The sequence below is a fragment of the Manacus vitellinus genome, unplaced genomic scaffold (assembly GCF_001715985.3).
Source record: "Manacus vitellinus isolate BGI_N305 unplaced genomic scaffold, ASM171598v3 scaffold_6_pilon, whole genome shotgun sequence".
Taxonomy (NCBI): Eukaryota; Metazoa; Chordata; class Aves; order Passeriformes; family Pipridae; genus Manacus; species Manacus vitellinus.
Window position 1 is genome coordinate 7,936,370 of NW_021940750.1, and position 144,179 is coordinate 8,080,548.

The following is a 144,179-nucleotide window of genomic DNA, read 5'->3' on the forward strand; positions in this document are numbered from 1 at the left end:
GTGGGTGATGTGAATGTGTGTGACTTGGTGGCTAAAGGTGGAGTTGCACTGCTTAAATTTCTAAGGATTAATTCATTGCGGTCTTGATGTTTGATGAGGCTGGGATGCTTTTAAGCTGGGTAAGGAGAAAGGTTGAGCTCCTACTGGGATTCCATTTTGCAAGCACTTCCTTTCTTTATATTGACAGAGGTGGTTCTACTGCAATGTGTTTTTAATAAAACTGTCTTTTTATTCAAAAAGCTAGTTGTTTGGGGGTTTTTGCATGTTTGTTTGTTTTTCTTTTTCCAGGAAACATCGTTTTCCCATTCAGTTTCAGTGGGATTTACCAAAAGAAGCTAATTCCCTTCTCCATTTTCTGGGGAGAGACTCAGGGGAGTGAGCATAGGGAGATTTTAGCAAAGCGCGAATAATAATGCACTGAACTCTTGCCTCTGAAAACCACACAGATGTGTGCCAAGACTCTGATAGGATGGGTTGAAAAAGGATCAGTTTATAGCTGCTGCCTCCCTCTTTTTCCCCTCTTCTTCCCCTTTTCCCATCAGCTTCTGTGTAAATCACCTCCCTCTTCTGACTGTTTTAGGGTTACAGAAGCAGAGGGCCCTCTGGCCTTGCAGAGGAGATGCTGAAATCATCATGTCAGCATGAGCTCCCTGGCCAGTATTTCCTCTTGGGCTCAAAGACATCTTCTATGGCAAGAGGAACCTGGGAGGAAAATGGATAAGACCACAAAACATAAGATACTGTCTTGTCCTCTTGATGAGAAAGGGCAGTGGTGCTGGTTGGGGGTAGGGGTGATATGTAGAGGCTGTTTCTTTTTGCACACTTTTAACTTAAGACTCTGTTACAGATGCTGTGGAAGCCACATCAGCCTGTCTCCTGCTCAGCAAATTCTGTACATGAAGGGGTTTTGTTCATTACCTTTTACCTGCCACAGCACTGTCACTTTTTTTCTGCCATCCTTGACATCTGGTGGGTGAGACTAGGAGTTAAAAAGGAAGAGAGGTGCTGGTCTGGGAATTCACAGCCCCCTGGCAGGAGAAAGGGAGAGGGCTGAGAGCCAGATTAGTACCCTTCTGCTCCAGTAAAACATATGAAGTACACGAGTGCAGTCTGGGTATAATTGGTATCTTTGGAGCCTTAACCTAAGGACAACCTTTTTGTCTCTTAAGTGCAATGATTCTAAGTTTTTGCTATATATTCTTGAGTGCTGGTGTCACTGCAACAAAAGTGCATATGAAATCAAGATAGCAGGTGTGATGTGCTTTAAGGATCATGGCATTATCCTATTGAAGCAGATGAAAGAGCAGATGGTGTAATTTAAGTCCCCAGGTTCTTTAGACAAGGTCTATTGGAGACTTGTACAGTCCTCATATCATTGTAAGGCATGTCATAATGTTAGATTTAACACATGACAATAAAAATGGAAGTCATAAACCAGAGAATAAGAATTACACTATAGAAGTGTCAAATTTGAGAAGCTGGAAGATTTTTTTTCTATCTCAATCTATTGTTGTCCTCAAGTGCTGTGTCTTATACTTACCCTGCCTCTGTTAGAATACTGCTAAGGGTGTTTTTTGCTTTTCAATATGAAGCCATTTTCTATGTAATAATCATGTAGCAGCTTTTATTTTGGAAATGCCTGTCCTTCAAACTGACATTTTCACCCTAATTCAGATCTGGAGATCCTTCCTTGCTGTTATTTTATAGGTGAGAGTTGTTGTTACAGAAGGTGACTGTGATTACTGCTGTTACAAAGATGCAAATAAGGGCAAGGCAGCCTCACTGTATTTTTTCAAGACATGCAGAAATAGAATCTTTGTGGAATAAAATAATCAGAGACAGTGGGAGTGAACAGGAATAGACTCTAGGATGGGGCCTGAGCAAGACTAACACATGGTCTGGGAGAGTTTGAAAATGCAGAGAACCAAAGATGCACATGTGGATGTGTGCATGGAGAGTGTGAGACTGAGAGAGAAGGTGTTGGAAATGACCTGATAGAGCAAGACACAGAGTTCACTGGGAGGATCAAACCTACTATGGATTTTCCCTTTGTTGGTGGAAATAGGACCTTGTGTATATTTTTGTGATCCAGCAGGACCATACATGCATAACATCTTTGCTCATATAACAGTTTTTTCCAAATAGGAACATGAATAGTCCTCTGATAGTGGCATACTGTTTAGGCAAAGTAGGCAACACAGGAAGAATAATGCTCTATTATTTTATAATTTTAAGTTTATTTAAAGTTTTTATTAAGGTATTTTTTAATCAGAAAGAAGCAAATATCATTGTTTCTGTTAGGCTTGGTTGTGGCCATAGGTGGGAATGTGTGTACTTTAGTGTTCATGATACCTATGTGAGGAACTGGCAGAACAGGCAAACTCTGATAAAGGTCTGAAGCAACACTGAGATTTTTATATATTTATTTCATTATTTCCAGCAAAGTTGTGAGGATGAACAGTGGATTTGCTCCCATTGGCTTTTCATTCCAGGATTGACCTTGCAAAATTATGTACTTAGACCCATTGCCTTTGAATTTTTCAGTGATTGAGGGTTAAAGAAATATATGTTAGCTATGGAGCTTGTTGAGAAGATTACAAAATTCACTTAATTAATTCCTATAATAATAAGCTAGTCCATTAGCCTGCAGTGCCACCTAGCCTCCTCATCCTTTGGATAGCTGGGAGTATGGTATGAATATTTAGAAAGATAAAAACTACTTGGAAAGCATACATATAATGATCTTTCCCCCCCTTCATTTAAAGGTATGATAATTCAATCTCATCAGGAGACTTTAATCAGCAGTCTGAAAGTCGTTGCCCTGATATTAGCCAGTAAGGGAAAAAAAAACCCAGAGAGAATTAGAGATTATTTTCCTTCAAAATGTTAGTTCCTTGTTCAATACAAGTATTACTCATAATTTGTAAGGTTTGAGCTTGATAAGGAAGCAGAAAGCTGCTGCATGACTATTAGATTTTTTAGCAGTCTGATTCATCTCAAAATGATTCAGAGACTATTGATAGTAGTCCTGTCAGGACTTGCCATCTCTGTGGTGAAGTTGGAGTGGTTAGTGACATACCACTAGTGCTTCGTGACATTTCATAGCATTCACGAGTTAAAAGTATATGGGGTAATGAAGGCAGCAAATGAAGTTCTACTGGAATACTGATATTAGCATCTCTGCTATCTGAAGAAGTCATGCAGAGTTGACTTCTGTCCTTGGGTGAGTCACAGGGCAGACTGCTGAGGAGAAAAATGGCCCTGGGAAAGGGGAACTGAGGCTCTGCTGCCTATCCTGCCCATGCCTGCCTTGGGGAGCCAGGGCCTTTGCTTTCCCATTCCTATTTCTTCCCTTATTCTTTACTGGGTGACAGGAAATTGGTGTGCTTGGGTTTGGAGAGTGGCTACTGCAGGACAGCCATTTGGCTTTGTTTCATGGTGTTGTGAGTTGACCTTGGCCAGATTCTAGGCACCTACTAAAGTTACTCTGAGCTGGGAGAGGTCACACAGGCAAAACAGACTCAACGTGGGGTTAATACTAAAATTTATTACTAAGAGGATAAGATCTAAAGAGTGAGAAATAAAACAGTCTTAAACACACTTTCCACCCACCCCTCCTTCCTTCCATGTTCTCCCTCCTCCCCCCACAGCAGTGCAGGGAGACAAGTCTACCCCTCAGGCAATAGGTCTTCCAAATCTGCTGTCCCGTAGGTCACTCTTCCATGGGCTGCAGGGGGACAGCCTGCTTCACCACGGTCCTCACCATGGGTTATAGGGGGGTCCACAGCTCTGAGTCCTTCCCCTGTTCTGTGGGGTCCTTCCCACGGGTAACAGTCCTTGATGGACCTCTCCAACGTGGGTCCACCCCTCAGGCAGTAGTTCTTCCATATCTACTGTCCCGAGGGTCGCTTCTCTATGGGGTGCAGGGGGGGCTCTCTGCACCCTGATGGTCCTTCATAGGATGCAGTCCATCATAGGGTGAGCTGTACCAATGTGGATCCCCCACAGGGCTGTGAGTCCTACCTGGGAATAACCTGCTCCAGCGTGGATTTTCCTCTCTATGGGCCAGAAGTCTCTTGAAGGATTCCACTCCATCCTGGGCCTTCCACAGGGGGTAACAGCCTTCTTCCATGCATCCATCTGCTCCAGCATGGGTTTGGCTGCACTGTGGCAGGCCGCCCCAGCCCAGCTGGCACTGCCAAGAGCAGCACAGGCAGCTCGGCAGATGCCGCTGCCTGCTCCGGGCTAGGTGCCGAGAGGCCCCAGGCTGGGCTGCTGCTGCCCACCCTCCCCCTCCCCACGGTGGGGGAGGCGGCAGGGCCATGTGGGAGCTTCAGTCAGCTCTCCCCTGGCTGGAAAATTCTGCACAACAAACTTGTTCTTAAATATGTTATCACAGAGGTGCAATTATTGGCTCTCCCTTGGCTAGCAGCGGGAAGTCTCTCCTGTGGCCAGCTATCATTGGCTTCACTGGGGGGGGGAAACTTCTACCAGCTTCTAACTGAAGCCACTCTATGTAGTCCCCCTGCTACCAAAAACCCAGCCACCTCAACCCATGACATTTGGGGAGCCATTGTCCTGGAACTGGAGGAAGAGATTGACACATTAGCAAGGATGCAGGGTGGGAGCGGCATCCCAAAATCTGGTTGAAGTAGGTTAGTGAAGGGTAAGAAGCATGTCCTTACATCCCTGAATTCCACTAACTTTGCAATAGGCATTTGTGCCTCTCCCAGCCTCTCTGAAGAGAGCTGAACCTTCTCCATCACTGTTGCAAGACAGAATTGTTTTCTTCTTACCCTGTAGGTAGTTGGATTCACATTTTTTTGCTTGCTGTTCAGATGACGATCTGAATTCTGTGTTATAGAATTTTTAATAACTGTAAGATGAGTAAAAAATATTAAAGTAATTAATTTCTGACCAATACACTTCCAAGACATCTGTGACAGCTTCTGCCTTCTTAAATAACAAATGTATTTAATCTGAAGCTTTAGGTTCCAGTAGCTCTGTAGAAACAAACACAGCTTTTTGCTTTGGCACAGTTAAACAGAATCTCCCTTCATTTAGACTTGAAAAAGATTAGCAGATACATCCTTTGTGAAAATCTGCAAATGGTGACTAAACATGGGGCTGTTCTCATGATGACAACAAAAATAGGCAGAAAATGGAAAACACGCGCTGCCACAGTCTGCCTTTGTGCAGTGGGCTTATTTGTCATTGCCCAGTAAGACCACAAACTAAGCTCAGCGAATGTAGGTGGGATGGGATGCTGCTATTGGTTTTCTTGATATGGATTTCAGCTTACATTATAACAGTATTCAAAAACATTGGTAGCCAGATTATGCCATGTGTAGCACAGAAGGCTTATGATAATTTGAGGGTGGGAGTAATGCAAGGGAAAAAAAAAATCTATTGAGTTTCATCTCCAAATCCTGCTAGATTTTCATCTTTATCAGCAGACTTTCTTTCACTGTTTGAATATCCTTTTAGATGTGAACAGTTTTGTTTGAGAAGGCACCGTGGTGGGTTTTGGCTTGACTGAAAGAGTTGCTTGAGCAGTGTACACATGTCTAATGGTTTGGCACAGCCTGTTTGCTGAAACAGATTACGTGAAGGGAACTGTTAGAGCCCTCCGAGTATGTCTTACAGAATATATTGGGTTAAACAAAACCCATCACTAAGCCTTGTAAAGCCTTAAAAAGCTATCCATATTCAGAGATCCAATGAATCAAGGCAAAGGTCTAACCTTAACACCATACCCTCTTGTTGTTCTGAGGGAGTGAACTTCCCAGTCTCTGTATCTAACCAAATGAGGGACGAGGTACTTCTGGGGAGTTAGAGAGCTACCATCTTTACTTAGTAGATGGATAGCTCACTCTTTAAAATTAACAGGGGTTTTCAAGTGAAAGGTTAAAACTAGTAAAAAATGAACTAGCTAAGGCTGGCATGGTGGTACCTATGGTGGTCATAGTCTTGAATTTATTAAAAGGCACTTGTTGATGCACCTGCCATCAGATGTGGTGTTTGGTGTGTTGTTCTAGAAGCTAAAAGGCTCCTTTTAGAGTTGTTAGAATGCTATAATAGCCCCAGAGAATTGCAGCATGCTATTGTATCTGCTGGCTAATCATCCGACATGAATGGCAAGTAAAATAAGAAAAGGGAATTAAATGTTAGTGTTCTGGAAAAAAAAAGTAACCAACCACAGTTGATTTGTAAGGAAATTCATACAGTCAAAGATGACTGGAGCACCTGTAATTACTAATCACTGCTATCAAGCTGTAAAGATTAGCTTGCAAATTGCATTTTATCCTACTTTGAACATACAGTTTTAAAAATTGATGGAAAAGTTAAAAATTAGAACCATTTGAAAAATTTGAAATACCTTTCAATATGTTTTGTAATTTTTTTTTTATTTCCTCTATGTTCAGGTTCTATGAAAGGACTGCAAAGAGAGATTTAGGTATAGGATAAGGAATATCTAAATTCTGTGAATAAGTTTTGTGATGAGTATATGCATCTCTTTAATCAATATCCTTTACCACCACCTTTGATCATTTTTCTAGAATGACTGGAATGCAGCTATGATGCAGCTGCAGAACATGATACTCAGCTTGACTGAGAAAGAGACCCTGGACACTAATCAGTTGGCAGCTTGAGAGTGCTGGAAAAGTGTAGCTTAGCAGCTAGGGAACATGTTTAGGAGCAAGTACTGGAGCTCCTGTCTCCTGTTCTGTGGATTGTCTTCACCCAGACTGATCTCTGTGAGACTGCAACAGGAGTGAAGAACCACAGTGCCCTGGTGGGGGTAGCAGTGGGACAAATACTGTCCTGGTCCAAGAGGGAGGCAGCTTAGATACATTCAGGATTATGCAGCATCTGGCTTTTTAGATGATGTCAGTTCCTGTCTTTTTTACAAGTGTGGCATGGCACCTCACTTCAGTTCTCTTTGATCCTGACTGTACAGCAGATAAGCTGTTTGGCTGAAGTCTGGTCACTTTGCTTCCCCATACCTCTGTGACATGGGGTTAATGATGTATCTTTTCTCTTGCCATTTACCTATCAATCACATCTCTTAAATTACCACCTTTCATTGATTAACTGCACTCACCTCCTATGTGTTCATATAGTGTCCAACACGTGTCCCTGCCCCCACGCTGCAGCTTCTGAATATTATTATAACATTATGCAAATAAATAATCAGAAGATGTTGCTGGTAGAAAAACCCTCTGAAACTAAGCCTGCTTTGCTCCTCAGGTATACAACACAAATTCCTGTTAGTGTTCTGTGCCTTTTAACTGCATCCATTGGCTGCTTTTGACCCATGATTGTTTGTGCTGTGAATTTTTAATAGCAATAATAACAACTACTTGCCTAATCCTCAGCATAAGAATGAGCAGGAATGTTGAGCTTTTTCATCCCAGGTTCCAGGTTGAAAGTCTCTGTGTACATTGCTTGCCTCTCAGTTGACAGTGTTGCTTTATGTAAACAGAGGGGATAGTCCTGTACTCTCTGGGGCCTCTCCATGGCCCAGGAGCACCATTTCAGCCCAGCCTGGGGTCACAAATCCCTGCCCTGGTGACGTCGGTAGGGTGCTGGTCTCTGGCTCTGCCTGGCTGGGCCCAACCCAAGGGCTGATGTCCTGGCTTGACCTTAGACCTGCCTTATCATTATGAACTTACCTGGTGATCTGGACTCTTGGCTGAATGTGGTGGCCATCTCCAGGTCTGCCCTGCACACTTTGCTGATGGGCTGTAGGCCAGAGCCCTAGATAGTGAAGTCCCTGCCCTGCCAGCCATGTTAGGAGCTGCCAGCCTTCATTGCTTCCTGACAAACAGCTTCAGAGTAGAAAGTTTCAAAGTGTAGCTGCAATGAAAAGGGAGACAAAATGCAAAATCAGGATTGACTCAATTCAATGTAAATATCAATTATTCCCCCATCTACTAACACATGCCTAGCTTTCAGCTACAAATCCCCACAGTCTTGAAGGAAATATTTTAAATGATTGAGGTAATCCAATTTGGCTGTTGTTCTTTCTCTTTCTGGTGAATATAAAGTTAAATATTTCATGTGTTGCCTTACATGGGGCAAAGCACATTGCTGGTATCCTATGCTGATTTTCTTTCCCCATTTTTTCCCATAGCCCACTCTCAATTCAAATCCTTGGTATATGCAAGTGTCTTGGATAGAAGTGAGATAAAATTCTTTCAATCAAAATACCTCCTCTCACATTCTCGGAATGAGGCTACAAAGCTCCAGCATGTGTCCAGGTGGTGATTTATTGCTGTAGATGGAAGAAGGACATAGCAACTCCCTTTACGTTCTCGAAGCAGGGAGACAAGTCTCAAAGACCTGAAAAAATTCTCAAAGGCCTCACCATTCTCAAAGACCTGAAAAAATACTGTCTCTAGTTTTTAAAAGGTGATTTTATACCTCTTTTAAAAAGGATAGTCTTGACTAATGTACTCAGAATGGGATAATAATGACAACTTGACATGGGTGGAAGCACTTTATACAATTCAAAATGACAAGTTGTCAAAAAATATAATGGACACCCAGGGATGGTGTACCTAATGTGGAGACACGACCATTAAATGTCTTGAAGTTTAAACTGGGCAGCCCCACTGTGAAATGTGCTTGAAAGCCCCATTGTCTGCTGGGTGGCTACTGAGGCTTTGAAAGCGCATGAGGGTAAATTAAGGAAAGGTGTTTATTTAAACTAGAATTCCTGAATAGCAACACAGGTAGACAAACTCGAAGATAGACCACCACCTCTAATCTAGCCATTATTTCTCTCTTGCACTGCTGTTCTTCTGTTCTTGCCCCCAGTGGAATGTCACAACTCTGTTTACAGTGCCCAGAGATGCCATTTTTGTGACTGGGACCTGGAGAAGGTGGCTGAAGTTCTCAGCTACTGACTGCCTTGGTTAATGTACCAGGTAATTCCTGAAGGTTGTAACTGATTCTTGTTTTTTTAGTCCATGTTGGGTGGTAGCACTGTTTTCCTTTTAACCCTTTTCACCTCTTTCTTAATCAAAGAACTCATGTAAGACCACGCTGTCTCCTTAAGACACTGGTCCTTGAAGATGCACACACACTTATGCCATGAATAGTAAGTGGGAATGATCACAATTAAACTCCAATACATTAATCCCTTTTAAAGGAGTGCTAAGAATGTGGAGAATCTGAGAAAATGCAGGCTTGCAACAGGCTGCTTAACTGTGAATGAAAGTCTTGTCTAGCTTTAGGGATGTGTATGGAAAAAATGTGTGTGTCTGCTATGTCCTAAAAGCAGCATAAGTGTTTAAAAGAAGAATTCAAAACAGAACCCAAAGCACTAGTTCCAGCTGCTTTAACCAGTAGTAAGAAGAATCTCCCTTTTCCTCTGTATTTGCAATTCATTTAAATGTAAATGTTTTTATAGGGCAAGATATGGACTCTCGTGCCTGTAGGCAGTGTGGTTATCTGCAGGATTGTACTTATGCACCTGAAATAGAGCAGCTCACTTTCTTGACTGGTATCAACCTGAGCTGTTGCTGAAACACTTCAACACAGCCCAAAGCAAACTAAGCCTTGTGAAGAGTTTATGTGACTGTTAAACATCTCATATTAATGAGCTGTTTGTATTCAGACTGATCCCTTCTACTTGGAGTTAGAATAAGTCACCTAGAATAGAATGGGGTAAAAAAGGAACTTTCAATGGATCACTGAAACACTGGAGGCTAAGTCACCATGTGGAACAACTTCTTTCTGTGAAGGGGAAGAAAAGGGAGCTTGGAGCAATGACATTGGTAATGTAGATCTCCCAGTTGCTTCAAGTTAGAGGGAGTGAATCCAGATCTTAATGTGCAAGTCACATTTACTGTCTCTCCTACAGCAAAAGTCCTTTAAATAACAAATGTCTACAGGCAAAACATCTAAGCTTGTGGCTGAGTGTCATCTTTCCCAAATCCTAAGTATTTATATATGTCTGTCTCTGGAAGGTGTATCTGGTTTAAGTCTCTAATTTGTTTTAGTGAACTCTGAGCACAGCAGTCATTGGAGTTAATTTAGCAAGTAAGCATGTGGACAAGTGTGGAAAGAGCTTGTAATGCTGCTTTTCAAGTTACATCGGTTAGTCTAGTATCAGCTGTTCCCTCTCCTTTTAAGTCTCCTTAAAACATCACCATCACTAGAGCAGGACACATACAAAAGTGACAATCTCAGAGTATTTGTGAAAGTTTAGTAGGAACCCTCTGGGATTCAGTAGGAGGTTTGTCTTACAAGTTAGGGCATGAGTGGTTGCAGAGGGAATTTTTCATTGCTCCATAGCTTTTAAAATGAAAGGGGGGCTCAGTCTGAGGAATATCTGAACTCTGAGATGGTAGGGAGGAGAAAGTGCCTTTTCTCATCTGCACAAACAGCTCTTTCAGCCCCAGGCTGCTCAGACAGATGGTTAATGGCACCCAACAGTTTGAGTTGGTGGGCTGGAGAACTGTGGGGGGAGGGAAGTTCAGGGTGCTGGTCAAGCCCCTGTTCTGTGTGTGTGGAATTGCCTTAGCCCACCCATGGAATTACTAGTCCAGGTGAATCGACTGTGCTGGAGTCCCTGCCACGTTGCATACCTTCATGCCCAGGCCTGACCTGTGGCTTTGCTCTTTCAAAATGCAAATCCATACAGTTAGAGCAAAGCAGTTCTGGATCTCCTTTGGCACTATCCAGAAGAAAAGTTTTGTGTCTGACTCTGTTGGGCTGGCACTCAGCTATGCAGGACATGGGCTCACTTCATTTTCATGCTGCCTACCTTCACAAGAAATCCTCCTGCACACTGTGTAACAAGTCTTTTACAAGACTGCAGCTCTATGGTATTTTCTTTCCGGTCCTGACAAACGGAGGTGAGCCCTTCTCCGGGACGGGATGCAGCTGAAGACAGGGCTGAGGCATGCTGGGCTTTGCTGATGTAACGGGCTCCCTGCAATTTTCTTTCAGATCTGGTTGGCTGTGAGCTGGCAGAGAGCCTCAGCCTCAGATACGCCTCCAACTCAGATGAGGTCATCCTTGCGTTTTTCTTTGGTTTTGGTTTTTGGTTTTTTTTGCACTTGAGAAGTCTGTGGTGTATGAACGTGTAAGGTCAGAGTGCTAATTGCCACACCACTGCAAATCTCTGGATACAGAAACGCTCTTTCTCCCTCTCAGCTGCACCGTCTCCCTGCACCATCTCAAACCCTGCTCTCCCTTTAAAGAGAGAGGAGGAGCAAATTGAAGATGAATTTACCGCAGTGCATTTTATAATTAATTCTCGCATCCAGGTCAGAGGGGAGTGTTTGTTGGCAAGACATTGCAGAGCTGCCCGTTCCTAACATGACTGTAAAGTAGCTCCAGGACGGAAAAAAACTCCTGCTGCTGCCAGGAGTGAAACTACTCGCCCTGCCCAGTCGTTTCGTCCCTTCCCCGCCCTCCCACCGTGTGCCATGCAGCGATGCATCCAGCCAGCAGAGGACGGGGTAGGTCCCAATGGCTGTCAGTCAGTAGAGGCTGCCCAGCTCGGGACGAGCTGATCGTGAAATAAGGACTGGCCCTGCGGAGAGCAGAGCACACAGAGCTGGGGTACCCAGCCCCGGCCCCGCACCCCGCCTGGAAGCATCGCCCGCTCGGCATCTTCCTTCCTCCAGCCCCAACGCCGAGTAATCCCGCGTCGTCTCCCGCGGAGAACTGCCCACTAACTTCGGCACCGACGCCAGGTCTGCCTGCACGCCGTGGGCAGGATGGGGGTTGCGGCATCCCCTCTGTGCCCCGGGGGCAGCCAGCCCCCTCCTCTGCCCCCTCCCACCGCTGAGCCCCGCGCTGGAGCCCCTTTGGCACAGCCTCTTCACCATGTCCTGCCGGCGGCGGAGAGACCGCAAAGGAGAGTCTGAGCAGGGATCAACCTCAGCACCGCGGACAGATCGCGGCTCTGGACGGACCTTTCCCGGTACCGCGGACAGATTCCAGCTCCGGGAAGATCAACCTCAGTACCGCGGACAGATCCCGGCTCGGACGGACCGATCCCAGCACCGCGGACAGATCCCGAGGTGGCTCCGGGCTCCGGCGGCGGGAGGGCCTTCGGCGCCCGCTCCGGCCCCGCTCCGTGCCTTGGAGCCCAGACCTATTGCGTCGTGCTGGCAGCCCGCTGCGGTAGCAGCCTGCCGCTCTGCCGAGAAATCCCCCCGCACACACTGCCCCCCGCCTTGCTCACGGTGCCAGAAGAGGGCTTATATTTGGGCTCAGAGTCTGTCTTCTGTGGATCGGGATTTACAAGCTTGGACGGTGCCTGGTTACAGTGGTGTATGAGTCTACAGACCCCAAGGTGCACTACAGAGTTAGAAAGAAACCTTGGATCTGTCACGCCGTGGAGGGCTAAAATAAACCCTATACAACCAGCAAACCCAACCCAACCCTTACTGCCTCCCTGCAACCAACTTTACACACACACACACATACCAGTGAGAATTCTCTCCTTTCCTCCTCCCTCCACACTCCTTCCTTCGGCACGACTGTAGGATGAGGCATTTCCCTCTATCTGGCTCAGGGTGAAAGCATATCCCGGGGCATCAACACACATCTGGCAGGGACTGAAAGGTTTTAATCCAGCCTCTGCTGCAGTCAACAATGGCAAATGAACCAGTGATTCTGAATGTTTATGACATGGTGAGTATGAAACTGTACTGATTGAGGGGACAGTGGGGCTGGGTGGGTGTTCATGCTTGGAGGCAGGCATTGTACAAAGAGTAGCCAAGCACAGATCCCCAGAGAGGCTGATTCCCTACCCCACCTTCCCCTCCCCTGGCCCAAACTCCTCATCCAAGCATGTCATATCAGAGATGATGCTGACCCCAACTTTTTTGGTTGTTTTAAATGTTTAGCATATTGGACCAGATTATAGGTATTATGCTCGATTTTCTGTAGGATCTTTCAGGAGCAGCACTGGGTGAGGAGAGTACTTTTTAATTTCCAGTGCCCCAGTTAAGGAAGGAAATGTGATCACCTCTGTCTTTGCTGGAGATAATTGTTCTTTAATTTTGAGTAAGCAAGCACTACCATGCTGTAGGGAAGGAGCCAGGATTTCATCTAGGGAGGAGAAACAGCTGTAGAATTGCAATAAGGACATAGTTTCTAGGCTAATAATATGGATCAATCCCTCACATGCATAAGAATGTAGTTAATCATTTTCTCTAAAGGTTAATTGCAACAACAGGACTAAGAAATTGTCTCGTGAAGTTTCAGCACAGAGAGGAGCACAGGCACATGCTGCTGGGCAATATTTCCTGAAAGTTCACAGGATAGCAAGTCGTTTTCCTTGACCTTTTCTTGCAAAGGGGAATGTGAGTGGGTGTTATCTGTGCTAACAAATCAGAAGGTCCAAATCTTGGCACAATCCTCCAAAGAGAAGAAAGCTTGGCACGACCTATTTGCTTGCTGGTCTGACAGAAGGTCAGGAGAGGCATGTTCAGATGAAGAGCATTTTGATGATTGTGTACTTTATCTTTGTTTTTTGTTTACCAACTAATGATTAAAAAAAAAAAAAGAGAGAAAAAAAAAGTAGTTTTCAGATCTTCCACAAATTTATTGAACTTTTCTGGGGAAAATACAACCTTATAAGGCCCAGTGCTGACTGAGCTCTAAATATCCAGCTCCAGACCTTTAAGATTACAACATACATTTGCTTTTTATCATCAGGCAGTGACAACTTTTATCAGGAAGCCCACAGAATAGTGTGGGTTTCCCTGTAGGGGGAATAGACACCAAAGAGATTAGGAGTGGGTTGCTGTAAAAGTCAAACCTCTTCTTATCACAAAGATTAAGGGATCTTTTAAGGACTAAAACAAGTGGGTTGTTTTCTGAGGGAAGAGTGAGTGGTAAGGCCTGTTCAGGTGTGTGTCTGCTCTGAGGGACAGTCCAGAAAGCACAAGTACAATGGACTGAAGCCACCTCTTCCAGTGCTATTATTGGTAAAATTGAGCAAGCTGGTGTAAAATCCTTCCCCAGACTTTGGTCTTGAGCATTTAAAGATCAGTTGCTTGGCAGCCTGAACTGTGAACTCCCGCAAGCTGTCCTTCAACCAACAGGTCTGGTAACCCAAGTAAGTGGTAGCTAGTGCTTGATAACAAGGGACTGGCATTGCAAATGCACACACAAGAGTTTATCATTAATACTTTGAGGAAAATAAAGGAGTTGTGTTGTCCTTTTATAATATCCCCTCTCTTCCTTGCAATTTTTTAGTTTGTTCTGCAATAAACTATAGTCTGAACTTTCCTCTCTCAACCATGGTTGATCCGGCCCAAATCAGTGAATATTTCACTACTGAAAGAGATCCAAATACTGCATGGGTATCATCTTTACCTTTTTATGTTTGATTGACACCAAAAATCAGCCCAAAGGATTTATGGAAGAAGGGGCTTGCTGGTCATGGTCACTGTGTTCTGAGATGGGACACAGTGAACTGAATTGCAGTCATCATTTTAATTCAGACTAAGTAGTTTTTGCTCCTTAGCAAACCATGAAAACCTTCATGTGTGAGTACTAACTCCACGGGTTAACCAGTCTGTACACAGAAACTGTTCTATTTTCATATAGACTACCTGGTTTGACTATCACTGAGTCACCTGTAGCTCACATCCTACATTATGACTATTGAGGCAACATGTTTTTTCATTGTTGCTATGATTTTAACACCACGAAGTCTGGAATGTAGCCATGCAAAATCTGCACTTTATTACACTGGTGGGGAATCGTGGGGAAACTGGGAAATGAACACATTTGCTTGAATAACTGTTGGAAAATTGGCCTCAATGGAAAAAAACCCAACAACAACAAAAAAGACAGCTGGGGACAGCAATTAACTGGATGTAAAGCTCTGCTTTCCTGACAAAGAACATGACCCCCATTTGGCATCTGGAGGCACTTACACTGCAGGAAAACTTATCCTTAGGGCAGAAGTTCAATTATGGGCTTTGTGCAGCTATGAAATACCCGCTCTGTGTAGTCTTGTGTATTCAAAGATTATAGTCATTTATCCTTTTACCCACTGGATATGTACCAGGCTTCTTTAGGAAAAAAAGTGCTGCTATTTAATGAGGTGTTTTGCACAAATAGTTGAAGCAGGTAGATCTATTCGTAGACTTATTTTCTTCAGCATAAAATAATGGAGCAAAAATCACTGGGTATTTCTAGTGTTCAGAATATTCTCATCAAAAGCAAACTTTCCTCGCCCTCAGCACACTAGGTGGTCATATCCTATTCTATCTCTTGCCAAAGACCTTGTACAAGCTTGTATGGACTTGTGCACTTGCAAAACAGACAGGGCAGGAGAACTTTGCTGATCAACTAGGACATTTTAAAGAGTAGATATGCAGGATACTGAACTCTGATTTAATGTGTAAGTGTGAATACAGAGTATGGATCAGAGGTTTTATCATGGGTATATCTCTTTCCCAGTCTGAATCCCAGTCCAGCTCTTGCATGGACTCTAAGCCAACTTTTGGTTGGAAACCTGCAGGAAATAACTGGATCTATAAAATCTGTGGCAGAGTTTGCTCTGATCAGTCAGTTATCACTTTTACTTCAGAAGGACAAATCAAATTCTCTTTCATAACTTGTAATTCTCTTCCCTCTGGTCTGCATCAATAAGCTTTTTATCATGGAACACGTCTTAGATTACGAGGTTGACTTTCTTAGGCAGGATATCATCCTGTTTCCTCATCACTTTAAGTCTTTGTGGCTTACTTTGGAATAGTTTGCCTAATCACTGTACATTAATAAATGTTGCCTATTTAAATCAGGCAGAAGAGTAACTGCAATTATTGCCTGGGTTTTAATCTTTAACAAGCAAGCTAAACACATTCCACTAAAAATAGTTTACTTGGCAGAGATTCAAGTTGGGGGCTCTGATAATATTTCCAGCTTATTGCATAGCACATTCATGCTATCATATTAAAAGCAAAGATATTGATATCACCATTGTCCCTCTTTTATTACAGCTAAAGTTGTCCTGAATTTCCACTGTCTTTGCAGCTGATAATATATAAAACTGTCATTTTGATCTACTGGCTTTTTTTTTGCTTACTCTTTCTGCTGGGGAAAATGAGCCTCTGAGATGTGCTGTAGAGGAAAATGAGAACCCTGGTCAGCACAGAGCCAGGGAGGAATGATGTAGGGTCTATTTAAAAGGGTGTGTGTGTCTCTTTCTCAGCCTTGTCCCACTGTTATTCCATGTCATCCCATCTGGAGTGAATGAGAGGGAAATAAGATTCAAGTCACTGTAGTTGGACCGACTCTGAGATTTTCCCCTGTGACTTCAATTTCAGAAAGGTAACAAAAATGTAAATATTTATAATGGTCCTCCCATGTTCTTTCAGTTCTTTATATAATTTATATCATTTGCCTGCTAAATGGCCAAAGGCTGATGGTGATGGCAAAGGATGGCCCTGCAGCTGACTGACTGGTGTCTCTCCTGCTTCACTGATCAGTGGGTGATGGTGCCATTGGTTTGATTTCTCCATCACACCACTGAGTGGATCATCCAAGTGGCCCTGAAAGAAAAACAAACACAATAGCATTCTTGAATTCACAGCAATGATAAAGGCCTCTGTTTTGGTTTTGTGATATTATGGCAAGCAGCCTGTGTTTGGAGAAGGGGTGGCATTTTGGGTTGAGGATATAAAAGCTAAGAGTTATGCATATAGTTTCCAAGAGTCCCTGCAGAGAAGAGGACACACCAGCTATCTCTGAGGAAAGGCATAAAGCTAGGGGGTCTGTATGGCCACAGAATAATCGCATAAAACTTTAGTACTTTAAGCCAACTTCTCTGATACAAAATAGTAGTATGGAGGAAGGAATTACTTTTCCTTTTGCACTTTTCAGCTCTGTCATTTTCAGCAATTTGCTCATATACCATTTGGAGGTGATGACCTGTGTGTACCATTGAAAACCAGCACAGACTTACCATCCTAGCATCCCTTTTGGGCTTCCTATGCAATGGAAAAGAGAGAGTGAGACTTGGCCTCTACAGTGGAATGCTTTAGGACTGAAGGAATAGATATGCTTTTTACCTCTAGCTTCAGTATATAAGGAGCCTTTGAGTCTATTACAGAAGTAGCAACAGAATTGCAAGCACTAGCACTTCATTCTGTGAAATGATTGTTTTAAGCACTGACTAGATCATGGAGCATGTTATTATCTCTTTGGAGCAAAGAATAAGTCTAGTTACTCAGAAAAATGTCAACATGTTTGTGCTTACTGTAGGTAAAGGTCTCTGATGCTCTCAGCTCGCTTAGTCAGAAGAGTGAAAAATCCTAGTGCAGGTAGTGGACTCATCTCTGCGCTACTTATTAGTTGTTTCTGAGCTGCTCAGTGTGGAGAAGCACAGCATCTCCTGACTCTTTTTGGTATTCCAGGAAACCACATGGAAAGCAAGGGAACTTTTTTGTCAAGTACGTTGATAGCTGTGAAGTTTCTTGCTGTGATGAGCTGAAGAGATGCTCTAAGTCAATTGAAGAACTTGTGGTCCTGAAAGAGTAGGTGATGGAGAGTCACTAGGGTCTCTTCTTTCTTTTTCTTCCTTCATATGTTGGCCAAAGTGAATGTATTTAACAAATAGAGAGCAAAAGCCAAAATATTGCCTTTGGGAGATTTTAATTAAAGTCTAACAACACACAGACACACAGACATACACACACACACTCATATATATACATACACATTAAATGAAATGTTTTGACTCTCCTTAAAATATTTGCCAGTCATCTCTATCCAAAATTATTTGCCAAATCTGAATCATTTTAGTTCTCCAAAACACACTGTTCACTCAAAAGTTTGTCATGTTCTTGGAAGAGCTTGGTAGGTGTATTTATTCTGTGGCCAGTCACAAAACTCAGTTTCCTCTTCCATGAATAAGGATTGGCTAAGGAAGATCTGGGGTGTTTTAATCTTCTTCACGAGCTTGTTGTGGGGGTAAGCTCAAAGATAAATCCTTAAATTCCTGAAGGAAAAGGGGAAGATTTTAACCTTGGAGTTTTACTTTATCACTGATTCTTCATTTATCCAGAGCTTTATTCATTCTGCTGTCTTCAAGTCATATCAAGTACAGAGTACCGTGTAACAAAACAAAATGGTGAGATAACAGGTGCCCAGTGCCTGGAAATGGGTTCCCCACAGTGCTGTAGTATGTCTGACATAAGTGCTAAACAATCTTTTTTTCCAAGAGTAGTCAAACATAGTGCTACTCAAAGGTGGTAGTGTGAAGGATCAGGTAGACCTCAGATGCTTGTTTTATGCACCTTCCTAGAGCTTTGAGTCGGCCTTCTGTGCTGTTTTTTGGTTTGCTTTGTTGTGTTTGCTTGTTTGAAGGACCGAGTTTAGACTATTAAATTATCTGTGTGCTGCACAATAGGTTCAGGATTCATAATCACTCAGGTATCACACTTTCTATTATGGGCCCAAAAACTCTCTGGGAAGGCTCTTGGTTAAAGGGCAGAGAGACTACATAGACCACTGCTGCAAATGAGAGAGGAGGCAGAGAAAGCTGCTTTCACTGGATGTCAACAGAGTCCTGAGGCCAAGATATGAAAGGTCTGTCCAGACTGCTTCAGTTTTCTTGGATGGAACGTTTCCCACTGCAAATGGTCTTGACTTTGGAAAAAAATATGAACAATTTTTTTAAAAAAGGTGTTATGGCAAGTCTGATGGCAGTACATTAGAGGTTTCAAATAAATTAGGCTGAGATGCCTGGCAGTGTGCGCCAGTGAGGAAAACTAGGCTTTGTTTCTGGTACTCTTTTTCTCCTAGACTGCATCAATTTAATTTGAGTGACAACAGGCTGACCTCAGGCAGAGTAGTCACAGATTGGGATTGCTCCCTTGCCCTGCTTGAACTCAGAAGCAGAGGGAAAAGGAAAGCAGTTTGGTGATGCTGAGCGCTGTGTTATAGTCAGTGCCTGCTTCAAGCCTGTGAGAAGACGATGAAATGCAACTGGACATCTCCTCTCTCTTGTGTCTTTGGACAGAGGAAATCAATTGGAGGAAGAAAAGATTAAAAAAACTAATACACTGAGCTGCAGCTGAGTCCATTCCTTCAAGAAGAAGGAATCCAAACATGTCAACTGATTTAAATCAACTGAGAAGCTAAAGAGTAAGTGGCATGGCCTGGGTTAATAAGTCCTGCAATGAAGTGTGCCCATTTATGCATAATAAGTGGATTTTTGTTGTCTTAGCAACAGCCTGGAGATGTGTTATCCATCGGGGGAACAGTCTGTTTTGATGTTGTCAGGGTGACAAGCTGACTACCTGTCCATCTTACTGCAGATCTTCTCCAGCACTGCAGTCTTGTAGCTGGCGACTGTATGCTTATGCATGAGATGTTGTAAGAGCTGTCTCTTGACTGTACATGGGTCATTGCTATCTCTGGCTACAGCATTTATCCTATCAGCAAGCTCACTGAACCATTGCTCTGTTGCCCAGTGGACTGAGTTGAACTGACTCATCCAGGGCAACACAGGAGTTGTCACTTCTGCTAGTCCTGCATGCCTTAGGAAAACTGCTCCACAACATGCTCTCTTTTACATCAGCAAATATAAGAAACTCACGTGAGTGAGGAGATCCTAGGAAAGCTAACACAATGTAAAAAAATGTGGGAACTCTGCTTCTGGAGCAAAGCTTCTCAGATCCTGTCATTAGCTTACAGTTCCCACATCAGTACTCTTGAGTCAGTTCCTGCAGATGACAATCTGACTTAGTGTCTCTAAAGCACTCATTTCAAGGCAGCCTGAACTCTTGAGGAGTCAGGATTCTTATGGCCAGGATTTCAGGTGTAAACCTAGGGGCTCAAAGTAAGGTCAGCTCTAAGAGATACAGAAGATACAGATATACTTTTGCTGCTACTGGAAGTTGTTCTTTAACTCCATCTACAGGCAAAGTCACAATCCCCTGGCCTGGCTCTGAGCAGCTCTGAGAGAAATGATTGTTTCCTCTTGAAAGCATATGGAAGCTGGTTTCCAGTGATTTTTCTCTGATGCTTTTTGGGCTTTCCCCTTATAGCAAGGCAGAATTCTTTTAGAACATGACACTTCTGTCAGCAAGATTTAGCCTCTGGCTCCCTTTGCTGTCAAGGTTCCTAATGTTACTTGGCTATTCTTTAAAACAAACAAACAAACCCCTAAACCAAACAAACCCCTCTTGGCATTGATGAAAGCTGATGTATTGATAGTACTGGAGGCTGTCACTCTCCTAACAAATAAGTTTATGCTAGCAGTAGCAAAACAGACCCTTCTGCCTTTTTTTACCTCATCCCTGGTGTGTAGGTTGAGCTGCTCTGGTTGTGGGGCTCAGCTGGTCATCCAGCTTCCTACTCAGAAGCCCAGAGGGACTAAGTTATACATACATTGGGAGCTTCTGCAGGGGAGAGCTGAGCGTTAGTGGTAGAAGCAGAGCTACTAAGTTGGAACAAATGTCAGATCCATTTCTAAGTGTGATGATAGGCAGGTATATATTTGTGCATTAGTGCAATGAACTGAATTTAAATGGGTGTCTTAGGGCTGAAAGCTATGTTGGTGACCTGAGTTGCCCTTATTCTAATTTTCTGTTTGTTTCAGTCTCTCTTGTTCCTGACATTATGCCAAGATGACGTAGCTGAAGCTGGGGAGGGAGGCAGAGACCAATCAATACATAAAATCTATATTTCTGCTGGGGAAGAAAAGAAACAAAATTCACAAGTCTAATGATTCTTTCTCTAACAAATGGACTCAAACTGTTAGGAAAGAAAAAAAACACTGGATGTTCTTGAGTGTGAAAGATCCAGAGCAGAGAAAGTAGGTATCTCCTTACTTCAGAGCTTTATCTATCAGCATGTGAATCTGTGAGACTTCTTATCTCAGAAAAAAATATGAGGCTACATCCTAAGATTGGAACGTGGTTTTAATCGGTAACTTAATTTTTAAGCAATTAATCTTAAGGTGTCTGGAAACATAATGATGAGGGAAGAATAAATGCTGGGAGTTACAAATGATCTCTGATAGGTAAGAATTGTGATCTACAGAAGCAAGTGTCTGATGCTAGAAATGCTGAAAGCATTTTAGCCTGTGTAGTGCCTTCAATGAGTGTGTCAACAATGGGTTGAATGCCATGTGACTCCTGGCAGATCCACATCTCTGGGAAAGGAAGGATCTGGCACAGTGTAAGCTCTGTTGATAATGTGGTTTGTTGAACTTTCAACTGTGCATCTGTTACTGTGCTTTCCATGCGGTCATGCTTAAACCCATGAGGAACTATCAACCCCTTTGCTGTTCTCTTCAATATCTTCTACTAGTGATTTATTTATATTGGATACTCATGCAAGAAAAATGGCTTCCTAGATGCTGGTTGCTGCCTCAGGGTTTAGAATGCATGAGGAGCCCAGTGTAGCCTTCCAGAGTGAATTATAGGCTTTGCTATGGGTTATCTTTTGCTAGGTACAAAATGTTCTAGACATCTGTTCTTGGCTCATCTGTATGTCTTGCTCTGTTTGGAACTACTTGGAGCTGATGGTTTTATAATTGCCCCATATTTGTCATTTCTCCCAGCCCTGGATTAGCCTGGTGAGTGTAAGAAGTGACAGAAAGAGAGGAGCAAGAGGTTAAGCATGAGACTAATCTGAAAAATCATCACCTTTGTCATTAACCTGTATTCTTGGGCAGCACCTGAGGCATGAGCCTCAGCAGTATGCTTCTAGTTGCATAGGAGGCCTAGGTTGTAGGTATTTTCAGGCAAGGCTGAGATGCTTTCTTAGCAAATCACTTATCTAAAAAATGAAAGGCTCTACTAGCTGCCTAAGCACAGATATCAAAAGACATTTTAGGATATCCGTCTGATCTCTGGATTCCTCTCAGGAAAGGTCGAGCTATTTTCCCTCATTGATCCTCTTTCATAGCTATCAAGTTTGTAGAGATGTCTTGACTATTTTAAGGCATTTGAGATGGCATGACATACCCAGAGGTTCTGACATGAGTGCTGCTGCTTATGGGCTGGAGGAGTAACAATACTAGTTCTGCATTTGACTTCTACCACTTACTGTGCTGATGCATTTGGAGTGACAGAAGCCAGGTTAAAATCCCTGAGGGATTCAAACACAACTGCCGCTTCACACAGGTCTGCCAGAGAAGCAGACAGTGGGATTTGGTTGTTCTGGGTCTCTTGTGTGAAAACATTTAGGTTTTGTTTGAAATGCTCAGCAGAAGAGTGGATGTTTCCAGTGGATCCTGGCTGTTCCAGGAGGTTGTCCAGGAGCCAAGCAATAGTGCTACTCACACTTGTTCTCTGGCCCGCTGAACAGATATTTTATATGAAAGAAATCTATTATTTACTTTATATGACTCTAAAGCTGCTTCACCAGGAAATGAGAAGGCCTGACTCCAGATACACTATGATGGGGTGGCCAGGCTGCTTTCCTCTGAGGCAGGTGGAGAGTCAAACCCCCTCTGGCAGGCTGAGGTGGTCAGAAAGTTGGTCTGTATCCTCCCAGACTCTGGTTATCAGGTACAAGCAGAAAGCACTTGTTCCTTCTGGGAAATAGAGGCCAACCTTGCTCTTCCCTCCTCCTATATGTTTGTTTTCAATCAGGGAATTTTTAGATAGATGTCAGGCTTTGTTGCCCTGAGAGGATCTCTACTGCCCTTTCCTCCTTACGTGTCTACCTAACCTGGAGAGTCAGTTACTTGTGCAGCTTTTTTTCTGAGTCTGTCCCAGCACTAATACAAGGGCTAGTATGTCTTTAGAGCAACCCTGTGTTGGAGACATTGTGGAAAGGTGGGAAGGCAGCGCTGGAGGTTTTCATATCTGTGGAGGCTGGAGCTAAAAATGCATGTCCCAAGCTGAAATCCACCCACCATCTGTCGCCAGTTCTAACGTTCATTGTTCTTGATTGCAGTGCCATTTGCTGTACTTCTGTTCACTCTAATTTTTATGGCTGCTTGTTTTCCAAGACAGCTGGCTATCTTCTCTTTGACAGTTCTTTGGGATGTGGAACAGACCTATTTTCTGCTGCTGGAGCACTATGCCTCTTCTGCTTATTACTGGGAGAAAATTTGGGGCCAGGACATTGAAAAAATGGGTTGTGCTGAATTGAAAGAGAACACATTAAATCCAGTGTAAGCTAAGAAGAAACAGGGGCAAATTAAATAGGTCCATTTCAAGCTCAGGTGTTCTTGGGACCATTAAAAAGGAAGAACTATAAATCCATTTTTCTCCCTACGTATCTCATAATATAAGCAAAAGCTTTGGAAGGATAAAAGAATGCAAAGCACATGGATCTATGAAAATTGCAATTGTTTTTATTGTTGAGATCAAATTCTGCCTCCTCCCCTGGGCAGAATGCTGCTGGCAGGAGAGGCTCTGCACCATGGTAGCTAGAGGCCTTGGCAAGCAGGCAGGACACCCCTGGGGGGCAAGGGAGGACAGAAAGGTGTTCATCCCAGCACCCTGTTAATTGGATTGGTCGTACATCCCCCTGAATGCTGTGTGTGTACTCTTCTGTTCCTTGTATTCAGGCAGAGCTAATAGGAAGGAACGTGTCCCCTGAGAGCTGAATTGGGATGTAAGAGGAAAGGGGGATGGGAAGGGAAGGACTCCTTTTACATCTCTCTTTCACAGTTTTCAACGCCACAGGATGAACTAAAGCTTTTTCAGTGCTCTTTGAAACACCTTCTGTCAGAAAGGCAAGGAAGCAGGAAGCAAGTAAAAGTGACATCCTACCTTCCGAATCCATCTCTGCAGTAAAGTTATGCTAGGAGGCTCACATGTCTATCTGTGGCTTTTTAAGTGCTGTTTGTAATATGGCATGTTATTGAAATGCTTCAAGGATTCCCTTTGTAATGTGTAATTACTCTGAGATATGCAGTTCAGTGCCTATTGCAGCTGCTGTTCTAGCTAATTTTAATACAGTTAAAGCCGTTGGTGGATCAAAGAAATTTATGCAGATGAAATTTTAAAGCTAGTGTAATGAACAAAAATTAATAGTCTCTAACACATCAGGTACTTAAAAATCCTGTACTTGGTACCTCTGAACTTGAATTCTGCTTCTCGTACCCACAGGACTTTGAAGCGTGTTTCTAACTGTCTGTTACCTCTCCCAAGATCTCAGAGGTGTCTCATTAAAGCTGATGTTCAAGCCTATTAAATACATGAATGTAGCTCCTAATGATGCATCTCATTTGGGTGAGTTGGCACCAGGAACTGGCAGGGATCATCGCTGCTCTGGTCCCCCAGTGGCTGGGATAGTGAAAGCCACCCGGAGAAGTGCAGGATAATACCTTCTGTGTTGGGAGATAAAAGGCAAAGTGTCTTGAAAAGGCTGCTGAGTTCCAGGGGCACACCAACCTTGTCACCTTCTCACCTACCAGCTTCCCTCCCTCCTTCCTGAAAAGTGCAGCCTCAGCTCCTGGAGATTGCAGATGGGAGGCATGTGTCCTTGAGCTCTCAGTCTCTCCAGACAGTTAATTATTAATCATCACAATATCCCTTATGTCAAGCATCTGCACTGCCCATGAAACATGGAGAACCGTTTTATCAGTCGAGTCAGAAAGGTTTTAGTGTTCTGCCACTCATTGTAAGGCTTTTGTTCTGTCAAAGAACTTAAGCAGCCAGAATTATCTTACCTGACTCCCACACCAGATGACCTGGTACTAGCAGGGGCAATAAATGTGTGAATTGGAAAACCAGAAAAGAAAGTTAAGCTTGTATCACGGATCCTGCAACAGAACTGGTGCTGTACCATTGGATATATTTACAACTGTAATGCTACTGCAGTTATAGGTATACTGCCCATTATGAGCACCTACTTGCTAGGAAAAATACCTCAGTATTTAGCTCCCTTGAAAGATACCTGCTGGGCTATTAAATCCTGAGGGGCACAACTAATTTTCTGTGACTGTTGGCTGGCTGTTGTGCCTCTCTTTGGTTTGTTGGTGCTTACCGTTGCTCTAGAAACAGAGAGACACAAGGCTATGTAGAGCTCTAGGACTTGCCTGCTCTCTGATTCAGCTTATATGCTATCCTAAAAGAGAGATTGAGAGGAGGCAGACCAAAGAGTAGGCATGAAAGAAGAACATCATTCAACTTGTCTCAAGGCACTTCTTACTGTTGGGAATATTCAGACATGAGAACCTGATGCCTGACTCCTTCTAGCTGGGACAATTCTAGTGGAAATGGAATGGCACTGGCACTTTATTTCTGGTTTAGGCAATATGATGCTTTCCTGCCACCATTTAAAATCGTACTGTGGGAAGCCTTGGGTATTGCAGGTAAGTGAACCCATTAAGACAGATGATACATGACTTAAATTGTGCTCTTTAGGATCCCTAGGACATGGTTAGGTCCTCAAGTATTTCTGTCTTCCCTTCCACCCTTCCTTCTATCCCAGGATGTCTTCACACAGAGTGAAAGAAATTATGGTGGATCTGACAGGATGTTTTTTCGTCTCAGCAAATTCATGGTAGATTGTCACTAATTAGCACAGCAAGGCTCAAAGTCATTCTTACTTCATTCTCTACTAAGGTATCAGGATTGTAGAAGACCAACTCTTATTTACATGTAATAATAGATGAAGATGTTTTTTCCTTCTTTCAGTTCAAACATAACATTGTGTTCAATGACACCACAGTGTTTTGAGGAAAGTACAAGTGCTTTGAACATGTGGGAATCAAAAAGCTCTAAACAGATTGTGTCATGCTGCCAACAAAGCATGTCCTTGGACCCTAGCCGAGAACAACCAAACCTTCATTTTGAGTAAAGCACTGGATGTTGAGAAAGAGAAATACAAAAACTTTAGTCCTAGTTCCCATCTCAATTGCATTTCTAACAAGTCACTTCAGTCTCATTATCTTGAGTCATCTCACCTGTAAGATGCTCTTGTTGGGGTGGGAGGAAATATTTGTGGGATGTTTGGGAGGTTAAAACCCTAACTGCTTTTTGGCATTAGCATGTAGCTGCCTGTTTTGATGTGACTCCCATAGGAATGGGAGGTAGCAGCAGGGTTTCTGGGTGGTGGGCTGAGGGGCAGCAGCCCTGCATCTTGCTGGCTGGCTGCCTGACCTTTGCCCAGGTGAGCACATGCCCTGTTGCCACCTTACTCCTGCTTACCCTGGCAACTGTTCCTAGCCTTCCTGTCAATAAGGGGGTGGTGGTTCCACTCCCTTCTCAACAGAGCCTGCCTGGCACAAATGAGCTTTTCTGCAAGTAGTCAGCCACTACACCTGCTCCTGGCCTTGGCCTTTACTGCCCTTTGATCAAAGATAGCAGATGAAGTATTTAGAGACAGCTGCTATTTCTGTCATTAGCATCGACTTCCTAGGAGAAAATTGCTGAAATCTGTGACAGCTGAAATCTGAGTCAGAGGAAGCTTTTTACTTCAGCATGTACAAAAGCAAAGGGAGAGTGAAGTAAGGGGGAGGGAAAGACAGTGCTCAATTTGCTATTCATTTAATTCAGGAAAACCCAAGCAACTCAAGATGACGGTGTGCAAATTGCAGACACGCATGTTGCTGTGTGGCGAATATTGTTCAAGGGATTGAAGGTGCAGAAGTAGTGGGTAAGAAAACAGTGCAGTATGAGGGGGCTGTGTGCTGTGCTTTGTGACAGGACACATTAGCTCCCACTGAGCAGTTCCGTGCTCTGGACCCTGCTGATGGTACTTGACAGTTTAAAGCAAATGTGATTATCTCCATGTTGTGCTGCCATTGCAGGTGCTGGAACAGGAGAATACTCAAGGGATTTGCTTAGCCTTTGCTACTCCAGCACACAATCCTTTCTCAGTCTTTTCTAGTGTATTTCCCAGTATTTCTCTGGAGAAGGAAAAGGCTGTCATTCCCACTCTGCAGCTGAGGCACTGACATGCAGAGAGGCTGACTTGTCTCTTTCTAGGACATGAGGAAATGGAATGAAGCTGTGTCAGGGGAAGTTTGGATTATATGTTAGAAAAAGTTTTTTACTGAGAGGGTGGTTGGTCACTGGAACAGGCTCCCCAGGGAAGTGGTCACAGCATGAACCTGACACAGTTCAAGGACTGTCTGGACAACATTTTTAGTCATTATCCTAGGTAGTCCTAGGAGAAGCTGGGAGTTGGACTTAATGATCCTTACGTGTTCCATCCAACTGGAGCTATTCTATGACTCTATGACTAGGTAACTTGTTGCTGTGCAGTCTCTTGGGTTTTGATGTGGAGTTATGATTGTGAGACTGTTCTTACTCTTCTCCAGCTGCAGCTGCTGAAAATGCTCTGATTTCTTTTTAAGGACTGTGATAGATGTTTCAAAGCAAAGTGCTTACATGAGGCTTCCTGGTTTACCTGTGCTCCCCTTTGATGGAGTTCAGATAGCTTCCAGCACTGAAAGGAACTGTGGGTCAGAAGCACTCTTCCAGCACTCAGTCTTTTCAAAATGAAAGTGCAGGCTTTCTGATGCTATCATGATTTCCAGTTTGAAAGAAAACTCCTAGGATCAGAGATGGTTATTCCCAAACCAATTTATTTACAGAGCACCTCTGGTAATATAATTCAAGAGGCTTTCTAAAAACATGTCACTTAGTAAACAGGGGAGTAAACAGGGGCGGATGAGTCAGAGTATGAACAATTAATGCCTCCGTTGATTCCCATGGCTTTGTATAAGCTTTGGACTGAGATAGGAAGAGGTAAAGGAGAAACAGTCAGTCCTAGTTCTGCCCAATGACTCAACAACAGGATTAGATATATGTTAATCCACCAAAATTTATCCTCTGTTTTACAAATAAGAACAATTGCTCTGAACCAGCCTGAAGTCTTTATGCTGACCAGTTTACACAGGTTATCATTTAATTTGATGGCAAATAGATTTGAAAATATTCTTATGTTTTACTTGGTACTTGTCAAAATAAAATGCTACCTAGGATTTTGGGGGGATAGGAACACGTTACACACTGAGGTTACAGGAGGTGATGTGGTTAAACACTGCACGCACATATGTGCTCTGGGGACAGCTTGCCAGGCTGGAGGCTTTTGGAAAGAACTAGTCTAGCAAAGGGCTGGGGGGCGGGGGGGCCGTGCAGAGGGGAGAAAGCATCTGCCAGTGAATAGATAGATAAAGATTGTCTGTGCTGCTTTTAAGAAGCACCAATCATCTTTGTAACTTTGACAGGTGGCAATGGGGCAGAAGAGGAGGAAGAGATTCAGAGAATTGTGTGGGTGGGGAAGAAATTAATCCTAATGAATTGGAAGAGCAAATCCACAGTGGGCAGAAAGCTTTGGACTTCTGCCCTGCTGGATATGGATAAATGCAAGAGAATCCCTTTTGCACGCAAGAGCTAATTGGGCAATTACAGCATAATCTGAAAACCTTTGCTTAAACTGTATCCTGGCTATCAAAGTGTGAGGCAGATTCTCTTCCAGGGGTTCATAAGGCTTGCTCAGAGTCTTTCAGGTGTGTGAAAGCTCATCTTTGAAACAGCTCCCTGCTTTATATTTCCGAGGTTTCCTTTCAATGTTTTCATTCTTATTCACAGAAAAAAACACAAGCATTAAAAATGGCTGAACTGGCTGAGACCAAGCATCCATCTAGTCCAATTTGATTATTCTTCCCTCAATGCCTGCTTGTGGAGATGGAGCAGCACAAGCATATATGACACTTCTTTCTAACATGGTCACATATTTTTTTGCTCTGAGTCGTCTCTGAGCTTGACCTCTGCCTCTTTACTAGTCCTCTATGGCTCTTTCTTTCATTCAGTTTTCCTGAACAAATGTAATCTTTTGTATTAATAGTCCTTGCAGGGAGTTTGCAAGTAGGTGTACTACATAGTAGTGAAAAGCTAAGTACTTTTTTTTCTCTCTCTTTTTTCTTTTTTTTTAATAATGACTTCATTTTGATAGGTTTTATATCAGACAGAATAGTTAGTTCTTATCTACTTTATTGCACTACCTGCAGAACCTCACTGTATCTCTTTGCCTCATGACTAGTTCAATCCTTACAGATGTTTTCTGGAAAATGTGATCAAAAACATTTTTGAAATAAGGTAACTATGTCAATGAAATCACTGCTTTCTCCAAAAAATGTCAAGAGATGAGTGTCACAGGACATCCCCTTGCAGAATTCATGTTGATCCTTACCTGAAAGATCAAATTTATTGCCCATTAATGCTATATTTTGTTATTGTTTCTACTAATGAATCCAGTTTGGATTCCAGGCTTGCAGAGGTGTTTTTCCCTGGCTCTCATATGGACCTCTGAAGGTTAGCGTTACACTTGCTACACTGGTGTTCAGGTCCCAGAGACATTTTACACAAAAGGCTGCCCACAATCATTAACAATTCAGCTATTCTGTCCCTGTGGTTTCTCTGTTGCTCTTGGGTAAGTGTTGTTCTGCCCCTGGAATCCTCCAGGGCCAATTCTCTCTGTGTCGTACACCCATCCATGTCAATGTTTAACAAAGCCTCTTCTGATTTCCTCACTCTTCCTACTCCTCATACAAAAATAAAAGTGGAAGTTTCAGGCATGGGAATCTCACCAGTTTTTTGTGGAAACAAGAAAGCTCTGATGGAAAGACTGAATTTATTTTCTCTGCAACAGTGAGTATCAGGTTTGAGTTCTTCTACAGCTTTGCTATCACTTGCCCCTAAAGACTTTTCTTCTGACATGTTGGAGGAAGAATTGAAGAAATAAATGTTACTGGAGAGGCTATTCTTATAATTTTTAGGTCTATCTAGAAGGTAAAAGTGACAATGTTTTTTCTGCTTTTGAAAGCACAGGGTCCTGAGACAATTTGAATGAGGAATGATCAGTAAGAGTGCTCTCTGTCTGCAGTGCTGTCTGCTGTGGTTTTCCCACCCCTAATTTGTGTATTCATGTTGTCTAAATCTTTTATGTGATTATGCATTTGAGCTAAGATTTGAGTGCCACAATGCCAAGCAGTTCCACATTCCAAAAAAAACCAGAGCATCTGGATGCTTCTAAAATTTTGGCTATTCTTAAAGCTTTAAGACTGAAGACTGGTTCCTCTTTACTTCAACCATCTTCCAAAAGCTCATTTGTGACATGAAGCATGTTATTCTCCATCCCATCTCTTTGCTGAACCTAGTTGGTGTTCTTTCTCTTAGGAAGTGTTTTTCTTCGGAATTGGCATCAACACAGAAATTCAGCATCAGGCCGGTCTTGCTCATCCATTGTGTATTGCCATTTGATCACATGGATAAAACGGAGCATGTGACTCGCTAGGACTGAGTTGGAAGGGAAAGCAAAGAAGGTATCTGCAAACACGGATGCACAAACCACAATGGTATTAGTGCTCAAGTGAGGTAGAAACCATGGCTACACAATTGTACAAAATAGGAATGAAGCTCATGTCACACTGGGTGGTCTTTTTTTACAAAGAGAGAGGAAAAAAGATGCATTGGTGGCTAGTATTTCTCTATTCAGCACTGTTTTCATGCTTGGTTACCTGAATGTTGCTGCTGCTGCAGGGTAGCAAACCAAGCTGTGTATTTACTCTCATTGTTCACAATGTACAAATACGCCTTGGAGGATAAAGTAAGCTGAGAGTTAAAATATTTGCATCCTCTGTAGTTTACTTGCTGAAGAAGGTTCTCTTCTGAGCAGACTGTTGCCACAGAAAGCAAAGGCATTCAGCAGCACAGCTGTGCAAGTGACTATATTCTGGGAGAGGATGATTAGGAGAAAATTGTTCCTATAAGGAGTTTTGCCAAGGACCAATCTACAGTGCTGCACCTTTGGTGCCATACTGGGCTTGTTTCTAGGCTTGGTTACTAAAATAGCATATGTGAAAGGAGGCTGATTGTCAGTCTACCCATGGTTGGCTTTGTACACACTCTTGGGCATGTTTGCTTATTGCTAGCAAGCCACCTGAGGGAAACCAGAGAGTTAAAATGCTGTTGTTCTCTAAGGCTTCGTTATATACATACAGACTGTATTTATGCTTGCACATGTGATTCACAAGCAAATATGTCCTATTTGCTTGTGCAAGTTTTATCCATGTTCTCCTGTGGAAGGAGGTAATGCTCTCCTGCTTACAGCATGCTGGTGTTTGCCTTGTCCTTCTGTGAATGTTTTATTTGTGATACCAACTATGAGCCTCAATCATGAACTGGGATTCCACCATGAAGACACTTTATAAATGGGAACCAGAGAAAGAGTTCTGGCTCCAAAGAGATTATGAGCTACTTTTCATCTAGATCTGATAGGAAGCATGCAAAGAGTCTGGCTTATGGGCTCTATCTGGTGACACTAACACCTCCCAAGATGAGCTCTCCCAGTCATGCAAGCATTCCTTTGGTCATGATGACTAGTTTAATACTACTATTTTGGGGGTTTTATCCCTTTTTGGTCTCTTCCAGCATGAGAGGCTAAGCAAGATTATTGTGGTGCTAAAAGGAAGCACAGTAAAATGAATTATATAAATCCTACTGAACTCATTTTATAGAGTAAATGGAACTTTCACATAAGATGAAATATATCAGGCTGGGCTGCTGATCTTATTTGTTTGATGAATCTGTTTACCTCTTACATGCATCCATCTAACTCAAGAGAAGGCAGATACATGGAGTGGGAACTGAATGGTCTCAGACCTATCCATTCATCACTTGCATGATGCATTGCTTTCATGGCTAGAGTGTCAAGATTACTTCCCTGTTATACAGGAATAGAAATCTTTCTTTTCTCTTGGTTTACTGGATAATTAGCTTAATTTATAGCTTTATGACCACTTGTATTCCCTAGCTTGCATTTGTGAACTTAGAGAAAAGCAGCTCAGGAGAACTGAAATCCCCATCTGTCCCCCTTCATGTCTTGTGTGAGTTGTGTCCATATCTAAGCTAAGCCCGACTGTATGGGGTTTTGCCCTTGTTCTCCTGCCCTTTGGATCACTCTGGAAAGAGTGTGGTGATTTTTTTAGTTTTTTGGTTGTGTGGGAAACATTTTTGGGTCAATATGGAATACGGGTTATGTACAGTGTCCTATTAAGAGCATGGGCTATTTTTTCAGGTACTAATCAAAATAGGTGTGTGCTTAGAGCGTGCTTCTTCACTCCTAGAAATGAGTTACAATCTACTTTTAAAAAAGGTGGTGGGATATTGTTGGATAATGCTGAATAAGGCTTTGTTTTTCTACGATAGATATCTGGGCATCTAGAAGCTTCTTACAAGGGCCAATCTAGGGAGATAGTTTAATCTGAGAGCAGATGTCTTTGATATTAGACGATGTTGTGAGCTAGATGAGACATTACAGTGCTTACCTCTTTTTCTTACATCACAGTTCAGCCTGGCCACAGTTGAGGTTAGATGTCTGCTCTGCATGCTGGAGAGTTTTTTGGCAGCTCTCTGAAGAATCTGGCAGACAAAACCATTTGCACACCATGGTAAAAATATACAACCCTTTCTCTTTTCACTAAAATAAATAGGAGCCAAGATGTAGTTGCAGTATCTAATGGATTTTTATAGAAAGAAATGCAAATGGAGGTGGGGGGGAAGGGGAAGAGAGGAATATTCCCAGGGAAACCTGCTACATAAGGCAAAATCTTCTCCTTGGTTTTACTGAAGTATTTCCTTATCTTCCCTCTTCCCCTTCAGTCCTTGATCTTATTGGGTACATTTCAGATGTGTAGATACCTTAAGATGCAAGTCCATGAAGGAAGCAGTTGTCTTAATCACTGGGGTCATTTCAGGTCTGTTTCTACATGTATACAACACACAGCAGACTAGCACAGAAGACTTGCTTTAGCACAAGTGTAAAATTATTATTGTGCCCAGCAGAAAGGAAATATTTAGGGCATCCTGAACACTAGTCTAACTCATGCTGTTTAAGAGGTGGGGGCAAGGAGAAGAAAGAAAGGATAACTTAGTGTTTTCTGAAGAATCTTCACTGGCATGTTTGTGCCTCTCCTTTTGCAATGGTGTGTGTGTGACTCTTGGGAGAAGCAAGCATAGAGGCTGTCCCTTTGAAGAGACAAACATCTGCACTTTAATCTGAAATTATTTTCACCCAAAACAGTATCTTCATAGTACTAATCACTGATGATTTGTTGCCAGGCACTGCTGCTAACAGCCATCTCTGTCTTTCAGTAAGGGATGGCTATTAAATGCCTTTAGAGCTGCACATCAAACCTGCTCATTAAATAAAGACAGAGGAAATCCTTGGAAAAAAACACCATAAAATCCCTGTAGCCCCCAGACAAACCAAAGCAGAGCACATTACATCAGAGTTGCTAAGATATTCCCACAGCTTTTTTATTTTTTTTGTCAGCCATAGTGGCATGCTGCATGTATTAATCACTGTTGCATCTTCATTTGGGAGGGGGGGAGTAACCTTACAGCACTTTCTCAGCATCAAATAGGTAAATGTCAACAATAGAAAATGGTTACTCATTTCCAAAACTATTAATATTTAGTATCTTTGGTCATTTTAAATAGTGCTATAATTGCTCAGCATAGAAGCCCTTGGATCATAGGTTATAAACAACTTTCTGTCTGAACTTCCCTGATTGCTGTTTCTGTATCAGTTTTATGCTTTGTAGAAGATTCCAAAAACCGAATTTGGCATTGGACTAGATTATAGAGCTACCCCTTTTTGAGACAGTTCCCTTCTCAAGGAGATGTTCCTTGCTTTACTGTTTTTTTTTCTTTCCTTCTTCAGACCAGCAGAAACTGTAGTTTTGAGGGAAGATATATTTGAATCTCCATGGCACGACAGCATTTTATCATTGCTATATTCAAGTTCCTTACTTTCTGTTTATCCCTTAAATCTAATCTGGAAATATCACTGCAATGCGATTCTTCAGTAGCTGTGCTGGAACAGCAGAGAGAGAGTGTACAATTATGGCAAAAATGCACACATATCCTTTTACTTGTAGGAAAAGATAATGCAGAGAGATGAGACACTGTATGAAATTGGCACTATATTTGAAGGCATGGCCCCTGGAATCTCTCCAGGAAAATAAATCTCAGCTCACATTGTGAAAGGGTTTCCCCCATCTATGCTGCAGAATAGATTCCCTTCTCAGAAGCTTAGAGATAAATATTGATTTTTTTGCAATAGCAAACTAATGTTAGTGGCTCACAGTCAATTTCTGTCATGGGCACTATGAGGTATTTTGAACCCCACCAAAGCCAGCATGGAGTACAGATTCCTTAGGTGCAAACAGCCCAATTCTTTTCTGATCTGCTGTTGGCTCACAGGACAGGCACAACTGTTTTTGGCAAGTGAATGGGAATGATACAACATATAATTTTGACCTTACATAGCCCTTGCAGGGAGAAGAGATCTGGAGAGTATTACATTCTTTTTTTATTTTTCTGTAAGGATCCAGATTCACCTGTGGGTAGGTATAACTCCTGTCCATGTGGTTGGTGCTAACGCTGCCATTAGGAACCCCTAGGCCTCTAAGGCCTAAGTTTGTGGACTTCGAGCAGCACACAATGTGTTTGAAAGGAGAGCTGGGATCTCCATCTCTGTCTGAGATCCTTTTTATCTGAGTATGGAGCTCACACCAGAGTGGAGTGGGAAGGTCTTCTGTTCAGATTGCTGATAATGATGGTGTTAAACACTTTATGGTATATGGGGATTTGAAGAAGAATTTGGAGGATCACAGTTTTGAATTTGAATCTAGTATCCCGCTGATGAAATTTTAGTTTTGAATTAGTGTGGAGTAAATCTGGAGTATGTCCATAGCAGATCAGGGAATATGAACCTCCCAAAGTCCTTGTTTGACATCCTAGCTATGGGACTATCCTTCATCAGTTTTTCTATAGATGTTCAAATATGCTTTCACCTCTTGCTGGAACATAACATTTTTTTCTCTTCTTTCTTTTGGGCAGTAAATTTATTTCCTTTAATGTCTATGTGCCTCATTTTATTTTTTTCTACTGAAGATGTCAACTTTTGTCTAACAAATGTAACCCTGCCAGCCTGCAGATTCCTTTGAAGTTGTTTGCTGTCTCCCTTGGGTCTCTACACAACAGGTTGAAAACAATGTTATTGTGCTTTGCATTAATGGAATGGAACAAAAGGAACTATTTATTCCATTGCCTGTGGAGTTCATGGTCCTTCTGTGATATCATAAAGGGACTTCTTATCCCTTTCTGACGGCTGTAGTTGCAATTACTTTGTTGTTACCTCAGTCTTCTCCAGGTAGTTATCCACATAGAAACTTGGCAGAAGTCAGAAGTTGTTTTAACCAGTTTTTTATACTTTCTTGGTATAAAGAGAGATGTTTCTGCCTCATGTATCTAGGAGGCTGTTGTCCTTGGTGAAAGCATTAATGAACTGGATTGCAATGTAAATATGGGTATTCCTTCCACTTGGCAGTCATCCCTGAGAGTTTTCCTCCCCACTCCTACCTTAGCACAGTATGCCTTCAGACAGTATCCCTGTTATGATTTGGTTATTAAAATTATTAGAGATGCCTCTGCCTGAATTAAGGTGCAAAAGTCAATAGTATGGGTTTTATTTAACAGTAAATGTGAGGCAGAGAGAGAGAGAGAAAGAAACAGGAAAAAGGAGGGGTGGGGAAGAAAGAGAGTTACAGAGAGATTAAATAGAAAATATATCACCACTCTGTGGAACCCCATGGAGTCCCATAGGTCCTCTTCTTCTGGTCTTCCTGGTGGTGAGGGTCCCACAAAACATAGAGTCCAGTGGATTAATGTACAGTCAGGAGATGCCCAGGCACCTCCCCTGGGAGGGGGAAGTTTTGCGGTCTCTTGATACAGACTACGGATATGTTGCCTTGGATCATGTGCAGTCCTCTGGTGGTAAAAGGCCTCAGGAATGAGTCTGAGGGGTGCTTTGGGGGTCTTTGATGGTTTATGACCCTTCTCAGCTGCCTCTCACATGAATGTCCTGTGTGTATGTGGTCTTCCAGGAGGTCAGGGATTACTCTTTCTGGTTTGTGTGGAGAGATTTTACCATCACACACCCAAAACCCTTCTCCTCCTTCAGCTAGGGCTGATTCTTAGCACAGCTGCTGAGTTTGGCTTTCTTTGTGGATAAATTCTTCTTCCCCGAGGCTTGTTTACTTCTCATAGGCCTGAGATAATTGGACAATAGTCTTATCTCAAGTTCTGGTCACAGTCCAAATTCCAGTTAGGAGGCATATTCGGGATGTGGAGGTGAGGGGGTGTGCTTCAGTGGTTCTTTGCAGTTTGACAAAAAGTCTTTCTATGATTTTGGCAATGTTTAAGACAATAACAACATTTCAGTTCATCACAATCACTTAAGGAGCAGTTCCTGCCAAAAGAAAGTTAAAAGTGGCCTGCGTGCAGCTGGTCAAAATTTTCAATGTCGTGTGTCTGATGAGGGAGGCTTTATTGTTAGTCTATTGCATCCCTTCAGAATGGTGACAGCCTGGAAATTTTGGAGATGATCCTCCCTTTTCCTACCACTTGCCTAGAGGATATCTAGAGTGATATGTAGACTGGAGTGCATTTTCAAAGGATGCACTGAATGTCTGTTTTCTCTCTGTAATGCTGGACATCAGGATGGGGCTTGTCTTTTCTTTGGAGAGAAAGACTGGTAGAGGTCCACAGAAGACAGCAAAGTATCCTTACCAACAAGGAAAAAGACATGTTAATGTTTCTTGATCTAAGCAGGACCTAGCCACAGCATTACTCCTCATCTGAGAAATCATTTAACAGGCTTATTCATTATTACAGTTCTAAGTTACATCCTTTCTACAAAATGAAGGACAGAGAGCCCTGAGGCCATATTGCTGACCCTACCATTTTATGTCAGGGTCAAGGCAGTTCCAGAGCCAAAGCATCTGCACTGTGCTTCAGATACCTCCTGGTAAACCAAGCTGTAGGGTATTTATCTCCCTGCATTTTGGTGTTTTTTTTGTTTTTTTTTTTCAAATCACCTGAATCTTCTTTGGTGGAAAGCCTCCTTCTTGACACATTTAAGCCTGGGCTGAGGGCTGACAATGCAGATAGGTGTGCTGAGTCTGAAGTATGCTCAGCTGAGATGTTAGCAGCCTCACTGACATCAGCAGAGGAAAACATTTCGTACCATTCAATACTGTGTCACGCACAGGCACACTAAGGCTTTCTCGATATCTGGCTCTCAGTCATACCAAAGTTTTCTTGTTCTTTTTTGCTGCCAGCAAACTTCTAAGCACTTCGTCAAAGTCCCTCCTCTTTTTAAGCTGAGTATGTTGCTCCTACTTGAGTCTTTTGTATTGTTCTTAAGAAGTCTTCTCCCATAATTCATGTCAGCCCTTCAAATGTTTGCAAATTTGTCATCTGCAGTCATGGCTTTGCCAAGCTATTAGCTCTTCTGAATTAATTCTTTTATGTCAGTCTCTTCATATCCCTGATCATTTTGCTGCTGTTCTTTCTGCATACCTCTCAATTTGTCATCGTGAATGCATCTAAGGCAAAGGTATTATCCTTTCCTAAGTTTCTAACACATGTGAGTTTCTCAGGTACATTCCATGAGGTTTCTCAGGTACATTTCAGTGTAAACCTGCAACGGATGTGCTTTTTTCTGCCTTCATATACTTGAGATTAAGACTGTACGTGAAAGTTGTCAAAATTAAGGAGACACGGCATGTGAAGTGGTGTGCAATAGCGTGGATAGTCCTTCTGCAGGGCTGCTTATGAGACCACTGTGTGTGACAGGCTCTTGGCACTGGCACATGCTCCAGCAACTCCCCCTCAGTGATTTCTGTTTGATGTCCCCAGTCCTACCCTAGCCCCTTCAGCTGAATCCTTCAGGCACAGTCAGTAATGAGGTTAAGGGAAGCAGGTGGAGGTTGGGAAAATGTCATATTCCTTCTTGTATGCTATAAACAGTTTACTATAAATACCATGTTGTGTGCACAGACAGCCAAGATGGGCCATTAGTTATGACTGGTGTGACAAACTCTTGGGATGGTGGATTCACTTTGCTGGTTTTGTGTGAACCTTTGAACAGAAGAGACAGGGATGGTCATTCTGCAGGGACAGAAAATAGTTGTTTAATTTAGCCAGCTAGTTGTCCTATGTCATTATTGGTAAGACAGGTTCCCATTCAAGTGGCAAAACATAAGTTGGATGAGTGTTCACTGTCCTCAACAAGAGTTAACAGTGGTAAATGTGTAAACTTCCTCACACATGTAGCTGCAGAATGGAAGCTCTGCTCAGGACAATGCCTGCCACTAGTGTAACAAGGTAGAAAGTGGAACAGTAATGGAGAGAGCAGAAAATTGTAAGAGACTTGAAGTAATACCAGTATATTGAGCCAGAACTGTGCCTGCCCATTTATAGAATAAGGCTGTAAGTGAAAACACTGGAGGTATCTCAATCTCACAGCTAAATCTTGTTTGTGATTTTTAATTTAAAATATTCTGAGTACACCTAAAAGTTAACTGCTGAAATGCTTACTGTTTCCTTTCCACAGTGTGATTAATACTTTCTTCTGTCCTGCTGTTCTTCCAGTAAAATCGCATTGCGTCACAACATTGAAGCATAAGTAGATTTCCAATCTCTCTCAGCAGCAGCATCAGTTTTTAATCCACATACAGCATTTTAGAAGCCTCTGAAATAAGCTCTTTATGCTTCATGATTGTAAAGATTTTAGTGTTGGCTTGTGCATCAGGCAATTCAGAAGCATATTATAATGTCTGAAAAGCCACAGTAAACTCTAAAGAAATTCCTTTCTGAAAAGACAGCTAAGGAATGTATTTAGTCCAACCTGAGAGGAAAAGAAAAGAGCAGAACCTGGCTGAAGTAGAAGAGCTGCTGAGAGAGAGTTGATTGTCACAGTTCCACAGAGGGTTGGCCTGTCATTCCTTTAAGGGGTGCAATTGAGCATCTTGCCTTGTGTCTCTTCTCTTAGAATCTGTGGGTTTGCATGAGAGAATATGTTTAGCAGTGTAAGTTTTAAGTATCTGGCTGTCATTTTGCAGGAAATTCCTGTTCTAAGAGTGTATTAACCTGAGGGATGGAGAACTGTCCTCGACAGACGCTCCTTTTATTGAAAACACAGCAGAGAAGAGGCAGTTGCATGCCAAAGGATGCCTTGTCTTTTTCTTCTTTCTCTAATATGACTTTGCTCATTCTTCAGCCAGTTCTCCTGTCCCTGTCCAAGTGTGAAGTGGGGTCCATGTGTGGGGTCCTTGTGTAGCCCTGTATCCTTGCTTCATTAGAGCTATGTCAAGCTCTCTGGCTGCACTGAAGCTGCAGATTTCTCAGGACTTGAATGCTCTCCTGGAAGAAAACCTGTAGTTCCCAAGCTTTGATCAGTTCTGTCAGTTGGGTTATTTGCAAAAAGGCCAGTGCCTACACTCTGGGAACTGTTTTTCTTGACTCTTGAAAGTTATTGCCTATTGCAGCTGGAGGCTGAGCTTGTTTGTAAATATAGACCTGCTTACTGCAGTATTTTGTTTCTTTAACACTGTCTGGCATTTTAGGTGAAAGTTAGCATACCTGACTAAAGCAGTACCTTTGGCTAGCTGGATTTGGAGTGACCTGATGGCCTGTCACACCCTGGTCCATGACTTGCAGATTGACAGCTTTTGACAACAGTGATGAGGACCTGACATAGGAGGTGATCCTTCAGGCAGGAAGAGTCATGTCCGGCGTGTGCTGGAGTGAGAACTTACCCAGGTCGTTTTTCCCAAGTATGAAGTACCAAAGACGGTGTTGTAAGTTTGTAGCTATTTGCTGAAATCAGATTTATTTAGCAACTACTGGTGCATTTTTTTTCTATATGTTCATACAGAGTGTAAGAAAGGATGGCCTAGCATCTATTCAGTAGTGGATGGATCAGGTAGAGTGGAATATCCCACCTATTGGGGTGATAAATATAATATTGCTTAGTGTGTTGGCTGCTCAGAGAAAATAATATCTGAGATACTCATGAAAATAGTCTTGTCTCCAGAATTCAGGAAGCTGTTTAGTTAAATTGCTCAGCACAGTGATGCAGGAAAGATTTTGATGACACACCATGGAAAATAATAGTCTGAAGTAGGGAAGCAAAGAGAAAGTTAGTGACAGAAACTTCAATGTTATAGTATGATATTAATTGATGGTAGAAGTTAGTGGTTACATGGATGGGCCTCTTCTGCCTGGAAACCCATGTTTCTGGTAAGAGTCCCCAGTAACTCCTGCTTTGAAAAGTCCCAGGATGATATAATCTGCTAGTATCACATCATCTGCTTCTCCATCCTAGACCTAACAGAAGCATACCAGTATAATAAAGCTTTTTAGTTTCTTTCCTTTTTGGAAAGTTAGGGCATGGTTCACTGTTCCAGTGAGACTTTCACTTTTAACTGTGTGATGGATAAATGAAGTGAATAACACAAGACCTGAATTAGAGTATCTCCCAGAATCTAAACCATCTCACCAGTTATTCTGATCTCTGAACCAAACCAACAGGAAATCAGAGAAGACTTGAATAAAATCTCAAAAAATTCAAATTCTGCTTCATCAGAGACCTTAATTAAAAGCTATTAACTGATAGATTACAAACTGTAGATGCAGAGGTTCCTCTCTGAGTTTCAATTTTGAGTCCTGGGCTATCTGCTGCCTTTATGAAGCTATTACAGTCTGGTTAGCTTTCCTTCCTGCCTCTCTTGTGTTCTGAGCAGTTCTCTGTCTATGTTGAAGATGAAAATGAGACAGAATGCTCCAAGTCCCTCTGAGTAGGGTTTAGGGCATGATTTTCCAGGCAGTATGCAATGCAGACATGAATCATAACTCCCTTTAAGATACTATTGTATTCAATTCCCTGGGTCTTTTCATCTGACTGAACAGGCTGCAGATTTTTGTTTTTAATCTAAGCAATAACCAGTTTACTCCAGAGATGAGTATTTGCTGATTGTTACTGCTGTTCTCATGCTCAGAATTGCAAACCCCTTGGAAAATGAGGCCAGCTTGTGCATGAGTGTACAAACCTGGTTTCAAATCTGGCTTGGATTCTCTCTTCCAGCTCAGCAAGTGACTGACATGTTCACTTTGGCATAGCTTCCTCCCGAGACAAGCCGTGGGCTGTGCCAAAGTGCTGTGAGGCGTTCACTGTGTGTTCAGTCACACACCGGAGGCAGACTCTACAGCACCCTGGAGACATGGGTGAGATGAGGACAGTACAGCCATGATTCAGAGCTGCCTTGTACTTTGGTCTTGCTATCAGTATCATATCAATAGAACCAAGATATAAATCAGACCCCACTTCAATTACACCCTTGTGTTACTGAAATTATTTGAAAGAAAGTACTAAATCAGAGTAGCTTCAGTTCAAATTTGGGTATAGCTGAGGTTTTTGCAATTCCATAATAGTTCATTAAGGAATTAATACTGAAAAATACACCATTTAAATACAGAAACGTCCATGTGATGGTTGTAATCTTGCAACACCTGGCATCAGCCAGTGAAACATTCCTTTAACTCTGGTGGAACCTCCTCATCACCTGTGCTTCCAGAGCTGTCCTGCAGCCTGGTTCTCTGCTCCTGGAGTTGGGCAGGGTGGATTCCAGGGCTGAAGTTCTGTGCTGGGAACCAGGGTAGTTGAGGCATAGGGTGGGCTTGTGATCTGACAGTGCTCTGTAGGTATGAGGTGATCAGGTCTCAGCACATTACCCTAAGAAATAATCAAGGAGAGGTTTTTGGAAGAAGAAAATGGTATAGCTGCAAGTGGCTTTCAGTTTAACTTTCTTGTTTGAAATATAAAGCATGATGCAGATGAGGCTCTGCAGATAGCCCTGATTTTGATAACTGGCAAGAGCATTTCTAATTTAAAAAGTCTTCCTTCTCTTCCTATTAGTTACCTCTCTAAGCAAAGCAGCTGGCGTGACCTGGGCATGTTTTGCTTGTATTGTTGCTGTGAGACAATAGCTCAGCCTGAGGGAAGAAGACAACCTACTTACCATATCATCTGGGAGTTGTTGCAGTAGGACTTGAGAAACCAGTGTTTCTCTGAAGAGAAACTTGCAGAGACTACCTGACACTATCTGAGGAGTTAACCCAGATAGTTAAAATTGCACCTTCAGTCAGTTTGCAGACCACACCAAGTTGAACAGGAATGTTGATCTGCTTGAGGGTAGGAAAGCTCTGCAGAGGGATCTGGACAGCCTGGATCGATGGGCTGAGGCGAATTTTATGAGGTGCAGTAAAGTGAAATGGCTGGGTCCTGTAGTTGTGTCACAACCCAATGCAGCACTACAGGCTGGAGGCAGAGTGGTTGGAAAATTGCCCAGTGGAAAAGAACACGGGGGTGTTGGCCAACAGCAGCTGAACATAAGCTAGCAGTGCCCAAGATGCCACGAAAGCCAATGGCATCCTTGCTTGGATCAAAAACAGTGTGGCTGGCAGGACCAGGGAAGTAATTATTCCCCTGTACTTGAGTGCTGGTGAGGTGGCACATCAAATCCTGTGTACAGTTTTGGGGCCCTCACTACAAAAAAGACATTGAGATGCTAGAGTGTGTCCAGAGAAGGGCAACAGAGTTGGTGAAGGGTCTGGAGCACAAGCCTTATGAGGAGAAGCTGAGGGAACTGGGATTGTTTAGCCTGGAGAAAAGGAGGCTGAGGGGAGACATCATTGCTCTCTACAACTACCTGAAAGTAGGTTGTAGTGAGGTGAGGATTGTTCTCTTCTCCCAGGTAACAAGTGACAGGACAAGAGGAAATGGCCTCAAGTTCTGTCAAGGGAGGTTTAGAATATAGAATATATATAGAAAAATATCCTCACAGAAAGTGTTGTCAAGGATTGGAACAAACTCACAAGGAAGTGGTGGAGTCACCATGGCTGGAAATATTAAAAAAATGTGTGGATATGCCACTTAAGGACACAGTTTAGTGGTGAACATGGTAGGGTGCCATGGCTGGACTTGATGATCTTAGAGGTATTTTCCAACCTTAATGATTCTATGATTCTACAAGATTTGGGAGATCAAAGAACTAAACCGAGAGTTATGTGTCCAGGGAAGACAGGCTTTTGTCCCTGTGGTAGTTTACTTTGGCTGAATGCCAGGTGTCCACCAAGGCTGCGCAGATCTCCCCCCCCAGAGGGAAAAGGGGAGATGAAAAAAAAACGTAAAAACCTGGAATTTACCAAGAAAGGCAGTTTTAGATTTACATGGAGAAAAAGGAAAAAACTAATAACACTACAAACACATAGGCAAAGGAAACTAACAGTAAAATTCTACTTCCCACAGTAAGCGAAGTGCTCTTTCTCTTTCCTCCAAGGAGCAGCCATCCTGCTGGATAGCTATCATGGAAGAGAGCGAGCTACTTCCTCCTCCCCTCTTTATATCTGAGCTGATGTAACATGGTATGGAATATCTTCCGAGTCAATATGAATCAGGTGACTTATCCTAGGTTTCCTCCCAGGAAAAGGAAATAAACCCACTACAGTCCCCTGGTGTGATATGTAGCCTCCACCTCTGTATCTTCTTCCCCAGTTAGAGTAGGGATGTTCCTGGTGCAGAGGACAGGGCAACAGAGAACTGTGGAGAAGGGCAGTAGAAGGCAAGGGCACCTAAATACTAGGCCTGGTGTTCACCAGAGGGTTCACTGCTAACATGCTGTCCCAGCTGGCAGAGGTTGAGAGCTACCTGACCCAGCTCCAGTTTAATGCTCTGATGTATCCTAAAAAACAAGAGTTTGCATAATTCAAGTAAAGAGGTAAGTGGAGGTTACACAAGGTCTGCAGAGAGCAGTGGGCAGGGGTCCAGCTGGGGTCAGGTGGTTTGCCCTCCAGCAGCAATACATCATTTGTGATAAGAAAACTTGCAAAGAACAAGTAGCATTACAGCATTTTCTGGAGGGAAATAGAACTGTACTCTGGCTGTACTGCCAGAGGCAAGCATTTTTGGGGACATGGTTTAAGGTATCAAGATTGGCTATACATTAAGTCAAGCCTGGGACTACGCTTTTCATATCAAAGCTACTGTGTTTTTTCACAGTAGCAGTGGTCTTGCAGAAAACATTTTCAGGTGATTTACGGAACTACTGCAGTCATAAATACACAAGCAAGCAGTGTGAGTACAGTAGTTGGAGTATGCCAGACCTCCAGTCACCTGACAGCAGAGGGGTTCTTACTCATACCATGGCAGGTCAGTGACACCAGACACAGGGAAGGTGCAGCTTACTCTGGCTCCACAAGAAGCTGCCTTCAGACCCAAAAGAGAATTTTAGTTTAATGAACCTGTCATGTCCTTGTACAGGAGCAAGTGAACAACACTCACTTTCCTTGCAGTGCTTGATTAAAGCAAGAATTTAGTTGCGCTGAGTTACCAGAGATATATCTTCACTGCACAGCAGCTGTAAGTGAACTGTAAATATACCGGGCATGTGCAGTTTGCTCAGCGCCTGAAAACATAATTTCTGTAGCAGCACAGCTCTGCAGCTGACCTAATAAATGCTGGTGCTGGGCAGGGCTAATTATCTCCAATGCAGCACTGCCCTGGCATGGCTGTACGGCTTCCCACTCCAGAATTAGCTTAGTTGGGACTTGTTTGGGTGTCTGTGCTGTCCTTCACGGTATGGTGGAAATGGTGGAAGAGCATCACATGCATACACTAGACTGCAGCATTACTCTGCTCTAAATGTAATGGGGAAGTGCTGGGCTACAGAGCAACAGTCACTTAACAGCTCCTCTTGAAAATCTGTCTGACTTGGATGAAGGTTTGGTCATCTTTGACCTAATTTTGGAACATCAAGCCCTTGTCTCTTCTGAAATCAGTGCTTGATAGTATATGGTGCCACTGAACAAAATGTTGACTAGCATGCTCCAAGTTCCTTTTTTTTTCTGTAAAGCAGTTACCAATGTTTGATAGATAATTACTAAATAGTGCCCCTCTGACCTATCAGGGTAACAGACCTGTGTCTCTATGATCTTTTTGCTTAAAACCAAAATACTAATAAGTAGATGTTGGGAGGTGATGTAAAAAGGTGTGCAGAAAATAATTGGGGATTCTCTTACTCCAGATTTTGAGATCAAATAAGGCAAGTGAATTGATAAAACTGGCTCAGTGTCAGGTATTTAAGTGAGAAGATAGATAAATAATTGCACATCTTGTAGCAACTGGGTTTATGGAGGTTCAGGTTGTTATATCTTAATACAGGTTAGTGCCTTATGTGGAAAGGATTAGATGAGCATTTTTGGAGACCTAATTCCAGCCAACTGTATAAACACAGTGCCCACTTCTGTTGGTCTGTAAGGAGTCTCAATTTGTTTGTCTCTAGATAATTTCAAAATCACTCTTCTCCGTAAGAGGAACTGGGGAGATAAGGGATATATCCTAGACCAAGATAATTTGTTTCTTTTCCACTAATGCTTCCCAATTCCCACTTTTCTTTTACTTTAGTACTGGATAAATGAATACACCTCCACTTTGGGGATTGGTGTCTTCCACTCTGGCATCGAGATCTACGGCAGAGGTATGAAGTATTTCCTTTTCACTACCTGCAGAACATGGGACAATATATGCCTAATCTGATATGGAAAAGTATCCCAAATTTACAGCTTTTGACAAGGAATGTTTTGAGGAATGAAAAACTCAGCCAGTTCTCTTTTTAGAGACCATTATGCAGTCAAGGAGGAACTTGTGCAGTTCTGTCATGAACCATGTAGCCCTTCTCACTTTTAGCATGTAACTGCAGCCTCTAGGCTTGTGCAGGTGTGAGCAGGATGGCAGATAGGAAGAGCTATGTTGGAAAGCCATTCCAAGAGTAGTGAAGGAGAGGGATAGAGAATGGGAGAAATGAAGGAGGGCGAAGAGAGGCAGATCAGTAGTGTTTTAAGATCAGTGGTGTTTTAACACCTGCATATGTGTTTATGCTAATTCCCTGTCAGGGTAAATCCATTTTCCAGTCATTCTTTATGAATGCCTATGGTCTAGAAATCTTGTAATCTGGGTTTCCAGATTTTGGAAACCGTTCATTTGAAACAGCAGACTTACAGAGAAAAGAAAATGTCTTGTAAGACTTTTGAAATTGTCTGGATAGACCTAAAGCTGATTAGAGCCACCCACTGCAAAAGGTGAAGTCAAGGGATCTGGGGAAACAGCTGTAGTGCAGTGAAGGATGGGCTAACATCACTGACTTTCTGTTTCCTTCTTCAACATTAAATGGGAATGGCTTGGGCTACTCACTCATGCTATTTTTACCCAGTGCGATTCAGTAGACAGAATCTCTGAGGTGCCATTTCCATCTCAAGCACAGAGGCTTTCACAGGCCCTGTGAGATGGCCTGTGGGACACCATGAGGACCACAGCCTGTGTTTCACAGGCCATGCAAGGTGGCCTGTATGACATGGAGGGACTGTGTGCTGAGGCAGCAGAATGCAATCAGCCTGGCTTTCTGCAAAGACTTCCTAATCACTGCCTGTAAATACCTCTGAAAGATTTGATTTCTCCCTATTCTAGAAAAGACTTCTTAAAGCTCTGTAGCACCACTGGCAGCCTCTCACAGTTTATCCAGATGCCTTCAATGCAGAACTTTCCACTGAGAGGAATTCACCTGGGTGGGCACAGAGGCAGACTCAGAGAGTTTTCCTGGTGCTGTGGGAAAACAGTAGTGTTAGCATGGAGGGAGGCTGTGAGGGCACCCTCAGTCTGATAGGTAACCAGGGAGTGAAAATGGCTTTCTGAGTCTGGCTGAAAAAGATTTTGGCAATAGCCCAGGCCCTGGTGCTGATGTTGAGCTGTGCAGACAGCTGCCATAGACTTTTTCCTGACATGGCATTAATTCAATTACTCACAGCCTGTTTCTCTCCTTGTCAGAGTTTGCCTATGGAGGGCATCCCTACCCTTTCAGTGGGATTTTCGAGATCACACCTGGCAGTGCGGTAGAACTTGGCGAGACCTTTAAATTCAAGTAAGGGCCCTTTTCTATATCTTCTCCCCTGCCCCTGATAGCCATCAATGTTGGAGGAGCAGGGATGTCCTGTCCTCTGGGTCCCCCCTTCACTCTCCTCATAAGTACCCTCACTGCACCCTTTACACGATCCTAATTCAAAGGCAGCCCTGCAGGGATTTTGGAGATAGATAAAAGAGCATGTACACCAATTAGGGAACAGTGCTGAACTGTGTTTGTCAGGGATTAAAAGCATGTTTACAAATGAGTGCAGTTCTCTTTTCCTATTTTTTTTGTTTTCTGTTCTCCCAGTTTCACCTGTTACACAGAGCCAATGCACAGGGGAAAAAATAAAACTTCTCTTTTTATGACTAACTTCTATTTGTTGATACTGCAAAGAGTACCTGAAGTCATCTCCTGTGTTTATTGTTGCTCTGTCACAAGGGACAGACTGGCTGCCAGAGGAGTCTGGGAGGATGCTGCATTCATGTGTTGTTCAAGGTGCTCGAACTGTGGGACTGTGGGTCAACGAAATGCCCGTGGCAGGTGGCGCTTGACCTTCTCAGACCACCTGTTCATGTTGAAGGTTGTTGGAGACTTTTATAATATTGAGTGAATATTGGGAGAAGCAATAGGTTTCCGCATGTTTTCAGTCTGCTTCTTCCTGGCCCACCCCATGGGAACCCTCTCAATTGTGAAAAAAAGGTATCTCCTCTGTCATAATGGAAATTTCTGTTGTGGGATGATGGGCAGAGTGAGAGCAGACCCCCAGAGCTGAGACTGCCCTGGTGGTGAGCAGGAAGTTCTCGGGGCTGTTGCCTGTGTGGTAACCTGCTTTGTGGAAAAGCTGGGAATATTGTGCCATTCTGTTAGTAAGAGTCTCTGATAGCCTCAGATATGATGTCCATAATGTTTAAGCCTGTCCTTCTTGCCAATGTCTGATCATTTTCTTCTCCCTTAGTATGTATCATGCTCTTCACTGTACCTTCCATGTTTCCTGTTGTGTGTTTTGTTTTAACTAGAGAATCCATTGCCTTGGGCACCACAGATTTCACAGAAGAGGATGTGGATAAGATTATGGAAGAGCTTGGCAAGGAGTACAAAGGAAATGCATACCACTTGATGCACAAGAACTGTAATCACTTTTCTGCTGCTCTGGCTGAGGTGGGCACAGATGTTTTTTTTTTTAATTTATTTTTTACTTCTTCAGATATGTAGTAGTGCTCACAGAAAGGGAACTGGAGTCAGCACAGCCTACCAGATTGGAGCCCATAGCCAAATCTCCTGTCTCTACCCTTAATATTTTTGGAAGCCTTTTGCTGTTGAAAGGGATTGGATCAGGAGGTGGAGATATGGTAGGTTTATCACATGTTTTGTCTAAACTTTGTGGGAAATTAGGAGTGCCTGTAATTTGTTTCACTGAACAGGCACTGAGCAGGAATTGGAAGGACAGACCTGGTTAGCATACAAATATGCATTTTAATAACAAACATAAATAACTGTACACGATCTCCAAAGGCATAAAAATGGTTTATAAGTGTTCTGAAAACAAAAATTTGCAGTATTCAGGAAATGGGTGTTCTTTTTCCTCATTTAATATGCACCATCCAAAACACAATAAAAAAAAAAAAGAATTGATTTTCTCATAGACATCTTTGGTGCTTATTCATTTCCATGTTCTCAAAACCACTGTTAATTATAGCAAAGCTGTTATTTTTCTTCAGACACAACTGAAGCACAGAGACAAATTTATCCCAGCTATCTGCTGATTTAGGGTATCTGACTTTCTTTATTCCCAAAGTTCTGATTATTCTGGGGGGAAGCTGCCTTCCTCCTCACCCCTCCAGATGGGATGTTTAAAGTGCGTTTCAATTAATGTGTGAGCATTCAGCATTTGTGTAAATCTGAATTCTGGATCTTGACCCAGTGCCAGAAAAAGATGGGAAAAGCATAAGATGGAAGTGACCTCCCATAAAAACTGTTTCTGTGCTTTCCATAGTTGTTTTATGGCAAACACAAGGAGAGAATATCATTCATTACACTAGAGTATGACTGCTGTAATGGTGAAATTTTCATTTCTCCTTCTGGAGTCCCCATTCTCATTCATTACACATCTCTTGCCTTTCTTCATCATATGGGGCAAGAGTCCTATGCCAATAACTTCTTTTGCCTCAAATGTCCATTCAGCCCCAAACAAGCCCATCATGGATCCCAAATGAGATGTATAGAAAAAATACTACATGATTTCATAAGAAATTCCCTAATGAATCTGAGAATCAGCAATTAATTTACAAGTGACCTGCTTAGGCTCTAAGGGACACCAACTCTCTATTGGTTTCATCTTTACTAATTATATATAGAGAGAAAATGACTTAGTCCTTTCTGTAAATGTTAGTGAATTAAAACAAACAGGAGGAAATTGAATTGGTACAAACAGAGAATGAAGTTTCAAGCAGTACAGAGCAAATCAATATTAGCCACACAACTAGTCTGGAGTCAAATAATCAAATTACAACAGAAAATAGAAACTTCAAAAATTATGAAGGAAACCCAGGAGAAAGCTATGTGATTATTAGGGAAAGGTAAATAAAACCCTTTACCTGCAGCAGTGAAATAGTCATTGCTTATTATGTACTTTGATAGGTAAAACTTCTTTGTGAGGGGATGAGGGGTGAACAGTGGTGAACAGTGACAGGACCCAAGGGAATGGCCTGAAGTTGTCAGGGGAAGTTTTAAGTTGGATATTAGAAAAAGGTTCTTCTCCCAGAGGGTGGTTGGGCACTGGAACAGGCTCCCCAGGGAAGTGGTCACAGCACAAGCCTGACAGAGTTAAGAAGCTTTTGGACAACACTCTCAGGCACACGGTGTGACTCTTGAGGATGGTCCTGTGCAGGGCTAAGAGATGGACTCGATGATCCTTTTGTGTCCCTTCCAACTCTGCATATTCTGTGATTCTGTGTCCAAACCATAAGCTCACAGCCACTTTTCCTTGATTCTACTGCTACATATCAGTGAATCCCTCACTGCCTCTTCCTTATCTAGCCTTCCAAACACAAGTCAAGTAAGACATCTTATAAAAAAAACTAGTAGGGTATTTTAAATTTTGCTTTCAACATGCCTTCAGTGAGCATCTTTATAGGAGTGGAATTTAGGGTTAAGTTTTCCTGCAAGAGCTTTCTTGGTGGATTCCAAGTGCTCATTCATTGCTCCGTAACCTGTCTAGATAATAAAGCAACAGCCTGAATGGCGAGTTCTGACACTTCTGCTCCCAGGAGCAGAATTTACTCAGGATTTACGTCAGTTTAAATAAACCCTTCAAAGGCAAGAAGGATTTTTTTGGTTGCTGTTGCTCTTCACATATGCCTGTGTTTATCAACCCTCTCTAAAGCATTACAAATGCAAACCCAGGGGAGCTGAACAGCAGGCCCAGGAGCAGAATGTCCTAGATAGTCTCTAGCATGGGGATATAGAAAATGGGAGCTGAAATTATTATAAAAATTGCTGGTAGTAAGGCACTAAGCAGAAGTCCTAGCCATCCAATGTGCCTCAGTCAGCATGAGAAATATGTGTGGCTGCCTTGCAATGGATATCTCCATCTGTTTTGGTAAACACAGTAATTTGGCAATCATTGTGTTTCAGAGCTGGGTGAGAAGTAGCACAGCTTATCTTGGGATACTTCTGACCTCTTGAAGGAAAGACTACTTGAAATCTGTTGAGACAGAACCTGCTTGAACTGGAAGCAATGGAAGTTTCTATTCTCATTTCTCAACATCTGATTGCTTGCTCAACTTTACAACTTAAGTGATTTTTTTTCTTCTTCTTGCTGTAGTTTCCGTTAAAACTAAACAAACCAAAAATCACTCCATTGGGAAGCTCCAGTCCATTCCATGTAGAGTTATAAGATGCCTCACAGTGCACAGAACATGCTGTCCAGATGATGTTTGGCTCACAAACCTGTGTAGATATGTGTCACCATAGAGGGCAGAAAACAGAAATTGTACTTATGCCCTAAAATCAATTCCAAGATGAGTCTCTTTAGTGTTTGTTTTGCTTTTCAGGCCCTTCACCTGTGAAGGAGCAATAATAATAATAATAATTAGCATCTATTTATGCATAGTCATGTTATGTGGCAGTTAAAGACAGTAAACTTGAAAAAGTATCCAAAGAATTAAAAGAAAATATGTAGAAATTTTACTCAACAGAATGAAATTATGCATTAGAACTGGGATTTAATTCCAGCCACAAATAAAAGCAGCCAAGGATTTTTAATTAAGTGTAAATTCTTGGTCTCTCTGTTGCTGTAGCCCCAATGGAAGGTGATGCTATCTGTACTGTAATGCCCTTTCACCCCAGAGAGGGGTCAGGGTGGAGTTTTTTTTAGTTTGAAAGAGAGAATGACCAGCTGTGCTTCCAAACAGCCTTTTAGGCTTTTCTGCTCATGGGCATAAGCAGTTGCAGACAATCAAGGAGATGGTTGTTCTGAGCCTTGTGGCTAATGCCAGGCAGATCACTTCCCTGCTCTGTGCCCAAGTATCCCCCCCTTGTATACTGGGTTATTTCCTTCCTTCAGAAAGGGCCCTGAAATCTTTCAGTGACAGCTCTTTCATCTGCCAATGTTAATTATCTAGTTTATGGTTTTTAGCATTCTTTTCAGCATGGAAAACCAGAGATAGAGCTTTATAGCCAAGTGGTGATGTATGAGTTAATGCATGTTTACACAAATGCGTCTAGCAAGCCTTGAGATTTGGTTGTAGGCCTGTGATAGGTAGCTGTGTTTGGTAACCTTAATTTCCTTATCTGACTTTGGGCTTGCTAATTAGCATCCAGACAGATGTTGCCCTGGTGGAAGGGCCATGGCCTGGGAGGATAATACCATCTGGTCATACAGACTGAGGGCAAATGTAGCCATGTGTGCTGCTGGCTGAGGTCACAATTCTGAAGAGGGAAGGGAAAGGAGGTGTAAGGTTGGCTCTACTTCCCATATTGGCTTCCTCAGGATCACACTGTGAGACAACGGTCACATGTCCAATTGCCACGACCTGTAGGACAGGTTCCTCATTCTTGGAAGGACTGCTAAACTACAGGAGTTGGGCTTTATTTTCAGATTTTTGTTTTCTTTTCCTTTACCAGTGTTCTCTCAGTAAACAAAACATCCATTCAGAAATCTTCTGTCTACATTTGTTAAAGAAAGATTTTTCTGCTGAATTCCCATTTAATACAATGATGCCTTGGGTTCTACCATGATAACTGGTATTTGTAGTCTTCAACAGTTACATGCAGGCTGACTGCTAATGGTTAGGGGCATGTCTGGACCTGTGATCATGACTCGGCCATTTGGCCATGCATCTTGAAAAATCCCTAGACTATAGGAAGTTCAGCACAGGCAGATAAGCTCTGCTTAACCACTGGACATGCCTTTGACCTACTATCTACCTCTGGAAAAACTCACTTTGCAGTGCAGCCTCATTGTGTGCTGCTGTGGCATTTAGCCTCTCCCTGCAATGCCATGCATCTCATCTGAGTCTTCTGATCTTCCTGCCCACATTCACTTGTAAGCTGCAAAGGGCTTTGTTACTCTCTAATTGCCACTTAGCTCTGAATTTTCCATACTCCCTACTGCAGACTGCCAAGCATATTCACCTTGCTCAAGACTTAGTTCTCTCCCTCCTTTGCCAGTTCCCTACAGACTTCTAATGAGCAGTGACTGGATCAAAGAAGCATGGCTGGGTCTCCTCACAAAGCAGCTCCTCTAGAAAGAAAACATAGAATGCCCAAGTTTCAGCTGCAGGAGTTCAGACTTCAGTCTTCCCCAATGCCATTTCATGGCAGTCTTATCAGTAAGTGATTCAGTGAACATGCTGCATGATCAGGAGTCTCTTCCTGTGGATTCTTCTTCATCAGGAACTTTGGGTTTTTTTAAGAAGTGAAGAACTACCAGAAAGCATAAGTGTCTGCCTAATAAGTGCTGCACACCATCTTAATTAGTTTTGAAGGACGTTCTGATGTAAAGTAGGGCAGAATTTCCTAGTGGATAATCATGAGAAAATGAGAAAGAAATCAGATGCACTCCCTATGCATTTGCCCAGCTTTAACTTAAGGTCACTGGTACACACACACCACTTAATACCCCTTTGCAGTCTCCCTTTACCCTCACCATTTATGTCCGTGTAGGAAGGTGAGAGGAGCTTGATTTAAAACAGCACTCTGACTCCTGCAACATGGTGTCATGATACCTGTATTTATAAATCACTTAAGCAAATTGTTTGTGGGTTAAAATGAAGAGGTTCATCAAACTGTGGTTAGCAATTTGCCTACAAGAAGTTTACTCCTTTCATGTTGCTTATGCTGACAGTTCTGAAAATCAAGTAGTATCCATACCATACTCTCTAAAGAAACTGTCCAAGAGTATGGGCAATCCTTATGGAGGACTTACGCTTGCAATTTATGCAAAGAAAAATCAGTCAAGCCATGAGCAGCAGATACCAAACTTCCCATCCTATTCTGAGCTTATGTTCCTTTCTGTGTTTCAGTACTCCGGGGGTTTTCATTCTGATGAAGTTATGCATGTATGGGGAATTTAGTTAGGACTATGTCAATATTGTATAAAGCCCTTCTGTTTGATCATCTGTTTTTAAGTTACTTTGTTCCAAACAATCCCCCATGTATACTTACAGCAATATGTTCAAAAGGCCCTTCAAGGAATTGCAAAATATTTATGTTCTTTATGAGTTGTCCTGGCTGATGAAAAAGGGTATTTAAACTCTGCCAGATGGAAAGAAACATTGGCTTTTGAACATTAAAAAAGCATTTTAAAACAAAAAGAAAGGGTAAAACAATTAGTTCTTCCCATAATATGAATTGTTGAATTTCCTGATTCTTTCCGAACATGGAGACGTGAGATAGCAAAAGAACAGAAGTTACAAATTGCTGTAAAGCAGACATAAAGGAAGAGGAATACATTTGTGGTTTCAGGAAAAAGCCAAACTCAAAGAAATTCCTGGACTTTAAGTTCCCTTGCAAGGACCTGCAGGTCTGAGGTCCCAGTCTTGCCACTGCTTTGCAGAAGCACTTGTCACTGCAGCAGTGGCCACAAGGAAGTATGACGTGAGATGCCAAGAAAGATTTGTCGTGAAAACTGTAAGGTAGGAGCACACAGACAGAGGGAATTGTGAAATTGCTGTCACAGGGTTTTTTCAGTGCAGGATTTCCCTGCAAGTCTACTTGGACTTGTGGAAGGCAGATATTAGGTGAGGCACAAGCATACTTGGGCCAGCTTGTACTTCTGAACACACATAAAGGTGAAAGGTTGATTGACAGTGTTCAAATATGGGCATATGATATCAAGATCTGAGCCCTGCTGATGTGTGGGCATATGGTGAGTGTACAGTGCCTGAGGACAGGTTCTTTAGAGGAGATAGCAGTAACTAGAGGATCAGAGGGAGGATGAAGGTTTTCTGCTGTGAAGTTCTCCAGCTTGGCAATTTTCCTCAGTGTTGAGTGTAAGGATCACACCATGTCACTGAATCTTAGACTTTAAAACAGGTTTTGCTGCTTAGCCCATTCACAAACAGAAGACAACTCATTTCACTTCCCACCAGCAATTTTCTATGCTTCTGAAGTTTCCTAAGTAAGCCATGGAGCTTTGTTCTTACCAGAGTGATGACAGTTGCTACAGCACATCTCAGAAAAGGACATACCACCAAGGGAAAGGAGAAAACCACCTTTGAATCAGCACCATAACTGGAAGATAAGTGGAATGACTTAAGGAAACTACTCCTTCTCCTTCAATTAATGTGATTACTGCCAAGCAACTGGAATTATCCCTATTTAAGGAAACTCTTCAGCACCTTGCTATAGGACATATGGTGCATAATTATCAAAGAAGTGTGGCTTCTGAGCACCAGGGAAGGCAGCCCCTTTTAGTCCCCAACAGCCTTACTAATGGTGGAATAACATTAAAGTCAGTGGGTCTTATGGGCTCTTTTGCTAAGATATGAAGTTGATGCTTATCATAATTAGGAAATTAATTGTAAGGCAGTGGTTTTATTCACCTAACAAACTGCTGCTGTTGGAACATTACCTGAGAACAGCAGTCGCAGAAGGTTTTATTCTTATATCATGTCTTTCCTCCATCTTCTCGAAAGAGGAATGATATGCTTTTGATTTTTATGAGTAATTTATCTTAAGTACTGGAAAAGATCAAACTCCTCTGTATACCCTGAGAAACACCCAAGTGATCTGGTATGAATTTCCTCAGAGTCAGTGACAGCAGAATCTCGCCACATCACTGAGGGGTGACGAAGCACAGTTAAAAATCCCTATTTGCTTCCAAAATTATCTCATCTTTCTCTTATACCCAGAGAAATCTCTTAAAAAAAATCAGGCCTAATTGTAAAGTTAGTGTCCACATTTCATCATTCTTCATAAGGCTATTTAGGGGCATTTGGATTTGAGGAATTAAAAACTCTTCAGGAAAACAGATTGGTATCTCATTATCCAGCTTCCTTTTGTACCCACTGATTCTTTCCACCCCTTTATTCCTTTAAATATTAACGAATCTGTTTCCTTATTTCTCATAATTTCTTGATCCAAATGACTGACCCAGGGGACAGGGGTCAGAGACGCCATCTGGGTAAATGGCTAAAATCTGAACTAATTATTACAGTTAAGCTGGGATTTTTGGAGCAAACCACGTCATCAAAAGAGGAGCCTTTTAGAAGGATCTGATAGTTTTATAAAACTTTTGCTGGGATGCTCTGTGGGTTCAAACAAGGCTTTTAGCTGATGAGACATACTCATTCACAAGTAACTGAGAGAGAGAAGCTTGCTGAGGTGCATGAGAGAAAATTGGATTAAAGATTTATTTACCTTTTTTCTTATATTTCAGCAAAAGTTCTGAATATCAGCCACAAGATGTTCTGAAGCAGAGTCCCTCAGCCTTTCTTGTGGGAACTGTCCTACTTTTATTATTTACATAAATAGGGAGATAACACATTTCAGCAGGAGAAGAGAAAGGCCTGAATCAGAATTTTTGTGCTTCTTGTTTTAGAAACTCATTTTGAACTTGTTGAAATTGCAGATGTCTCTAGAGAGAGAATATTATTTTGGAGAACTGGGGATCTTGCTCTTGGGCTGAAGTGGCCTTGAAAAATACACCTAGAGGTTAATAAAGTGAGCTTGGCCCATTCTTTGTTGACACAGGAGGAAAAGAGAGTCTTCCAAGCATTTGAGGTGGCTTAGGTCAGCCTTGGAAAATTCTTTAGCATCCTAGATGAGGCTGGCTACTAGAGGGCAGGGATTATGAACCCTGTCACAATTGAATGCTTTGCAGCCTGTCTTAGACCTGCAGCACTTCATACTCAACCTGGGAGGTAAATAGCTTCTAGTCTCCTGAGGTCAGTAACCTCAAATTGGCCTTAAAAGATGGTCTCTCCAATAGGAAATATTCTGAAGATTAACAAATGGAGTCTGCACAGTGGATCCTGCAACCTGATGGTTACAGAGGACTGCAGCAGGCATCTAGCATACCCAATATTGATGACAACACAGTGATATTATTACATCACTGCATGCCAGATTGGATGGAAATGCTTGGCGAAGCCACACATCCAAATCTCCTTGGGAGGTAGGGGATGATCTTGGTGCAATCAAGCTTGCTTGCTTGATCACTGGATCTAGGATGGATGCTAGGGCTTCTTTACCCCTTCCTTTGTGTTACTGGTAAATATCTGCGCTACTGATAGTAGCAGAGAGAGGCATTGTCATTGCATATCAGTCTGATAGCAGGAAATACATATCACTTGTGACTGCAGTGCAGCAGGAGATATCTTTGTGATTGGCTTTACAGCTGTCTGGTGTATACTTCCCTGATGGTGTGGCTGTCTCAGCTGTGCTTTGTCAAGGTGGTTGGAGCTCTGGTAGAACAGAGGGACTGTATTTTACTGGTAGAGGGTGTGGAGCTGTGCTGAAGTGACAGGAGACAGTGGTCAGTACATATTGTTTTCTTTCTGGATAATCAGCTGTCTTTTTTCAGCCACAGCAAAACTGACAGCATATAACAAACCCGCATCAGAATCCTACTTTCCTCAGAGAAGCTTAATTTTCAGCAAATTCTCTGAAAGAAGGAAGGTTTGCTGAATCAAGGACCAAATGAGGACAGTTTTCAATCATCAGTTAATAATTCAAGACTAAAGTTTTTCAGGTCCATCCCCAGGCACATGTGAGTTTTCATCATAAAGTTATTAAAAACCGGGAAGCTCTCCTTACCCTGAAAGCTATGAGAGGGAAAGGCTTAAACATGAAAGAAGGGAGATTCAGGTGGCATTTGAGTTACAGTCAAAAGCAGCAGAAGCTTTTATAAACCAATCTTTAGCAAATCCTAAGTAGACAAGTAATACTCATGTTTTCTTTAGTCAGCAATTGCTTTTCAGCTGCCTCTGTTGCAGAGGAGGTAGGTGTTTTGTTGAGTAAAAACCTAAGTGCAATTCTGTTAATGGCAGGGGAGAAAAATGCTCCCAAAAGACATAAAGGACAGAGGGAAGTGAACGAACAAACAAACAAATAGCCACAGGACAAGAAAGAACATTAGGAAAGCTTTATTTCCCGGTGCCTGAGCCAGTCCTCACTGCAGCTGATGGAAAGCTTTGCTTCATTGCAGCAGCCTTTGAACGTTGTTAGCTCTATGGGGAACAGACTATGTTTGTTTTTTGGTTTTTAGCTGCCATGTATGTTTAGAATAAGCTTATTTATAAAGATGCCCTGCACCCATAAATTTATCCTCATGGTTTCAGATTTTTCCTTTTGTTTCTTCCTGTATGTATGCACAACTTTGACTGCATGCAGTTAATTAACTGCTATATCGCATTTCCAATGTGGTGTCTCATGGGAAAATGTGGAAAATGACATTTCCAGGTGTAGTTTGTCTATCAGATGAGATATTTGAAGTCTTTGGGAATTTCTTAGAATGAAGGCTGCTATAAAAACATATTTTTTTCCCCATCATTAATCTCTCTAGCCTTGCTATCATGAATGAGTCCATAGGCCAACAAAAATTATTACTAGGATAACTCTTATATGTACTTTTCAGCTCTCAGTCCATCTTCTTTCTCACTCTCTACTTGTGCATGGGAATAATATGAGGAGGGAAGTAATTTGAAACAGAAATCAACACTCTCTAAGTGGCAAGTTTTTAGCACATCATTTCAACTTTTTGGAAGAGGGGTCCTTTTGCCACATATACCTCTGCAGTCACTTTAGGTTTTTCTCTTTAATGTGGTCTATCTAGCAAAAAAAGATTAAAATTGAAGATATTTTAAGAAGAAATTAAAAAAAAAAAAGTGTGAGCTCTCTGGGGTTGGTGTAAATGTGGGTATTTTTATCCATCTAATTTATTTTTTCTGCCTTTTGCACCTGCCTTAGCAACCTGGAACCCCTGTTTCCTTATCTGTTATAAGTAAGCATGATTCCTTGGAGATAAGTTAGTTCACACTATCTGGGGAGTTCATCTCTAGTCACACCATCATTAGAACCTTTGAGTCTCTGTGTGCAAATGCCTGAAAAACATGCTTCATTTCTAAAAATGAAGATGGCAAGAAAAATCCCTGTCCTTTAAACCACTGCCTGTTGATAAATGAAAAGTGTCAGGAGCGTAAATGAACTGTCTGAGTGTGTTGATAGGCTTTTGAGACTGGTACCTTTCGCTTCGAAGTCCTGCCAACGCTGTCAGACAGCAGGTCTTTCCCTGTTCATATGAGTTCTTGTATTCTCCCTTCTCATTGTATGTCCATCTGCAGCAACCTGCCTCTCCCTAATATTAGGAAACACGACTTGAGACTGAAACACAGGACTTTTCTGGTTAGCTGTGCAGAAAAAATAGATGTTCTTGATGTCCATCCCTCTATGCATATGGATTGACCTAGTGCTGTTCAGCATGTCCATAACACTTGAAAGGATGACCCCATTAGGCAACAGCTGTTCTCAGCCACTGATCTTGAAACAGCAGCTGCTAGGAGAACGTAATTCCTCTTCATGACATCATGATAATAGGAATGAATTGCAGTTGTTAATTCATTTGGTGGGATATTCTTTATTTTAAACTCCATTAACAAGCCCAGACTTAATTATACTCAGCTTTCCCCAAATGGTCATCTGTTATGAGGCCACTTGCTGCCTGTCCCATCACCCTGCAGCTGTTGGCTGTACTTGTAAGTGCTTTTTACAAGGACCTTCATGCTCAAGAGGGTATTCCCATGCTTCAGTGTTGGTACAAGACTAATCAGTGATGCCACTCAGAATTCAACTCTAAATATGGTTCAACAAGATGTCACATTTGCAGCCACTGTGTCTCTCCACTGGTAGCCTGGCCAGTGAAGCTGAAACAGTGCTATGAGTGCTGAGGTGCTTTAAGCCAGATGTCTCATTTGACACAGAGCTACCTACTCCATCATCTCTGCTTGCAGACTGCAAAAAGGCAACTCTATCCTTCTACCAAGGTCCACAGAAGTGACTAACATGTTCCAGCTAACACCATAAGGGGAGCAAGACTGTAGGTATTAGTCCCTCTTTTCAAGGTTTTCCTTTTTTCTTCACTCCTGGCTAGTCTCAGGCAGATGGTGCAGATGCTGCTTCTGCTTTACAACACCCACAGCCCTGGGGAAGACGTATAGGAGTTGCAGTGCCCTGCCTGCTGTGGAACAAAAAAAGATTGCACAGGAGAATGGGGGCATTTCAGACAGTTGCTTAAAATAATTTAAAATTCCTTTGACTTCTACCTTTGACTCGCATTGCTACCTCCCAGAACACAGCCTCATTACTGAGCTCATTTATCCTCATCTACAGCTTCTCAGCTATACCCCTTCCTGTCTAAGTCAGAGGCCATTCCTGGCTCTGCTGAACGTAGTCTGCATGCAGCCTCACGGCCCAGTGCCACCTCATCTATTCTGTTCATCCCCACAGGCTAGTTATATTCCCTAGAGTAGAAATTGTCATTTTTAAACAGTAACTATACCATAAATCTGTTTCGAGCAATTGAACTTAGCATGCCAACTCCACAAAGGTGAGACTGTGCTTTCAGGTGTTTTGTGAAGGCTGTATGTCCATTCTCTTTCAGAAATCTTATTTTCAGCATACACACTATGTACAGCAGCTGATCAGGAGTGCAGAGCTAGAGGTATGTTCTCTGTTGATGCACCCAAATTCCCTTAGCTCTGCCAGCACTGGCACCAGGTGGCAAGATGGCAAAAAAGATGTCTGTTCATTGAGTTAGTGGTTTATTCTGGATTGTCCAAGAACTAGTTTAATCAAATTGGCACAATTCTCTTTCCATATAGGCGTTTTGGCTACCCTAACATAGCCTGCAGGCTTTGCCTGGGCAGATGTGCTTGTTTGTATCTAATGGCCTTATTTTGAAATTCTGATAGGCACCATCTATGCTATATTGCATAGGCCTTGTAGGAGCCAGCTCATGCAAACATGTAATGATGTATCATGTATTATGCAATCATGTAATGATTCCCCTTGGGCTCTAAAGTCTTTCCTCTCAAAGTGCTCTGGGGTGTGTGTTAGACTTCTCGCATGCCAATAAAAGCCCTTTGTATTCTCTGAGACACACCAAGGGGAATATTGCACAGTATCTCAAATGGATACATGTCCCATGTGGATGCCACCTCATTTTTAGCAATGCTGCTAAGTCGAAAATCAGTGGGTGGTTCAGCAGGTGTTCAGTGCTGAACTCTCCAAGCCTCAGTCTGATAACAACAATTGAAGGAATTAGCTTGTATTGTTTGAGGAATGTTATATTGCCTCTGGTTATTTTGATTTTCATGGATTGGGGAGCCTTTGGGAGGGCTCACTTAAAAAAAAATCCTCGGTGCCCTCTATGCATGGCCTGAATCGCCCCAATTGCATCATCCAGCACAACACATAACCTATTACATTTGAGAGATCTCTCTTAGGATCTACTCCTGATCAGCCCTTCTCTTTGTTTTGATCGGGGCTCAGCCTGTTACACTATCTCAGATAATATCTAGCATATGCTCATAGACTCAAAGCTCTCTCAAAATGCAGCACATTGATAACATTGTCTTCTAGAAGGCAGGAGACTCAGCATCTTCTATTGTTGGATGGCATTTCAACCCATGTTTCCCAGCTGTGAGGTAGTTTGCCTGCCCACAGCAAAGCTTTACAGGGAAATGTTAAGGCTTGCCAAGCAGGGACCTAACTCTTAGGATACTTAGGAGAGGGAAGAGGGGTACAGGGCAATTTGTACATTTTAGACAGTGACTTTTAGTGCAAAATGATACAGCTTGAGATGCTTAAAGTATATTTTGTATCCCAAATTACTTGTTTCTTGATGAGTTGAAATCCTGGTGTGGATTTGACAGCTGCCTAGAAATAGCACCAAAACTGTCAGGTCCCATTTCTCCCCTCCATTTGGCTTCAGCCATGCATGTCTGAACGGCTATTCCCGCAGCTGCCAGCCGGGTCATTCCCAGTTCTTACGGAGTCCCCAGAAGAAGCTGCAGCGGTGGGAGACTTACTTGTCTTTCTGTCACCAGGTGCCGCTCAGTGGAAGCTGCAAGTACGTGCAGCCTCCTCCCAGGTTTCTGCCTGAAGTGAGGACTGGGGTAGGTGGGCAATCAGAAGTTGTGCTCGCTGTCCCACATGGTGCATTTCAGTCTGTGATAGGGACTGGGTGCCTCTGAAGGTTGAGAATAACTCACACTTTCAGAACCTGAGAGTGAGAAAAGGATGAGAAGGGGTTTTGATGGGCAGTGAGAGCTGCACGCTGTTCACAGGGGGTTTGCAAAGCTTAGGGAAGCCCTACATGAGCTGATGTGTTCCAGGCATTGCTGCCACTTGTCCAGCCTCTCATGTACTCCACGGAGTTTCCCATCCCAAACACTTTTATGCCTCAGACAAGTAAGCTTATATCTCACATAGGTTTAGCCCTTCTGTGGACTGTATGTTTCTTAGCCCCTTTTCTAGTCAGCTACATATCAAAAGGCTCAGCTACTTTCTTTTCCAATGTCAAGCTCAGGGTGTGCAAGTTTGCTATCTCAAACCATGACACAGGGTCACTACAGGTGTCTTAAATTTCCTAAAGGAAAGGTAGCAGGACAATTTGTATGGTGGTCAGGACCAGCAATTTCTGACCTGTAACAGTTTATTATTTATTTACAATTCCTCTCAGAGTTAGCACATGTTCTATCACAGAGAATTTTACCCCCTTCAAAAAAGCAAACCTCACTTGTTTGGTAAGGAAGAAAAAAACCTGTGTGAAATCTTAAAGGCTAAAAACATCTGAAAAAGGGTTCTGTTGATGGTAATAAAGGAAGGTAACAGGGTTCTGTGAGTTTATCATTGCAGTGTGTGGGTTTCAGTGGAGAACTGATCTGCAGTAGGTAGATTTTTCTGTAACTTTATATGCAATTGGAAAACATCCACTTCATCTTGCTTGTGCTATTTTATTTAAACTCACTTGGCTTAATCCTACGGTGGCCAGGTTTATTTGATGTTTCTCCATTAACTAAGCACTGTTGGATGCTCCAGCACAATATGCTTTATGGCAAGGAGTGAGAAACACAGAAGCAGACTGTAGTGTTGATGGCATTCCCTGCCATTGCCCTTTTGCTCCTATTGAACATTGTGTTCTGCTGTGGAATAGTAATGAGGCTACACTGACAAGAGGTGACTTGACAAGCATGACTGAGGAAAGGGAAACCACTTTGACTTTATCATTATCCTTAAGCTCCACAAATTGCCCTTTGTTGCTTGATGGCCTGATGCCCACACATCTCTGTTCTTTTTCTGGCTCTTTCTTGCCTCACTAATTCATTCTGGGTGAAGAAGCTCCCATAAACAAAAGGAGAACATAGCTTTGCTTCCGCATTGGGAAGTGCTATTTCAGTTGCTAGGGAATCTGCTTAGAAAATAGAGCCAACTCTTAAAAACAGTATTTCTATTTCCAGCATCTTACCTTATGCTGTTCTGTTGTTTCAGCTAATTTTCTGAAGAATCATACCCTTGTTTAGTTCTTTTGTTAATATCTGTAAGAAAGTCTTTATTAAAACTTAAAACTGTTTCAGAACTAAACTCACATGCATGCATACATCACAAGGAGCCTAAACTGAGTCGCTTTCTACACTGGCAATATGCTGCCTAAGTTCCCGGATAGGAAGAAAGAGAAATGCTACAAAATGCAGAGGCGCAATTATACTGAAATCTGTGACCTTGGCTCAGGGTCAAAGTACTGTAGTGTAGGCCAAAGTGTTCAAGTAGAACACATTGAATCCAGTTTTAAAAATTCAACAGTATTCTTGTGAAAATGGTCAGATATGTCTGGTGAGAAAATGAAATGGATCAACCAATTTTCTATGAATGAGTCTTAAGTAGAGGTTATAATCTGAGGTTATAATCTGAGGTTAGGTAGAAAGCAGCATTGGTAAGAACTGAAGTAAAAGTCCTTGGAGTGTATTAGGTAAAGAACAATCTATGCTTGCAAGTAATTTTAGCAGCTAAATGGCTCTGTTCATGCTCTGATTCCTAATGATAATGTCTCCAATTTCACACATTGATTTTTAAACAATGCATGTCAAAATAAAGTGAGATCGTAGTCAAATTAGCAAAGTCACAGGTTTGCTGCCTTCTCCACACCTCATTGGAAACTCCATGCTGTTGGAGCAAGCAATTCCCTTATGCTCAAGGTAACTATTGGAGTGGGGCTTAGATCATTCTGCCCAGACCTTACACATAAAGAACCAGCTGCTCATCAGCCATGACAACTGTAGTTGGCACAGTCCATCCCTAGAAAATGTTTCAGTCGTTCTCCCCGAAAATTTCTTGAAAACTCTAAGCACTACATTTCCCTTATCAATAGAATCACAGAACATGCAGCATTGGAAGGGACCCATCAGGATCCTTGAGTCCAATTCCAGGCCCTGCACAGGACACCCCAAGAGTCACACCATCGGCCTGAGAGCGTTGTCCAAATGCTCCTTGAACACAGGCAGACTTGGTGCTGTGACCACTTCCCCAAGGAGCCTGTTCTAGTGCCCAACCACCCTCTGGGTGAAAAACCTTTTCCTGATATTCAAACTAAACCTCCCCCGACTCATCTTGATGCTGTTTCCTCTAGTCCTGTCACTGGTCACAAGAGCAAAGAGATTGGTACCTGCTCCTCCACTTCCTCTTGTGAGGATGCTGAAAACCACAATGAGGTCTCCCTTCAGTTTCCTCTCCTCCAGGCTGAACAAGCCAAGGGACCTCAGCTGCTTTTTTTAAGACTTTCCCTCCTAACCCTTCACCATCCTCATGGCCCTCCTTTGGATGCTGTCTAATAGCTTAATGCCTTTTTCATATTGTGGTGTCCAAAACTGCACACAATATTCAAGGTGAGGCCACACCGGTGCAGAGCAGAGCGGGACAATCCCCTCCATGGACCGGCTGGTGATGCTTTGCCTGATGCCCCCCAGGACAGGGTTGACCCTGTTGGCTGCCAGGGCACTGCTGACTCATATTCAACTTCCCACTGACCAGGACCCCCAGGTCTCCCTCCACAGTGCTGCTCTCCAGCCTCTCATTCCCCAGCCTATACACACAATCAGGGTTGTCCTGTCCCAGGCACTGAATCCGGCACTTGCCCTCCATATGATTACTTCTCACCAAATAATCTCCTTAATGGACTACAGACAATCACCCTCTTAGTTTTTGCAGCAATTAGTATTAAATTAAGCGTGGAGTTTCCTCTCTGTCTTTCTAGCTCCATGGGAGACAACAAAGGAAGGGAAGGAGAATTCAGGTATTGTGGCTACTGAACCTGCCACAAACTTCCGGCTCTAGTAGACTGGTGTAGGGCCACACAGGCAGTATATTTATTTACTAAAGACAGGCTCTTGAGGCATGCCTGCTGATCAGTTCCATGTGCCTCTTCTGTGTCTGGTACAGGATACGGTAAAATGTAAAGGGAAACAATCTCTATGTAGTCTAAGCCAGATACAGCTATTAAAATCTGGCACCTGTATGTATGTGTGGTCATGTGCTACAGAAGAAATGGTCTGCTGTATGCAGAAAGTTGTTTCATTGTGCTGAATTTGATATGACCTTGGAAAACAATATCTGTGCTAGCAGAGTGTAACCCAAATCAGTGTCAGGAGCATCTATGATGGAACAGGCCTAGTGAGAACCTAGTATTTTTGTTTGTTGCTTTTCTCCCATATTTGGGAAATACCGTATGAGGAGAAATTAAAGGGTGGTGTGCTAGGATAGGAAAAGGTCCCCCAAACACTGTAATTTGACTGATCCAGTGTGTTAGCCCAAGGAGGAAAAGGGAGCAGCAAGAACAGTTTCTCAGGCATCTCCATCCCCCTAATCAGACTCAGCTTCTTCTCAGCTCAGGGTCTGTCCAGGCACAGCTTAAATATTTTTCCAAACTTTTTGAGCTACTTGGAAAATTAATGCCATTGTCTTGGTTGAGAAGCACCAGCAGGCCTGTCCTTTCACCCATGGACTGCTGGGAGAACACAGTCACCAAAGGCATTGAGAGCCATGAACTGTTTTGCCTGGTCTCTGCTGTGATGGTGACAAGGGCTATGGCTGGCAGGGCGCTCTGTGCATGTCAAGCAGTTGTGTAGACATTTACAGTTACACTGCTTCTGACTGCAGAAGATGCTTCTTTGTCTTCTGAGCAACAGGAAATTCACTGTGCTATAGTGGTGGTGAGGATGGGGATGACATGGCCTCTATGCTTGTGTTTTGATACTATTAACCATGTTTCTTTTCGGTTTGCTCTACAGATATTATGTGGGAGAGAGATACCCCGCTGGGTGAATCGCCTGGCCTACTTCAGCTCATGCATCCCCTTCCTCCAGAGCTGCCTCCCCAAGGAATGGCTGACCCCAGCAGCCCTGCAGAGCCACATCAGTCTCGGCCTCCACAAGGAGGAGCAAGGAGACACAACGGATGAGGAGTCACCCTCCACCTCTGCAGCCCCCTCAGCCTCAGGCACATCGCGAAGCTGTAGACATACTCGGGTCTAAACTGTGCCCAGCTTGCCCCCAAATAACATCCATGCTCTCATCCTATTTATTTCTCACACTCTTTTGCACACATTGTTTTCTCTCTTCTTCAGTGGACAACACAGGGGAGGGAAGACTTTCTACTTCAGCCCCTTTTCCAAGGGCTGCCACTACAGTTGCTTGGCAAAATGACTGTGAACCCCAACACAGAACTGAGGAGTGTGGCGACTAAACTGGATGCTCCTCGCAGGGCCCCCATGACCCTCAATCCACAGAGAACTGCTAAATCTCTCAGGCATGAGAGCATGCATACGGGCAGAGTGCACATACTGTGATGTTCCTTCTCTGGAACTGTTTTATCTTTTTATCTTTTCTCCCCACCCATGTAAGCCCAGCAGCCTCTTCTCCATTTTGGCTGGGTTTCCCTTTTCCCTATGACAAATCTCCTGCCCATACCCAGTGAAGGAACCAGAGCCAGAACTCAACCTTCTCATCTCTTAGACCAGCAACAAACTCCAGTTAGCCCCACCCCTTTTGTGATTATCAGGTTTCTAACTCATGTGAAGGACAAATGAAAGGTGCTCCTATTCTACAACCACCAATTTTCAGTACTCAAATTTAAGAGTTCAAATGACTGTCCTGTTCTTGAAAATAATAACAAAGAACCTAGAAAATGAATGTGTTACTGTGGCTTTTCTTTGGGGTCAAAAAGAGGATGGGGCTGTAGTGGTTAAAGGCAGCTGCTAAGTAGATGCAGAAATGACTGTTAACCATATTCATGCTTTTTGGCACAGACCCCTCTCAGTTTTCCTAATTTTAGGCAATATTCCTGGTTTCCTTTTTTCCCCCATATTCCCTAGGGAATCTCTCTCCTAGCTGACATTTGCTGGTTATATTTTGGGGAATGGCCCTTCTGAGCCGAACGAAAAGGAGAGTAAATCTGTTGGGAGGGTCAGTATTTCCTTCAGATTTTCCTCCTGCACTCACAGACCTAAAATATAGCCATCCTTCCCTGGCCTATTTTTGAGCCAACCCAAAAAAGTAAAAAATAAGTGGTGAACCCAAAGAATGTCAACCTGTTCCCTTCTCCTCCCTTTTTGGAGGTGGAGGGGAAGCTTAGGGCCACATCTGGAAAGTGCAGATAACCCTTCCAATGCATGGGCCACCATGGTGCCTTCCATTGTGTGCACTGTTTCAGTGGCATGAAAAATGGGCACAGCTGGCTCACTGACCTCTCCAGGCTGGCTCCTGACAAGAATCCTGACAAGAATTTGGATGTATTTATAGATGTATTTATGCTAATTCTGACAGCTAATGAGAAAGCAATGGAGGAGGAGAGGACAAGTACACTAACTCTTCTACTCAATTACCTCACTAGGAACTCTAGACAGGAGGTGCAGGAAAAAATCAAAGGGGAAATCCAGGGCCCCTCTCTCCCTTGCAACTCCTCTTGGCTACACAAAGGAGGACAAAAGATGAACAGGCACCATGTTGAGAGAGGGTTGCTGTTTTAGAAATGCTGTTCTCAACAGTTGCTGCCAAGTCAGAACTTCCACCCTCCACCCAGAAAGAATGACAAGCTCCTTTTTTTTGTCACAATTGCATGCTAAATCCAACCAGCTGTTTCTTTAGCTCAGGTATATAGAAGTATGTGCTTTCAGGGCTGAAGTTCTTGGCTATGATGTACATCATGTCTGCACAGACAGTGCTTAATGGTTTGTTACATGTGCATGGCCTTAGTGAATCAGGAGGCTCTGGAGAGATCTGTTGGGTGGAAGTGTAACTCACAGGATGGCCTCATGCCACTGCCTCCTGAAGTGATGCATGGTTGGGCAACAAAACCGTTATAACATGCCTCTCTTTTTCATCCTCTGTACAAATTGCTGCAAGTTCTGTACTGAACTAAAGTCATGTTCCTTATTAACCTTGGCTGCTCACAGCCAATGCTGCATTATGAGCAATTCTGCAGCTCCTAGTAACGACTCCAACGCTAATCTTGATTACTCTGTTTTGTCCAGGAATGTTTAATAAGATTTCCATCCTGATCTCCATGCCACTGCCCAGAAACCATGTTACACAATGTACTATTTTGCTCTCTATTCCCCTGCAGTCGTGGTCATTGCAGCCTAAACTGGCAGTGCAAGCTTCATTTGTCTGAAATTTCCAGGTTTTCTGCCAATAGCCAGCAGCACATTATGTGCAGTGAATTTTAAAGGTCCTTCTCTAGGGAAAAGTGAGAAGAGGCTTTTCCAGAGCTTTTGTCTAGGCCAGGGAAACTGCAGTAGGAAAAACGTAGTTTCTGTTGTTGTGATAAAAGCCAGCCAGCCAGCCAGCCAGCCATCACCCTTGTGTTTCTGCTCTGCACCTGAGCTCCAGATAAAGCATCATGTACTCATCTAGGAGAGAACTAGGGCTCCAGAGGCACATTTCACACAGAAAACCCTCTTGCAGCATTTCACAAAGGAAAAAAATGCTTAATTGACTGTATGGTAACCTGGACAAGAAAACTGCATTCAGCCTCCTTGGGAACATGAATATGTGCTTGAAGTATTGGGAACAACACTCGAGGAGAGCTGTGAACGTCATAAAAAAAACCCAGATGTTTGTTTACCTACTTTTATGTTTGTCTGTCTGTTTATGACAGTAGGGGTCACATCAAGAAGGTATTAAACCTGTGCTGTAAATCAAAACTAGAATCTATTCCAATCTTCAAAAGTATTTCTCCCCACCCCTCTCTGTTCAAGGTGATCAACCAACAATGACAAGAACAAAGAGACACTGTGGAAATAAAATATATATTGATGATAGTTTTACCTCTGTAATTTAACAGCATTTGAGATTATTAAACATGAAGACATTTTAAAATCCTAATTTACTGTTCCCATTATTACAAAATTATTGTTGTTACTATATGATTATATTATATTTGTACTTAGTTACACATTTGCTTTCTCTTGCTGCTTTCTGTGCATAACAACATGGGGCAATTTTAGATACCACCAGTTATCAATGAAAACAAAAAAACCAGCTTACAAATCTTAACAAGAGCACCCTATGGCACTAAAACAAACTCTTAACCCTTCTCCTTACTGCCAGGATTTTTGGTGCCCTTTTAAAAGTTGGGATGAGAGGGCACCAATTCTGCACATGGGCATCAGCAGCTGTGGGTTATGTCTCTAGCAGTGACCTAATAGTATTCAGGTGGGACTGAAGGTGGGGTTACTCTAACACTGGAATATTAGAGGTACAAAACAAACTGTTTCTAGGGAAAGAGGAAAGTAAGTAATAACCTCTTTTCTCAGTATGTGTTTATCTATAGTAGCAACTCTCTTAATTTCAGCAGATTATTTTTACTGATTTCTTTTTGGTCAGTTGCCTTCCTCTTCCTAAGTCTGTGATTTGAGGTCTATATCTCTCAAACTGTTACAAAGTTTTAGAGGGAACAATTGTGCTTTCAGAGGCCTTGGGTGAGCCAGTTACCCAGCACTGAACTTGTGCTCTGCGATAAGTTCATGCCAGGCTCAGCACAATATAGGGATGGACACAGACCTGTTCCCTTGCTCTCATTGCTCCCAGCAGTTTGCATATCTGGAATTCAAACCCACGTTGCCTTTGTGTTACTGAGGTACTCAAGAAATAGTAATTTCCTGCTATGTTATTTCTTTTATTCTTCAGTTCTGTTTATTTGTCTCTAGGCTGGTAAGGCTCTCAGAACAAGTTAGTGAACACAGGATTGCAATAATATTAGCTTATCTTCCTATTATATGTGTTTGATTTTCTTCTCATTTTAGTTCCTACATATGTGCTGGCTTGTTGTTATGTTCAGAAAAGCATCTTCCCCAATTCCTTGATGTGATTAATGGATAAGACCAAAGGAAGTGATCATCAGTGTTTCATTTTCAAAATGTTCTTAAAATACTCTTTAAGTTGAGGCAGCAGGTGCCCTGTTCCACTGCATCCCTGCTCTGCTTGCCATCAGGCAATTAATTGGATTGTGAAAAGCCTGTGTAGTGTGACTCAGGAAGTACGAAAAAGAGGAGCTGTCATTCTTTGTCTCTATTCTGCCACTGCCACAGGCTACCAGAACATGGCAGAACCTCAGGCTATAGTAATATAGGAAAACATTTCAGCCCCTGCCTGGAGAATATGCGCTTGTCTCTAACAGGTCAGTGCTCTACCATTGTGAATGGGGCTGTAGCTGAGCGGTGTTCGAGTGGATGGCATGGCACATTTAATTCCTATCAGGTATGAATAACTACTGATTCTAAATCTCAGGGTAAGGCTGTCTGTTGGTGCTGTTGTAGCCGACTTTACTTTGAAAACGCTATAAAGGGTTTTTTCAGTTCATTTTGACTGGGATAAGGGATAACAATGCAGAAGAACAGACAATGTGATCACGGTAATCTTCCTTCCACAGGAAACCAGGCTGTAGAACGAATGATACAGCTAGCGGCTAGGCCTTCAGAACTGCTTTAATCAGAGAGGTGTGCATGCGGAGGGGGTGCGTGGGCGTGAGTGAAGGAAGAGGGGTGAGCCGTGGGCGATGCCCACAGCGCTGTGGCGGCTCTGCCACCGCAGCTCCCCGCGTCGAGCCCCCCGGGGCACGGAGCTCACCCGGCTCACAGGCCGCAGCGGAACCAGCGCTGCCGAGGCGGAGCGGCCGCAGTGGCGGCGGAGCCGCGCCCGCCGGAAGTGGCAGGGCCGGGCCGGAGGCGGGAGGGCGGCGCCGGGGCCCGCGGGCGGGAGGAGCTGGGGGGGATGGAGAGGCTGCGGAGGCTGTGGAGGGGCCGCACCATGACCTTCGCGGGTGCCCCTGCTGGTGAGCGCCGCGGGGGGGGCGGCGTGGGCCGGCACAGCGCGGGGAGGGCGCTGCTGGTCACGGCGGGCCGCGGCAGGGGGCAGGTGTGCGGGCAGGGAGGAGGGGGACGCGTGTGGCCGGTGCGCTCTGCTTTTGTCCCCCACCTTGTGCCCGGAGAGGGGATGAGCCGTGTGCCCGCTCTGCCCGGAGGTCTTCAGAGTTCAGGGACAGAGTTTTAAAGTATACCCCTAAAGATATTCCTAGCTGGAAGATGAGGAGAGTGCATCTTGGTGTTGGTTTGTTTTTGTTATGTTTTTTTTTTTTTTTTTTTTTTTTTTTTTTTTTTTTGTGGTTTCTTTTTTTTTATTTACAACAGCACTTATAGTTTTTTTCTTACTTGCTTTAGCTTTTCAATGGATTTTGAACTGCAGAGGCACCGTTGGGCTGATAATTTGTACATCTAAATAAATGGAAAGAATTGGAGTGAAATGAGTTGATGGGTTATAGTTACAGTTGTGCTCAAAGTGGTGAGGCATAACTTCTTAGAGCAGTCGAAGTTAGAAAAAAATACCGTCAAAGGAATAAAACAAAATTATAAGACTCTCTTATACACGTTACCTCTGTAATTAGTGCACAGTAGGTTGCACTTTCCTGTCCTAAGTACCTGTGTTCATTAAAGGAAAAATGAAGCCATTCACATCTGCTTATAGATAAAAACTCAGGAAGGAAGACAAAAGCATCACCAAGGCCAGCATGGTTTCTGTTTATGCAAGTCATGTCTCATTTTCTAAATGAATTTGCCAAAATTAAGCACATTTCAAGGTGGATAAAGAATAAGATAATTCCAAAATAAGGATAATTCCAAAACTCTTATAATGCTCCTAGAGAAATTAATGGCATCTTCCTCAAATATTCAGCAGCTTGCCTTAGAAAAATGGAGTGGTCCAGAGAAGGACAGTGATACTTGTTAGAGTTAAAAAAGTTCAAGGCTGTTTATTTTAAAGGGATTTTACACAGGTTCTAGAGTTAGGACTTTCAGTGGAAATTATTAATGCAGTTGAATACGCTAAAGTATCTTTTATCACAATATTGATAAAATTTGTAAGAAATGGAAACAGTTAAACCAAACAGAACAACAAAGTAGTGTGATAATTAATACCACAACTGTGAATCATGGGCATCAGCAACTCCCCTCCCTGTTATTGCATACGACTTCTTCCTATAACACCTTTGTTAAAGTGACCAAGCACAGTGTTAAAGCTGTTTAGATATCCTGCTGCATGAATGTAAACCTAAAAAGCTGGAGATATTGAAGATGAACTCTAAAGACTAGAGGAGAGCAAGCTAAAAGATAAAGCAGACATTCCACCTTTAAGGAATGCTTGAAGGAATTGACTTAATTTATTTTAGAAAAGTTTGAGCATATTGAGCAAAAGTTCTTACATATTGAGAGTGGTGATTGGGTTTCATAATTTGGGAAATTATCAGATGTTAGGAAAATATTCTTTGTTAAGAAAGAGCACTTGTGATACATGCATCTGTTTTTTAAGAAAAGGTTAAACAACCATCTGACCGCAATTCTGCTTTAGTGCTGGAGCCAGGACTTCAGCTTCCCAGGCCAAGGTAGGCCTGTGTTTGTCCTTTTGGCCATCCTAGTGTTTTTGCATGGTTTGCCATAGATCATAGCAGAAATTTTTAAGACTAGTTTCTTTGACTTTGTACTGCCTAATATCATTCCATTCCTGTTACCACAGAGCTCTCTCCTCCAGACACAATATTATATAGAAGAATATTCTATTATATTTCTTTCCAAGATTTCATGTCTCCCTGCCTTAAAATTATTCTCCCTTGTGAATACTTCAGAATGTTTCTGTACTGCTGCCCAAAAGCTTCCCAGGGAGGAAGAAAAAGGAAAATTCATGCAATTCTTGTCAGTTCCCCAGCTGCCTACTGAATTCTGAAGGCATTTCTGAAGCTGAACAGAATTGTGCTAAAAGATCAATTACAGCAAAAAAGGCAGTGAATCTAGGCACAGAATCAGAAGGAGCATGCCTTTGCAGCCCTTTAAATCCTGCTGAATTTGTTAATAATACTGAACCCAAAAGTTTCTGTTAGATTCTTGCATTCTGTACATAATTTTTTTTTCACTAGACAGGTACAGTACTATTCTTCAGTACTGCTGGACTTTTCGTAAGTACTGTATTTGCTTTTTTGATGGAAAAAATAATCAAATGGCTTTCATATCTTGCCTTTTTACACTGCATATTTGAATGAAGAATCCCTGTACCAGTTTTCCTGAAAGCTTCAAGGTTAAAGAGATCCTCATTCAATGGCAGATGAGTGTCTCAATACACAATGCCCGAAATATATCTTTAAAATATTCGTACTTTTTAGTGTAAATTATCTTGATAGTTTTTTCTGTGTTCTTTTCAGCTTGGGACTGTTAGAATATTTCAGTGAAGAAGGAATTTTCTTGGCTGATCTTTAAACCTCATACTGACAGCAGCTTTCAGAGTAAGATGTGTAAATCACAGTTTTCAGTCATACTTTCTCAGTAGCTAAGAATGTTTCTTTGTGAGCACCAACAAGACTCTAGGGGGTAGGACTTAAGCCTTTGGGAAACCTTGATTTGTGAATTTTCCTTTAACTCTGTAAACTTTGTAGATAAAATATCTCTGTGTGGCACAAAACACTAAAACGTAAAAATGCAGGAGAGAGTGATGTAACCTGGTGTGGAATATTTTAACAGCTTAAATACTACCAAGTGAGTAGTCCCAAAGCATTTCCGAAGGTAGTAACGTCTCTGTAGATGTTAGGAGGAACTCCAGTGACCTTAAAGATGTATCTAAAAGTTGCTGTTGTGATGATAGAGGACCGTGCCACCTCTGTGGTAACTTAAACATCCTTGTCACCTATATTTTCATTGCTGTTTACTGTCATGATAATGGGAACTCTTTCCTTGTTACATGAAGCTTAGCTTACAAGTCTTCAGCATGGTTCTACTACAGAAGAACTTCAGTCTCTGCTGCTTTAGATTCCACAACCAGCTCTACCTGACAAAAAGGATATGTCTGTCAGTGTCATGTTGCTGCGGTGATGGTTCTGTAGGATCCTGAGAGAGCATGGCTCGTTGGTCTTGCAGCTAAGTAGATCGACTGTCAGACCTTTCTCGTGAGACACAGAACATGTAAGGTTACTTCTCCAGTGCAGTTAGAACATTTGAAGGTTGTTGAAAGTTATTTTTTCTGACAAGTATAAATGATGGTTCTATATAATTGAGGAAACATGTTAGGATTTCAAAATTGCAAAGCAGTAACAAATGTAAAACACATATTAAAAAAACCCATTATTTCATATGCTGGTGCCACTTTCCAAAACTTGCCTTTGTGGTTCTGCCTCTGTCTGATTCCAGGCAAGGAGTTTTCAAATTCTTTTAAGTTCATTTAGTGATTTTTATTGCAGACGGAAAATAAGTGTATTGCGCTATGTCTGTAGTAAGGCACATTTTCAGATTTGCACTATGGTGCAACATTCTCCGTATCTATAGCTGTATGTTTTGACCTTTTTTCATGTTTCTGTTTAAGTTCCCCCCCCATCCTGTAATGACTGCTTTTACAAGTACTTTGCTTCTCCTTCGGATCTTGTCTTTGGCGTTTTACGTGGTGTTCCTGGTGTTGCCAAAGGAGAAGACAGGGGTAGCTTGGAACAGTGACAGATTTTTCTATGAATAAATATGTTTCTAAAATCTACTTCTATCGGTGTTGATGAACACAGACTGTGCTACAATGCTACCTACATTGCTGCCTGGAACAGTGCAAGTTTACTTTGATAAACACTTGGTCAAGAGACACCAATAATGCATGTCATGTACAGGACAAGAAAAACGGTCAGACTTGAGTGAGTCCCTAACAATTCTGCAGCAATGTGGTCAGTGCTTCCAGGCACCAGTAGAGAAGGTCAGTGACATTTCAGGCTCTTGTTAATGAGCCAGTTATTTTGACAAAACAAAACACCTCTTGCAGATATCAGAAAATGAAATTACATGTTTGCGGATTAGTTTTGTTCACTGGTGAAGTCAGGGTCATCTGGGAGCAAAGACTGATGCCCAGAAATGTTTCGCAAATATTCTGAAATGATATTGTGTTGTGCTGTGAGTCAGTGAAAGTGAAAGTTTTACAGGGTTAATGGGATATTTTTATCATTAAAATAGCTAAGTTTTCAAAGATTTCTTTAAATACAACATTCCTAGTAATTTCATAAAAAACTGCGGAATTCTGAGTCCTGGGGTATGCTGAATATAAGGCACACTTTTCCTCACAGATTCTGGAGGATCTGCCTGTAAAAAGATGATATGAACACTGAGAAATATGGAAGTAATCATCTTTGAAATCTATTGTTGCTATTGGTGTCTATGAGTAAAAACTTATTACGTTATCTTCTGATATTGCTTGAAGAAGGATTACTGCAATCAGCATTTTTCACTTTTAGATATTGCCAGTTTTATTGTTAACATCTTTCACATTATTGCCTTGAACAATTCATAATACTGAATTGCAGGACTTTTATTAATATCTATTACTTCATGTAACTTTACAATAAAATTTTACATGCACAGAACAGTTGTGATTTAAATGTTAATGCACTTCTGAGAGATGAATAGAAGTTAACATTTACCCATGAGAAGACAATTCTGATTTCTAATATTTCTAGATAAATTGTGATTGCCTGTAAAAGTCTGAAGTATTTCATCTGCAGCCTAGAAAAGCAATAAATACAAAACTGTTTTTAGAATTTTAAAACGGTTGCCCCCAATCAGTGAATAACATAGTGTTGCCTTTATGCTTCAGTGACTCATATTGTAAATATTGGGTCTCTAAGCCTATGATGAGATGCGTCTTCAACTTCTACTGTGCTTCTGCTTTGCGTCTCCTGTTCATCTATGTGTGTTTGAATCCACAGTGTGGAGCTGTTTGAGACAAAACCACCCCCTGGAACTGTTGTGCTGGTGTGGAAGCCAGTGTTAAAGCTGAATGGGCTTCTGTGGACTGCAGTTTGTGCAGTCTGAATTAGTTTACTTCCATCTTTCAGTTGACTGTAATCTCTTAGAACTTCTGAGCTCACCATTTGAATCTACACGTTAAACTTTTCATTCTTAATCTTTGAGAACTGTTTTCCAGATATACGTGACAAACAAATAGGCACTCTTTGGTACTTGAGATTTCCCCTCTGTTTCATTTTAAAACACAGAGTGTATTTGCATTGCTTAATGCTGTTAGAATGGACCAGTTTGGCACTTGGGGCAACCAAGGTTCTTTTTTGATCGTCAGAACAGAAACAGAAGTACAGACATGCCTGTTTAAAACTCTGTGTGTTTAGTCCTGCTCTAAGTCTCCAACATCTTCAAGGGTGTTGATGGTAAAAATGTGAGATTAAATGTTCTGTAGAGTAAAAATTAATCTTCATTCCCTGTCCAGGATTGTCAATAGAGAAATATTACTATTTGTACTTCTTTATGTTCTTTAATGCTGGTTTCAGTTTATTGCTGTTTTGAGCTGGGCCTAACACATCACAGGAGCACCAGCTTGCCATGAGATGTAAACAGTTGCTCATTGTACTTCATTATCTTGGCTAGATTTGAACCTGTGAGTAGTGGGAATGATAATTTCAATAGGGAATTGAAATTTTGGCCTTTAGAAGCTTATGGAGAAAATGAAGGTGATGTTTAGAAACTGCAGCTTGACCACTAGGGCAGGCTTGGTTTCAAACAGCTGCAGAGTGAAATTCCCTTGTCTGACCAGCCCAAGGAATGTGTGTAATGCAAAATGACAGTGCAGTGGCTGAAAATGGCCTTTTGCACTCATTCATGTTGAGGAACTTACAAGTTTCTATCTCTTCTGCATTATTCTTAGATTGGTTTCTATTACATGCATTTTCTGTGTTTTAAAACCTGTTATGAATCAGATATTCTAATAAACAAAGGTTTTGTTTTCTCCTAAGACATTGGATAGTAACACTGAAAGGTTATGGACAGTTTTTTTGGTTTTGTACTCTGGCCTGTAGCCACTCAAATTGCAATCTTTAAGATTGTTGCTTTGAACACGGCCTTACGTGGAGCCAATTAACCTGATACCTTGGGCCAAGTTTAATATTCTGCACATGTTCTACATGCTGTGAAAACTACACTCTTCTGCTTTATCACTCAGTTACAATTGGCTCCAGTTTATACCAGCTCCTGTCCCAGGTTGCCAGCATGGGTATCCATCTACTGGCATATTTCATCCTTTTTTGAAAGTAATGCAGTTCTGCCTTTCTACAATTTGTGAATTCTAATACACACATTAAGTCAGAGCATTTGCTTACTTGATGTGCTTTTGAATGAAATAACTACTAATGGATGCGGAGTTTTGGGTTCTGTTTTACCCCAAAGGAGGCCTCTGCTGTGAACTAAAAATGAATTCAATTTTTTGCAGACAAGAAGTAAAGGTAGACCCACTTCTGCTTCCATTGAGAGTGGGGAGAGGATTTAGTAAGTTTCTGAGAATTTGCACTGTTTCTCTTTGCAGTCTCAGCGTTTGAGCCAAGTGCAGGACTGGCTGTAGGAAATAAACTCTAGAGAGTTAGAGCTGGCAGAGGGGGGCGCTTCAGGTTAAGATGACTTGCCTGGGTCTTTTCTGGGACTGGCAATTTGCCCTTCTACTTTATTTAGGGAACAGAAAAGAGACTTCAGTCTTCTGGGCTGCCAGATTGCCATCTTTCACCAGTCTTGCACTGCACTTATGACAGTTCTTTAAAAAGGAAGCCCCAAAACTCTCTTTGCTGTTATCACTGTGAAGAAAATGAAAATAATTTATGACTGCTCTAGTTTTGAAGCTCCTGATGAATAGCTGGAGAGTTTTGCAGCAGTGGTCTTGAAGAAGAGGGTAGAAAATGACTGTGTTCCTTCTCCAGTGATATGTATCATAACATTTTCTGCTACTTCGTGGTCTGTGTTGCCAGCACTAAACATTGTGATTTGGTTAATTTAGGGATTTATGACTTTGTTATAATCTGGCTTTCACAATTGGTATTGTAGTAGGAATGGTTTTCTCTAACAACAGGGATGCCTATAACGTGCCAAATTGCTGGTGCTGCCGAAGAAATAGTTTCTTGTTATTTTGTTAACCCGGTGAAGTTGGCTGCTTTAGATTATGCAGGAAACTAAAAAAGTAGGGATCTGTTGTAAGTCCTAAGTTCTGCTGTTATGAGCCCTCAGTGACCATCCACTGTAGTTGGTGACAAATACAAGTATTTCCCCTTCTAAGATGTGGTTCAAGGGATCAGTTTGATGCCATCCATAACTGATTGCATAACATACTTCCCAATGGAGAAGTGAACAAATAGAATTTTAAAAGAATGTTATTAAAGATAATTTTATGTCATTTTTTTACATAAAATGTTTATTGAGGTTGCTGAGTGTATGTGACAGATGGTGCTCTTATGTCACATCCTATCTTTCATTTTGTTTTGGAACATACAAGTCTTCCATGCATGCATAATTGCATTACAACATTGTGGGATTTTTTTTGTGTACTCACTGAAACATAAAGGTTTAATCCAATGTGGGATCTTTACTGGGGGGTTGTGCTAGCAGTACTCTTAAACTGTTTGCTTTGGTGTTAAGTGCTGGCTAACTAGTATGGTGTATGATTTTTGCCTTCCTAAATTAAACTTCAGGTGTAAAAGAAAAAGTGAGAAGTTATTATCATTTCTTCAGTCTGCTGAAAGCATTCAAGTAACTAGACAGATGATATTCACTATATAATAATGTTTTATTCTCTGCATTGTGAAGCACATAAAATGAATAGTTCCTTCACAATAAAAGAATGCAGGTATATATGAACTTTCCAGCTTGAGTATCCTTCAGATGCCAGTGCCTTAATATTTTATGATGTACATTAAGTATCTGTATGAATCTAAAATTGTAATGAAGAAAAATATATATTAGTTTTCATTATATGTGGCATTTTTCCTTTTCAGTTAACTGGAGAGTGAACTTGAGTCTGACTTAGGATGTTTCCAACCTAACTGTTTTATTTATATGGTGTCCTGAATAGCTTCTCCTGTCTCTTTATACCTGGACTAGTGGATGGAACATGCTGGACTTTGCTGTTGCCCTTGGCTTACATTGAACAAATTTGTCCAGTGTCGTGCTTTTTTACCTGAAGAGTGTTTGCAAGGAATATAGAGGCTATCTCTGTTTTACAGATTGGAAAACTGGAAATGTATGTAAGACATGCCGAATATGCAAAGCCAACAAGCTGATAATGTTGCTGGAAATTTTAACTTGAGTCTTATCCCACTTGTGATTATTTTGACTGGAGACTCTTGCAGCATTATTGTTACTTCTCTGTAAATAGAGTTAACTGAAATAAAGATACTGAGGACATAATACAACAAAAGAGAAAGGACACCAAGACTAGTATTTCTACTCAATGTATTGTCAATCACTGAGTCCTTTGCTACCTTTGAAGGCATTATTATTGCATAAATTCATTTATACCTTCTTTTATTGGCTTTTGAACACAGTTTTCAGAAATGTAATTGAATAGCTGTCCATTGCTGCTCTGGCTTGTGTAGATGAATTTGATTCATGCTGCGATTCAGGGCTGTCAGCTGACTATATTGACATGCTATTGGTTGGTTAAGTGCTAAATATGGCTGATTCTTGTCTGATTTTGCAATGAAGTCAGACATCATGTTTGGTTCTTCAGAGCATTGGTCAAGTAAACTTGCAAACATTTGTATTTTTTGTATGAATTCTGTGCTTTGGAAAATTATTTAACTTAATAACCTTCCAGCATTGTAGTGTATAATATTGCAGCATCATTTGTACTTTCTAACAGCATCATTGTGCTTTGTCTCAGCTTAACTGATGTTTCATTGTAAGATTCATCAACCATTGCAGTATTGGAAATGTAAGAGCGACTATACTGGTACTGCCTGATACGTGAAATGTGCCAACTTGCTGGGCTGGTTACACTGCTTATGCTGTATGAAGAGCAAAGTACATCAGAAACCAAGTGGGTTTTTTCCCCTTAGTAAGTATAAAGGTGGTGTGAGTGAAACTGCAGTGTCAGGTCACAACCTGTTTACGGGAATTGAGACCTGTGTGTATCAGCTTTATCGTGTATAGCTGTAAATGTAAGATGCACTGTGTAATGGATGGTTGCTGTCATATAAGTGATGGGATGTGATGAGACAAAAGGAGTAGTACGTGACTTACTTCATGCAAAAACCCTCTACTTGATTTCCCTTAGTTGCAGTGTCCAGTACATAGTTTTAAATGATCAAAGCTAAAGAATATAATATTTCTTTTTTAGCTTGCAGCATGTCTTTGTAGGCCATAGGATACCTTTTCATTATGTTAAATAATAGTTGGGTTATGAGGAACAGGCCACTTGTTCATATTGCATCTCATAATGGTATATACTCCATGCAAGTTTATTGTTGGGGAAATTAATTTTTAATTGATGTTACAAGTAATTGCTACTTTCTGCGTGGTTTAACAGTTGAACCATTTCTAGTGCAGTTGCTTTTGCCCTGCCATAGACTCTCTTTGACAACATACTCATATAGAAGAAGGCAGTAAGTTGTGGTTTGTAACAGCCATAAACTTGTCTGTAGCATTTCTGATTTCTGTTTATTAGGGCTGAAAGTCTGTTAACTCATTGGCTGTTAATATAATACTTGTTAGGAATTAAAGAAGATCAGCTAATGAAAATTTATGCTGAGGCGTCAGCCACGTTAGAATTCAATTATAGTCTGGTCTTTAAGACTTTCAGCATCATGTATTACCATATCTTCAGCTGACAAATATTCTGATTTGATTCAGTAAATATTGAATAATGTTCAGGTTCTTTTTAACCATTTTAACACTTTATTTTCTGCTTCCTTCCTTATTCTTTCTTACCAAATACTGGCACGAGGAAGACTTTTTTCCCCCCTTGTTTTCTATTGAGTATTTTCATGATCCAGTATTTGTAAGATCATCATTAATTCTTTGAAACAGTTATGACACAAGTATAGTGCCATGCAGTTTTTTGTCATTTATATTTTTAATTGCTGGAAGCTAACTTGCTACCATATGATGATTTTCTGATTGGCTTTCTGAAATCAGAGTTCTGTGGCCTTGCAGCTGGGTCTTAGAGTCGCAGAATTTTTGTCTCTTTGTTTCTAATTATCAGCTAGATGTTTAGACTTATCAAAAGGGCCAGAAAGAGGATCTGGAGCCTTTAACTTCTGGCTATTGATGAAGGGTACCTTCTTCTATGAACAGAGTACATTAGTTCCTGGGGACCACTGTAACTTCGTAGGATCTGAATGTGTGTGAGTAGTTTTACCTGCTTGATGGGAAATCACACAGTGTGCAACTTTGAGAATGAATAAATGTAGGTGGCTTTTATTGTTTGTTTGTTTGTAGGTGGCTTTTTTTGTTTGTTTGTTTGTTTAGTTCTAATTTAAATTGAATGACTATGACTTTGTGGCCACAGTTACAAAACATGCATTTTGACTACCTGTGCAGCATAATTATAACGGTTCTTGGACACAGACCATTGCTGCAAACCTAGTATGTAGGAAGAAATCAGCCAGCGGTGTGTAAGTTACCAGTGCAGCAACAGCCTGTAATGAGGGACTGGAAAAGCAATGTGGCATGATAAAAGAGGGTGGTGGTGGCAGGTTTTGATTGTTGGTTTTTTTTTTAATTTCACTCAGGTCCTTAGAGCTTCCTCATGCCTCCACCTTCCTTATATGTGCATCTCTAGCTGTGTAGCCTTTTGGCCTCCTGTGCATCTTCCTTGAACAGAGAACAGCAGGCAGTCTGTCAGGTTAGAGCAGTAGCAAGAGGCCCAGTTCTTCTACAGAGTAGCTAGATTGCTAAGCTGATTTTCATTTGTTTTTTTAACAATGCTTGATCTTTGGTTGGTCTATCCATTTCTAATGGTAAAAATACATAGTTTTGTGGTATCACTTTGTCATAAGAAAGAATAATTTAATGATTTCATATGTGGATATGAAGCCCCTCCCATTTCTCCCTTTATTATCTTTATTCATAAGCTTCACAGGTGTGGAGGGAATTGCAGGACAACTAAGGAAGCAATAATAAAAGGGCAGGTGTGCTGGATATGATTTTTTTAGCCTGTGTGATAATATATTATTGAACTTCAGCTACAGTCATGCTCTGTTTGGAAGCTTAGATCTCTCAGCCACAGGCATCAGAGTAAGTCAATGTGGCATTGTTACCTCTCTATAGAGTTTGAAGATTTATGAGAATAAATCCTATGGCAGTGAGGTAAAGGTTCCCTTGCTGCAGTTGTGTCAGGAAACCACATGGAGAGGGGAAGGAAGGAGTAAAAGGAGAGTAAGTCCCTAGAAAGTGTGTGTCATGTAGTAGCTGTCTTTGTATGAAGAAGGAAATCTGTGACATCTAGGCCCAGAGAATGGAAGAAGGCTCCTATACTTATGTTCCAATATATTATTTTCTTCAGCTCCTGGTGTTTCTGTTGGAAGAATCATAGGGTCCCTTGGTAAATCAGTTGGGTCAGTATGCAAAGTGTTCTTTTTCATGATAGTCCTAATATACCTGTATTCATTTTGTTTTCAGCTGTATCTCATTGGAGGATCTTTTGGACTCCGTGAATTTGCTCAGATAAGATACGATGTCCACAAACTACATGGCAAGGTAGTTGAAATGGTTTTATTTACTTTGCATTTCATTTTGCCCACATACTGTTTTCTAAAGAATTATTAGGACAAGCAAACTTTGTATAGGGGATTTGCCTTTGACTGCTGGGCTCTGGGGTACAGCTGAGGCTCTTAAGCACTGGGCAGAGTAGGTAGAATAAAGGGGCTGACATGATGATGAAAATCCTTTTACTGTCCGTGATAAGGATCAACATAAATAATAGAACCATTTTGTTCCTTTGGTTGCTTATAAGTGAAAATTCTGAATCCTGAGAAGGAGGTGTAGCACATCTAGAAGGAGGTTATTACAAAGATACTGTATGCAATTTAGACTAAGAAAACTGATATTTTAAAAGGTCTGGTTTTCAAACAGTACTTGGCAGTCAGTATATAATGTTAGATGATTTCTGGGGCTTGGCTTTGTGTTGACTGAGACAAGCAGATACCTTTGACATTGTGCTACATCCTACTCTTTAAGCTCTGTGAGAGAAACAGGAGCTAGTATTTACCCAGTATGTCAGAATATACTACATAGAAGAAGCCTTTCTTTAAACGAACCTGAAACCTTCTGTCTGAGGAAGTAGCATGTTTATTGGTGCTACTTACACCTCCAAGTGTAACATTAGTTCCACATCGCATTTGAAATTATCTGAAAGGAGCATATCAGTTCAGCAGAAAGGAATATTGGCTTGCTTTCCATAGCTTGGTAATATGCAGATCTACCTTTGCAATGCAGAGAGACTTTTTGGTCTTGGTGCTGCTGACTTTCAGGTTGCATGAAGCTTTTTTAAAGATTATATGGCATTTTATATAAAAAAGATTTTGCAGGACTCTGGACGCTGTGGCTTTCTACTGTAGCCAAATCTTTGAGATCCTGAGATGCTGAGAGTTTGAAGACTGCCTTGTTTTGTCTTAGACTCTTGTTGTGGGCCATCCAAATTACTTTAATCATTCCTCATTGATCCTTGTGTTGCATACTTTACAAGCTGTGGCCTTTCATGCGCTGTGTGGCCCACTCCTGTCAAGTTCTGTATATGACATAGCCTGTAGACAGGGGAGAGTAATCTTAAAAGTCTTTTCTCCAGAACTGTCTTCTGGGTACCTATTTTCTATCAGTACTAGTCTTTTAGGACTAGTTGGAGCCTTTAAGTTTTTCTCCAACCAGATGAGGATCACAACAGGGGCAAGAATTTGCCCATTGTGTTTCTGTCAGTTTTTTGGTCAGATTCATACTCAGTGAATTGCATTTGACTCCATGATCTGCACTGTGATTGCAAGCTGGGGAAAAAAACTGTTAATAGTTGTGATCGTTCAGATCTATGAGGCTTTCGTCCCAGCATTTATACTCAAGGGAAACATCTCTGATTTAGTAGTACATGGAAGCTCTCAGTGGAATGTACTTCACCCTGGAAGCTAAAAGAGGGCATCTGAGTTCTGCTCTAACCAGTATTACTTAAGGCTGCAGCATCTCTCCTGTGTTTTCTTTTTCTTTTCGTTGTGATTTTATTTAGGAGTAGATGAAATATAAATAAAGAACAGTATAATATTGGCTGAGAACTAGCAACACCTCTGGGCTTGTTTGTAGACGGACAAATCAAAGCAGTGTGTTTTGTTAATTTCTGTTTCTATGTCCAAAAAAAGAGTTGAAGCCATTCTAATTCATTAGATAAAACAGCAAAAGAGATTAGAACGTATTTTAACAGAGAAACAAATCTAGTTTAAAATGTACATGAAACTCAGGAAAATAACATTAAGTAATTTGAAAATACTGTTAAAATCCTGATAGTCATAACATCTGGGTTTTTCTGTCACTGGTAAAAATGTTTTTGTGTTGGACTAGAATGTATTTTTCTAATATAACACACTTTGACTACCGTAAGTGCTCATCAGAACAGGAAGAAGTGGTCAAGTGCTCCTTTTAGGGGGTTGGACAGTTATATGCAAATGGAAATAAGCAATAAAATAAATAGGAATTTTTTTGTTACAGCTGCTCCGTTGGAATAATAAGAATATTTATTAAATAAAGCTTTCCATACAAGGAGCTCAAAAGACTTTCACGGAATTTAAATGAATTAAGGTTCATAGTCGTGCTGTCTGAAAACATAGGATTATTAATTACATTTTACTGCTGAAAAAATTGAGGTTGCAGAAGTTTAAGCAACCCGTCCAGAAGTAGGCTAGGATTCTTTAAGGATGTGCAAACTCCAGTATGTCCCCTTTTGTAAGCATGACTCCTGAACTTGTTTTCTTGCTAATTCAACTGCTAAAAAGACAGAACTTAGACAATCCTTTTGTGGTAAATCTCTCATACATTTCAGATGCTACACTATGATCCTTTCCCTTCAAAAGTATTTGTCCTTTTCCTTTGTCACTCTAACTTCTCATTGTGCTGAGAGGGAAAACACATTAGTAAGCCAGTTCTCGGTCAACAGTGGTATTTCAAAGGCAGCATTATAGTAGAACTGCTGCTATGTAGTCATGTTTCAGTGACTAAGGGGTTAACTGCCACTTTGTATTCTTGTGGCTTAATGAGTAAAAGCTGCATTTGTAATAATGACTATGTTATTAAAGTCAAACTGGCTTTTGAAGAACATTCCCTGATAAAGGAACTAAAATTCATGAGAAAATGGTGGTTTGGACTTTTTAGGGAGTATGGTTTGGTGGTGATGCGTTGAGCTGGGGCTAGCATTAGGGTAGGGAGAGAGACAGAGCCTACAGCTGTAGCTGGAGTGGGGCTGGGAAGAGGCAGCAAAAGGAATTATGTCCTCCTGTTCGTCTGGGCTATATCTTGGACTGTGTCACAGCCCATGTATAGGATAGAGAGACAGAGCCTAGAGCTGCAGTTGAAGAGGGGCTATTAGCATCTGAAGACCAGATATTTCATTCATTTAGTATAACATCTTTGCATATCAAGCCTTGGATATGCCCGTCCCTTGCAAAAGCAAAAAACCATTTTGCCTACACTTCTGTCTTCTCAGAATACCTAGATCAGTCCTGTTCCCTCAGTGCCCTGAATGTCCTGCATTGAAAGGAAACTTGTGCTAAGGCTCTTCCTGATGTAATACCTGTTTATGCTGGTCAGAATTCTCCTGAAACTAATCAAGGACTTCTCCATTTTTCGTTGTTGCCAATATGTCCATTAATAGAGAAATCATTAGGTTAGATAATTGTTCCTTTTCTGGGAAGAATTTATGCAAATCAAAATTGGTTACAGAAAACGAGGTATGCTTACGGGAAAATCATGTGGAATTAACAGAGTAGAAATTAGGAGGTTTGTATAGGCATTGTTCCGAATGCCTTTATTCTCAAATGGAAAACTGGACCCTTTCTTTGTCTTACTTTCTGTTGAGTATGTAATTGAAGATGCTTATTTAAGTTTTTTTTACAGAAAATGTGACTTCTATTAAATATACAGAAAATGTCACTTTTATTGAATATACAAAAAATATTTTTTCAACTATATAATCATAGATTATTTTTATTTACTGTGTGCCTATTGTTGCCATTCAAGGTATAGTAGACGCTGATTCTTATATTCAAAACTAAATCTGAATCTTGGAATATGTGGTATGGTTTGTACTGTTAGCTGTTAGCTACTGTAGAGAGTTGAAGGAAAGCAACATATAAACTACCTGGGAAAATCTAGGCTTTTCTCCCATCAATAAAACTTTTAGAGTAAGAGAGTTTTTAAGCTCCAGAATGACTCTTTTGAAGAAGTACGATTGCGAGGTAGGTTCTCAGACTGTTGGGATGGGATAGGACTGAGTTCCTCCTCAGTGCAGCAAAAGCACTTCTAGGAAAGCTGGAATCCCTGTCATTTTGTTAGGAAAAAACCTGTCAGTTAGCCTTTGAAGTCTGCAAATATTTCCTGCTGTGTATTACACATGACAATGTTACATACTGACCTCTTCAATGTTTACAAACTATGTAGATCCTGTTCACTTTTCCTTTATCCTATATAAAGTGAGTGTACCCCAAAAGTAGAATGCTGAGAAAATAATAATACTGGTTTCTGTCTTACTGAGCCAGAAAGTAGAGGTAGTAAAGAGTCAAAATGACAGAATGTTGATCTTTTCTATCAGTTTTACTCTTGATTCAGTTGTTGTGCCTTAAAATGTGTATGGCTGTTGTGTGGCATTCTGAGAGTTAAAATCCAAATGAAAATGAAAATACCTGACCTGTTCTTTCACCATCCTCTATGAGCAATAGAACTGTAAATCCAGAAAGAGTATTAAAGGAGTGATGATGGTTGTTGGAAGCAGACTCATTAGTAAGCGTGCAAGGAGTGTCAAGCCTGCTTTATGCAATTCTTTAAAGGGAATGGCAAAGTTTTGAGCTCCTTAGCTCATGTTTTTGACCAATTGACTGGCATGCAATTACCCATGAGACATTGCTTATAGACACCTGGAGAGTGTTAGTGTTGCCATTGTCAATTCTGATTTATTGCATTTAATTGGTGTCTTGAGGTCCTAACTCATGAAATTATATAACCATGGGGATCTCAGCTTTCATTTTATAATCCTAGACCCTGGAATTGGGAAGAAGAGCACATATGGTGTGTAGAGGATTATTCTGGAAACCTTTTTGTCCTTTGAAAGAATGAAGAATGGAAGAGAAAAGAAGGCTAAACTTATGACACTGATTTTTACTGGTTTACAGTGGTTCTTATAATTGGGCTTGATAGTGATTTAGGTGCATTGACTGTCTGGTTGGTTGTACTTATTATTACAGTTTTAGAATATTGTTGGTTGGTCCCTACTGTTCTCTAACATCATGTCTTGAAGCTCATGAATGGGCATCAGGAGACCCACTGCAGTATATGATTTAAATAACACCCACTGATCTCATTGGAAATTTTATTTCAATCTTGTTTAGGTTCTTGCATTTGTTGCCTCCTCTACCACAGAGCTCCTCTCTGCCTATCTTTCTTAGTCTGTAAAAGGTAGGTAACTAATGCTGTTCTACTTTACATAGGAAATAGGAAACTTAATTAATTCAAAGAAAAGAAATTATTTAAATTTATATGGGTATTAAAAAAAAATGTCCTCAGGTGAGATCCATTAATTCAAGTATTCTGGGTCAGGGTGAAATAGCAAGGAAGAAATAGGGGCAGAAAACTAACCTTTATGTTAAGGGAGAACGTATCTGACATTTGTCTCAGAAAGGTCTAGGAAATCAGTCCAGCATTTTCTCATTGTTTTAAGTGGATAGCTGAGAAGTAAGTGGTATCTGCCTGTAGGAATGCTTTTGTGTTGCTATCAAAACATTTCTCTGATTTGCACATGCAGCACAGTGTTTCAAACGGTTGAGTTGAGATGATTGGAACTGCAGCAGCAGCAGCAGAGTGTTTAAATGAGGTTCAACATCCACCCAAAAAGGGAATACATCTGCGAGTGACTGAACAAGACTATGCCTTCTTGCTGGCTGGCACATTCATGTTGCTGTCCTCATGTAAGCTAGCTCAGGTATGTCTGCAGGAGTTGCACACATGGGCATGTCTTGAAGTATTGCAGCAAAAATTGTCTGTTGGTTATTGCTTCTATTTTACCTGCCTATGAACTACACCTGGATAGGATTTCTGTGCCCCAGCAAAAGTTTGGTTTGTTCTGTCATTTGGGTTTTTTTTCCAAAAAAGAAGCATTACAGAATCAAATGTAATTTAAAAGGTTAGTGTAGTGTTAATATGGTTTAAGAATAATCTGTTGAGTTTCTATATGTCCCATCAGTTTTTCCCTTTAAACAACGTATTTCTTATGAGGTGAATACTTAATCACTTAAACCTCCGAATATGTTTGTAGCATTTAAAATTACACAAATAATGCGATTTTTTACCTACAGTTGTGGAATGTCAGCAGATTGTCCCAATCACTAAACATACTGCAAGCTGCTAGATAAACCTGGTTTACTAGCCCAGGTTGTTCCATGCACTCAGCTATTTTCTGTGTTCTGCATGCTTTCTGCTTTATTGTATTCCAAATAGATTTAGACAGATTTAGACTCATCCTCTAGACTTCATGTTGTGCCAACGCCCCCTACCAATGCTACGGTCAATTTAAATTAACACTGTTAAAACTCAAAAGACTCTAAATGGGTTATTTGTATGATTAAAACTAGGGAAGTGAAATTTCAGTATCTGCTCAGCTAAATCTGAATGTATATTTGTGGTGCTGTCCACTAAGTCAGTGTTTTGTCTTGCTCATTTTTCCATTACCTTAAATGCCTAGTTTGAGATAGCTATCCAGGTAGTACATTAAGGTGGTTTGAGAGGAAATGCCCCCGTAATAGGCTTCATTCGATTTTAAAAGAGATGCTTGTGAAACATGTTGTTCTCTTTTGATGGATTGAAAAGTAGAGAGATCGAGCTCAACATTTTATTATTATCCTATTGCAGTGAGATGATTACCTTCCTTACTGTATGATTATACTTAACCTGACCATTGAATGACAGGTGGGATAAACCTCTACTTAACTTCAAGGTACAGATGAGTTAGGGTTTTGGATATATATCTTGAAGTGGGATTCATTTTCTTAAGGAATGCCCATCTACAGCTGACTGTAGGAAGTGCCTAAATAGAGAATTTATGCTTCAAGTCAAAAGTTTAGATGGATAAAATTAGGTGAGATGAAGCCTGCTCTAAATATTCTTTCCCTGGAGCTTCATTGGCAAACTAGCAGATGGCTTCAAGGTAGAGAAACTCTTATTTAAACTGTTGTTTGTGCCTGAGGTATTATAGTATTCTGGAGAACCTGATTTCATAGGAGTTTGTATTAAAAAAACCCTACTTGATTTGAGTGTGAACATATTCAGAATATCTTTAGTTGCTGTCTGGTGGAGTATTTTGGATTGGAAAGGTATCCTTTCTAAACCTGTCAGCCAAAGGAATGTGGAATCATTTTAGTGTCTGTCATTGGACTTGGCAGAATAATTAAGTCTTCTCATCTAGCATTTTAGCATTTATTTATTTATAAATGCATCTTCATGTGTTTAATTGGTTTCAGTAAGCTAACTACACAAGTGCAGTGTGGCAAGGAATTATGTTGGTGATTATTGTTTTCTTTTTTTATTTTCCTTAAGCAGGTCAGGTTGGCCTGAGTCTCAAGTTTAATGACAAACTTTGGCTAATTTCCTTGTCTAAGTAGATGTAGTTGATTTTCAAAGACTAAATTAATTAATGAGCTTGGCCCTAGGTCTTCCAAAAATTAAGAAAATAATACACCGAAATGTTTGATGCTTAAGAGAATGTAAGAGGCATACATTTATGATTGCTTATAGGAGAAAAAAAAGATCTTTTTCAGTCAATTGTCTTTAAGTCATGAAGTATGTTTTACTAAATTAAAGCACACCTTGCTTTCAAGCATGGCCTGCTTAGTGGTGGGTTTTAAAATTGTATGTTCAGTGAGGCAGCTTGGCTCCTGATTGATGGCTAGGGTACCCTTTGTTTCTTTTGGCATGGGGGATTTGGAACTTGTTACATCTTTTGACTGTGGTTCAGAACTATCCCAGGTAGTAATTTCAGTCCTGCAATGTGCCACAGAAATGAAAGGGTAGCAAGAGCTTTTCGTACTCTGTATTGTGGTGGTACCAGATGTTCAGATGTCAGTTTTCTTTCTTGCTTCAGTTCAGTCCAGAGGGATTGTATGGAAATGAGCTCTTTATCCATGCTACTCTTGAAGATTTTGAGGTTCAGCTGCTAGTGTCTGGTTCATGTTTTTGCATTGATTTTTGGCAAAAACTAATCCATTTTACTTGAGCTCAGATAACTTCTCCACTTTGTCTGTGAAGAGCTGCTTACTGAATTTGCTGTGATACCAGGCAGACGTGTATGTTTTTCTTTTCCAGACATTCTTTCAGTTTAGCATACCATTTTTATGTAAAAGGCAAATACAGTCAGTCTGGGATTCAGTAAGATTTTTGTTGTCCTGTTCTGAGACTGACACTGTGGACTTTTGGCTTGTATACTTTTGGTTTACAGTGATTGATCCACCTAGATCCACTGTTTATTGTCACCACAGGCAGCTTAAAGCACTCTAGGATAACTTGGAGCTCAGGAATTGCCGTATGTGCCCTTTCATACCATCTTGTATCAAGTTGAAAAAAAATGAGACCAAGGCCATGTAGCCTGTTCTGATGAAATCAGGAGACCTGTCAATGGCAAAAGACCTCTGGTAATAACCTGAAACAGGTTTGGGCTCTCAAAATCACAATATGGATGTTAAAAGTTGGGACAGTCTCATGAAATCAGGATGTGATGATGTTATTAATGGAGATTATGTTGGTAATATGTATGTTCACTGATGAGGGATTAAAACTGTACTAGTTTTTAACTTTACAATATCTGGTTTTTAAATGAATCTTGAGTTTCAATCTTGCAATATTTACCAGCATAATTTTTGGCAATAAATATGAACGTGTATTGTTAATGATACTAAGTTTGACCAGAGAGCATAAGTAACAATATTCAGGGTTTCCATGTGTAAGTGTTTCACTGAATCCCTGTGAAGCTTTTTTAATAAGTTTGGGTTTTCCATGAAGAAAAACCCTTACATATCAGTTTCCATGTATGCAGTGGTTACAACTACTGTAGAAATCACAGTACCATCCATGCTGGGATGTCGTTATCTCCTGTGTAAGGATGCATTAATAAACATAATCAAAAATGTCATGTCTCTGAGAGGCAGAGAGATTTTATGCCTTTTATAGAGATTGGAAAAATTGACTTAAAGTTTCATGACCTTAATATCTGACTAGATCCAGGTTTTCATTCTTAAAACTTTGTTCTGCAGCTACCTGGATGTATATTGCTTTTGGACTGAAAGTCCTTTTTGTACCTAAAATTCTTCATTTGACCAAGCTCTCTAGTACCATAGTGTTTATGGTGCTGCATAGCTTGGCATCTGTTAAATATATGAAAATCTTTTAGGCCATGTGAAATAGGTGTTCCTCAATTTGTGTTAGCTGAGATGTATGTGCTGCCAAGTGAACTGCTGAGTACAACTTATAAGGCTTCATATAAACTGGCTGTAGGAGTAGGGATGCTGCTTCCTGTGACCTGCTGGTTCAGCCAGAGGGCAGGTACCCAGGATGTGGATGATACTTTAAAGACACATCTCCTTTCTTTGAGAAAAAGCAGTAACCATAAATTTGTAAATTGCCTGGAGCTGCGGGCATTATCAGCTTTCCTTTTTAAAACTCATCTCTGTAAGGAATAGTTAAGAAATCAGAAGAATGAGGGAGTGATTGTGACTTAGTGGTTACATTACATATATGAAGTAGAGGAAACCTGGTTTTTAATTTCTGTGCCATTTGGAATTTCTGTATTTTTATCAAATAAATATTCAATATTAAACATATTGAAGCTGGGCCCCCTTTTTTTCAGGACATTATTTTTTCTCTGAAATGAGGGACTTGTTCTTTAAAACAAACAGGCAAAACTTGGTCCATCTCGCTCTGAGATGGCCAAAGACTGTGAATCCTAAATGGTGGATATACATTGTCCAGATTTTCCAAGCATCAAGCAGCCACATTAGAGCTACCACCTGACTATGTTGCCCAGCATCTGTAAATTGCAGGCAAATGGCCAAATTTGTCCTTTTTTTGTTTGTTTTTGTTTTTCCAGGACAGAATTTTGAGGGGCATAGTAGGAATGCAGGGAGGAAATAGGGAGAAACCTGAACATCTGGCAGCTTTACCTCAGGTTACTGAGCTTTTTTGTGATGAAATACAAAATACAGTTAAGAGTTCCTTGGTTTAAACAGAAGCCATTTTCCCATTTTTTAATTCTTGATGGTGTTTCTGTTGTCAAGACTAGATTCAGATGAAGAGAAGGTTATTAACTGGAGAATCTCATTCTGATGGAACTAATTTCAGTACATAAAATGTTGACAACTTTCAGATATTTACATTTTATATACTACCAAGATTTCTGTTTGGTTTATTTAAATCCTGTCACATTGCCACAATTAATTACTGGTATTTTTGCCTTGCAATTGAAGTGATTACAAGTGTGTATAACTTAGCTTCAAGCAGCTTTTAGCCAAAACATAATTTAATATCCAGCTGTTTTTCCCAACACCTCCCTCAAACACCAGAAAACATTTAGCTTTCCAGATTCATCTTTTGAAGCCAGTAGCCATGGTGTCAGCAGATTGAAGCACAAGCAGAAGTCCTGGGGTCCCAGTCCCCAGATCAGTGGCAAAATATCTTTCAGAAGAAAGTAGTGCATGATGTACAAGTGTGTTGCAAATCCTAGTAATTTAAAATACAAGTAATTTGGAATATTAAAAGCTTTCTGTAAGTGCAAAGTATTAGAATAGCCTTTTTCTTCTTACTATAAAACTTCACTAGATGTCAGTGTGGAAAGTATTTTTACTTAAATGCATTATGCAATATAGAATGAGAAGTGTTAATTCATTTAACAAATGCAGATTTAGGGTGACACTTACTAGAACTTGGTAGTAATTTATTTGTAGAAATGCCGTTTCAGAGCACCGAAAACAATTTTCATAAATTCACACTGAATTCTAAAAATTTTTTCTGTGCAATAAGACATTAAAAAGTCAAAATCTGTTTCAGTATTCAATAAATTTCTGAGGTACGTGCTGTAAATCAAAATAAAATTTTAAAACATAATTTAAATTATTTTTAGGGTTAAAACCAGCAGACTTTTTGGTATTGTTTTATATTCTTAATTTTTTTCAGTGAGAAAAATATTAATGTTTATTTTCTTGCTTTTGGGTTGTGGAAACTGAGGTTGTTTGTATGAGGGTAGCAAATATATTTTCACATGGCTCAAGACAGGGCTTAGGCATTAACTTACATACTTAGAGAAGGAAAAAAAGCATATCTATTTGTACATATTTAACTTCAATTAAGAAAAGTATTCCTAATCTGTAAGTGTGCTTGTGCATTCTTGTAACTGTATTATGTGTTTATATTACATTTAAACAATCAGACTATTCTGTGCCTACATGAGAAAGTTGATTGTTTTAGGGGTTTTTTGAGCATTTTTTGGTGTTATTTTATTGGATCGTCAGTGCTTGTATTGAAGGTTTAGTCTCCTATGAGATAGTTAGACTTTTCCCTTTAAATGAATTCCTTTTGTTTCTGAACTGGTTTAGGTACTCTATGTGCCTTTGGTTTCACTATATTGTTAAAGTGGGGTTGTGGCCAGGAATAGTTTACAGATGAGCCTAATGAAACAGTCAGTGAGCATCTGAACATAGGTATTTCTGCTGAAGTACAGAACAAAAGAGGACACCCTCTCCAATGCTATTCTGTCTGCTAGTACAGCACTGAAAAGATTAGGATGAGAGGAACACAGACTGCTTGCATGCTGGCTTCAACTGCCAATTCACGATTTCTCTCTTGAAGTTACTTGCTTTGAACAGACATTTAAGTGACCTTTCTGTTTTTCAGGGTTCATACAAAGAGGTTGATTCTGTGCAAGGCTAGGATATGACTAAGGGAGCCATAAGGAAAAACTCAAGCTATGCTTGCAGTAATTTTCCAGGTTTAACTTGCATAGTGGGTACATAGTCATTAAAAAGCAATCTTTGAAAAATATGATTAAAAAGATGCAACTCTGCTCGATTTGCATTCAGAAGTTGAATTTTGGATTATTTCAATGTATTAAGTATCTTCTTTTTAGAGGACAAAAGTTTTTTGGTATTTTTTCTCCCTAAATACTGGCATCACAAATTCACACCCTTTTTTTTTTTTAGTACAAAAAAGAACATTTTTTGTGCTGAATTTTACTGTGAAATTAAATCCATGCTAGCATACTGAGAACCAAGGTTTACGGAACTAATTTATGTTTTATAAATCAAATAAATGAATATGTACGTGAAAATCAAGCTGGATGTGAAAGCATACAAAAATTGATTGAGTACTTTCTTCTTAAAACTGAAAAATCTAGAATCTTTGTCAGTTTTCATGACCTTATATATGAGAAATCTAGATATGCTTAAATGCTTGCTGAAGTATGGGATGGATAGGTCTTCATATTAGCCTTTAACTTAATTGCATTTCCCATGGTATTATAACATGAAAAGAGATTGGTCCAGAGTTTGGGATTGTAGGTCTTTTTTTGATCAATCTGGAAGCAAGTAGAAGATTTGGATTTTGAGAGATCACTGGTGCACTGTGTACTGTAACTCTGGAAACTGCTGCTGTAACAACATTTCATATTGCTCCTTTGGAAATGTCTGCATCGATTTCTGTCAGAGGCTGGATGAGATTTTTTTTAACTGTCTGTGTTCTATGCAGATCATAGGAAAAGTCAAAGGACACAAAGCTAGGGTTTATATCTAGTCTCAGCTGTCTCCCCACTCTTCATAAGCATTCCTATCCAGGCGATATCCTTGGATCCTGTCCTGTGCAGTACAGAATCAGCAGAGTCATAGAATTGTTGGAAGGGATGTTAAAGATCGTTCTGTTCCAACCCCTGACCATGGGCAGGAACAGTTTCCATTAGACCAGGTTGTTAAAAGTCCTATGCAACCTGGCTTTGAACACATATGGGAATGGGGCATCCACAGCTTCTCTGGGAAGCCTATTTCAGTGCCTCACCACCCTCACAGGGAAGAAAGTAGCCTTATGTAAGTGTTGTTTGTGTATTAAATATTTTAAGTAATGTAGTTAAAGGATTGTTGTGACTGAAGTTGCACAAAAATGGTATGTTTTGCCTTGCCCTTCTCTGTTACCTAAGACTGTATGCCAGAGAGTTTGGCATAAGTACAGTCGTCATTGTACATTACAACCTTTACAAGCTTTGTTCCTTTAATTTCTTGAGTAGAATGGCACTCAGCTTGGCTGTAGTTTACACTGGAGTAGAATGGCACTCAGCTTGGCTGTAGCTTAACACTGCATTTCCTGAGTCCTGGGATTTATCCTCTCCTGTCTACAGCTTCTCACTCTGCTCATAAACCAGAACTTAGAATATTTATGACACAGACTTTTGTAGCAATTTATGGGAGCCTTCTCGAGGAAGATTAAAGTTGACTGATCAGCAAGATTGCTGATTTTCCATTTTGAGGAGTTAGGCATATGATAAATGTTTTTAAATAAGATACTCTAGTGGGAGAGCTAGAACTGGTGATTCTGGTTTACTCTAAGTTTAAAAAATGGGTGGGGAGAACAAATTGAAGAATTTCATATAAACAGTCATTTTGTGGACTCTGTATTGTGAATACTGCAGGAAAATTGTGTCCTGTGTATTTATGCTGGTGGGAGCAGATGAAAAAATAAAAAAGCTTAATTCACATTCATTAAATTCGGGCCATCATCTTCTCCCATTTCCAAAGTAAAAGCTGAAATCATTCTCAGTGGGATGTTATTTTGTGGAGGATAGGGTAGGAACAGAAACTCATGTTTTAGTAAAAATAACGAACTGATTTTAGAGTAGAAACATCTTCTACCACTTTCTGGAAATGCTTGCTAGAGGGAAAGTTCTGTAAGACTTTGGCATACAAATATTTGGTCAGTACATGCCAGTCTCTGGACACAAGTATACACTGTGCTGCACAGACTTATGTGAGAGGAGACTGTTAAAAGCACAGTCCTCTTCTCATGATGTGGTTGTCTCCTGACTGTTTCCTTGTGTAGTAACTGAAGCCATAATTTTACAAGATGTAATATTTTCAAGACTTGGTTTGCTCTAAAGCCCAAGGCTACAAATAGTACATGGACAAATAAATAATAATGGCTACAGCATAGAAAGACTGCTTGTGAAAGTGGACTGTTTGAGTCATGAATCGAGGCATACGTGTACTGCGGACAGCTGGTATGTTACCCTGAAAATCAGAATGTGAATCAACTTGCTCCTCCTCTCTGAATGCTGAACAGGAGTGACACTGCTAATCTGCTTTGTATTCCCATGTTTCATAGAATCATAGAATAGTTTGAGGTGGAAGGGACTTTTAAAAGTCATCTAGACCAACCCCTTGCAATGAGCAGGGACATCTTCAACTAGATCAGGTTGCTCAGCGCTCTGTCCAACCTGACTTTGAATGTCTCCAGGGATGAGACATCCACCACCTCCCTGGGCAACCTGTGCCAGTGTCTCACCTTCCTCATTGTAAAAAACTTCTTTCTTATACTTTGTCTAAATCTACCCTCTTTTAGTTTAAAACCATTAGCCCTTGTCCTATTGCTACAGGCATTGCTAAAGGGTTTGTCCCTATCTTTCTTATAAGACCCCTTTAAGCACTGAAAGGCCAGAATAAGGTTTCCCCAGAGCCTTCTCTTCTCCAGGCTGAACAACCCCAGTGCTCTCAGTCCATCCCCATAAGGAGAGGTATTCTGTCTCTCTGAGCTTCAAAAGGGATGGTGATGGTGTTCTTTGTGCTCCCTTGCAGAAGAGCTATCCTTTCCTTACCATGGAGGTAAAGTTAGTGACATTTACAAATTTCACAGTCACCATCTGACTATATTATTTACTTCTGAGCCAAAATGAACTGTGGTCACTGAGGATCAATACAACATTGTTAGCTGGAAAATTTTTCTTAGTAGCAGGACATTTAGATTTATAACCAGAAATACTTGTGTCACAGACAAAAAAATTCCCTTTTTTGAAATGAGTGTACAGTTTCTCACAGTGCACTGCAGGAGTACCTGATTTGGTAGGGGCTGCAAGCACCAGGTATTCCTGCTTTGCTATGTAATGATGCCCCTTGTCTGCACCCCAAGGTGCACTGTTTCTTCCACCTAGAAATTCTGTCTAGGTTCTAATTGAAAAACTGAAATGTCAGCCTTAAAATGAGAAGTGGCAGCCACATTTTAGAAGGTTTTTAGGTAGTTACAGCCTCAAGTAGCTGCCTACAAAGGTTTCTAAGAATATATCTGTGCTTAACATCTATTACTTTTAACCATCTAAGAATTTTTTTTTTAAGTCTGTTTCTTTGGGAACCTTTTGAAGTTAAGTAAGGGTAGGTTTGAAGGAACAGTAGGAGTGTGAAATGGGCCAAAATTCTAATTTGAAAACTGTGTTCTTAAACCCTTTTTGGGATTTTTCTGTATTGCACTTGCCCTTGCCCTTTCAGTTGATGGAATATGAAATAAACCTGTATAATGCAAGTTACTCTTAGTGTTTCATTCATTTTTGCTGCAATTGCTACAAAGGGAAAAAACCCAAACCTTCACCTCAGAAAAAAAAGAAGTAAAGCCTTGAAAAATTGTATTTACAGTATTGGTTTCAAAGCCTTGCAGACAGCATCTCACAAAATACTTGCTTCAAGTATTTCAGTAGTCTTTCAGTAAGAATTTAATGTGAAGTTATGCTGTAATTATAGATGCACACATCTTTGAATTCCATATTTAGAGACAAAGTTTGAATTTAAATGCATCTTTAGGGAGCATCTGAGATTTTGCCGAACAAGGTGGAGTTCTCTAGTGTAAAGGGATATTGTTTTCTGTTCCCTCCTGTCTCTTAAATAATGGTGCAGAGGACACTGTCAGGCTATTATGGCATTTGGGCTTTGTCTGCTGCCCTCATCATATTTACTAGTACAGATTTGTATCCATAATTTAGCTGATGATTCATTTGCCAGTACATAGGTGAATACTTCTAGCTCATTTGGCAGTATGTGTGTTGGCATAGCAGTCATCATGGAAGCAAAATGTATGTGTTTGTATTTGGATCTTGCAGCAGATGTGTAATACAAAAGAGCTGCTGCTTTGGCATGGGCACTTTCCTGGCTCTGCCCCCACTTTAAGTGTTCCCTTGTTATCATCTGTGATTGTGACTCATATTGATGTTTATCTGCATTTTCAGAATGAAAATAGCATCGTTCTGTTTTCCTTTTTTTTGTTCTTGTGATGTTTCAAAGATAGTGCAGCATCTTACACACACAGTGGAAACAGAACTTTATAATACAGTTTTTCTCAACTGCGATACTGATTCCTAAAACAACTTGTAACCCATCTGTCTCCATTTGGTGGCTGAAAAGCAGGGATTTGCAATCAGGGTATTAGAATGTGCAAGTGGATCAACAGTTCTGTGGAGTCAAGTATGTTTAAATTATTATGTGTGGTAAGTAGTATACAGGAAACAGAAAAGGTAATGATAAGAGAAAATACGTACTTGCTCCCTTTTTTTATTTTTTTTTTTGTGGGACTTGGAGCAAAAGTGGACTTAAGATGTGTATGTAGTTTACCCTCAAGTCAGGGTTTAACTAGTCTTATTTGGTAAGTTAATTTGCCGAATAAAATTCTGGCTTCTAAAGAAGCAGCAGTTTCTGTTCCTTTCACATTTACAGGGCATTTTTCTAAAGAAATTTCAGCTAACTTCCTTCATTTCTGCATTTTCGTTAATACTAAAGCTACAGAATCAAATTGGAATGCTGTGTTTCAGTTTTGCTAGTCTTCTCCTTTTCTGCAGGCCGAGGAGAACAAAGACATGAAAAGGTCTGAAGATACAAGGAGCTGGAAGGGAGAGGAAGCAGCAGTAACTTCACTGCTTGTTTGCCTTTACCTCACACAAATGTGGCCATGCAAACACCACACATTAAACAAGCACAGTAAAAATTGCTAAAATAGAACTTGATAATGGGGATATTGAACTGTCTTTGTAAGTTGAATTCTGGCTGTGGTTAATTAGGTAAATGTGCTGCTCCAACCATGTTATTTTGCGTGCCTCATTATTAAATGAAGGGAAAATGTAGGATGAAATCAAACTATTGCATCTTTACTTGCTGGAGCATTTACTTCCCCTTGTCCATACGTGCACTGCGAGAACACAAAGCATAACAAATAGTGTTTGCATTTAGTTCTGAATACAGTGAGGTCCATGATCACTCTTCTCTCTATGAAAGCAAGCTTCAAAGCCTGTCTGGCTGCCCGGACTTTGCATTTCTGCACATGTGATGGATGGGTTCGTTGTTCTAATGAAGCATGGCTGTTGTTGGAGGTCATGGTCACGGGAGAGAAGCAATCCATCTTTAATGAGGGGCAATTCTACAGAGACCTTGAATGCCAAGGCAGAGATGTAGCATTTCATTTTTTTATTTGATATAGAGGGCCAGTGCAGAGACACTATCTTGTTTTACAGATCTTTTTTAATTATGAAGAAGGTGGGAGCTGTATCCGGTACAAACATTAACCATTTTAGATATTTTGGCTTAGTTCCCAAGTGTAATGAGTCTGGAGGTTGCAAATGTGTATATTTCTATGGCCAGATCGCTGATGAGATGGAGAAATCAAACCTCTGGCCATGCACAGATGCTGTTAGACTTGCCTGTCTGAGCATCCATCCTTAGGAACTGAGGTCTCACAGGCTGCATGCTAACTAGCAGGCAGTGTCTGTAATCAAGGGGAACATTATGGCCTAGGGAAATTCTTCAGAGCAATTCCCATCAATACAGATAGTAGGTGTGTATTTTAAGTACCTCTGATGATTAGGAGCTTGTTTTAGGGGTCAGTCTGAATGTGGATCTTCTTATGGACCAGGCATATTCTGACCAGGCAGATTCTGTTACATGAATTCCCTCCTTTCTGTTTTCTAGGCTGCTTATAGATGTTGGTTGTGATAAGGGTAACCGAGTCCTTGTCAACTGAGCCCAGGTCAAGAAAGAGCAAATTAAGAATAACAACTTTTCTTCATTGCATTAGTCATAGTTGGACTACTGTACCAGGGATGTACAACTACACACATTACCAGTTTCCTTACACATCTGTTTTGGTTTTTAAGATCTAAAAATGAGATTGTTCTCTCATGGTGGATTTATTCAGTATTTTAATTAATTTGCCTAAAGACTATGTCTGATTACTGTGTATGTGGCTGATGTCTGTTTGAGAAGAACATAAAACACTTTCTCTAAGTGTGAAGAATGCTAATTATCTTTTTCTCCTTTGCTTCTACTCTTGGGCCTGTGGGAGACAGCTGTTACTTAGCAGAGGGAGGGATGAACATCACTTCTTCCAGGCTCAGAAGAAGTTAAAACGTGAAATGCATCTGCTGTGCTTCATTGACATGTCTGTTCCTGGATTTGTTCTTTGAATAAACTTCTCTGAAAGGTGGCAGGAATCACCAGCACTGTCAGGAAAGAATCAAAACGAGGAAAGAGCTGTGTGTTCACCAGAAAATTGGAAATTCAACTCATGCTTTGGCTTTGAAAACCAGAAAATATTGTATTCACTGAACTCAGCGTTCAGGAGTAAAATATGTAATGTGATCACAATTTTCTCTTTCTTGCACTTGTTTCATTTATTTAAGCTTTGTTTAGTTTGACAGTTTCAAGCTAAACAGATACAGATTGAAGTATCTAAGGTAATGCAAGTGCAGGGCTACAGTTAAAAATTTTGAGTTAAAACAGTTAAAACTTTTTTGAGTTTAAAAGTTTGGCTGTTGACCTCTCTCTTTTTAGCCCAGTTCTTGTGCTGTGTTTATCATTCTGGTATCTGAACAAATGGCACATAAACTGATTTAGAGGAGAGGAGGGTTTACATGTACCAATATTTAGTATATTTTAAGATTTCTTTTAAAAAAATAATTTTAACAGCAAGCATTTTTGCTGTATTTTTGTTTGTCTTTCAGGTTGATCCAGCTTTGAAAGAAAAATTGAAACAGAACACTGTGACACTGGAATCTGAATATGAGGTAAAATAAATTTGTTGCTTGGGGCTCATAACCTTGGGTACCCTTGAATACCCTGGCCGCTGGTGGGTTGTATCTGTCCCTAACTAAAATTAGATCAGCCATCTGCCTTTAACTCACTGATGTCCAATAAAAACAAGGTTTTTATGTAAAGAAAGGTTTTTGAACACATAATGCTTCTTTCTGAACACAGCTTCACTTTGATGTCCAGTGCAGTGGTACAAATAAATTCCACTCTTTCTGTGGTTAACCTAGTTTATAAATGTAGAGCTGATGTTGGCCTTAGAATGTGTGTGCACATATGTCAACACTTCTGCCGCATGAGTTTTGATGATCTTTAGACCAAATTACAGAGCAATGTGCATGATATGCTTTCTGTTATTTCTTGCTTCTGAAATTTATGTGCATCTTTCAAACAACTGTCATTCTTTTTACATGGTTTCAGAAAATTTTATAGAGAAATATTTCACTCAAGTTTCCTTAACACTGCATTTTCTTTGAACATTACTGACCTCCAAGATGTCTGTTCTGACCAGTTTAATATCCAGAGTTTCATAAATCTTCAGGTCTACAAAAAGCCATGTTAGAAAAACTGGAAAAAAACCTCCCTTGAACCAGAAACAAAGGATAAAGCTATTTAAGATAATTTTTAATGTTCTAAAATTAATTGAATCAAATGTCCTGCTAACACTTTATCTATCTCTATGGTCCTTTTGCTGAACACAGGTTTTTGTTTTCTTCCCTTACCACATTCCTGTGACAAGCCTTTGAAGATCTTGATAGCACCCATTGTTCTCGTATTTAGGTCTCCAGAGGACAGAATGTGGTCTTGATAATAAATCGTTACTATCATATTACTCTTCTGTGATTTCTGTATTTTTGCATGCCTAATTTCACAAAATATCTGTATACCTGCTAGTTTTTACCATTATTGCAAACACTTTTGGGCTGTCCCCCTGCTATGAAGAACTACGGTTTGTGGTGTAGGGAATAAAAAGATGGAAAGTTCGAATGGAGACTCAAAACTTACAGATCCATTAGGTTCTGATTGCCTCTGGGATTATTGTGTCCCTCACTTTCCATTCAATATACTGTAAGGCTGCTCTGATTTATTTATGTGGAACAAAAAGTAAAAAGAACCACAAGCAGCAAAAAGAACCAGATCTCAAACTCAATACCTAACCTCAAAATCAACTGATCTGTATTCAGATATGCCTTACTTTCTCTTCAGAAGATAAGTAAATAGTTGAAGGATAATATTTAAATAACCATAATTGCATTAGCTTTATGGATAAATCAATGGTAATAAAATACATCTGACATAACAATATATTATAAGCCTACTTGGATAATGAGACTCCTTTCTGATGCACAGAAATGAGAGAAGCAATCTTGTTTTTTTCTTAATCTAAACTGCAGAGAGTTCCCAGACCAAGATTCTTCCAGAGTAGTGCTTGGGTGTTATAGAGGGCAGACGAGTTCAACAAATCAAATGGATTTGCATTTCCCCATAATGAAAATAGATTTGGATTATTGTTTTGAACTCCAATATCAATATATACTATAGGAACCAACTTGCAAGCACTAGGCATATTAATTTCTATCTTCAGTGAGACTTGTGAAGCTACCAGCAGTCCCGCACATGCTTCACCGCTCCACCCTGTGTGACATTTTAAGTCAATGTTACCTCTGTGTTCTGGTGGACAGAATCTAACCAATCACTGAGTTACAGCTGACATTTAGGAGAGTAGTTTCTTGTGGACCCTGTCTGTTCCAGACTAGGGGATTTTTGGGTGGACTTTTTTCCTTTCTGTATTTTTCTGACTTGTCCAAAATACACTTAAGAACATCTTCTAATTCAATATCTAGCTCACACTGAAGGATTACATGGGTGGCTGTTACTAAATATGGTGTGATAAGAGATCAAGGGCAGTTAAAAAAAAGTTCCTGTTTTGATATGTAAAGCTTTATTTTAAAATATTATTAGCATTATGTATGCAGCTGTTACTGAGGATACCACACTTTTGAATCATGATTGCCTGATACATGCAAATGTCCTTTGGCTCTCCCTAAGATTTTTAAAAATACCTTACAGAAATGTACAAGTCCCACCAGCGTGCTTGTAGCAAATATGGGTAGAGTCCTTCCCAAATCTTCGTTCACGAAGCCCAGCCATGATGATGATGATGATGATGACAGAAATGTACATATTGAATACATACTGAATTCCTCTAGGATGTCATAATTTCTTTTATAAGCATACATATGCCCTTATGGATGTATTGCAAAAGATAAAGACATTTCTGGTATTTTAGACATGTTGAAGTATGCTTTTTGTCTCCAGTGGGGGGGTGGTGATGTAAAAAGTTGTAATGACAGACTTAATCAATTTACTGTGAAGAAATCAAAATAAAGACATTTTCTTACCTTCTAGTTTACTAAATTATCTCTTCTCAAGCTATACAAAATTTACTTTATTTCATGCAGGAGTGTTTCTGGTCAGGATACTATTTTGAGGAAGGAAGAATTTACATGTGTAATTCATGCTGCATTTCTTATATCTCAGATCTGTTAATAATGCCATTTATCTTGTGCCTTGGGCTATGCCAGAGGAGCAAACTACCTTTGCATGCATTCTCCATTGTTTATGCATTCCTCTCACACACTTCTGTGTCCTCGTGTGACCAATTAGTCCTTGCTCTTCCCCTTTGCCTAATAAATCATGGTTCTGTCCACTAGTGACACTGGTACTAATGTGATTGCAGTTCTGCTGCTGAGCTGGGGCCTTGTAGAACACACTGAAAAAATGTCAAGTGTTTGACCTGTGACAAAAGGATAGAGTATTTTATTTGAAAGCACAAAAAATACAGTTTAAAAAAGGGAGACAAATAAACTGATTGAGTTGAAAACATTCTTGTAGTTGTTCAACAATCACAGTACATTCCTCTTCATTGGTTTAATGCAGTCTCAAAATAACATTCCTTATCCTAGCACTTGGTTGCTGTACTTCTGTGAAATTAATGGTTTAGTAAACACTAGAAAATATGGCCTCAGTTACATCTGACCCCAAAATATAGAATTGTTGTTAAAGGGTTTTCTAGCAAATAAAAACATCCTTATGAATTTATTAAACTTTTACAATGGGAAAATCCTTTAAGTTTGTATCAAATACATGATATCCAGTGGGAACCAATAGCAAGTGAAAGTAGAGGAAAAAATATCACAATAAATAAAAATGTGAGGGATTGCTATGGAAACAGTAAATGAGAAGTTATAAAGCAGAGAAGGTTGACACAAGATGCTAAGGGCATCAGAGCTGTCTGATAAGTAAGCTGACAAGGGTATGGGTAAGAGAATGGTGTTGCAGCAAACCATAAAGAATAAAATAATGAGGATGTGAAATCATGAGTAACTGTTGGCAAAGTAACAACATTGAAGAAATACATCTGTATTTTTTTAATAGAAAAAAGTCCTTTGTATTTGAATCAGATGAACTTCCAAACTCTTTAATAACTAAACAAGATGTTATTTAATATCTACTAGACTCTCATGGTTTATAGGTGAGTTCCAAGAATATGCTTGGAAGACTTCAGTGGCTGCTGAAAATTTCAGTCTGGGATTGATGGTTCTCTGGGAATCATTATTGGGTAGGAAGGTGATACTATGAAGTGTTCTGTGAGATTTGAGGTGTATCTAGGCAATATTGAGTACTTTTTTCAGTATAAAGATATTACAGAAGTTGTAAAGTCCTTACTAACGTGCAAGTGACACGAAAGTATTGCAATAGTATATGTATGACAAGGCAGGGACAGAGAACTGTTCATGTTACTTGGTAAGCTGGGCCCATTAAATGTGCAAAGTACCTTTTAAAGTTGCCAAAGCTATTTATTTTTCAGGCCAGATTGGACTGTGTTATGGAAAGCAGCAACTCTGGAAAAGACTTAGGAGTCAGTGACTGAATAATTCAACTTGATCTTCTACTGTGGTATTCAGTGTATGAATATAAAGAGGAATGGTAGATGTAGGAACAGGTGATTTTACTTCTGAGTGTGGCACTGATGAAGCTGAAACACTGGTTCAACTTTTGGTGTCCATATCTTGAACAAGGGTTTACGAATGGATTAGGTTGCAGAACAGGCTGACTGTATTAACTTAGGGCTAGAGAAAAGGCCTTAAAAGAAACTTAAAGATTTAAGTATTTTTAAAAATACCAAAAAGAATGTTACTTACTTATAAATACGTTCATAAGGAGAAAGTGATAGCTATTGAAGATTTTTTTATTGCAGAAATGATACTAAAATTAGAAGTAAGGTCCATTATTGATAGATGGGAACATTATTTGAACACAACAGCTAGGAAAATGGGTCCTCTGTCTTTCAGAATATCAAAACTGTAAAACTTTTTAAAGTTTTCCTTCAACTAGTTGTAAGCTATTGGACTCAGTATGACATAATTCATTGTGAATGGTCATACCAAAGAGTGCTGCTTTCTTGACTAAGTGCATAAACGTTGATCAGGTTTTGTTCCTTATAATTCGATAATCACAAAAGTTCAACATCAGATCTGGACAGAAGTTTTGTAATGATTTGTCCTGAGAATTACAGCAAAAGTATTGTAATTGCAGCGTTAAAATATATGTTGAGGACAGTTCAAAAATTAAAAGCAGATATATGGAGAGGTTTCTTGTGAATATAACCTCTTTATTTACTGTCTTAAAAGAAGAATTTGAATAGACCTTACTTAAAAAGATTCAAGCCACTTAATGCTCATTTGACTTCAGGCATTCTGGTGCCAGCAGAACAGAGGAAATTTCAGGAAACTGACAGTGTAATAACATGGTAATTTTTGTTATCAAATAGATGCGTCCAAGTGTGTGGACATCAGGAGTACTCTAGAAAGAAAGTAATTCCTGAATGTCAGTAGGTGAAATTTGCAACTATCTTATTGTTATAGTTATCAGTAATTGAGGATTACTGATTTTGTTGTTAAGAATTAACAGATTAGTGTATTGAATTGATTTACTTCACTGTCTGTGAAGATACTAGTGGCTAAATGTCTTGAGCTGTTGGAGAGCTGACTAAGATGTTAGGTAAACATCCCTCCTGTTACGACACTAAGAGATACTTCCATGCTCTCTTCTTGTTGCATTGTCCAGCCTAGACAGTAGAATCCAAATGCCCACCAGGTTGTGTTTGGGACAAGCTGAGTTTCTTGCATTTCAGTTTATTCACATGTAAAATGGTCTAGATTGTTTTTATTTCACTGTGAGTGTTTAACACTTAATGTTTTGTAGAGAAGGACAAAGTGGTGTTATTTTATCATTAATGGAAACTGCCATGGGAAAGGATTTTAGTTAAAACAGTTTGTGCTAGGCATTTTATTCTGAGCATATGTACAGTCCGTAGCCAAGCTGTAGTCTGGACCTTTTATTCTTGACATCTGAAAAGTTTTGTGTGCCATAGTTCAGTATGTTTGAAGTATAAACTACGTTCATAGTTTTTCATAGAGAAACGCAAGAAGTAGAATTTGGTGATGGGCATAGCACAGGAAGAGTTCATGGTGGAAAAGCCTTCTTGCAGGAAAAAAGACAGCCTTCAAAGGAAAGTTCATAGGGTATTGCTTTTTACTGGTCTTATTTCTAGAATTCATCTCTATTAATAGTCCTGTAAATTCTTTCCTGGTCATCTCTTTGCACAGGATTTTCTGTAACTGTGAGCTGTTTCTTTCATATATGTTGCATTTGTGCTTTTCTTATCCCATAAGAAGACATTGACTTTTCATAGATGGAAAACGAGGTGAGGTGATTAACAGTGGAGTCAGACAGCAAACATGATCGGGACACACAAATGCGTATTATAAATAATCTCATCACCATTTCTGCTCTCTCTTCTGCTTGTGTTTCCTATATGATTTTTTTTTAATCCCAGAGGAACTGACCAGCTCTTACCATGTTAGGGCCAACACTGTGTGTTGTCTCATTCACAAAAAACCCAAAAGTTTGAGTAGAGAGTTGTATCCACACAGGATGGCTGAATTCTTTAATTTATTGTCCTAAGGGATGTTGCTAGCTTCTACCAGGCAGTATTGGGAACATCTTCTTATGCAGATGACTGGGTGGAAACGTTAAGCACTTCTGTCACAGTAATGGGCCCCCAGTGGGGAACTGTTGGATCTTTGGTATGAAATATCTGAAGTAACTTTAGTATAGTGTATGGGAATTTAGCTACACAGCTGAAGCTGTATACATTCCTTTCATTGGCCGCCTCTGAACAGGATACAGCAAAACATATTGTTTTAAAAGAAGGTCTTGTCTCTGCAACCATGCAAAACAACTTTTTGCAACAATATCATCCAGTTTGTTTTTCTTACTTTTTAACTTTTTTTTTTTCTTGGCCAATTTCACAAACACTATCTGGAAAATTTTGTGACTGCCAGTGTAATTCCAGATGATGCCCACATGGACAATGAAATCTAAATGTGAAATGCTTTAAAAGATTATTATACAATTCTTGCATGTTCCTTGCTTCTCAAATTATTGTTACCTATTGTTATTTAATGTTCAAACTATATTATAAAAATGTACTCTGCTATAGCAGGTTACTGTCAGAGAATGGGTCAATGCCTGTCCTAACAAGCTCACTGATCATACAGAAAAATGAGATGTGAGATGCTTAGGGAGGCTGACCGTAGAGTTTGCATACTTTTTGGCTAAATAATCAAAGTTCTTAAAGTTGGATGGAAAAAGTTCCCAAATTCAACCCCTGACTTCATCATGTGCCTGGTAAGACTTCAGTTTTGCCCAGGTATAGCTGTTCAAAGAAGTTCAAAGGCTGAGGGAAATGCTGTTGGCAATTCAATATATAATAACCCATCTTGTTCGTAGCATCTTCCCCTTAAGTCCTTGGAGAGCCAGTGCCCCTCTCTGCCATCTTATGGCTCTAACTGAAGCAAAGAAACTCAGTGACCACAGAGTGTCATTAAGCAAGGTATTCTCTTTATTCTGGCACCAGGCAGCACGAGGGATATCTCCTCCTAACGTGCACCTGTTGGAACGGTGAATGCGTATTATATACATTTACAGTATTCATATTAATTACATTTCTTGGAATGGTCAGGTTTAAGCTAATTATTTCTCGGAACTCATCTACATGGCTTTCCGCCTCCTTGCACGTGCGCATTATCATCCAGAGGGTCTTCTTTGAGGGTCTTCAGATGAAAGCTTAAGGTCTTCCTCTTGGTTAAATTTTTGAACTTTCCTTGTTGTGCATGCTCTCTACCATCATGGTTAATAGCCAGACCACTAGTCCAGTTTGTACCAGTTCAGTTCCTGTATCTGGTGTTTGAATCACCATATTGCATACATCACTTTGACATTAGGTACATCCTGTGAGTATTGCTGATCCCCAAAATAATTCCGGACATATGCTTTATTTTCAAAAGGTTACAGGTTAACTCTGTTTTAATTACAAAAGATTAAGAGTCTACTACTTGTTTCATAACATAAATAGTCTTTAAGCACAATGCAGTTCAAACCCAAAATATCTTCCAACTTTAGAAAGACCCCAGACCTTAACTTCTAAAACTCCCCTCTTCACTCTTGTAAAAATTTAGCCTTGGTCTTTCTCAGATGGAAGTCTTTCTGATTTGAAGACCTGTTGGTTTTGATAGAACAAAAGAGTTATTCACCATTTATGTGTACTGTACATTCAGCAGTATTGCTGAGAAGTAGCTTTACTGTCACTGGCAATATAGTGGGGCACTAACACTCCTATTACTATCCTCATCAAATAGACAGGGGATGTTAGCCACAAAGAAGAAACAGGAGGATTTTTTTTCCTGTGAGAAATTTGCCCAACAGCACAAATCTAACAGTAGCCATTGATGTTACTGAAAAACTATTTATGGCTGAAAGGTTTGAAGTTGTCCTGTTAACATTTATCCAAAATCATAGTTTCTCCACAGAGAAAAGCATTCTGTTTCAACATATAAATTGAAAAGCAAGTTCTGGAAGAGAGATGAGTGGAAAATGAGCAGGAAAGTGTAGATGAGAAACAAAAGTCTTAAAACTACGCTAACTCTGTGTGACTGTTACCTGTACTAAATGAGACCAGAGTAGAGGGGGAGCATGTGCGAGGCAGAAGATTTAACTCGCCAGTTCAGCGGGATTGCTTAGTGAAGTTGACTGCTGATTTGAAGGGGTGTGGTTACTTTAGAGTGATTACTTAATGGCATGGATTTAAGTTTAATTTGACACTGTTGTTGTAAACCTTCTCTAGTTGTTTCTTTTCTTATGCTCACACTCTACTGTTAGTAATTCCGCAGTGGAAACTGATAATTTCTTGTTGTGGTAATCTCTTGGCCTTTCGCTGTGCTATTCATCACAGCTTTTCCTTCTCACATAAGAAATCTGCAAAAGCTTGCTTTTCAGATCCCTTCAGAAGAAAAAACATCATGTGTGACTCATGTTTCTAATACTTTTTGATGCTGGTACACCTCATTCTTTTTTTTATTAGAGTATCTTAGAGTATCTTTTTATCTGTATTAGAAGGACATACTGTGCCAGATTTTATATACAGAAAGTAAAGAAATTGTCCACACTTCAAGTATTCCTAGGAAGATGTTTGAAATAAACCTTTTCTATGTTGTTGGGAGGATTTTATGAGCTCCAGATAGGGACACGCTGTGGAAATCTGTATGCTCTTTCTAGCAGCAACAGAACTGTCATTTTTTGCTCTTACTGATCTCCTGCACTGTTAAAGATCACACATCCCCTTCAGTCAAGTTCATCTTTATATAGTTGAAAAAAATGCTGCAAACATCCTAAAAGTCTGTCCCTGGCTGCTCCTCTTTTAGAGAGTTGTGCTGCAGTAACTAGGACATACCTTTAAAAAGTTTAGTATGATACAAAGTTAGCAGGATCAAGCAGTCAGACTTGGGAAATTCCTTGGTCCTGTTGACTTGGCTAGGTCTCCCTAGTTGTAAATTTCAAGATAAATCTTGGTAACCAGCACTTCTCTTTCTGGGGCACAATAACCATAGCTTAATAAAACTTTCGTATACAAGGGAAATGAAAACTATCCTAAGTGTACTTCATTCTTAATTAAAAGTGGAATTTGCTGAATTTCAGATGTTTGATCTTGAAGTTGTACTGTTGTATTCATGCTATTATTTATGTTGGATCTTTCTGAGTTTTATTTTTGCTTAAGAAGATATGCCAAAAGTAAATGATGCATACATGAGTTCTGCTGACTTTACCAATAAAGCTTGCAGATCTTTTGGAATGAGAAGTCCATGTTAGGTGATCTGCAGGTGTAATCTATAAATGGCACTGGGTTATCCTCTGAGATTCACGGTGGTTTTTAAGAGATTCTTAATTTTAAAAAGGAAAACTGCTTGTAAATTAGGAGGAAATCATGGCAAAGCTTAATTCCTGATGCAAGTCTGTCTAATGTTATATTCTGTTACGTTAAAAATTCAAGGCTGTATAATCATGTCATTTTAATTGAGTGATATAATTGTTTAGTTTTGTCAGCAATTTGTATTACTGTAGCACCTTCACACAAAACAATAGAAGAGCACTGTGAACGTTAATTAAACTCTATGACACCTCTTAGATGGAGGCAAGTTCTGCTCTTGTGCTTCATATTGGGAAAACCTTGCACAGAAAAATTGGCAGTGCTGTTCTTTGATACACATCTTTTACAACATAGTCACTTTAGGATGTTTCACTTCTCTCTCCACCTCATGATTCCTTCAGCTGTGCCAGTTAGTGTGTTTGCACAGTCCTATACTTATATAGGATTTGTTCATAAACCGTATGAATTTGTTTTCTAAATTATTTTGTTTTTGTGATGGGAGCACAGCCCCACGTAATGTTGAATCGGCATAATTAAAGGGAAAATAACCCATGGGGAAAGAATCTCTTAAACCAGTTTACCACAGATTAATTAATTGTGCCATAGATGAATAGTAGTGGATCCCACTGAAGTAAGCAACAGAACCTCTGTTGGTTTCATCATTGTGGTGTTTGCCAGTCTTCAGCAAAGCCAAAAAGAGAAGCAGCTCACTGGATGCTTAGAAGCAAAAACCCTCCCCCATTTCTTCCCTTAATAAACAAAAAATATTTTATTCTGGCCATAGTGTGCTGCTTGCTAACTTGCTCGTATACTAATAACATAAAACTAAACATTCTCTGGTTGGAATAAAACACTTCTTTTTAATCTGAGGATTAAATCACTAATCATTGGCTGTTAAATCACAGATTATTAAATCACTAATTGCAGATATTAAATTATGTCACTTCCTTAAACAAAGTAAGTAACATTAAGTTTATATTAAGCAAATGAGATATCAAAAAAGTGGCTCTGGGAAGGAGTTGTAAAAATAAGGCCATTTCAGTGTGATGATGAACTTAAGATTTTCAGTCATGCACAAGACAGCAGATTCAGTGTTAGCCTTAATTCTGTACCTCTGCATCTACATATCATCATAGAGCTCCTCGATATACCTTTTGTCTCTATAAGCTGTTTTGACACCTTTGCAAAAACAGACTATTCAATTGGTTTAATTCTTTCACAGAGTCCCAGAATATTCTGAGTTGAAAGGGACACTGCCTTGGCTCATCTTCTGTCTACAAATGGGTGTTCTTATTATAATGATGGGAAATAATTGTCTCTCTGAATTAGAGCCATTTATTTCTGTGGTGTGCATCACAGAATTTATTACATCAAGCTGTAAAGTAAACACGGTTCTCTTATCCCTCCTTTCACATATGAGAAACTGAGAATAAAGCCAAACATTTTTTGCAAGTGGCCACCTTGAATTAACTCAGCCTGAGCAGTAAGAGCTCAAAATGAATTTCTGCATACTTCAGTTTGTGTATTGCGGCATGAAGACTATCCTGCAAGAGTAGCATTCAAACTCTTTTTTAAATTTTATTTTATTTTAAGGCTGACGGAGGATTATGACTTCTACTTAAGCCAGGCATTTGAACCAGCAATTAAGAAGTGAAGGTCTCTTTGTGTCCTCACTGATATCTTTGCACAAGTCAAGCTATTTAACAAAAGTCTTAAAAGTCAAGTGTGGCAAACAGTTGAACATATTTTTCTTTTTCATAGTGCTTGTCTGCATAACTGCTTTTTTTTCTTGAATTTACAGCTTCTGTCAGTCCTGTACTCTTAAGAGGCAGTTTAGCTGATTTAGGGAGTGAATCAGTAGAGTTAATGGACTATACTGATCTTACTTTAAACAGCTAATTTTCAATATCCTTTGGGCTATTTGAGACAAGCAGGAAAAGTGGTACTGATCTGATCTGATTACATTTCATTGTAGTCTCCAATGATTTACTATTTAGTGCATTTGAATTGGGAGAAAAAGGTTTTTTGCATTTTAGACTTCAAATTCATATGATTTTCAGTTTAGTAAAAGCTGGAATTAGTTAAAGATCTTTATGTGATGTCTTTATAAAGTTAGGTAGGCAGAGTCCAGGTGGCTAAAATGAAAAAAAGAAATAAAATAAGAACTTAAAAAGACCCAGCGACATAGAATGAAAGATGTTGACTTCATCTGAGAGCAGAACTAGCTGCTTGTCTGAATTCTCACTGAACAGATCAGGCAAACTGAAGGACCTCTGTAACTTTGCAGCTTGTGCTGCACCTAATTGATAGAAGGACTGCCGATCTGGTCTTAGTCTCAGCACTAAAATGAATTTAAAATGAAGCTATGTACATGTCTTTAGCCTACATCTAATGTAGCCATTTATTATAGGGTGATGCTGTTGTATGAATTTTCATGTCAGTGACCAAGCAAAAAGGTCACTGGTTTTATTCAGCTGTGTGTGAGGTACTGTCCTGGTTTAACCCCAGCCAGCAACTAAGCTCCACGCAGCCGCTCCCTCACTCCCCCGCCATGGGATGGGAGAGAGAATCGGAGGGGTAAAAGTGAGAAAACTCATGGCTTGAGATAAAGACAGTTTAAAAGGTAAAGCAAAAGTCACGTGTGTAAGCAAAGCAAAACAAGGAATTCATTCACCACTTCCCATGGGCAGGCAGATGTTCAGCCATCCCCAGGAAAGCAGGGCTCTGTCATCTGTAATGGTGGCTTTGAAAGACAAACTCCATTACTCTGAATGTCCCCCTGTTCCTTCTTCTTACCCCAGCTTTATATGCTGAGCATGATGCCATATGGTGTGGGATATCCCTGTGGTCAGTTGGGGTCAGCTGTCCCAGCCATGTCCTCTCTTGAGCACCCCCAGCTCACTGGCAGGTGGGGAGAGAAGCAGAAAAGGCCTTGGTGCTGTGTGAGCACTGCTCAGCAGTAAGGAAAACATCTCTGTGCTACCAACACTGTTTTCAGCACAAATCCATCATAGCTGCATACTAACTACTATAAAGAAAATTAACTCCACTCCAGACAAAACCAGCACAGGTTTCACATATGTGAAAATAGCTATGAAGTTTGAAAGCATTGCAGAACAGATTTTCAGGTCCCCTTTCAGCAGTTATACTCCTCCTTAAGCTTGTCCGCATGTAACAGGAGTCCTCTATTATTCCAAAATCAGATAGCATCAGTTCAGAAAATTGGAATGTCTAATCATTCTGCCTTCTGATGACTGATACCTGTCCCATAAGCTACTAATTTTTGCAGATGCTGTCACATGCCAGTAAGGGAGCTGCTTTCTTTTTGAATTCCAGTAAGACATTACACAGTGTTTATATATGACACAAAATGTGAATGATCTCTATAAATATAATGAGAATTAAAAAATAAAAATACAGTCTGTGTGTGCATTAGAATCTTTATTTCTTTGTATTTTAATTGATCAGTAGATCTTATTTGTCTTTTCAGAAAATGCCATTCACTGTACAAGCCCGTGGTGGTTTTATTCTATCAGTATATCACAGTGTGTTTTCTAGGTACCTTTATGATTTCTGTTGGAAACTACCAAGATACTTTCTGGTTTGTTTAGATAGTATAGTTTGGAAATGATTCCTGTTTTGGACAAACCTCCTCTCTAACAAGCCTTTGTGAAGTTTCAGGGGCAAAATAATATGAACTTTTGGTAAGGATCTCCAGTATGCATGTCTCTTTTGATAGACTTCTTTATGTAGCCTATCTTTAGATACCACAAGTTTTGTACTTATTTCAAAAGTTGATTCTTGTTCAGACTTTGGGAACTGAACACCTTTGGGAATAGTTTAGATCCTCACAGCTGTGTGATACCTTTGAGTTTAATAAAATCAGTATGTTTCCCTTCTGTTAAAGCACATGTTATCTTCAATGTAGTTTCCTTGAAGCTTCCATTAGAATCAGATGTTAAATTCTGAATTTGCAATCAAAGAGGATAGTCACTGTTGCATGGGATGATGAGTACCTTTCTCCTCCCTCCTCCCGTGTCAGCTCAGATCCTTTCCAGTTGAAAGAAGTACCAGCTAAGCATAAGATGTATAAAATAGTCAAGACAATTCTACAGAAAGACCTATGCCAACTCTACTGTACAAAATAGTTCAGTTGCTCCTACCTTGTGAAAGTCTGCTGTGTTTGTGCATGTGTTCTCATATATCTTCTGTAGATTGTTGCCTAATTTCTTTTGATATCTGACTAACCTCATTGCAATTTCCTTAGCTGTAGAAGTGGCAGGAAACTTTTACATAACATGAACTAGTAGCAGCAGGTCTATTTTGTTATAACTGTTGAATTATTCTGCAACTATTATTCAAGTCCCTCAATGTTTGCCATTTATTTGAATGATTGACAGTAGGAAAATTAGACCACAGGCTCAGGGCAGGGTTAAGTATCTTCTGGTATGTTTTTACAGCATTTGCTGAGATGAGGCCCTGATCACAAATCAGAGGTTTAAATCACACTGCATTGATGGTATGCAGTGTTGATCTGTTCTGTAGAACATGTAGAACAGCCCTGATTCTGGCAGTGGTGCAGACCCTCAGTCTCCCCATCGTGTGCAATGAGACTTGAGGTCTGTGTCTGCTGGGAAGGGACTTCCATGCCTCTGCCAGTTGGGCTGTGAAGATGCAGTGGATGTTTGTGTTCTTCAACTGCAGCACTTGGTAGGTGAGGTCAGGAGGGCCCCTGTTATTTGCTTTTGTGTGCCTCTAAGTCTAGATAAATACTAAAGTTGTTGGTAGTTCTGAGTGGGGATGATAGGAATAGGCAAGGAGGAAATTAAATCTAGAGTTTCTGAGTATCTGACAGTTCAGTCAGTTATCTGATGTATGACTTAGTAAGAGACCTGTCTGCAATGGCTGGGTGCCATGGGAAACTAGTCAGCAGAAAGCACTGCACACCTCTCACAAGTTAAAACCACATGGATTGAAGGAGTTTGCACTGTTGCTGTCTCTCTGTATTTGCCTCTGCTTCATATTTGTGCTGACAGGATACCTGAGGTCACTAATTGCTATTCTTCTGTATTAGCTATAACAATAGTTATCACTCATACTACTTCAGTGTTTGGCAGACTTGCAGTTGAAGAATAGATCTGGAAAACAAGGTGAGAAGGGAGAAAGGGAATACAAGATATCTTCAGTCGTGTTCAGATGCTGCTGTGCTTCCTGACCTTAAAAATCATTTATGTGTTGATAAGCAGATGCAGTAATGCCCATCCTGATCATTTATGTGGCCGTATGGATAATGACTAGTTTTTTTTCCTTCTTGTTGAACTTCTCGTGCAGGGTAGATGAAAGTACTTTAAATCATGGATCTGTCAAGGTGATACTGTTATTTTTGCTGTTTGTCTGCAGAAGCTGGAAAAGTCTGACTTGAATAACTGGGAGAACATCAGAGGACCCAGTCTGTGGGAAGATTCCAGGACTGTTCAGAAGCAACGGCGGGAGGCTCTCCATCTCAAGCAGAGTGACTGAACAAGCCTACTTTGGTGCCTCTGAAAAAAAAAGTCTCTGGGTGGACTTAGTTTTTAATCCCTGTCGGGAACAGACACGGGAGCAATTGCACCGAGCAATTCATGCTGGCGTATATATAAGTAACTGTGAGATCAGTCCAAAAGGTACTGTATTATATGAAGCTCTGTGTTTGCATCCATTTGCAGAGTACCACAGGCTGTATGTGAATTTTCAATTAAAAAACCCTGATTATTCTACTTAGAATATCCCATTGTTTTTCAATCTCTAACATTCAAAAATGCTTCAGCAAGGAATAACATTTCAAGAATCACTTGTCAGTACCAGAAGTTGTCATCCTAATGAGAACAACAGTGCTGTCATCTAGATGTGTGTGACCAGATAAATGCTGCTTCAGGGAGCCACTGCCTGACTTCAGGCTTTTAAGCTTGGAAGGGACTCCACAGGCGTATGAGCTGTTTGGAACAGTGAGTCCATTTTTGGCTAAATAATACTCATGAGTTTTATTTCCAGGGACTTGACTGTATAAAGGCATGTACAGAATGTCAGCTGGTAATTGCTGAAATAACATTTGTTTAGCTGTGTTTAGATTTTTATGATTAGTTTATCGATACCTTTGTGCAGGCAGGACCTCTGCACTGGAACTTTTCAGTTTAAGTTGGAAACACTCTTCCTCACTAAAAGCTGTGCTGTTTCTCTGTGAGTAAATATTGTAGCAGAATCTTCTTGAACCACTGTGTAGTGGCAAAGCTCATCTTACTTGTATTATTATTATTACATGTATATTTGTGCATGTGCACAAAAATTTTTTTTCTTTTAGTGGATTCTTCTGAAATGCTTGTCTTTTTATATTTGTCTCTGTGTGCCAAATGTTTGTTAGAGGACATCATGCCAACATTCAAGACCCTTCTGCTGAGAGAGTTCAATGATGAAGCATCCAGTTAATTTTTCAAATTGACTTCTCAGGAAGAAGCAAAGATATTTCTCTTACATGAAGGCCTTAAACTTATCAGTTTTCTTGATGAACAAAATACTCACTGAAATATCTTGTGTATTTTTAGTAATTTGATCTTCTGCAAAGACCGTTTGGGGAACGGTCATCTTATTTCATCAGTTTTTGAATTCAGTTGTAAATATTTACTTATATGGGCAACATTGCTTATACCATAACTTAGAACCCAGTTTTAGTGGATTGTTTGCTGGTTGTGGGGTCCTCCCACCCTTCCATTTTTCATAGGCACTAAATCCTATAGTTTCTGAGGACATATTTGTAACTACCTTTGAAGTGGCATCTCTGGAAAGTGATGGATTTATCTTAGCACCTCAGAAACAATGGCATGCAGTTGGAAAACTTTCCAACTTGCTCTTCTCTTCAACTTTCCTTTTGACAGACAGCTCATATCTATTGATAGTCCACTCAAATAAAATGCCACCATTTTTATTAATGCTGTTGACTCATTTATGAATTAAAAAACCTCAAAGTAATAATAACTGGTATAGAAGCTGTACTTTTCATAAAATGGGAAGAGCCATTTCAGCAGTTCATCTTTACTGCCTAGCACTTGAACAATGGCTTCATGTTTTATGCTATGCTTTTCTTAGCCATTGAATTGGAAGTGATACTTTTGAAAGGGGTGTTGAGAGCCAATTAAGTCTCTTAAGTTGTCATGCAACCTAGAGTAGAAGGCACTCCAGAAATGTGGACAATTATAGTTCATAACACTAGCAGGAGAGGCAAACTTCAATTGGTTCAGAACTCATGCTTAGTTCAGCTGCTTATTTGAACTATCCTTTTGAAAGCCAGTTATAGTACTTCTGGTTATCTCCAAGGCACCTGGAGACAACCTTGTTCAATTCCTGATTTGTAATTCTACACATTTGTGGCTGGAGGGTGTCAGAGGTAATTAAATGCAATTGTCAGTCTGAGCCACTGATTGACATTTTTGCATCCTTTTTGGTAACTGGCATATACAGGTCTGAGGGGAATGAAAACAAGGCTTTAGTGAGAGGTGTTAAGTATTACAAGGGTAAAAGAGAGGACTGAAGAAGCCAGATCTTCTAATCAGTTTGCTGAAATGAGAAATAAAAGAAGGAAGTCTGGCTAGGTGTCTGTGTGACTGAAAAATCAGTTTCAAAATCCCTATTTTGACAATAAGGGAGAAAGTGTTTTTCTCTCAAAAAAAATTAGCAAGGTTGGTCTTTGGGATCTTCTGTAACAAGAAAAGCAGTAGGATGTAGAAATGCAGGGAATCTGGAGCACCTGTCTCCAGAGATAGGGAGAGGTCAGCATAGCACCACAGATATATGGGTATCTGTCTGGATGGTTCCCAGTGGCAGCTGTGTGCAGCTCAAAATGTGGACCTGATCTTTGTGTGAGATCAGCCCTGTGGATTCTGCCTATTGAGTGTGGTTTTTCTGTAGCACTTTGAATGTGCAGATGCATGGATGACCCAAAAGAGAACATGCTCAATATCTTCATTCATCTGTAACAGGCGAAGGAGAGCCTTAGCAAAAGCTGTAGCTACTGCAGTGCAAACAAGGTTTGTAAACTACTGAATAGCACAGCGGTTGAATTTCAAAGCTACTAAATACATCTGGATGAGCAGTTCACTGTTAAAAACTTAAGAGAATCAAAATGCAGAGAACAATCTTGCTAATAGTGATCCTCTTGAAGGTCTTGAAGATGGGTCCAGCCACCCAAAAAAGGTAGGTCATGGTGTAATAGGACATGAGTGATGGGAGTTTACACTAGAATATAGAATGGAGAAACTTCTGAAAAACAACTTAAACCTATCTCATAACCTGGGGACCAGTCCCAAGAAGCAGAGGAAGAAATCCATTTCTTCACAGAGAAGCAGCAACTTGGAGTGACCTAAAGGTCACTGTTCATTGGATGTTTTCCATGGACACTTCTTGTTTCATTGTACGTGTGTGTATAGGTGAAACTTAAAACAGTAGGTTTTACCTTCTGAAATAACTACACAGACCCTTGTACTTCTTGATGATCTTGACTTTGCTCTGAGTTGCTATGTTTGAATTTCCAGCACAAGTTTCATTTCATATTCTGTATTTTCCAGAGGGTTTTATTTCTGCAAAAAATGTGAAAGCCTAATATTATCCTTTGCTGCTACTTTATGTCCACTTGGGGAAAAAAAAAAGAGAAAAAAAAAAGAATGAAGAAACAGAGAAAAGAATGGAATGATCTGAAGTCTTAGGAAAGCAAAATAACTATTTTTACATAAATATGCTCAAAGAATTTTACTTAAGCTTTTATGGTTGCAAAGGCTGCTTATTGTCAGTGTTTTCAGTGGAAAACCACTTTACATCCTTCACTGGAGTAAGGTTCACAAAAAAATTTCCACTCTTATTTTAGACTAGCTAACTGGAAGGTTTTAATCAAAGGAAGATAATTGCTTACTGTTAGGCCTTCATTTTTTACAAGGACTTGCAACCAGACTCAGCCAACACACAAATAGTCTCTAGAGTTAGAAACAAAAACTCCATACAGATGTTTTTCTTAGAACTTGTACTCTTCCCCAGGAGGCCAAAGCAGTCTTTCATACCACTGGAATCAGACTGACCATACTTTCTTGTTGAATGTGTGTTTTAACTGCATGTTTAACTGTCTTGCTTAACACAGGCAATTAAAGTTTCACCCTCGTGGTTTCCATGCTGCTTGTGTTAAAATTAAATTCAGCCAAGGCAGCAGCTGGTAGTGCTGCAGAATGGACATGTAAAATATGGTTATACATTGCAAATGTGAGTAGTATATGTGTCATAGTCACATGTCACTTGAGAAAGAAAAAAACAGCCCACCAAAAAAGCCCCCAGAAATAAGGGAGTACTGTGCATTGCCAGTGCCTCTGTAGGAGAAATCGATGCACTTTCACCTGACATGGTTGGAGTCTGGCATGATGTGCCTCAATGGAAAAAAATGACCATACCTTTGTAGCATGACACTTTCAAGGTAGTTGATGAGGTCTTTGATGTTTGATACCAACTCCACTGTGTGTGTTCAGTACCAAATCCATTATGGTATCAACCTCAAGAAGGCCCAGTGGCTCCCAGGAGTATCCCTTAATCCCATGCAGGATCAGGGGTGAACCCATCTCTCTGCCCTACAGGTCCATTCTCCCTCCTTTTTCTGTCATGTCTTCCAGTGTTCCTCCTAAAAGTAACAGTTCAGTCTCTGAGCTGCTCTTTTCTAATGGAGCTGGCTGTAAAATGTCACCCTCTTTTTTTAAAGTTCATCGTCTACCAAGAATTGAAGAATAGTGGTTTCTAAATGAATTTGAATATGCCCTGTAAAATGTAAGCTCAGAAACACAGACCCAGTGTTATATCCCCTTAAGGATGGCATGCAGCATACAGTGGGTCTCTTTTTATCTTCAGATACACAATGCTGTGCTCTCTATTTTATGTACAAAGGAAATTAAATGTACTTTTTTCTTTAAAAGATGAGATCTTCATTTATCTCCAGCTGTCAGCTCCTAATAATGTTGCCCAGAGAAGTGTTATCTGTGATTTAGTGGCTTTAGTGGACTATCTTTTGTTCAACAGAGGACAGCAGAATAAAATTTCAGCTTAATATAGCTCTTTTCTTACTCCTTCTGAATAAACAGAGGAAAAAAGGAGAGCAAGAGCAAAGAATCTTCCATTCTGGACTCAAGTTTCTTCTGCTTTGCAATAGATAGGGCATTTTAAGAAAGGAAAAGAAGGAAAGCAAGGAAAAAAAAGGAAATAAGAGAGAAGAAATATGGAAAGAAAAAAGCTTAGGGACAAAAATAGTAATAGTAAACAGCATGGTTCTTTCTGACTGGTCCCTCTGGATAGAATAAGAAGGAAAATTGTTTCTTTCCATGAAAAACTTCTGAGCTCAAAAAATATTCAAGTCTGAATGAAAAGTCGAGTTCAATATTTTGTAAGCTAATGGTTTTAGAAATACTTCTATTTGGGTGAAGTCCAATGTTTTATTTTGTTTTTCCTGTTTTTCCATTCTTGATTCTTTTTCCTCAGGTACCTTAACTCTGGAAATGAAAAACCACCACTGATCTTAAAAGTGCAGTTTTCACTTAAAAGACTGACAGCACAAAATACTTCAACAGTTTCCCAAACTTTTCACAAAAAGCGTTCTCAATAAGAGTAAAATCTACCAAAATAGGTCTTTCTCAATGAACAGATTGCAAAGTGTCAATCAACCAGATTTTAAAAAAAAAATTGTGAAAGATCTTTTTTCAGTTTTCACCAGTCAGTTCCTTTGTTAATTGGTGAATGCTGATGCTGCTTACTGATGAGGATGTGCCTGCACACCTCTGTGGCTGCATGTGCCAGCCTTCTCCCCACCAGATGCACACACCTGCATTCGGAATATGGCATGCTTGCAATTTAACAGAGGATTTTGCTACTCAGCAACTTGTAAGAAAAGACCTACCCCTTATTGCCTCCAATATTCTGCTATCCCAGATAATGACATTGCAAGATTTACATGAACTAAAGAAGTTTCCTCAAAAAAACAGTTCCTTTTCCTCCCTGCTTTTGCTAATTCTACAACCTAAATTTACTTCTGGTTAGTTCCTTTTAAATAATGGTACTTTTTATTAGATATTCAAACAGCATGCTCATATGTCATAGTATATTAAGAAGAAACCCAACATTTTTCCCAGTCTAAAAAAAAGCATTGCCCCTGCTTAAGTACTAGATCTAGGGTTTTCATCATTTTAAGTTACCTGTCTAGCAACAAACTGGCAATCAAAGATGGAAATACTTCAGTCCTACTAAGGTTCATACATATTTGAAGTGACTATAGTCCATACAGTTTAGGAGTCATGTCTTGCCATTATTTGGTTATCCACCCCACCACTGCAGGTGCTTTTTTGCCTTGCAAACAGCCTGACTTGGATGCGATTAAAGATGTGATTAAAGATAAACACGTATTTTCAGTACAAAAATCTGAGATTGCACATTGCTTATAACAGACCTTTTGGGCTGAGTGCTCCCTGTGAAGTACAAGCATCCTAATCAGCTGTGCTGGAATAATAGCAAAAATCGTATATTTTATTTTTATCATCCTTTAAATCAAGATGAACTTGAATACAGTTTGATCAAATTTTTAAAAGTTCACCCTTGCCCTGATAAGAGTATTTTTTTTTTTAAGATTTAAAACAGTGTTATGACAGGCAGTGGTTTTTTGCAACTTGGCTTAGGGAAGTAATTGCTGAGGAACAGCTGGGAATATTCACGGTATGTTTCAGTTTAGGTAAAATTCCCCATATTTTAAATAATCAGAAATTTAAATATCTTAAATACTTATTTGAATGTTTGAATTTTAATGTCTTTCATGACCAGCATAGAACAGGTTTCTGACTAATCCAGGTTGTTCAGATTTTGCAAGAAAAAGCTGGATATGGAAACTTATACTTTGTATGGACAGACCCAGTTGGCTGGGCAGTGATTTTGAATATGAATAGGAGCAGGAGACCTTTATCTCTTATCTTTCATCTATTCAAGAAGATTTCTTACCCTTGTATTGAATTATTCAGAAGAGAAATTAAAAATTGAGCAGCCTTTGTCCCTTGAAGCTACACAGGGTTGTGCAATGTTACAATTGCACAAAAAATGTCCATTTTTCTCACACATACTGCACGTGATCTTCAAAGTTCTGTCACTGGCATGCGCTATCTACTTTAACAGCCACATATTCTATGCAATGTTTATGCATTTCCCTTTCTGTGTGTTCAGGTCATGCCAAGAAACTAGCAGGAGAACAGGTGTTAGTTCTCTCCTGTGCTCTCTGCCTGGAGATGCTGTGATCTAGGAACTGCTGCAGCAGTCAGTGAAGGTATCTCGGTGCCTTGTCCTTTTGTCTCTTTCGCCATCGGAGGATTCACCACTCTGCTTTCTTTGCATGAGAGGTGTAGCAGAAGATCTGAAATTTGGAAAACATGAATACCTTAAAGTGTCATATGTGTTGTCATATGACTGTAAAGCTGTTTTTTAGAAGGTGTGCATTATATACCAAATATTTCACAGGAAGGGACCCACAAGGATCATCAAGTCTAACTCTTAAGTGAATGGCCTGTACAGGGATCAAATCTATGACCTTGGTGTTATTAGCATCATGCTCTAATCAGCTGAGCTAATCTCAGGGTCATATGTATAGACAGAAACACTTATTTAGGCAGCCCCAAGTCTTTATTTCCTTCTCTGTACACAGACTGTGGAGAGCTGGAGCATGGTGTCCCTTCACAGTCACTGGCTGCCAAGGTGGGCACATGCAGGGATCACCTCTGAGGAATGAAGATGGTTGCTGGAACAGGAATGGTGATTGTCTGCCCAGGTTACACAGAAGATAATTCATTTTCCTGCTGACACAGATGGTAGCTCCAGAGAAGTCAAGCATCTCTTCAAATGTTAACATCAAGTCACATTATCTCATTCAAAGGTAGGTGTTGAATTATGCTCTGCTACTTGTCCCCTTCCACTGATCTTGGAAAGCACTTAGATGATGAGTTTTGATCACTTTGCCTTTATAAGTCTAGTTTTGGGTGAGCTTGATCCCAAGAAGTTTGATTTAGCTTTCATGGATGTTAAGACAAAATCTTGGCATGAGGGCTTGCAAAACCAGCAAGGGCCTGTGTTCCTCTGAAAATGCCCTTGGCCTCTCTCCTTGACCTCTCTGGTACAGAGTTATCAGCTGTGATTGAGTTTGAAAATTAGGGCAGCTCTGATGCTACCATGTTTTTTAATTTATTATTTCTTCTTTCTCTTGAAAAGCTGATGACTTTCCTGACAGTTTAAATAAAGATTCTCTCAGTAAATTATTATTACAAGGATCAGCAAATATTTTAGTGTGTCACACTGGTGTTTAGATAGAAATTGCAATGCCAGCATTGCCTACTACAGAGGTAATGTATGTAAGCTACTTTTCTGATAAAATCTGGCAAATCGTGGCATGGACAAGGGGAAGTCATCCTGTAGGCAGGACTGAACGCAGGCCTGTCTGAAATAAAGATGAAATAAGGTAAGGAAATACATCTTTCCTGCTTCAAAAGCAAAGTTTTTCTTTGACCATCCTTCTGCCAAAGCTCATGTTGTATGGACAATAAGGTGAGAGGATCTATTGTCTCCCCTGAGTCATTGGGGAGCGATAAAAGGCACTTTCTGCCATTAAAGATAACCTTGTATGCATTAAGGACATGAACAGTGTCAGCAAACTGGCCCTGTGAGACCACTTTATTGATGCTGCTTCAGGTTTCTTGTAACATGCAAACCAGTGTTATTACAGTAGAGAACTGGCACAGACCTTTCAGGATTATGTCTTGAGAGCAGCAAGTCAAATACCATCTGCCTAACGTGATAAATTCCAAGTATTATTCCAAAGAGGTTTGCCTGAATCTCCTCTGCAGAGCACACAGAGACAGCTGCCAGTTGCTTTTATCCTCAGCCCCATTCCCATCATCGCTTCTTGACCTTTTGGCTAAGATCAAGTGTAGTATCAGTTGAAGTCTTGGCTTGTGCTGTCTTTGGGGACTCTATCCTGCCCTGGCAGCAGGCTGGGCTCAGTGACCTCGTAGCTCTTATCCATCTGTAGCTACTATTATTCCTGCTCTTTAAGAGACCTGGCAGCTTTTAGAAGTTGAGTCCCATTTAACATGCCTTGCAAGTACAGCTGAGATGCACTGCCCTGAATTACTTCTGTTTCAAAAGGCAGGTGGGTCTCTGCGTTTTGGAGTGGGAGAAATTGCAGTGTAGCTTGTTTGCCTTCTGTTGAGAGCCAATAAAGAACATTTATACTTTTTTAAACTTGTTTTAATGCTTAGAGGAAATATAACCCCAAAATTTTTGGAAGAAGACAACACCGTTAAGTCCTCTGAGAGTTTTGCAACCCTGCATGAATAGGGTTCTGGGACCAGGCAAAAACATCTCTGATGTTGGAAGACCTTAAAATTTTGTGATAATATGTTCATATTTGTCTAGGTTTGTAAACTTCCTAAATCCAGAGCTGAGGATCCACAAGGGACACCGTAATTGTCAGCCAATTCCTGAAGTGCCTGAAGACCTTATCTAATCCTGGATTTTATACACAGATCTATTAACTTGATCTTGGTAGTTTGTTTTGTTTTGTGTTTTTTCCTGAGTCACTCGTGGAACAGGAAGTCATATATATTATTTCTGGAAGAGACCATAAAATTATATAGTGGATCCTTGTGTGTAACTCAATTAGAGGAATTTCACTCCAGCATTAATACATCAAGCACAGTAACTGGGTATCTTCCAGTCCTTGTGTTGGCAGAGATCACTTAAAAAACTCCACCTTTGTCTCTGCAGCTGTCCTTTGTAGAGGAGGTACATGGAGGATGATGTGAATTTGCCTTTCACCTAGGGAGGGCTGGCCATGTATCCTTCAAAGTCATTTTCTGGGGCAGCACCAGCCAGCTCTCTGTCCTTTGGCATAGAGAGGGATGTAGGAGACTGCTGCTGCAGAAAACCTCTAGCTGGGTTTTATGGGAAGGCAGCAATGTCTTCCAGAGTGCTAGTCTCCCAGCTGATTTTGTCTCAAAGAGCTGTCTGGTCTAATGACACAAGTTGTGGGAAGCCAGGTTTTGTTCACTGTCTCTTGCTGCTATTCTCAGGATGTGATTTTTCTATTTGGGTTGGCCGGGTGTGGAGGGAGTGTTGCTATGCTTTAGGGAACACTGCAATTAGATTCACTCAAAACGATCATGTATGTGGCAGTGAGCCCTGCTCCTGTGTAAGTAATCCAGTGAGTTCCCTTATGGAAGAACTTCATTTACCAGTTGGTGACTCTTGTTAGGTGAGTCCCAGATAACTGCAGCAGCTGGGCAAATCTCAGGTGTGTTCCAAATAATTAGCAAAAGTATTTGAATCAATAGTGGCAGGGGAGCCACTGAAAAAGCTTTCCTGGAAAAGTGTGTTCCAAATAATTAGCAAAAGTATTTGAATCAATAGTGGCAGGGAAGCCACTGAAACAGCTTTCCTGAAACAAATCGGTGAATAAACACTGAACATTTTCAGTCCAAGTGAAATCTGTTTACCGAGGACAGCTTTTTTCTCCCTGTGAATACATGGCCTCAGGCCTGTGATGTGGAGTAGAAGCTGTTACTACCTGAAATTGCACTTCATTATCTCATTAGAAACTGAGCTAGAGAAGTGCCACGCTAGCCTCTGGCCTCCTTGCTCCTCCTGATGTTGTGGTCTGGGGATGTTTTCATGTCAGGAATTAGTGCTGAGAGGGTGCAGGCTGTGCTATCCCTGTGGCAGCAGCTCCACAGAGTGTCTTTGGACCTTTTTGAAACTCTCTTATTTATTTTTATATATATAAACACACATGTATTATACAGGCAATTAACTTTTGACTTTGCTTCATACAAGCTGAAAAACTGTTTCAGTTAGTTCAAGCACATGTAAAAGTAAATTAAAGTAATTTCTTAAAAAATTAATGAATTCATATATCCTGTAGTTGAAACAAAAGGTCATCTTCCCTCTGCCTAATTTTTCTGGAGACAGAGCTCATGTTTCTGAGTTTACTAAGGAACTCACTTCCATATTCCCAAAGGAGTAATTATTTATCCCTTAATACAAATTCTATACTTAAATGATCTCTTGATCAATAAGTACAACATAAAGTGAATGTGCTGGGTTTGCACATAAAGATGTCCTCTTCATCTAGCTTCACTGTGAAGTTGTTATATGAGGCTTGCATACTACTACAAAATGTCAACCTGCAAAGGGTTTCTGATATGTAAATGTCTGATTTTAAGAGAATCAAAAATTTAGGGAAAACAGAAGATGTTGTGAAAATGCTTTCAGTTGTCCATTTCTTCTATGAAATTTTGAAATGAAAATTTTGGAGTGCTTATTAAAAAGGTGTCTTTCAATAGCCCTATGCTTTTGTTTGTACAAATTGGAGACAAAGACATTTTCATATGAAAAGACAAACAGAAGCCAGTGTCAGTCCCTGAGTTGTGGGTACTGACAGTGATCCTGAGTGGAAATGTTTGTATTTTCTTAATTGTCCTAATACAGAAGTATTTCATAGAATCTGTCACTTGAGGGAAAATTTTCCTTCTAACAACTGAGGTCTTGTAGCAGACTAATGTGTCCTGGTTTTAGATAAAAACAAGCATATTACTGGATATTCCTCCCTTTTGATCCTCTGTTGTTGAGATTTATTGCCTGCCATTTATAGCATTTGCAACTTGCAATTAAGGCTTCTATTTTGAATACTTAATGCATAAGCAGGAATTACCATACCTTACTATTTGGATATGTTTTTCAAACCACAGCAGAAAAATAACATGTTTCAGACGTGACATAAAAGCATTTAAAACAAGATAAAGTTCATAGTGACCTAATGTTATATGAATAAATTATAATTTTGTTAAATACTTTCCCATCATTTTGAAGAGCTCCCCTGCATAAAGTCTGTCAGATTGCATTGAGCATTTGGAGCAAGGAAAGTTTAATGTTTGTATAATTAACTCTTTGTTTTCTTAAACCCTCTTCTTTTTAAATGCTCGGCTGGCTTTGTGCAATAGAGACTAGTTGGGCATTCATCTCTTGTCTGGAATGGGTATTGGAGCACCTGATCTCTGCATCCATGAGTTGTATTCCCTCAGGAAGCACAACTTACTCAGCCTGTGAACTGGTCCCCAGGGCCTCCTAGGAGCAGCAGGCAGTTGGCAGGACTTCTGTGGTGTCTAGCTACTGGGAGGCTTGAGTTTTGGGGGAGTGTCTGGCTGCTGCATGTGATGAACTCCAACTCTGTGCGTCTGCTGTATCCTCAGTTTTATAGCAATGAAGGGGCTGTGAGGACCTCAGAGTAGCAAAGGGAAATTTGGGTGCTACTGGGCTAGACCTTTAATCATGCTGAAGGGCTGGAAGACTGAAGGATGGGCAGGAGAAAGGCTCTCTTCCCTTTGGCTGGACTGAGAGAGTGCTAACTAATGGTCATCCAAAGAACTAGACTGGGCTGTAACTATGAGCCTTCGTTGTTAGTGTTGTGTAAAAGGGGGAGATAATGAAAAGAAAGCAAAGGTCTTGTCCCCCCAAATGCCTTTCAAATTAAATCACTGTTTGTGGCTATCAAGAAAGCTGGAAATTCTATTCCACCAGGGACGGGGGAGTGGAATGAAAGCCCATGTGTATTTTTAGCATCCCTTATAATCATGTCACCTTTTGAAATGAAAGCATCAGTGCATTAGAGCGTAGAAACTGGGTAGAGGACATCTTCTACCAAGAGAAATGTTATGCTCAGAGTGACTGAGTCACTCATTGTCTGAATATTTGTGCTGGCCAGGACAGACCCATCTCCTCCCTGCTGCACACTTCTTCCCTCCTCAGTTTTATTTGGCTTCCTCCTTCATGCATCTCTGCTGATTGTCTCCTCGTGCATCTCTTCTCAGGTGATTCTACCCTCCAAACTATATCCAGCTGGAATAAAACCCAGCACATGCAACATGCTTTGGGATATTCACCCAGTTTCCTGCCAAGAGGGTTGGCGGCCCCGGCAAGGTGATGTTACATGCTTTAATGGAAGCTACTTAGCAATGCCATTTTCTTTCATCTTTTTTTGCCTATGAAGAAAGCATATCTAACACAAGGAAGAGAGCAGGGTATCTGTTCAACTGTGAATGTTTATTTGCTGTTCACCTCTGAAATGCCAATGAGCATTTGTGCTGTCTAGTTTGAACTGACTATTGGCCTTAGAGAAATTACTGATGCTGCTCTTGAATGAAATTGTCCCTTACTTTCTAAGGAGGCAGAAAATCAGTGTCTCCCTTTGTAATCTCAGACACATCATATCATTGCTCTGCTACATCCAGGAAAAGGGAATAATTCCCCATTGTTCCTACCCTTTGCCTTGCCTTCATACACTGATAGCAAGGCAAAACCTAGTTCACAATACCCAGAACAACAATCCTCTGCTGTGGGTAAATTCCTTGGCACTGTTAGCAGGCAGATCCAGTGGTTAGAGGTCACTTGTAGCTGTTCATTCTGTGCCCCTGGCTCAGCTCTGGCAGAGATATATGGGTACCAGCTATGAGAATTAGTGGAGTGGTTTGCACTGGCTTTTAGCACACTGGGATGCTTTCACCCCTGGAAGGTAAAGAAACAGGAGTGATATAAGTGCTTGAGGAGAGTTGGCTATTGCATGCCCAGGCCATTCACTGCAGCTCTCAGTGCTTTGGTGAAGGTGTCATCTGTGGCTCAGGTGACCTTCCTTACTGAACAAGGTGGATGTGCAATTAGTGCTGTAGTCCTTTAAACAGATCCTGTTATCACAGACCCTCCTTTATGTGCCCAAAAGAGTCAGGCAATCCTCACCTTTTCCCCTTCCCTCCCTTGAGCACCTTTTCCCTCTTCTTCCCTTAAGCGTTACATTAAATCCATTATACTGGCACCAGAAGTGTGATGTTTCTGCAGTGTGCCAAGACTTGGGTCTCATGTTTATGCTACCTCCTGCTGCATGGCAGCCACCCATAGGATTAATTAAGCCACAGTGCTGACTTTCTCCTCTTTCTTGTGTATTTTCACTTGATATACAGCTTCATGACTTGATCGAAGGTAGAAGTGGAAAACCAGGCCACAAGTCCAGCAAGTGGACACCACAGAAGGGAGCTGGGCTAGGCTGGGCTGGGCAGCAGCATAGTATTTCAGCCACTGTGCTGCCCCTAAAGCTCCTGAGACAAAACATGTTTTTCGCCCTTGTCTCCCAGCACCTGGGGAGGGATGTGGGTTCAGAGGCAGCCACAGGAAGACTGCCTGCCTGGTGATGGTTTTGTTTGTTTGTTTGTGTTTGTTTGTTGTTTGTTTATTTTGTTGGGTTTTGGGTTTTTATTTTTAGCCTGATCAAGGATGAAGACATTTTTTAAACAATAAACGTGGATTTAATAGCTAATTTATTCTTTTTTCCCAGGCAGCAGGTCTATCAAAAGGATCAGCATAGATCTCCCATCACGCTTCTTTTTTCATCTTACCTTGTTGTTAGTGATGACAATTTCTATTTGCACAGCACCCAACTAAGGGTCTCCAGATATTTTTCTAAAGGTGGATATCTATTTTTATCCTAATTTTATAGATGGTGAAACTAAGAAGTACATACATTTGTGCAACAAACTTCTTGCAGCACAGCTGTGCCAAGGTGAGAAGAGGTGAGCCTGCCTGGCTGCTGGAGCCATACCGGTGGATAGAAAGGTGCAGAGTTGCTGGGGAGGCTTTAGGGCTGCCCACTGCAGTATATGGATGGGGCTGAACAGCCTTCCTCAGCCTGCATCTGTCCCCCGACCTCCCTTTCTTCCAGTAAAAGTGGGTTATTTTCATCCAGAGTTGTTCTCTCAGTGACTTGGGATCACGGTACAAATTTGGGGCATGGCTTTGTCATCCAGTTGTGTGCTCACCAGTAGAGTACCTTGCTAAAGCATTCCCACTGCCACCCGAGCAAGGCCTCTCTGGCTCCCCAGTGAGCCTTGGCTGAGTTAGGGAGCAGCCCTGCATATACATAAGCATTTGCTTCAGGGACTTACCCATCAGTTAAAGTGGAATTACATGCTTAACTTACTAAATTACCCTAGGCTTTGCTTAAGTATGTAATTAAGAATTATGTACTCAAAGATAACCATTTGAAGCGTTGGGGCTTGCTGTCCTGCTTCCATTTCCCTAACAACATAGGCAAGTTACTTGTGCTTCTTTCTTGTTCTGCCTGGGTAATGTTTTCAGCTGCTGGGATCAGGGTGTAACGGAGACAGGAGGAGAGACAGTACATACAGACCCATAGCAACACCTCATTGCTCTGGGAAGCCATCTTAAAACATGGGAGCATTTCAGAGGTCCAAATACAGTTAAAGAAGCTTCTTTAAATGTTGCACATGGTCAAATCCTGGCTGTCCTCCAACTCAAAGTCTTTCTTCAAGGCATCTTTCCCTCTGTGGAAAGGAAATGGCCATGGTTGTCCTCAGGCAAGCTGCTGGCAGGGCTGTGTCCCAGAATTGCCACCTGGCCAAGGACTGCTTGGTGTTTAGCAAGCTCAGCTTTGCTAGAGAGACCAAAGTCCTTGTACACGTCCTCTGCCAGTGGTTTCTCCAAATTCTGTCAGTGTTTCAGGGGACAGCACTGGGGCAAGGCAAGCTACCCCTCCCTTGTGGTTAAACCAGTATTGAAGACTACAAACAAAGAGGGCTGACTGGGCACTGTGACCACAACCTCCTACTGGAGACACCCATCTGCAGAATGAGCCCGGGAAGATCATTTTCCTTGGGTATCCAGACTGCGGCAAGCAGTTCCTGAGTAGCAATGGGTCTGAACCAATAACAGTCACAGGTGATGCCCTGGTTCCATCAGCTTCTAGATGCTTGTGTCTCCCCACAGCACTTTTCAGAGGGAGAGGTTCCCTAGTCTCTGTGTGATTTTGGTAGGCTTTGGCTATGGCATGAGAGCAGTCAGAGGAAACATGTATTGCCTCCTAAGGAAAGGAGTGTACTTTAGTGATGGCCACTGTTGTCCTTTCTTGTCACCTCTCTTACCTTTCTCATGAAGTCTGCATTATTTGTATTTGTAAAGATGGGGAATGCAGGTTAAGGATGTAAAAGCCATCTAGAGTTTGTGATTTTTATATACAAGAGGCAGGTTTGGGGGCAGTTTTTCCTTTTCTAATGATTTGCACTGCCTTTTCAGGGCCAATTTGCCAAAGCTCAGAGCAGGTCAGATTTTTTTTTTTTAACCTTTTAATTAGGTTTGCTTGCACTCTGCTCCTTTCTCCCTTACCCAGACTGGACTTGACCCTTTGTGGGGCTTCTTGCAACCTTTGGGCTCCTCGAGGTAATATTGCAGGTGAGATGTGGTGGTAGGCAAGAACCACTGCATGGACCCATTCCTGTGGGCAGCTCTTCCTCTGCCCAGATTGCAGGGACAGAAGAATGTGCAACCACCTCTGCAGAACTGTAAGAGATGGCATCTTGTGCCTGTGATGTGCAAACAAGTAGCAGGGGTTGTCAGAAGTTCTCTCTTCTGATGTTCGTATTGTCACACAACCTTGGAAAAGAGCTGTACCTCCTCCAGGCTGTCTTTTTGCACAAGCCACACCATCTAAACACATTGAGTAATCCCTGCCTCAGGCTCAAAAACTTCTGCTTGAAATAGTGTAGATCAGTTTAAAGTATCAGATATTCATTTTAACATCTTAAGTTACTGAAAGTTAGCCTTGTTTCAGAATGCATTGTCCCAGAGGCTGGTTGCTCCCATCCGGGGCCAATCTATAGAGTTCTTGGCTCCTGCCAAATGTCACTTGTCTATGCAGGTATTTTGAGGTCTAAAATCCCATGGTCCCCTATGAACTTTCTTCTAGGTAAGTCCAATGACCACTTTATCTGCAGAAACATATCCCCCACTGCTATTTGGATGTTGCCTTCTTCATGGTCAAACGGTTATGGCTAATGAAATATTTGCTGCGCTCCTTCAGATCCTTTCATTTCTGTGGTGGATGGAGTGACTCTGGGTGGCTTTGTAGTTTTACAGAGATTTTTCTCTGAGTCTTGGGAGAAGATGAACTGCATCATGGCTGGTACATATCCTTTCTTTCTGCAGCAATAAGCAGTTTACAGTTTATTTTCTCTCTACTAGGTACAGCCAGGTGCAAACCAGCTTGAAGAATAATTTAATGGTGTCATCTACAGTATGTCTAGAATTTAAGGAGAATCAAACCATATATATAAAAATATGCCTTTGCAGCAGGCACTCACTCTAGCCTACACTGGAATGGAAGATCCCTGGCCTACAAAATGAGTGCTATGTTCAGTGTCCTCGTACTGATCTAGTTCTCACAGTAAACCTAAAAATGCTGTTTCAACTATTCAAACAAAGGATTGCCTGCCCACACTGAGTAATTTCCACTTCTTTTTTTTTAGTCCAGAGATCCCAGTGACAAACTTTGTATTGCTTCAGCGCTATTGTTCAATTCATCCTATGCACTCAATTCAGTTTTCCACAGCTTTTAGTAGCTCTGTTTGAACACAGCTTCACCCCACATCTCCTTCCTGCATAACTCCTCTGTCTGAAATAACCCGGGGAAAGGCAGGTTTGTGTGTGTCTTTGAATGAGAAGCAGCTCTTTCTAAATTCCTGCCCATTGCACAGCTGTTCAGCAGCAATTCAAGTGTTGTTTTTTACAGAGGTGCCTCCTTGTCTCTGATCTGATAGCAAATGTCTCCTTTCATGTCCTACATCAAGGCTGCTACTTTGGCCTCCTATTCCATTTCCTCCTCTTTTAATGCCGTGCCAAACATATTAATGTCAGGCAGTGCTGCCCTGGACCTCTTGGCATAAATCCAAATGCAAAGCCCTCCCTTTGCCCACATGGCCAGGTCTTCCCTGGGCCAGCTCCTTCCCAGCCCCACGTGTGGGCTGTAGTGGTGGCACCATCCAAACAATGGCCTATGTATTGTCCTATTTATTGTTCTCGGGCATCCACAGGACTGGATGATTTCTGGCCCAGCTGGCTCTGGATGGATGCTGCATCCATCTCTAAATGCACCCTGCTGCCCTCTAGTGAGAAATGCCCATGGTCCAAGCCTGGCGTTTGGGACTGGAAGGAGAAAAGGGCCCATGGAGTAAAATGTCTGTTGTATGCAGACAAGGGTGCACTGTTGAAGCATGGTGGTGAAGGGCCTGTAGCTGACCAGCTCCTTTGGGTGTACATGCCACCTCCTCCTTCAGGCTCTGTGGGTGATGGTCTGCTGCCTGCGGTTCATCTGCTCACACAAAAGCTTTATCCTCCTTATATACAAACCCACGGAGAATCAAGAGCAGGCTGACAGGGAGAGAAACAGGCTATAAAGGCAATGGAAGGGAGTGGGGGAGGGGGTGCTGCAAGATATTTGACAGGTGATTACGGTTAGGGATTTTCTTCCTATTTATCCTGGCATAGCTGCATGCAAGACAGTTGGACTGCTTGGTAGGTGCCCTGGTGTAACTGGATTTTGCTGCAGTGTTACAAATGTTATGAAGGTTAAGAACATTGCCCCACTGCAATACTGACAGAGAGGCTCCTCATCATCCACACCTCTAGTGCATAGGAGGGGTTTATTCAACCTAAGTGATGCCCTGCAACACACTGCTGATGCCCAAGTTGTTAAGACAGGGGAGGATCCGGTCACTGCATTACTGACAACCCCCCTGGGCAGCCAGAGTACTGCGCAGTGTGACAGCTCTTGCTGGCTTCGGCTTAGCTGGCGATGAGTCACCTTGAGTGCCTGACTTCTTGATAAATCCTGGAAAAACCAGGGCAGTTAAATGTCAGCCAATGGGGAAAATTTTCAGCTGGGGTAAGTTAAACTAGCTCCACAGCTGTCAGGGACACCTGGCCACCAACCACCCACCTCCAGACATGGCTGGTTCAATAGCACTAATCTGCCATGAATCTTCTGGGAGGAGGCTGGTGAGGTGGTCCACAGTATTTAAGGAAACCCTGAAATGCTGGTACTGTTTTCTCTCTCCTAAGGCCTCAGAGTTTGTCTTATTGCTGAGGCCAGGTATGTAGAGACATTTTCTTCCCTTGCTTCTCAGGAATATAGTTGAAGGTAAAATGAGAAAATGCCTCAGTTTTTGCCTAATCTATGTTTTTTTCCAGGTTCTCAGCTGTCTTTTAGTCACTTTAAAAGATGATAGGAATTATTGATCTCATTTACCCTCTGTATATCTCAACTGATTTCTTATTTGGAAACTGGAGTCTTGAGATACAAAGAAAAAGCAAAGCTCGTCTCATGGACAAAAAATGCACTTTAGAGTATTTGAAATATGTAAGGGGGCTTTGTGTTTCTATGGGTTGTGCTGAAATACTGAGTCCCTAGCAGGGAGGGGACCATGACCCACTTCTGTGCTTTGGAGAGGACTGTAGCCTCCTGGTCCTCTAGCAAGAGGCTCTTTCGCTACTGCCCTTGTGTGCTTTTCTTCAGCTTACCTGAACTTGCAGCTCTGAGGAATGGCAGTTTTCTGCTCACGAGGAAAGCTGCAGCCAGCATTTCTGCCTCTGCCCAGGCAGCTCTTGCCCTTTAGGGCAGTTCTTGATGGTTCTAACTGTGGTGTAAGAGACAGACCTAACCTTTCATTTCCAGTTAGCTTTGCACAAGCTTTCCTCAGAGCTGCATATCTCATTTAAGTCTTTTAAGTGGGCTTGATGGTCAGTCTTAAGAGCACTGTGGGAAAGTTCAGGAAAGAATATGGTTGACTCCTTAATGCTAGGAGAAGTTAGAGCTACCTTTTCCAAAAGTTGTGCTCAACAGTGAGATGTTTCAGATGACTCATCTGCAGAAGAAAAAAGGTAAAATAATTCCCAATTCTGGACACTTCTTGACCTACTTCCAAACCATGTTACTTCTCCTACCATCACCCACTGTGAGAGCACAAGCTTTGCAAGGAAAATTGCTGTGTGACTCTTAATAGTTAAATCCAATTTTGTTTATTGGATGTTTTGGAAAACATAAAAAACAGCTAAGTGTACATACAGACTTTGCATCCAAACGATTTACTGCTTTGCCTTTTATAGCTCTTGATTACATCAGGTTGCTGCATCAATATCTTGTCTGTACAGTCCAGCCTGATGGACCAGCAAGGCAAAGAATATTGTTGCTGGGTGGTTTTCCAGGTGGTATGGCAATTAAAATAGCTTTCCAGGGAGACATAGCATAGATCCTGCAAAGTTGGGAAGCAATTTAAACTCATGCATGTTCAGATGCTTGTCTAGCCCCACAGATCTAAAATTAAAATACTGTTTTAATGAAATATTCTGGGTATTTTGCTTAGGACTGCCTGGCTGTACTTGAGCAAAAACCTCTCCTGAGTATTTCACTACATCTATCTTTGTTCAGGCTGCAGTCTAGAAGTACAAATAGCTGTCCATAGTAAGGGATTAGTGAAGGCTGGGAACTAGGGTCTGGACTCCAAAACCTCTGGGATATGAAGCTGTTTGAGTCAGTTCAGAGATAGGTATTGCTACTGATGCCATTTCTTCAGGCTGGGATCCACAGGCTCTATCTCCTTCAAAATATCAGTAAGGTAGGATCCAGAACTTAGTGCCCCACTGCCACATCGCAGCTGTCTTTGCACCTGCAAGTCTCACAGTCCTTCAAGAAGAGTGTCCTCCTGACTGCATAACAGCTGAAGAAGCATGTGATGGGATTTGACTTTGAGGACCCTGCAAAGCCCACAACAGGAACAGATTCCCAGTGTTCTGATAGCTCCTGTGAGGCCAGATCTGAATCCAAAGGAGATTTTGTCATGTATTAGAAAATCTACCCCTGCCCTGTTATGGTCCCACTCCCTTCAGCAAACAAAGCAGCTTTTCCTGTAGGATGCAGGAGGCAACAGAGTGAAGGCAACTCACACTGGTGTGCTCAGTGTATCACCTCCACTGTGGCCCAGAGCAGCTGGTAGAGGAAGGAAGGGAGAGGGAAAGGGGCTCAGTGCACTCTGAAAGAGCTTCTCTCACAGTGGACAGAAAAAGTGGGGCTAGAAAAGCAAATACTAAAACAATTCTCTTGGTGAAAGAGGCAATTGTTGTGACCTTAAGCCCCAGACAACACAGAATGGGGAAGGCCAGGAGAGGACAAGGAGGCTCCCTGGTAAAAACCATTTTCTTCAAGAGTTCAATTTCCTACTGTAGCCAGAGTTTGTGCCTAATTGGTGTACATCTCTAAATCAGATGCACTTCATATTCCTGTTCTTTGGTTGTGCACTGGACACAATGAGTGGCGGCAGGAAATTGAACACACGACTGCATGTCTGCGGCTGTTGGGAATGCGATGGCATTAGCAATCTGACCAAGGGTCTCTTTTTGGTGGCTCCAGAACTCACGGAAATACAGTATAGAGCCTCAGATCCAATTTCCTCCTCTCCTTTATCCTGGGTGTACATGTCAGTCAGAGCGACCTCCTGTCATTATCAGGTGATCCATCATATTAAAACACGGGGGAAGGAAAAACCACAGCAGAAAGGAAAATTAATGTGTTGCAGACTTTGAAGTACTTCCCCTTTCATCCTAGCCCACAAAAGTTTGATTTAGTTTTGTATCCTGACTCAAGGGTTTTTCTCTATCCCAGTGTTCTGATCTGATCAGTCCAGTTTGGACACTGGCAGAAACCAAGCCGTACCTTTACCCATGTGTGTGCTAACCTGGCCCAGTCTAGCTTTTTCTTCTGGACAGGGTCAAGGCCAGTGCCTTGTAGGATTGTCACTTCACCCATGCTGGCTAACACCATTCCATGTCAGGGAAGCAGGTTCATTGTTGCTGCCCCAGGTTTGTGCCCCCTCCCCACGAGGTTCATTAAATAATAAACAGAGTGTAATGCCAGGGTGGACAGTGACCTTGTGCCAGGCTGGTGTGTGAAGGAGGAGGACCTGCAGCATACCAGGGGATGTAGGCTGTGTCAGGAGGTCTCTGTGCATGTTGTACTCTTCTTGTTGAGAGGCTGAGACAGTGCCAGTGGGACTGCAATAGCTTCCAGTCCAGTTCAAGGTCAGGAGCAAACCAATGAGCTGTTCGTCTGTGATCTTGCCTTTTAGTAGCAGGCATCAACTCAGCAGTTGTCATTAAAGGTCTATTATGCTCCACAAGGGGTTGGTGGCTGTGACATTCTGAACAGAGTACAAATTTCATTCTGCTTCTGTGAATTCCCCTTGGAAGGTGTTAGATGCAGCATGCTTTGCTTCTTGCCCTCTACTGCTCTGCACTGCTTCTCATGGCTCTTCAGCAGCTCTCATAGAGTGGTGTGGACTATACTTCTTAAAGTGACAAAGTTCCAGCTGATTTCCATAGGATCAGGATTTGGCTTGATCTCCTTGTAATCTGTACTCTGATCCAGTGACTGGAAGCTTTGCACACCTTCCTCTGTGCCCTGCAGTAACGCCGGGCTGGTTGGGACCTTGTTGCACTTTGTAAAATTGGGTAAGGGAGAGGTCTCACATTGGCAGCTCTGAATGTGGGTGAGGGCGAACTGTCCTTAGGTTCTCCAGCTGTCCAGAGTTCATGAGTTTGTGTTTCATGAATTGGTCTTACAAGATGTGGGGACCTTGACCTGGCCAAGAGCCATGAATGCTCAGACAGTTCAGGCAATGCCTGGAGGCTGAGTCTCAGTGCTCAATGCTTCACAGCCGGAGCACCCAGGCTCAGAGCTCTGCCCTTGCTGCTGCTGAGATGTGCAATAGCCAGAGGAAACATGCATGTGTCTTACTTATTTCTGTGCTGGTGAGAAATCTGTGAAGGGAACTTCCCCTGCTCAGTACCTTAGCATCCTGGGAGGTTTCTGTAGCAAGGACTGGCACTCATCTGCCTGTTTTCATCAAAGAAAATAGGTGACCTGTTTTGGAGTGTTTTCTCTCATCTCCTTCCCCAGTGGTACCTGGGGTAAGGGGAAAGACTCAGTAGCTGAAAGTGGACCCACAGCTGCAATTGCATTCAGGAGAGGAAGGTTTCACATCTCCACCTTCTGTGATAAAAACCTCTGTTATAAAATTAATCGGTGATTTTACACTTCCTGATACACTATGAAAATGATTAGACACAGCAGCAGCTGGGGAAGTGATGGGACTCATCGAGGCTTTGCTCCTTCTAATAATATCTTTTTTTCTCTTTTATTTTTTCCCTTTTTTGAACACACATTCATTGTTCATGGAAGCTGACAAAGGACTTAAAATCTCAATACACCTACCAAACAAGTCCAACAAGGGAGCTGCTCTTGCAACCTGTCCCCATACCACATGGCAGCAGCTCTGTCTCATTAAGGCAATAAAAAACCGTAAAACCACCAATAAAGAAATGAGGGGGAAACTGTCTAGGCAGAGGCTAGATAAAAGGTGTTCCCTGGTTTCTCTCTTTCTGAAGGCATGATGAAATAAGCTTCACCTCATGGCTCTATTGTGTGATTTTTTCCCTGCGTCCTGTTACAGGGATGGGATTAAAATCACTACAGCATGTGAAGTGGAAGCTATGCCCTTCACCTCCCCTGGGTGAGTGAAGACTGACCACTGACAGACCAGTCTGTCTCTGACCTTAGCCAGAGACCTGCTGCCAGGCTTCTGAATGTGGTAGGTGACGGGTGGCAGCCTGGATGCCTGGTGGTCCACGGGATAGTGCTGTGCAGAGGGGAGATGCCAAGGTGCTAATGTTCCACTAGCCAGTTGAGAAGAGGGGAGCCTGGATCTTTTCCCCAGAGGTGGCTGCAGCAGCCAATGGCTTGGCTGTCCCTAGTCTCTAGCAGCAGTCACAGCACTGTCTGTGCCCTGTATGGCATGGACTCATCCCTCCACTCTCCTTCTCACTAACAAGAAAGTACTTGAAGAGGCACTAGAAAGATGTTAAATGGAATACCATAGGAATATAACCATACTGAGTAAGTGAGGGCTCAGTCCATTTCCAGATGCAGCTAAAACCAGTGAGAGGATGGCAGTAGGGACAGCAGCTGAAGAGGGAGTGCAGTGGTTCATAGCAGAACTAGATGAAAGGAAATCCAAGCACTGCAGGACTCACTGCTCTTTCAGCGTGAGCAAAGACATAATGCTAGGGAAGGAAGCTGCTTTGCTTTTCCTAGGATGCCATTTCCCTTGCCTAGTAAGTACTACTTCTGGAATGAGCCACATAATGGGTGTGCTGAATTACACCTTCATCTTCTGCAGGTGTCAACCAAGGGTCAAGCAATTAGCCCTTGCAGTGCCTCTGGGAGATCAGTAACTGCCATTGCATTTGAGGAGTTGCCTGGCACTGCTGAAGCTCCCCAAGTAAGCTAAGGCAGGGCTGGGACCAGCAGGTCTCCTGGGTGCTGGTCAAGTGACTTGGTCTGCTTGCTGCTGGAACTCAGGAGCCTGTTCTGCTGCATGGGTGATGACTAGGAGATGTACCTGGAAATTGCTTCTGGCATTGTCAGTACCTTTGATTTCCAGTTCAGAAGTAAATCCAGGACTCTGAGGACCTTGGATGCAGTGTATATGACCTGAGTGCAGGCTGGGGCAGGGAACAGCATATGGATGCAGTGTCTGGGGAGCTCATATGGATTCACAGAGACTTCCTGTTCCCAAGAAGAGAGGGGGTGGTGGCAGTACAAGAGTGAGGGCTCTGTCACCCCAGAGGAACTCCTGCAGGACACACCTAGGGCATGGCAAAGGGAGGTACCTGGCCTCCACAGAAGGGAAGCAGCATGCTCCCAGGGGCCTGGACCCCACCTGCAGCTTGTCACCACCCTGTTCCCACACTGCCAGGCAGCCTGCTTGGAGCATGCATCTGCTCTCTGTGCCTGAGAGCTGGGCCTCCTGGGGCATGCCAGGGCAGGTCCTGAAGGGAACACAGTTCTGCTTTCAGTTCCTGCTTGCTGCTGGCCTTTGGGGTTCAGTCTTCTCTGAGCTCTGGTGTTTGCATCAGGTTCTGCTGCTCTTCCCATTAAGGTAAGTGGCATTTTCCCATGGTTTAGCCTTTATAAAAGGCTTGTGGGGTTGGCACTTAATCTGCATGTGTGATACCTGCCTGTTGTGACTTCTGGGCTGGGCTTCTGAGGCAAGGAGGCTGTGTGGTCTTCCTCTGCTAGCAGTACCTGCCTGTCCCTCCTGTAGCTCTGGGACCTGCTAGCTGGAAATTCTGTAGCCAAGTAGCAGTTCCCAAAATCCTAATTTCCCAGTTGTGAGCAATTAGGAAGGTGGAAGAAGAGGCTTGGAATGCCCAGTCTAAAGGAAGCATGTGGTATGTTAGGGCTCTACTGCGAGACACTGAGTGTTCCCAGCTGGGTCTTGTCTGCTGTCAGCTGTGCTGAGTGATGCTGGGTCACTCCTGTCAAGTGTGGTTCAGGTGGCTGGTGCAGCTGTGAACCCTGACAAATCTCTTACTGGCATGTGGAGATGAGGCAGGTTTTTCTACCTGTTGTTCCTGCTCCTGGTCTTTGGGGTGAAGTTGGTGTATTTGGGAAAAAATGCTATGAGCCCCCTGTGACTGGGATTCCTGAAAGCGGGAGATACTGCTTTGTAGCTGCAAGGTGGCCAGCAGTGCAAAAATGAATGTGAAAAACCACACAGCCCTGAGCCTGTGGAAAATGGCCATTTTTGGCTCCTCCCTCTGCCAGGAGTGCCCTGAGAGCCTGAGATAGGCAGCTCAAGACTCTCCTGGCTGAAGTGCTTCTGCCATTTCAAGTTATTCCCCTCGTTATCTCCAGAAAAAAAACTACTTCTACACATTATGGGATACAAATCAGTTATCATGGACAGAAAGAGGGAGTTATTCTAAGTTCACAGTTCATGTGATGTGTTGACAAAGAGCAACAGCTAAACCCATGTCCCCACAGCAATGACACAAAGAGGGGCTTAAAGACGCTGTGTAGTGAGAGGAGCAAGGGTGAGAGGGAGGTGCAGGTGGGAGACAGTGTACAGAAAGGGGCAGAGGAGAGGGCAGAGGCTGAATGCAGGACTGTGTACAAAGTTCAGGACAAAATACATATTGCGTGTAAAAGAAACCCCTTTAGAAAGAAAACCCAGGCTATGGAAGACCACCCTATCTTTTGAGCATACAGCTCAGTGTGTCTTTCTCCTCCACAAATTAACTTCTTTCCATCTGAATTAGTTTCACTGCTCTGAGGGTGGGATTCTGTTGTTGGAGCAATCCTGTGGGACTGCTGTGGGCTGTGATGGCCTGCCTGCGGCAAGTGGTCTGTGTTCAGCGGGATCTAAGCATACATAGGTATATGTTGCATGTGCCTAAGTCCTTTTGTGGTTGTGCACTTTTTTAAAACAAGAGATAATACTCTTGTAAACTCAACTTTTAGGAGAACCCGAATAAATTAATACTTAAAGGGATAGCCAATGTTTTATCATCCACTTAATCTCAAAACATTACATGTATCAGAAGGATGATTTGGCAACATAACTACATATTTAAAGGCAAGCCCTCAGCTGAGGGTGATGGGAAGCCTTGTGTGGTGTCACGATGGCAAGCCTCTTCCCAGGGAGACTGTCTCTGTCCTACCACCACCAACAGAGCAGTCTGGGGACAGATTTGTACCAGAAGTGCTCATCCCATATGTGTTTCCTGGATCCTGACAGACCTGGACAGAAGCCACGTGTATCCTAGAGACGGATGCATCTTTCCTGTCTCTCCATGCACAAGCTGCTCACTCCTTTAATTAAACTGTTAACTTTCATTAACAGATGATCTTAATTTACTTTAAAGTTCTTTTTTTCCCTCCTGATTTTTATAAACCAGGATTTTGGATTCTCCTAGAGGGAAGCACAGCTTTCTTCTAACTGTTTTGTTTTGTGTGGTTTTTTTTTTTGTTTGTTTGTTTGTTTGTTTTTTTTAAGTAGGTCTCAGCTGTTTTGCTAAGAAAATTATTACATTGACTGTAGGGGAATTGTAAAATTTTATTCTATCTTTATCCAGCATTTATTGTTATCCCCATTGGACAGTGCTATCAAGGTCTGTAGTTATGCTACCTGGTAACATCCCCTGAAGTTGGAGACCATCAGCTCTGGCATTTTGCATGCTCAAAGTGGAGACAAATCATAGTATGAAACCTTGATTGTAGGCCCACCAGAAGCTATTGTGAAGTTAAGGACAGGGGCACCCGCAGCCACACCAGCATTTTCTGCCCATGAGCTGAGCACCCACAACCCCATGCCAGGCACTGCTCATGTAGGTGGGTGCAAAATAACATCATCCCAACTATTTTTCGTTACAGCACACTTTTAGCCTGTTAGCAAGCCCACTGGCCAGGGAGTGGTTTATCCAGAATGTGAAGATACAGGCATAGGATGCAGAGGGAAAAGTTTGAAAGAGGTGCAAGAAAACCAACTTGTGTTGGTGCCTGACTGGAGCACCAGCTACTGCTCTAGAATTGCTGCGAATCCTCCTCTCCATGAAGCACTGGCTTAGTTTAAGAAACATGGATTTTTTTTTTCATGCAGGTGGTGCAGGAAGCAGAAAAAAAATCTTGGTGCCAGTATTTAACAGGGAAACCAGAGTGGTGGAGGTACAATTGATTTTTGTCTTTGTTGGGTTTCAAAATCAATGAAAAATGAACTTTTCCCATTGATTTTTTTGAATTCAAAATTATTTTGGGAAGCTGTTAAATGAATTGACAACTTTGTGAGCTAAATCCTCTGTAAGACACGTGTGAGAACTGATCAGAATGTGCCAATGTGCTTATAGGCTTCTTGCCATGTTAATTTGTGTTGCTGTTGTCTATCATACCAAATCTCCTCCTCTGAGGCAAGGCTCCTCAGTCCTCAGTGGGAGCAGGGAGAGGAGCAGATCCAATGCTCTGCTATAATCTGAGCCTTCTGCAGCTGAGAAAAGGGTGTATCATCGGCAGTGTTGTTGGTTGCTCATTACGAGTCACAGCAGCTGAAACAGACTTTTTGAATGTGCCCTTTGTCCTGGCACATACCCTGACGCTGTAAGCTGTAGAGTCCCATTGGTCCTTTCTAGAAAAAGTTGTTCTTATAAAACCCCTCAAAAAACATATAACCTAGTTTGTAATAGAGTTGCTATTAAGCTATTGCTCTAAGACACCAAAAAGAAGGAGTCTCAGAACTCTTCAGCCTGAGAAGGTCCCCCTGAACACCACCTGTGGATGGCATTTAGAATGCTGAAAAAATCCCCTTTGATTTAGTCCTGTTTCCTGCCCCAGGATGCAGTGGCTTGCCAGGCTCCACCACAAATGTCCATTGTCTCTGCACCCTGAAGTGCAGAGATCTATGGATCAACCGAGTTTCTGAAACCAATGCTAAAATGGAAAACATTGGAAATAACATGTGTCCTGGATTCCACCATGATCAAAATCTGGTTGTGAGGTGTACCCTCACTTTCCATTGTCATGTAGATTCTTCGGAAGATGTCACTTCTCATCAAAAGTTTTCAAGGGTTTGACTTGCCCAGGACTCCCAATGATTGGTTGCTATCTTTAGTCTAGTTTTTTATTTTTTATTCTTTGGGGGTTTGTAAATGGTCTCTGAATGCTGTGTAAAGTTGCCGTAGGTCCATGTTCACTTGCACAGAAAACCCTTGGCAAACCCAGACCAGGACATGTTTGTGGTATCAGTCACCTACATGTGGGCTTGTCTCTGCATTGTTCTGCACTCAGTTGCGATGATGAAGATGATTGCACAAAGAACGGCCCTTCCTTATAAGCCAGACCTGAGGAACGTGGTCTCTGACCCTAAACTTAAACTCCTGGGAAGCTCTGCATCCAGACTAAAGGATCTTACTGTAACCTACACCTATCGCAGCCACATCTGTGGACCAGAAAGATTAAATAGGTATTTTGCTCCTTTCTGATCAGTGCACAAAGGATACACAAAGAATCCTTGTCCATCTGTGGCAAAAACCCATTTGCTAGGATCTGTAGAGGAATTATTCATTGGTTAT

The 144,179-nt window shown here is 41.1% G+C and overlaps 2 protein-coding genes across 5 annotated transcripts; both read left to right on the forward strand.

Annotated features, from left to right (window-relative positions):
• The first annotated feature begins 12,229 nt into the window (after positions 1-12,229).
• On the forward strand, positions 12,230-66,464 carry LOC103760361 (deubiquitinase DESI2). Of its 2 annotated transcripts, none has more exons than XM_008926862.3 (5): positions 12,230-12,660; positions 45,289-45,361; positions 46,705-46,798; positions 47,800-47,941; positions 65,569-66,464. In XM_008926862.3, the coding sequence occupies exons 1-5, from the start codon at positions 12,622-12,624 to the stop codon at positions 65,809-65,811; spliced, it is 591 nt and encodes a 196-aa protein (XP_008925110.1). In that variant the 5' UTR covers positions 12,230-12,621; the 3' UTR covers positions 65,812-66,464. The 2 variants fall into 2 exon arrangements, with proteins under 2 accessions (XP_008925110.1, XP_017937850.1); XM_018082361.2 differs by lacking the exon at positions 12,230-12,660 and adding an exon at positions 43,219-43,250.
• Positions 66,465-70,508: 4,044 nt separating this feature from the next.
• LOC103761058 (cytochrome c oxidase assembly protein COX16 homolog, mitochondrial) lies at positions 70,509-116,018 on the forward strand. 3 transcript variants are annotated; one of them, XM_018083020.2, is made up of 6 exons: positions 70,509-70,609; positions 82,230-82,307; positions 87,185-87,251; positions 87,598-87,774; positions 100,840-100,902; positions 115,656-116,018. In XM_018083020.2, the coding sequence occupies exons 4-6, from the start codon at positions 87,625-87,627 to the stop codon at positions 115,773-115,775; spliced, it is 333 nt and encodes a 110-aa protein (XP_017938509.1). In that variant the 5' UTR covers positions 70,509-70,609; positions 82,230-82,307; positions 87,185-87,251; positions 87,598-87,624; the 3' UTR covers positions 115,776-116,018. The 3 variants fall into 3 exon arrangements, 2 of the variants coding, with proteins under 2 accessions (XP_017938509.1, XP_029820180.1); XM_029964320.1 differs by lacking the exons at positions 87,185-87,251; positions 87,598-87,774 and adding an exon at positions 82,114-82,119 and having other exon boundaries at positions 70,549-70,605; XR_001921974.2 differs by lacking the exons at positions 87,185-87,251; positions 87,598-87,774.
• Positions 116,019-144,179: the final 28,161 nt, after the last annotated feature.

Coding starts and splice junctions, on each gene's coding strand:
- LOC103760361 (XM_008926862.3), top strand. CDS start 12,622: ATGGCAAATGAACCAGTGATTCTGAATGTTTATGACATG. Junction 12,661..45,288: donor TTCTGAATGTTTATGACATG/GTGAGTATGAAA, acceptor CTTTTACTTTAG/TACTGGATAAATGAATACAC. Junction 47,942..65,568: donor TTTCTGCTGCTCTGGCTGAG/GTGGGCACAGAT, acceptor TTTGCTCTACAG/ATATTATGTGGGAGAGAGAT.
- LOC103761058 (XM_018083020.2), top strand. CDS start 87,625: ATGATTGGAACTGCAGCAGCAGCAGCAGAGTGTTTAAATGAGGTTCAA. Junction 87,775..100,839: donor CCTCATGTAAGCTAGCTCAG/GTATGTCTGCAG, acceptor TTTGTCTTTCAG/GTTGATCCAGCTTTGAAAGA. Junction 100,903..115,655: donor CACTGGAATCTGAATATGAG/GTAAAATAAATT, acceptor GTTTGTCTGCAG/AAGCTGGAAAAGTCTGACTT.